The sequence below is a fragment of the Gavia stellata genome, chromosome 1 (genome assembly GCF_030936135.1).
Source record: "Gavia stellata isolate bGavSte3 chromosome 1, bGavSte3.hap2, whole genome shotgun sequence".
Taxonomy (NCBI): Eukaryota; Metazoa; Chordata; class Aves; order Gaviiformes; family Gaviidae; genus Gavia; species Gavia stellata.
In genome coordinates, this window is record NC_082594.1 from 34,659,641 (window position 1) to 34,801,727 (window position 142,087).

The following is a 142,087-nucleotide window of genomic DNA, read 5'->3' on the forward strand; positions in this document are numbered from 1 at the left end:
CCATCCCATCCCATCCCATCCCATCCCATCCCACTCTTGTAGACCTGTAGCTTTCAAAGCCAGTTGAGAAGAAGGGACGGCGATTACCAAACCAGGGTGTGAAAAGAGATGCGGCTTCCTCATGGTAACGCATGAGGCCAGCAGAAGTGGGAGCCGCATCCAGGCTTCTGCCACCCCAGCCGGTGCGCGGCCCGCTCGGCTGCACTGCTCCCCTCGCGGTGTAATTTGGCATGCGTTTCTTTTGGGAGCTGGGGCCAATGGCAACGTGAAAATTGTATTATCCATTATTTATTTATTTGTCCAGCCTTAACTTTTCTGCTGGTGGGTTCCACCCTCTGCGGCTGCACAAATATTTGCACTGGGAAACAGTGGGGGGAGTAGCTCGGTGCGAGGAATATGCAGTTGGGACGGAGAGGAGGGGTAAAGCTGTTTAAGTTGGCTTAAGCTGTGCTGTTGGTCAGTGTCTAGCTATGTCCTGTGGGCAAATGATGATCTGAGTTTCATAGAGATACTCATCCCAGCAGTGGGCAAGGTCACTTCTTCTTTAAGCCGAATTTATAATTAGCAAGAAACCTGATACAGTTCCAGGGATGAACATCCACCTGCATTCTCTCTCGCTAAATATGTTTACATTTTACATATGCTTTTAGAAAAATACTGCTTCCAGATTTAGATTAGAAACAGTGAAATGTTTGCATAGTTTGTGCTCATACATCACTACGAAATGATTTTTCGATTTAGCTGATTGCCTGGATAAGACTGTGTTGGATTTCTCCCCTGTAAAACAGAACTATCAGACTTTCCGTAATAATTAAAATGGCACTCTCCCTGTGCCAATGTTACAGTTTCCTTGTAACCACTGTGCACCTGGGTCAGATTTCTCCCCTCAATGCCCCATGATTTCTAAAAAGTTTTGCAGCGCAAGAAACAAATACTTTTAGATGTTAAGATTGGGTTAGAATTAAGTTGTTGGAGAGAGGGAAAATACATCTGTTGTGAGAGGTGGAAAATATATAGTGACTAAAATAACATTGCAGTGTTTCCTGCACGTGGTCTTTTTTCAAGTGAGAAATACAAATGAAGACATTTTGATAAAGAGCTGTAGCGAAGCTACTTTAGTAGTGACTTAATTGATACCTTCACTCAGTAAGTCATAAAAAATGTGCTGCTGCTTCTTTTCTTCAGATCTTCCGCTAAAGCAGGCTGCAAAATAACATGATAAAGCACATCAATGAAATTGTACCTGGATAACTCCTCTTTCAACAATAAACTGGGAGCCAATTTTGCCTTTGAGTGCCATGCAGGTATCATAGGGACTGAATTACTTGGAAGTAAACCCAAAATTTTCTTCTCGGTTATTGAACGTAACAAGTAGTTGGAGATATTAATGTCCATAAAACAATGAGTTTTGCTCAGCGAGCCACTTGTGGGGCTACTGTTTAATTATTATGGGGCGGGAGGTTAATGACAGCTGTACTGAATCATTTTTGGAATTATTTCAATGGGTTTGCTAGAAGTAGCTTCAGGTTTTTACTCACATCTTCCCTGCTCATTGAGGTCGCCTCTGCTGCTTTCTTTCCTCTCCCCTGCCTCCCAACTCCTTGCCCTGCAGTTACACCGTCTGGTTCCCTGCACGAGCTTGGGTCTTTGTGCCGTACCTTCCCGTACGGCCAGCGTGCTGCTTCGGACTCCGTCCTTCTGGAAATCAGTGGAAAACAAATGCACGTGCCAGCCTGCAAACGGAGCGCATGCTTACCCTTCCCCTAGACCAAAGTGGAAATAATTCTTCCTCGCCCTCCGCGCCGTGTTTTTGAGACTGAATTTCTGTCGGGCCTTTCGGCGCGCCTGATGAGTTCGCAGAGGAGCCCATCCGAAGCGCTTACGTTGCCTTCGTCTGTGCGCTGGGTGGCTTTCGACGTGTTGTGTGTTAGGCACAGCGGTTCGTTTAAAGAACGTAGGAGCATATCGGAAATTTACTGGGGGTGCTTGAGAGCCCTGGCTCTGGAGTTAGACGCGTGTCAGGGCTTCATTGAAGACTGCACATGGACTGCATTTCCCTGAGGGATTTGGGCCCGCTGAAGTTTCGCTTTTTTCTGGGGTTAACCAGTTTAGCGTGAGCAAGACGGCGTTGGTAGAAAATACCAGATGTTCCGCAGAAACGTGTTTATTTATTTATTAGTCCTGAGGAGGAGCGGGTGGGATGTTACGTAAGGGCTCCTAGGTGCAGGCGCTCAGACGTGAGCCGCCGCAGCGGCCGGGGCGAAGGCGAGGGGAGCCGGGCGGGAGCTGCCACCATGAGCCCACCGCTGGCGTAAGCCAGGAGAGCAAGCCACGCTTGGTCACGCTCCGCACACGAGGGGAGGCGAAGTGGGCTGCGAAGCCGGCCAGCCCCGCTCTGGCCGCCGAGCCGCCCCGCTCCCCGGCGCACCCTGTCAGCACAGCCCGGGGAGCGCAGCGGGGCCGCCGCCACCTGCGGGCCGGGCCCGGCGGAGCGCTGGCCGCCGCCCGGGGCGTGTCGTGTCGAGCCGAGCCGCGCCGCCCGGCCCCGCGGTGACTCACCGGCCGGGGCCCGGGCACCACTTCCCCCCTCGACAGGAGCCATTTTAGCTGCACGAAGCTGCGGGGCGGCCGGGGCGGCGCCGCAGGCCCCGCGGCGAGGCGGTACGTGCTCCCCGGGGAGGGAAGGGCAGGGCGGGCGGCCGGGCCGGGGAGGGGGGGACGTGGCTTTCCCGGGCTGCTGGCCTCCGGCTGCCTCGACGTGCTGCCCGTGCCTGGAGCAGCACTCCTCAGCCGTCTGGGGAGGATTGGGGGGAAAAAGGGAACTTCTGGTAAAGTGCAGCAGCAGGGCACGCTTGGGAAAAACAAAAAATAAACGGAGCTGCGAGTGAAAGCGACGTTTCTGGGCAGCAGCACCGTGAGCTGCCTGTGGCTGAGCGTGTCGCGCCGGGCGAAGGGCACTGCGGCCACCGCTGTGCCGCTCTGAACAGCACACTTCCGAAGTGTTACAGCTGATTTATACTTTTGCTGCGTTTTATAATTTTGTCGTCTTCGAAACGTGTGGAGGTGCCAGGCAGGCCGCTGATCTGACCCCTTCAGCCACCACTCAGCTGACTGTACGATAAACGAATTTTGTTTATTCCGAAGCTGCATTTACCCGCACCCGGTCAGCATGTAGCAGAGCATGGTCCAAAGCAATTCAGGCAAAGTGCTAGTAATCAGCGCTGCGGCTTTGAGCACCTTTGCTCCACCACCGCCATTCGCCCGGTGTGGTCCTGAGCAACTTTAAAATGGCAGGTTTGTCGTTTCAAAGAGGGATCGCTCTCTACACCCACGACCTTAAATCGCGGTCTCGGTGACGGCCGCCGTGGTGTCGTTTTAAAATAGAGGGAGTTAAATTGTTCTGTGCAGAAAAAATGGGTCGGTACTCATCTTTCCCTGAAAATGATTAAGAAATGATAGTAATGAGGGTGGTGTACATGGCAGGGTGACAGACCAATTATAAATTGGGCTTAGTGGTAGTTGTAATGGGAGAAGAAAATCCTGGAGGTAGTTGCGGTGTGTCAAGTTGCTTTTTAAACTTTCACTGGATGAAGACCACCTTGATTCTCCTAATTACGTACTGCTAAACTCTAGCACAATATTTTGAAAAAAGATTAGTGTTTCCACCTTGTTTATAGTTGAACAGAAATGCAGGCTAATATCTTTAGAAGTTTGCCTGAGTATATAACTTTGGACCCTATAGTTCAGTGTTTCAGTTGAGAAATAAAGTTGAATATCTTCTGTTTGAAAATGAAATGACAGGGAGCTCAAACTGTTGCGCAAAGGGGAATACTTTCCAGTTTCTTTTACTGTATGGAGCCTATATCTGAGAAGTATAATGGAGTCTTGCTTAATACTGCGATCGGTTGCAGGGGAGGGAGAGAGGGAGGCAACCATTAAGTAAATGGTCATGGTTTGGGTGAGGCTGTCTCTTGTCTTCAGCCTTTCCAGTGTCCACCCGTATCTTCCTTCTGCATCTTACGGTACAGTGTGTTTTCACCATCTTTTGATTTTATGTTTTGCCTTTTTTCTTTCTAAAAGAAGAAAAGAAAGTTTTTGCAAGGGTTTGGGGGATTTGTTTGGTGCGTTGTTTCGTGTTGAAAAATCCACAGAGGAAATGATAAAACTACAGAGGAACCACTTGGAAAAAAATTGTTTTGAGTTAGCGATAGAAGTTTTTTAGTGAAAAATTCTTTCAGGTATTTGCATCTTGCTTTTTTTCGTCGTGGGTTTTATTTTCAGGTCTTAGGGCTGAGGCAACAACTGTCTGCCGTGCTTGCAACCGGCAGAGCACGAGCCTCCCTTTCCTTACCTCTTCCCTTCCCTTCTTTCTGCTGTACCGGACCCTGTCAAGACATCCAGCCTTAAAAACCTGAGTTATCCTAAGTCAGCTCCCAAGCTGCAGCTGCTTATCTTGGGCAGAACGCTTTTTGTGTGCTAAAGGGTAAGTAGCTGCTGCTGCTGCTTTCTCTCGAGCAGGGCTTCATGGAGGAGCAGTTCCTCTTTGAAGGCAAAGCTGCCATGTTCAGGCTCTCTTGCTGCTGTGCAGGGACTACACCAGGGCTACAGAGGTGTCTGGGGTGCAGTGATGGAGGTAGGAAAAAGTGATTTGAAAGTCCTCCAAGCCTTACAGATGACAGCTTGGACAGATCTTCTAGAAGGCAGAGAAGTGGATTAGAAGGGACAGAGAAATGGCATTAGTTTTTCTTGATTTTTATAGCTGAAGCCTGTGGTTGTCTCAAAAAAAAAAAAATATTTTTTTTCTTCTTTTTTCCCCCCTACCCTAAGGCAGGGATCTTTCGGTTTGGACTGAGTTTGTGGTTGTTGAGAGATGAGCCATGGGAGTGGTATCATTAGATGCCAGTTAGCTTGGACATTATTTCCAGACCCATGCTTTTACAGAAGGGCCTGTTTTCTAACGTGCTCTTTTTTTTTCATCCGTTGAATATTAGAATCGCCAAAACCGTAATCTTGGCACTCAAATGAGAAAAAAAAAAAAAAAAAGAAGTAAACGTCCAGATTTGAAGAATGTTGTTGGCCTGGTATAACCTGATGTTTCAGTATTGCTGCAAACTCATACTTCAGTAGCGTGCGTTACTCTTTGGACACTTCTGTGTATATAAAAAAAAATACACGAGGGGTATAAGTGTACCCTTTTTTCTCTTTTCAGCACAGCTGTATTCAAGGGAGGGGACTCCAGAAGGATTGCGTTAGGTGAGCTGATAGAAAAGATTGGGTAAGACAAATGCAGGATTTCCCTCTGTATCAGAGGAGCAGCTTTGATCTCCAAAACCAGCTTTCACTTCTTGCAAGCGTTAGCAAAAGCTTCTCGGCTTTCGCTGGCAGATTTTGTTGTTTTCACTGACAGTTTTGGTAACTCGCTGGAGTTTTGTTGGGTGTGCAAGGAGCAGCAAGGACTTTCCCCCGCCGGGGTGATTCAGCACAGGAGTGGCAGGAGGTGGAGTTCACGTTTGCAGCCTTGGTTACGATCTGCTCCCTAAGCATTGAAGCTTTGCTACCATACCCAGTGATTTACTGGCTTATCCTTTTAATGACACTGATGTGCTTTAGAGATGATTTGCGTTCTTAAATCTTACTTAAATGTTGCTTTCTTAAATCTTACTTAAATGTTCCTTCACAGATAAAGTAGTTGTCAGAGACTAGATATACTGAAATTCGAAGTCCTTCGCTTATCAAAAGTCTGCAGCAGCCATGTGAAAGGCTCTAGACATTCTCACTCTCCTGACCTGAGGGGGCTAATCTGTGTAGAGGCAAAACCGATTTATTCTTCAATATGGGCCTGTCCTGCAGCAAAGCTTCCCACTGTGTCAGCCTTTGTGCTAAAAGGATCCCATTAGATAGGGACTGAAGTTTATGCATTCTTACCTTGATGTGCTTTAGGCCTTAACTACCTACCAGCTATCTTTCCTGATGAATCGGATGGCTAGAGCTCAGGTCATTTATTTGTCCTTAAAGAGATCAGTCATCTTGGGTTACGTGTGACTTTGTACTAGGTTCAGGTTTGAATGTGAAAATGATGGCTGTTTTGTTAGCCTGGAAAGAACCTCCAATTCTTAAACTTGCCTGTAAAAATTATTTCTTTCTGTACTGGGGGAAAAAAATACTATGGTTAAGATAATTTTCTAGGAATAGGAATACTAAATACATGGGTTGGAAACTGTGGGAAAGGGTTGGTTTTAGATGGATTGAATGTCACTGTCTGCTTCTATAATTAGACATTTTAGTCTATTTCTAGAGCACCCTATATTTAACTCATCGTCAACATTTCTGTGTGAATATACCAGATATATTTTTTATTTTGAGGGGACTGTTTTGTGCTTCTTGAATGGTTACCGTTAGTGTACTAACGGTCTCATCGCTTCATTAGTGACCTCCTTCCGCATTTGCCTCGCTTACCTTCTTGTGTGGTAGTGGTTTGACGCCTTAGGTGGGCACAGTATAAATGTCATCCCACATGAGACTGGGTTTCACAATTGGAAGAAGGAGGGGAGCTTGGTTGATTCAAATTGTTGTCTGCTGTTGAGAGAAAAAAACATGTAAATATATATTGTGGCTGCATATACTGTTTTGTCATGCTGTATGTTCCTCTAGAATTACTTATGTTTTTCATGGGATCTTTTGAGAGAGTTAATAAAGCTGACAGGTTAGGAGAAAGCTACCTCGCTTTTATGAGCTATCAAGTCTCTTCTGCTGATCGCCAGTTCCCGGCTATCTCAGTGTTTATTCAGTTTTATATTGCAGCTAAGGAAAGAAGCAGCAAAATGTGATTGTGAAACTACGGTTACAACTTGTGATACCCAGGGCTGACCGCTGTCAGAAAATTAATGTTTAACTTGCTCTTCCAACCAGACTCAATTTCAAGTTAAAAGCAAGTTGACAAGTTTTCCCCTCTTTGTGCATGCTACATGTGCTGCACTAGATAATTTTGGAGGTAACAAGAATAGTTTCCCAAGGATGTGATGGCATCGTTTGTTTATAGTGGAGGCTGTCTTTTCGACTAGAAGATGTCCCTCTTAGGAAAAGCTTTCATGAAAACTGTATCTTGAAGGCACCAGGGCTTGCACGTTGTGTGCTGAAAGCAGAATTTGGCCTGACATTTTCCTCGGAGGTGATGGTTATGATGGTTACGTTATCCGCTCCCCTCCTCTTGGTATGTTTGCTGTTTTGTGCTGTTATTTCCCCCCCTTCTCCAGAGCCTCTGTTAACTATTTACTCTCTGTAGCTATTGAAACTTTGTCACGGTGCCTGTAAATCAAGCATGCGAATGAGGGTATTAGCTATCAAGAAAATAATTACGAAGCTTACATGCCGTGGAGTGCAAAGGGTGGCAAACCTGCACAAATCACAAGAATTCAGTTCCCTGTCTCCCGGTGCCTCCAAAGCAGCTTGTCAAGAGCTCTGTGAGCACAACAAGGGGCTCCAGGCACCCTTGGTGGTGTGGGCTGAGAGGCTGCTGTCCTGTTGTTTTCAAAAAAAACAACCAACTTTTGTTTATTTCAAAAAGAGAAAAGAAGGAACTGTAGAGAGGAAGTGTCTGTTTGGGGGCTTTTTTTCTTGACAAAGGTGGTTTAGACATATGAATGAAAATGAAACTTTCTGTGTTGAGAAACAGTCTCAAGTTTGACTGCTAGGGGTGGCTTGTGGCATTTTTAAAAATACTGGCCCTTTTCTATTCAAAAAGGTATATTTCTTTTAGTATCAGCTAAAAGCAACAACATAATAAGTTGCTTTTGAAGCAACGAAGTGAAATATAATTTTAAGTTGTCTGATGGGGCTGTAAATAGAAAGCCATTAATTTAAACCATTTAAAAATGGGCTGTGGAGGGATTTCCTGAGAAGAAAACCAAGAAGAAAGTTACTGTTGGTACAATATTTTCCTAAATGTGCAGTTCTGAAAGATGTATGTGTAATTATGAATGTTTGATGTTATACAACATTCTACCATTTGTTTTTATAAAAAGCTAATTGTCTTTTAATACGGTCCTTGAAATGAGCTGTATTAAATGTTGTTTCAGTGGTAATGGACTAGAAATAATTCTCAACAGTAAGAAATGGCGGAAGATTTTTGCTGAACTACAAGATAAGGGCTTGGTCTTGCATATGTTTTATTTAAAAATAATAGGGATATTTGCAGAAAAGGCTTAATACTTTTGAAGCCACATAATTAGAAAGGGTACATTTTTTGCCTAGATTCTGGTGTTTGTAATGTTTAAAGCTTCTCTTACGGGTGCCCTGCGTTCAGGTGGACTTAGGAACGTGCTGTTAATTTGTACTGCCAGGTTTTGTAAACAAAAGAGCTGAGACGACATTTTATTGATATACTGTGATTCAAAATGTGTGCATCTGAGGGGGGAGAAGGTAGCAGCTACTAGTTGCAAATAGGTAGCTGGGTAAAATAACTGCTGTCCTGAGAGAAGAGACCTAGAACCACTGATCCGCATATGCCGCACAGATGCAGTATGCCTAGAAAAAAAAGTAATAAATCAATGGGAAGTTCTGTGGGTTCATTTTTGCTGCCTTACGTGAGGAGCTCTAGATGGGGTGAAATCAGGAAAAAAGAAGACTGTGGAGAAAGCAGCTTGCTTTCTGACAGAGGGTGCCTTGGAAGAACCTGTTGTTATGCCCTCTTCCGTGAACAAGCCTGGTATTTACTAACTAGATGGGAGAATGATGCTCGTGCCTTGATGCTGCCTCCGGTATCTCCACGCACCATGTGCTTACCCAGCTTACGTGCACACTGAAGGGTGCTTCAGCCTCACCCCAGCTGCTCAATTTCCACTCGTAAGTGAAGGTTGCGTGCGTAACCACCCCGATCGCTTGGCGGCACATCCTGTTAAACCCACGCAGCGATAGTTTACGTGGATATGCCCTGAAGCACAGAAGGGAGGTTTGGACCGAGCAAGTTTTACTTGGGTAATGAACTGTCCTGGAGGTGATGGTTTGTAAACCCTTAAATGGGTCATTTAGCATCTGCCCAGGCCCTTAGCTTGCCCTCAGGTTCTTGACTCAACAGTAAGCTGCACAAGTTGAGCTAAGGTTGCAATTTAAATTCCAGACGTACGTTTTTGTGAGCATACGAACTTGCACCAATATAATTTAATTTAAAATGTACCCTTAGTGAAACAGTTAGAGATGGGCATGATTGTTCTAAATGTTTCCATGGCAGGAGTACTCATCCAGCTGCCTCAGTGCTGCTTGAGGGGTACCACCCTCATTTTCTCTAACTGACAGCATAGTTTTTTTCCTAGTGTTTTATTGCCCTCCCCTCCCATCCGCAGTCCGAACTCTTTGTGTGAGCAACCCCTTACCTGGTTCTGCTAAGATGAGCCAAGTTGGTAAGTCAGGCGTGCACGCCATGGGAAGTTGCTGGGCTGGTTGACTGAACCAGGTTGGGGATTGATTTCAGAGTGGTGGAGCTGGGGAGTCTGTAAGAGCTGGGGTTGAGAAATAAGGGAGAGGATGAAGTACCACAGTTGTCCTAGGAAGAGGACCACTGTCCCTGGGCAAAGCTTCAATGAAGTGATAATTAGGACAGTTAACTCCGTTCTACGTGTCACATCTAAACCCTCTTAAAAACATGTTTTCCAAATGAGTTGTGTGCACACCACACTTCCTTCTGATTGAGAGGAAGAGTGTGTTAACTAACAAATTAGATTTTGCCCAAAATTATGTAGAGGCGTAAGTCTCAATAATATAAGATGGAGGAAAAGGTGGTTTTTTGTTGGTTGGGGAACACGTGCAAATAAAAGCTTTTGGTGGAGGGAGAAGCTTGGGCTTTTTTGTTCTTTTTCCTTCTGGGAGAAGAGAGGGAAGGAAATGCAGGGATGAGAACTGCACCACTGCCTCTTTTTGAAAGAATGTTAATTTCTTGCTTTGTTTAAAAATATTCTAGTTATTCCTGTCTGCTAAATCAGGTTATTGAAATGAAATAATGACCTTTTCTCTGAGCCTGAAACAATACAGGAGGAAAGCAGGTGTTCGGGAAGATTAAACCTCTTACCTCAGCTAGAAAATGTTCAGATGAAGCTGAAGCTCTAAGGATGCCATATTGTTGCTGAGACTAAAAATGTAAGAACGAGGAAGAATTTCAAAAGTTGATTATGGTCACTTGCCAAGAGCAATGCCGTGATAAATTATTAACTCATTGCACTGTACTGCCTCGTAGTGCAAACAGAATAGCTGGTTATTGTGCTCTGCTTGGTAAGTCAACACTGTAAAAAATTCCTTGGTTATCTGGAAAATGTCTTCTTTGGGGTGTTTATTAAAGGGACACTGTAGGATTAAAAATCACGTTCCCCTCTGTTGAAGCTGGTTAAAACACATAGAAATCCGTGAAGGCAGTTTCTTTCTTGCTGCCCCGGGAGCCTGGTCAGTGGGTGTCGATCAGCTCAGTTTCACTTTTGCTCCTCTCTCTATATGGCACTTCGCTGAGGTGTGATCCTTCCTACCTCCCCAAAAACTGCACCGGTAGCAAGGTAGTTAGGCTGCTAGTTGCAGAGAAGACATGAGACAAGTTGACTCATAGCTGTTCTGCAGGAAAAGCAGTTCTGTGGAGACCACTCCTCCCCTCTTAGCTGTAACCGAGTCGGAGGAAGACATGCTGGGGGCAGGCTGTTCAGAGCGCGCGGGTGCCTTGCTGGTGCCACGCAGCAGCAGCTTCGAGGAATGAATTTTCAGTTTTGTAAGAACTGGGACATCCTGATTTTTGTTTTGCTTTTATAAATATAAATACCACAACATTTACCTTTCCATTTTTGCTTAAAATATACAGAGCCTGAAAACTTAGACCATCTTAAGGTGCCTCAAAATCATTTATAAAAGAAAACCTTCGCCCTTATTCTAGCCCTATGCTTGTGTTACATTAAATTTCTGGCTAATTTAATAGTGTATAATCAATATAATAGAGATGATTATGCTTGTAAATATAACTTTTTTGGTGATATGCTTAGAGCTAGTGCAATAGTAATACACCATGAAAATACATACAAAAATTTTGGAATGTTTGCTGTAATAAAATCTGTAGTTCATTAGCAGGTCACAGATGAACTTTCAGGGTTAAAAAGAATATCCAGCTTGAGAGTAAACCGTTTCTGGATCAGTGTCAGCATCTGCCACCCCAGTTTTCTTAGGAAAACATTGAATCCTGCCAGTACATGTTGCAAGATATGACCAACGTGACTTACAAACTAAGAAGCAAATCTACAAAATGCTGTTGGCTACATAGCATTGTTGGAATCTGAGATGGAAAATACTTTTTTTTCCATTCTTTTCTAAGTCCTTTTGCCAATCCAGCAAAATTTAGTAAGGTTCAGATCATGCTGCAAGGCTTTTTTGTTCAGAAAGGCTTTTGAGCAACCATTACTTTTTATCTTTTTTTAATTTGTTGGCTGCTTGGGGTTACTTGAGTATTTATCAAGGGTGGGACTTGTGTCTTAAGTGGACATCAGAAATGCTGCAGAAGTGAGCTTCTGCTACAAGTTCTTCCACTGGCTTTCTGTTAGTGTCTGATGGGTCCTGGTTTAGGGCTTCTGTTTCGACTTTCCAGGCATGAAGGGGACAAGTGCCCAGTGACGTGGAGGGATGTAATCTTGTCTTTTGGAGCACTGGACAGCTGCGGTTCTCTGGGATAACCCAGCTGGTCACAGAGCTTGGATGGGAGTATGTGAAAGCTGGGGACTGTCGGAGGAACCTAGTTACAGAATAGGTTTCTAGTTAGGAATGAGGAGAATTTGGAGCCTGGACGTCTTCAGGAAGTTGCAGACCAGTGACTTTGAGATGGCTGTGCTACTAACAGTGCCCGTCACCATGTGAAGGCATTTTTATTCCAAACTGTTCTGGGATGGAGATGGAGAGCACCTCAGGATGGAGAGCATGTTAGGACGAAGAGCCTCGGTTCATGAGCCCGTTTGAGGAAGGCCAAATTCTAAAACGTCCAGAGCTGGCTTGCATGTTATCCTGGGCCATGCCGGACGAGAACATGCCACCAGCATTTTATACCCTGCTTTGGTGGCTTTCTGGGGCCACGCTTCAATATGCTTGACCTGATTATTTTTTATGCATCCAGCTGGCTGGCTTTCCGTGCATGGGCTTAACTTACTTAATTTTTTTTCTTTTTTTTTTTTTTTTAGAAGGTGTCACGGAGTTTCTCCCCCTTGGGAGGCCGTGGCCCATGCAGGAGGACAGGCATGCTCAGTGACAAGCGCGCGGGGGGAGACGTGGCTGTGCAGGCAGGAAACACTCGTCGATGGGTCCTGGTATCTGCGGCTGCGCTTCCTGTCAGTTAAACCACGAGCCGGGGAGCAGATGCACCCAGAGATGACGACTCTGCTGTCTGCCCCGGGCCGCCATTGTGCAACAGTCTTCTCAAGAGTGTACTCATGCCCGTATGCTTTTGACTTTGTTATCCATCCGAGACCCTTATTTAGATACCTGAGAGTAAAGATCAGAATTTAATTAGTTCAACAGAAAGCGGTACTTGAACTCTTGAAGCACAAACAGTGAAAGAGTAACCATGGGAGTTATCCTAATGCGGTGAGAGCTGAGGTCCAGTGTTTCTTTTTCCACTGCTACCAGTGTAGGAGTTTTTAAATGCGTGTGAGAAACTGGCAGATTGGATGTGAAGTCATGACATTTCATTAATATCTTTCCAGGCAGATAATTGCCACGTTACTTGACCCGATGACTTTTTGTTGTAAGATCCTGTGATCTTTGGAGTGATTTTCTTAATTGGTTTTTTGGGGTTTTTTTTTTTTTTCATTTTAATCCACTTGTGGATCTGTGTGTTTCTGAGGCAACTCTGGCTTTCAGTTAAACGACTTGTTACAAGTGCACAGAAAAAGCGCATAAAACCTTCTACTCTAAAAGCTGTAACGGTTTTGAAGTAGGTCTCATGATTTCTGAAGATACGCGTGTTGTTACAACTTAGTTGATATATTGAAGCTAGAAGTCTAATAATATCTTCCCCAGCATCAGATTTTAGAGAACCAAGTACTCTGCATATGAAAATTATGTTAGAACTGAAACTGTGTGGATTCATTTCAGCCTTTTTGCCTGATTTGATGCTCTTTTCTTCCTCATGTGACAGCATAACTCTCAGAATATTGGGGTTTTTACCTCCGTTTATTTGTTGACTAGCCAGCATTGAGTAGAGATGTCTTTGTTGCTTGATAAAATGTTTCTGTACTACATGCTCTTTTAAATAGAGGCTGTCAGCCTGAGGGGCACATCCTCTGGGTGGGGAAGAGTGGAGAGGTTGTAGGGGCAGTGAGGTTGGATGGGTAAGGGGTTTTGTGGTTGGGGTTTTTTTGTTTGTTGTTTTTTTTTTCTCCTGACTTCTCTTGGGTTATGAAGCATCATGCATCGCACCCTGTGTGAGAGGTGGCGAGGAGATGGTTCTGTGCTCAGCAGAAGAGCTGGTCTTGCAGAGGCAGGCACCGCTCATGGCTCTTGGTGTGGTGCCTTGACCCCGAGGGAGCAGCTCCTGGTGCCCCTGGGTTTCTGCAGGGCCAGGAGCCGGCACCACCAGGGAAAAAAATCTGCATTTTGCCTCTGTGAAAGGCATCAGCTCTCTCATTTCTAACATAGCTGCGCTGAAAGCCTTTCACAGCAACAGGATGCTTCTGTTGACCTTTTTTCCTTTCAGTTTTGAGCACCGTTTTTCTTAGTACTGTCTTGTTTGAGAGAGGGAAGGTACAAATGGGGCACAACCCTCTGGGGAGAACACATAGTAAAGCCTCCACGAAACTCTGCTTGAAGTCTATGGCATCTTGAAAAAAGGCATAGTATTGTGATTGTTTTCCCCACCCACCCACAATTCTGATATTAATTTATTGTATCTGTGATCACAGCAAACCACTGAGACTTCACAGAAGTAGATGAAATGTTAGAAGAAAAAGAAAGGAGGCTGGAGAATAAATGAAGGGATGGATTAGAAACTATGTAAAGCAACCTCTCCCTGCATTACCGTGTTTATGGCACTAGTTACTCTTCCACTTTAACCTCAGCCTTCCCTTGTTTTTTGGTTTTGGTTTTTTTTCTTTTTTTTTCCTGACTGTGTACAGGTTGAATGTTGTGCTGGGAGAGGAAAGGGTAGGGTAGAGGTGGTAGATAGAATGTTTTTTAATCTCTGATTTCTATGATAATTTGCAAGTTTTCATAACGGAGCTGATGTCTGCTGAGGAGCTTCTTGAGTGATGAGGCTGTTGTGCTGCAAGAAAGACCGGAGTGCTTGCTTCAGCCACACTGTACGCTTGCTTTCCTGGAGACCTAAATGAAAATGGTCAGGGGCTGGAACACCCGTTTCTCCTGTGAAGAAAGGCAATTTTGTGTTTTCCCCAGGCAATTTGGTTCCCCCCAGCCCTGCTGCCTTGCTTCCCCCTGCAACTGGGGAGTCAGGCTGGCTTGCGGAGCCCTGGGGTAGGGGCTATGGCTGGATGGCACAGGGACGCGCACAGCAGCCACCTCTGGTGCCTGATTTAGTTCTGCAAAAGACACAGGAACTTGAATGATGAAATGAGGAAGAGGTGAGGCTTGAATTTCTCTACACCTGCTTTGTGGGGGCTCTGAAAGTTTCCAGAATACCCTGATTTTGTAGGTCTTTTCATGTAACAGTCATAAATTCTGTGTCTAGTTCATTAGCAGTGAATTCCTGAGTCTCCCAGGAGCAGGTGTGTGCTCATATGAGAATGACTTACACTTCAGTGCGAACATTTCCCCAGACATTACGAAATGAGAAATATTGGCCTGTCCAGACGCTGCCTTCCCTGGAGGGACCTTTGCAGACCCCACTCCTTTTCCACATCACTCTTAAGAGAAATCTTTTTGCTTTTTTATATTAATCTTTTTGGTCTTTAACGTGTGTTTCATCACTGTTTGAAACCCCATGGTGGGAATTTTTAGTCTAGGAACAAGTCAGGAGATAATTTATATTCTCTTAATAGCCAAGTTCACTAGTTTGAAATTCCCCAGACAAATAGTCTCCCTTCTTAATCCCACCCCATGCAAATACTTTAGAACGTAAAATTTAAGGTACACTGATCTGTAAGAAGAAAAATGTACAAATGGCAAGGGAATATTAGTTTCTGTCTTATCCTACATAGCTGCAAGTTAATGTATTTATTATTGTAGTTACGCTAAGCATCATGAAGCACGCACATTTTCAGAATAATCTCAGTGAATGCATTGCATTTTAGAGCGCATTAAAATTGGCAGCTTAGAAAGTATTACCTTACTTTTAATTATGGCTTGTGTGAATGTTCTTCTCCACTATAACATGTAAGCGGTGTCTTGCTTGAAGGGGTTTTAAAGGTATGGTTTTAGATGCAGTATTTTCTGTTTGGTTCTTTACCTAAGATTTTTTTTCTGCAGACATCTAAGTGAATGAGATCTGTCACGTGTTACATCCTGGATAGATGTTCAGTACAGCAGAAATGCCTGTACTCTTCATACTGTTAATGCTCCTTCTCCAATTTAGGCAGCCTTCAGCACCTCATTGATTGAACCCAGCAGCAGCTTTTGGGGAAGGGTAATACTGAACAAGTAGGTGAAGAGCATCGTTTAAAAAAGGCGGCTTGTCAGCACAGGAGATGACCACGCTTGCTATGCAGGCTTAAAAGGCAAAGGCACTACCATATTCCACATCCTTAGACTTGGGGGTGCTGGTGGATGAAAAGCTGAACATGAGCTGACAGTGTGCACTCGCAGCCCAGAAAGCCAACCGTATCCTGGGCTGCCTCAAAAGCATTGTGGCCAGCAGGTCGAGGGAGGGGATTCTGCCCCTCTCCTCACTCTCGTGAGACCCCACCTGGAGTACTGCATTCAGCTCTGGGGCCCCCAACTTAAGAAGGACACGGACCTGTTGGAGCGAGTCCAGAGGAGGGCCACAAAAATGATCAGAGGGCTGGAGCGCCTCTCCTGTGAAGACAGGCTGAGAGAGTTGGGGTTGTTCAGCCTGGAGAAGAGAAGGCTCCAGGGAGACTTTATTGCAGCCTTTCAGTGCTTAAAGGGGGCCTATAAGAAAGATGGGGACAAACTTTTTAGCAGAGCCTGTAGTGATAGGACAAGGGGTAATGGTTTTAAACTAAAAGAGGGTGGATTCAGACTAGATATAAGGAAGACATTTTTTATGATGAGGGTAGTGAAACACTGGCAGAGGTTGCCCAGAGAGGTGGTAGATGCCCCATCCCTGGAAACATTCAAGGTCAGGTTGGATGGGGCTCTGAGCAATCTGATCTAGTTGAAGATGTCCCTGCTCGTTCCAGGGGTGTTGGACTAGATGACCTTTAAAGGTCCCTTCCAACCCAAACTGTTCTATGATTCTATGGATGTCTTAGAAAACTCACAAAGACTTTTTACCAAGGCCTGTAGTGACAGGACAAGGGGCAATGGTTTTAAACTGAAAGAGGGTAGATTTAGATCAGACATCAGGAAGAAATTTTTTACAATGCAGGTGGTGAGACACTTGACACAGGTTGCCCTGAGAAGTTGTGGATGCCCCATCTCTGGAAGTGTTCAAGGTCAGGTTGGAGGGGGCTGTGAGCAACCTGATCTAGTGAGATGTTGCTGCCCATGGCAATGGGCGTTGGACTAGATGATCTTTAAAGGTCCCTTCTGACCCCAACCGTTCTGTGATTCTGTGAAAACAGCACAACCGTTCAGTGAATGTCTGACTTGGCAAACACCTGGAACCTGGACGTACGTGATTGCCTTTTGAAAAGCTGGCTGAAATGAGACAAACGTATCCAAGAGGGAAATAAGAAAGATAGAAGCGTTTGCCTCTCAAAGCAGTATTCTTAAAGTATATCAAGTGAGTTAATACTGAAGATGCTAATAGGGGAAAAAAGGAAAGATGATGACAAAGCTTTGGGATGAAAAAACCCAAACTTGCGGTCTCTCTGCAGGGATGAAGTCGTCGTCTCAGGAAGGTTTAGAGATGAGACAATTCTGTTCCTTTTTCCGGGTACAATGGAGGTATATTCAGTGTGTCTACATTAGATGAGATTATTGGGATAACCTGCACATAGAGCTCTTTGTGCTGTGCACTCCACACCCATAAGTAGTTGGCTGTCTAGTAACAAGGTGGTTTGTGTACCAAACAAGTTACAGCGAGAGCCTAGGGTTCGGTGGTTTTTTTTCTACTTTGTTTTGTTTTTTGAGGTCCCTCTGGCTATGTAATACTCACCTTTTCTAACCAAGGCCATGTCCCTCCCTCCTTGTCTCTGCGTGTGTGCGTTGGTGCTTTCTTAAAGTTGTTTCCAATCTCAAGTTCAGTTTTAAACTGATGTTTTGAGACTATTCTTCGAGTTCAGAGCAAACTGGTTGGCAGGTGACTTTGCTCCCTTTCCTGCATCCTACAGGAGAGCTTACTAATCGTGTTTACTTGAGCATATCTGGCGAATTTTGTTGCTTCTTGCCTTTCTCTGTGGTGAGCTGTGACCAGGAACGCTGGCACGAATTACCCATGCAGAAAGCACATACGAGCTCGGAGCTGTGACTTGTTGTGCTGAGGGAAAGCGTACAGTTACAGCCTTCTACCCTAAATGAGCCTTAGCCCTTCCGCCTGTGAGTTTCGAAGCTTAGCTCCCTCATTCTATAATTTTCAATAATTTTTTTTTTTTTTTTTTTGGTTAGGCATGTCGATGACACATGAGTTGCAGCTACAGTGATCGGTGAAATGCGATACACTAGAAATCAGGAGGAAGAGTTCACCTCAGAAAGGAGTAACAAACCCCATGCCTTGATTTGGGAGACTATCTTCAAGGTGTGGAGTTTTAGTGTACCATTTAAGAGAAAAATTCTATCATGGCCTACATGAATTCTTCTTACATGAACACTGTCAGAGCTACAGTAAAGAACCTGATTAAGCCAAAAATAAAGTTGAATACACTCAGGCTAAAAAACCCAGACAGTTACATTAGAAAAGACAAACAGTGAAAAAAACCCCAGACTCATCAGTCCTGGAGGTTAGTGGGAGGGTGTTCATCAGGTTTGGCTGACGTCTCTCACTTCCCTGTTCGCAACTGTTCCTTATCAATCTGCCCAACTGTAGGTATGGTTTGGTACTTTGCACCTCTTCTTACATTACCTTTCTTTCCTGTTTCTACAGGCTTTTTTGAATCAAGTATTTCTGCTTGTGAAATGTTAGGAGGTGGTGTCACTCACTCTTGGGTTGGGCTTTTTTGTTGCTTTTTGGGGGGTTTTTTTTGCAATCTGCGTGAAAGCTTAGTGCAAACATCAGCTTTGTGATTTTGACAAAGTAGGAGATTTGTCTTAATTTTTCTGAGAGATTTGCTGACGGAGATATGTCTCTCCTGTCCCAACCTCGTAAATAACTCCCTGGCTGTGTGGGTGATAGTGTTGGGCTCTCCAGGCCCTTAAAAACAAAAAATCCACAGTACTACTTGTCTTAGTTCACTCATCAAACTGTTTCAGAAAGAACTTATAAAAAGAAGTAATCTTGATGGTTGTGGCTGAACGGGTGTCAGAATGGACCCTTGGGGATGTATCAGGAAGGTGTGTGTTGGGGCACCGTATGGGTGCTGTGCTGTGTCTGATCGCAGACTGGAGAAAGCAGGTCACCTCTTGCCTGGTGTGAAAAACCTCACTGATGAATTCCTGTGGTATAACCCTTGGAAATGCGGGACTGAGTACTTTATTTCTTATTATTTGTGGGTAAAGCTGAATGAGGATCTTTGTGACAAATAGATTAAAAAGCTTCAGGCACAGTTTACAAAAATGTGTTTTAACTGATTAGCTTTATAAATAAGAAAGACTGAAAATCTGATGTTTCTATCTGTATTTTACCCGCACGTCATTGTTAACCACAATGCTAACTTAAATGTAAGTGCTCTTCTAAATCCAGAGCTAGAGTCTCTCAAAGACTGAAATGCTTGTTTAACGCTGTGTTAAGAAAGCAGCTTAAGGGTAAGTGTTGGTTGCAGTGCGTTGTGATACGGGCTGTATTGTTTCTCAACACAAGCCCTCTTAGCCATTTATTTTTTGCTTTGCTTTGATTGGGTCTGTGACTCTTGTCTGAAGGGTTAAAAAGTTACTTAAGATTTAGGTTAAAGCAGCATGCAAATAAAACCCTTCTTGTGTGTTTCATCCATGCTCTCCAAGTTAGCTCGCTTATATGAGTGTAATGTTGTATTACTGTATATTCTCAGCTTTAACAAAATGGATCACTTGTCCCAAGAAGGAAGGTGCCTGAACAACCCAGGGAGAGTTGTAAGAATAGTTGTAAGAATTTATTTGTTAAAATTCTGCTTAATTCCAAGGTGTATGATGTGTGTGTAGGAAAGCTAAGGTACATGTCAACAAGAACACATAAAATACCTTGTGTAGTCCTCTGAAGTGTCCCCATTGCAGCTGATGTTCACAAGGATGGCCACGCATCTTGCATAAAGAGAGAAATAGCTGCTACTTTTTTTTTAGCATTGTACAGTTTAACGTGCTGCTGCCTAGGCTGCAGACCCTAGACTGTGGAAGTAGGATTAGCAGCACACCCTCCGGAAAGTGAAGGTGGAAGAGCCAAGCCCAAGGCAGCACCGCATCCTGGCCGGGGAGGGGGAAGCTGGCGGCGCTGGGAGAGCCGCAGGCTGGAAACACCATCTGCTCGTGCCGTGCCGATCACATGCTGAAAACTTGCCTGCCTGCCTCCTGCTCTAGCAGTAGGTCTGAAGGGAGGGGAGGAGTTAGTGTAATTAAATGATCTTGAACCCTTGGGATTTCTGAGACCTGCTAAAATAAGCAGCAAGTGCTTCCAGGCCATGGGTCTTGTTGGAGGTAGAAGAGGTCTCTCTGCTGCTGGGTCTCCGGGTTTGTTCTTGCGGGCAGCTCGGAGCCGCTGTTCTTGGCGTAGCCTGCCTGTGTCCTCCAGTTTGTAAAACTAAATCTCACACCATCCTGTAGCTGTCCAGGAAGAAGGAAAAACGACTCCTCTGCTGCAAACTTCTTTTAGGTGATACATTCTAGAATAAATTTTTTTCCTGTTGGTAGCAAGGGTTAAACACTCAGGGCAACAGGTACAGGCAGACTTAGGTATGTGATATGTTTGACTGTTTTGCAAGGTGCTATAAATGTTGGCTCTGTGTAATCTGATACCAGGGTAGGACAGGCTAACTTAATGAAGGAAAATAGACAGCAATGTAAAAGAACTGGAAATTCAAGTCTAGCTGACTAATACCAGCCTGCTTCAGAGGCTTTTGACTGTTCCTATTGCTGACAGCTGACAGCAAATGAGAGGCAAACAACAGAAACATTGCCTAATCTGCTCTATATTAATACAGATTCTTTAAAGACACTGCAAAGGTAAGACCCTTTATGTTTCTCATCCTGGCAGAGTTGCTAAACGCAGCCTTGAGCGTATACATCGTCAACAGGAGTAAGTACCAAACTGAGGCCTGAAGTCTGTTGTGTGTTTGGGAAAGGGGAGGCTTCAGCAAGTCCTATGTGGATTTGTGCCCCTTTCTAGTTGGTGCACATCAATTAAATAAAATTCAGATTTCTGAAACTGCTCAAATACTCAAACATAGAAATGTAAATCACACAGTATTTCTATGGCTACAACACAGAGTAATTTTGAACCTATTTAAATGTTTTGTTCATTTTGCTTGACAGTCCAGTTGGAAAAGTTTAAATGAATTGCAAAAGGAAAGCCACAGAATGCTAAAAATCTGTATTGCAGAAGTTGTAATGGGAATTTTTACTGAGGTCGGTCCTGTAGCATCTTCTGCAGAATGCTGAAAAAGTCCTGTGGGAGTTTAACTCCCTGATCTAGAATTAACCGACGCTTGGCTGGAAAAGGTCACCTGGAATAAGAAACTTTTGACTTGAACCTGATCTCCACTGGCCTTTTTTTTCAGTTTCCTCCTTTATGTATATATTTTGTGTGCATTTATACTCCAGTTTAAAAAAAAAAAGTCTACGTCTTTGGCCGGCAGATTTTTCTTTGGTAAACTTAACTTTTACCTGCAGGTGATTTAAAAATAATGACTGCGTTACTGATTTGTGGGCAAAGTAATTTTTAGAGAACGGTTGACAGTTTTATATCAGTGTTGGGTACAGACTGGCAACTGGTAATTTGTGAAGTTTGGCACTTAGCCAAAGCAATTACATTTAGTTTCCCCTGATCTTTCTTCCTCTCAGTGCCACCTCTTCATTCTCTTGTGTGCGTGCGTTAATCAAAAGAGCAAAACCTCTTGGGGTCAAGCAGTTCTTCTCCGCTCCACCCTCTTTTCCAAGTTTCCTCATACCCTGTTTTAGCTGTCTTGGAGCTCAGCCCTTCAGCTGTCTCTGTACTGAGACCCTTTCCCTTTGAAATCTGTGACATTTGACTTACCTGCAGCTCTCTTGTTATAGTTGCTTATAGGATCGTGGTCTTAATGTTCCTTAAAAGGTGCTATTAAATGCCAGAAGCTGCTTGAGGGTGCCTTTTAAAATATTTGTTCTGTGTCACTGGAATAATTCATTTGGTTTACAGAAATTTCTGAACCGGATTTGGGATTTTATCAATGTACAGTTTTCTCGGTATCTTTTTTAACCAGCTTTTTAGCATTTTGTGCAATATAAAAATACTAAGATATCTTTGACACTAATGTTATTTATCAGTGCTGGTAATTTGGTTATCTTATGACAGCACATAAAACCAATCCTGCCTCTGCAAGTTTACTATTGGATAAAATAACGTATACTGAGTGTTGTAGGAGAGGAAGTAATGAGAGATCTTTTGTTTTCGTTTCTCTCCATAATTAGTATCACTTACCTCTTGATGAGCTAGACTATGTGGACACTTGCAGTGTCATATCAAGCTTGTAGTCCATCTGTTCTGGTTTTGGAATGTTTAATATATTATTATTTTTCTGGTGGAGAATATGTGAGTCCAGAAGTGAGCAGTTACAAAGACAAAAATTACAGCAAAATCCTGCCTGTAGAGATCTGTGGTTGCAATCTGCATTACTGGAGGTTTGTCTTGTGTTATGACAGCCCTTTTTCATTCTGTTTAAAAAGAAATCCTTATGTAATGAGGCTGATTTGATCTAATTACATTGAGCTGTTTTTAAAACATTTAAAATTTTTCCCAAGCTTTTGACTTCTGTCATGTCTGTAACAAGGCGTTTGAGCAAGTACATCTAGGCTGATGCATTTTTAATTGCTTTCCTTTCATCCTTTCAAAACTAGTTGCTTCTCGACTTAATTGAATGTTTCCTTGTTCTCATTTTATCAGCTGGGAAGTATGAGCACCTGATTTTTCCCTTCTCTTCAGCCAACTACAACGGCGGAATCAAGGGACAGTCCCAGTTAGTGATTCCCAAGAGTTTTGGACCAGCAAACCACACTCCCCAGCCCTCTGCGTTTACTGGAGATTAGCATGCACGTGTACCATTATGCAGTAGCAAGAAGAGAAGCAGGTCTTTGCTATGGATGTTACTGTTCTAAGCTGGTCCTCGGATCCATACTGTATTGCTAAACAAGGCCGCACTTTCGGCATTGTTCTTCGTAACAAAACCTGGTGGCTGTTAGGGTAAGAGACCTTTGGATAGCCCATCACAAAAAAGTTCTTAGAAAGACTGGCAGTCACGCTGTCGGGCACCAGGAAGCTCGGTGTGACGGTGTGCTTGTGGCCAGTGTTTTTCAAGTGGTGACGGCCTGACTTGCACATAGGCTTCTCCCCTTTTTGACAGTAACTGTGCATAGATGTTACCTTTGCAAGACCGAGATGTCAGTGCTGCTCTAAAGCCTAGGCTGGTAGACTGACTGCTGAGTTCTCACGGGCTTGGCAGGCTGTGCGAGCTCCCTATGTCTGGGGAACGCTGTCCTTTTTAGAGGGGGCCCCGTTAATCTCGTTAGTTTGGCCTTCAGTGGGTGAGGGGAGGATCAAACTAAATATTCTTCCAGCAGAACTGAGGTGGTGATGGGCAGCAGCGGGTGGAGACGACTGATCTGGGAGCAGAGAAGGAGCACTTCTGCATAACCTCTTGTTGTATAGGGATGTGGGAGGTTGTGGGGTTTTTGCTTCTTCAGTAGCTGAAACAGCTACACCAAAAGTAAAAAGCCAAGTCTATAGAAGGGCACACATTTCATACATTTATTTTGTTGTATACATATGTGTGTGTATGTACACGTACACACACAAAAACGGGGATAAAGTGTGTTTATGTAACTGCAGCTGATGTGTGTACGCGTGCATCCGTGCAGGCATGTAGAGTAGATGCTATGCAGCGAAGCAACATTATGTGGCTTTTTTTTAACTGTAGTTGAAGTAACGCAGCTTATCTGTGAGCTGAGGCTTTAGTAACCCAAATGAGTCTGAAAAGTTTCAAAGCCCTACGGATAGCCAAGGCTGCTAGGTCACGTAACCACTTCTGAAAATGTACCCTCAACTTCTCTTTTGTGTCTAATGTGCTAAAAAGTGCAATTTGGGCAGCTGCAAAATGGTGTTTGCATCCACTAAGCAGTTTTGATTGGGGGGGGGGGGGGTGGAGCAGCAGGCGGGGAGGGAAGCAGGTTGGGAGGAAGGGAGAGCTGGTATCGTGATGTCCCACCTCCCTAATCTCTTCTTCTTATACTGTACACCCAACCTGTGGAAATGCATGATCCAGTTATTTTCTTCTCAGGGGAATGGGGAAGCAGGGAAGAGACCCTTGCTTACCCCTGGAGTGCCCGTGCTTTAGGGCAAGTTACAGCTAACTTGTGTTGAGTTGGCTCTACTTTGGAAGAGCAAACACTGCAGAGAGGTGACTAAAACCCAGTGTGGCCTTTCTCTTGCCTGATCAGATTAGGGGGGCTTGCTCTTTATCTTAGCAGATGTTCAAATACTTTATTCAGAGGTAAAGAGCTTCAGTAGTAGAGTTGGGTAGAGCCTTCCTTGCCTCAGTATCGCTTAGCTTGCTGTTTAGGACTGGCCTTCTGGTGTTAGTCTGATCTTTTGTTGCTGCAGCATAAACCAGCTATTTACAGTGCTCTACGTCTACGCACCTGCACTGATTTGTGGCTACCTTTACACATCGAGCATGCTGGCAGGAGAGGATACAGAGAGAAAAAAGCCTCAACCACACTGTAATTTTCTTCATATTTCCCAGCAGCGCTCTGCCGGGTTGCTGGGTTTGTGTACAACAGCTGTGTTATATAAAAGTGCTAAATAAAAGGGACTTAAAAAGTCTCAGGGAACATGGGAGATGGGAAGAGGACAGTTTTCAGAGGTGGGGGAGTCTGTAAACAGTGCTGGAGCTGTTATTGTTAATAGTCTGGAAAGGAATCTTGCTTCATATTAAATATTCAGGTTAAAAGAGGTAGTTACCAAAAAAAAAGGTGAAAATGTGATTTTTTTGGTGACGGCAAAGACGAGCTTGTTGCTTGCATTTGTGCTTTCTGCTCTCTTTGGAGTAAACGTGCTTTTATGTGAGATTTAGGCAAGGGGGAGGTTGCATTTAACTTCTTTTGTATTGACTGAATTGTGTGCCAATTCTTTTTTTTTGTGCTTGTTTATAGTTAACAGATGAACCCTCTTACTCTCTGTCCTCCTTGCTGTATATGTACTGAGAACCTATGGTGACACAGGCTGGTTTCCAGCCTGGCTGCAAAACAGGGATTTATTGATACTGATGATTTCTTTGTCCTTAACGAAAGCTCGGCAAAGGTCACTCTGTTGACTTTTATTATGTCAGCTGCTTTTTGCACAGTTTCCCCTAGGCAGCATGGATGCTTTCAGAAGATTTCAGGCTGTTCCTTACGTTGTTTCTTTCCTTCCTTGCTGATACCCCCTTGCCATGTTGTTTTCCTATCTATCTCCTTTAATTTGTGTGAGCAGTTGAAAAACTGAGCCTTCTGAAACTTCTTGTGCCAAGTAACATATATTAATTTCTTCTTCTTGCTTGTCATTTTGCGGACTACAGATGCCGCAGGTCTAAGGATGTGGTTCAAAGTCCCTGTTCTGTGCAATTTCTTAATATTACTGAATAGGAATAATCAATCCATGAAGAATGCCACAGTAGACTATATTGTTAGCATTTATGCTTAGTGTGGACCGTACATAAAGATCATCATGGATTTGGGATTTCTGCATTATGAGAACTGCAGTATCATTCAGCTTTTCCCCCCTTTCTAAAAAACCAGACTCTACGATGTATTACTCATACAGTATCTTAAAAATACGCGACTCTGTAGAGGGTGGACTGGCTCTGGCTTGATCTATCCTTAACCTCCATTGGTAGAAAGGAGTTAGAAACTTGAGTGAAATGGTGCGGTTACCATTCATGTGTTTGTCTGACCCCACCCAGGATGGTTTCAGTACTTCAGTCCAAAATTTCCAGGTGATGTCTTTATTCTTCCCTTTCCTCTTATTCACTCCGCTCTTCCTCCCGCATCCAAGATGTTGTTGAGAAGGGGGTTCAGCTTTGCATTTCTGTAAAGTCACAACTTCAACACTTCTAGGCTAGAGCTAATGCTGCAGACTGTCTTCGAAAATCAATGGGCAATTTCAATCGCAAGTCATTTGTCCCCGTGCTAAATGAGTTGAGCTGTTTCAGCAGTAACTCGGGATTCAGATCTGCATTTGAATCTTAAAGCAGCTAAGCTGGTTCTTAATTTTAACTGTACGAATGATCTTACTACTTTCACAAAAAAGGCAGTGCAGAATGATTACAGTCATCTTTAGCAACCCTAAATGGGACTGGATCCAGTAGCTTGCTGGACGCATCTTTCAGCTCAGCTGGGGTGCTCCAAGTACCAAAACTTGAGCCTTCCAAGTTTATAGCTGAGCTGCTTCAGCAAATTTTTGGGTTTGCATCCGGCACTTTGATGCCTGCTACACCTGCACTGGTGTGGTGCCGCTGTGTTATTTCAGTGTTCTGCATTACAGTGCTTGAATGCTAAGGCAGTATGTGCTGTAACGGCTCATATTGTCGGGAGTTGAAGAAGAAAATTGTGGATTTGTTACTTCCAAGTTGGAGCCTAGTTGCAGTACTGCAACTTCACCGTTGGTACCAAAAACATTGGTTCTGGAGGTACTTAAGAGCTTTGTTGAACTGACTAAATAGGGCTAGGATTAAGTGCAGAGTATATATGGTGAAGAGTGGTGGAGAAAAAAGTTGTAATACCTATCTGGGAAGAGTCCTACCGTGTATCTTCTGGGATACCAGAGTAGCAGTGTGCTAAGGGTTAAGTTGGCTGAATGTGCTTTTTGACAGACTGATTGAGGAGGTTGTTTCTAGATGTTGAAATCAATAGAGGAGGGGAATTTCCGGAGGGATTGAAATAATTTTTTTGTATGTTCAGCTTCAAGGATTAAGCAAAATTAAGAAGTGTATTTATATTGCTGTGTGTTAATATTGCTTTATATAGTATGTTTCTACAACAATTAGTAAAAATGAAAGCAAAACCTTACTTATTCTGTAGTTCTGAAAATCTGATGTAAATTGTATGGTAGTATATACTGGGTTCCCTTTCTCCTAGGACTATTTGAATATAGTCAAACTTACTGTGCATGTGTATACAATTTACGCATTTTATGCTGTTTGCAAATAACTTATTTTCTACTCACAGATGTATGTAAAATCAGGCAGGGAGATAAGTGGCATTATATAGCAAAAACAATAGTCATGTTTGTGTTAGCCTATAGACAGCAGGATCCTGTGATACTTGGAATAATGAAAGCACAGTTTATAAAAATAGATGTGGAGGAAAATATAGCTGATTTAGAATTGTGCAGACTTCTATGAAAAGCTGCTCTTGTTTTCTGTAAGCCAGAGAAAGTGATATGGGTTAAAGGAGAGTTTTGCATTATTTTGCCATGCTGTTATTGCCCAATGGATCATTTGCTATTACTGTGTACTGCTAAAGAAGTAATGAAAAATTTCCTATAAATAATAATAGTTGAGTGCCTAACCTTTATAAGGTTAGATATAAAAGCTCAGTAAAGCCCGTTCATTCACTTGTCTTTGACTTTGGTCATAATGTTGTGGTTAGATGTTTCTTTTCTTGTAAGAAGAAGGTATCATTTGATTTATTTATAGTTTCCTTGGTGGTTTTGAGAAGGGGATGTAGGGGGAAGGAACAGTCTGCTATATAGTCTTACATCACTGCATCACTGTGGTGCAAAATTCATAAAACAGCTTTTGAATATCTGTTCCTGCAACGGTATCATATGAGTAGGAACTTCAAAAAAGTAAACAGTGTGACTATTCTAAATAGTGTTTGTGTGGATCCCTTTGGGATCAAATGTGTTACACTGCTGCAATCTATTAAATTATATTAAATCATGATGATTAGTTTTGCATTGAGGGTTTTGTTGGGTTTTTTAAAAATAAAAAGTAAGAAAAGAACTCTTTATGGCTTTTAGTAAGTTTGCTGCCACAGCTTTTGGATCTTACGCATTTAGTGTGCATCTTGGTATTGTAGTATCTACTGTAAAATATTCATATTTTAAAGAATAATGATCTGGCACTAATGGAAGAATATGCCAGTTCCCAGTGCACGCAGGGAACTTTAAAAATCTGTCTTACAGTGGCCGTACCTCCAGTTTTCCTTATACCTCACAAGCTTACTAGGTAGCCCGCATCTCTGACACTTCATTTATCCTGATTGTACATTGACACTGTTAATTGTTACTGACCTTAGAAAGTTACTGGACCTTAAGAACTTGTAGCCTTTGTTCATACATGTGGCTTCAATTAGTGTAACGGAGATGATGATGAGCCCTTGCTGTGTTCTGGCTCTCATTCTCCCTGGACAATTAGCTTAACCCCTGATTTAAAATAAGTCTCCATTTGGAAGCTGAGGAGTTTCTCGTACTTGCCTGGTGATCCTTTGGAGTTACTCTTCACTGATTAGAGGGAGTGACTTCAAATGTTATTATTTCATCTTATTGGAGAGTTATAATTTATTTCTAGGCAGTAACCAAAATAGAAGTTGTACTTAGATTTCCATACCTGTCCTCTCTTCTGAAAGACCTGGTATGTCCCTATTGACATATACTGACCCATTTCAGTCACTGTCTGTAGGATTAAACTACATATTATATGGCCATATAGTTTATTTTCAAGCTGGTAAGAGTCTGGGATGGGACAAGTTGGTTTTAGTCCCACTGTGCTGGTATGTGTGTAACTTTTTAATAGCATTCTTATCTTCTCAAAGGCGAGGCCAAGTGACTAAATTTAGGGAAGTTACCCAGGATTATATGGTTTTCACTGCCATAGCCCTGCTGAAGTACGCAGAAAGCCTTGTGACTATTCAAGTCATCCTGCAAAATGGCAAGGGCTGAGGTTGAACAGTCATGGTTCCCAAAGCACATCCTTCTCTGTTCATGCATGTAGCTCTCATTAATGCAAATAATCTCTAGTTAGGGTTTTGGCTACTCTTGTGAACCCTTTAACAGCTAATTAAAGCATGCTTTGGAAGTTGGGAGGTTCTCCTGTTTGCATAATCTTGGGTTTCCTGATTTCTTAGAAGGGTAGGATCTAGTGACTTTAATGCTTGAATGCTCTGCCATCACTACTTAAGAATTTGGGAATACCACAGTCTATATGGGAAAAACAGCTGTTACATTTCGTAGAGTGAGGGAGTACGAGCCTGTGACATGATCCTCCGTAATTAAATTGCTTGGCATCGGGAAGAGGAAGATGCCCTTCATTTTTTTGAGTTTCAGCCTACTGCAAAAACAAGGCAAAGTTAAACCTCCTGTACGAAGGCAGATGTTCATCTTTGCCAATGCACTGAAGTTGCCCAGAGGCTTTCCTGAGTGTCTGGATCGGTACGTGTTAAACCTCTGCCCCTTATTGTTCTGTCACAGCAGCCCTTAATCAAAGGCAGTTTAAATAATTTTGATCAAAATGGTAAGCACCACACATTTTGGTTCCTTAAAAACATACGGATTTAAATTCCTAGGCACCAACGTACTCCCTCAGGTATACCTGATTTTAGACACCTGTTTCTGTTACTCTTTTGAAACGGTAGATTTTTTTGTTAATGTATTGGTCACCTTAGTTGTATAAAAACATTACATTTTGTGCTTGCCTTTTTCCCCAGAAATGATACAGCACATCTCTTTGTAACCTCACGTTAACCATGTTTACCTTTGGCACTGATGAGTAAATGAAAATGTGGGAGCTGTAGGCATGCATCCCTCCAAGTGAAGCTGTTTACATTCCATAGTTTGGGATTTTTTTTTTCCTTTGCTATTGTACTGTGCAGTTTTTTTGCCTGTTCTAATTTGCCATGACGTGGTCAGTGCTGTTTCCTTCCGGCTGCTTGCGAGCCTGTGGTAGAGATAAGGATACGTTTACAGTGCACTTTTAACAAGAAGCTGAAGATCTGCTTCGTGTAGGAACTCGGGGACTCTCTGGATTGTACAAAGAATTTATTTACTGGTTTCATCTGTTTGGCACTGTGGGAATCAAGACCTAGAGCATTTTACTTGCAAAATAACAACTTTGCTAAATTTGAACTGTGTGTGAAGAAGAAAGGTGATATACTTGAGAGATCCTGCAGCTGAGTAGGTCAGTCTGGGGTTTGTATTTTTACTTTGAATGTATCTTAAAGATGAGAGTTACAAATGAATGAGAAAACTGAGTATATAAATCAAATGAAAAGATGGATTTTCTTTCTGTTAACTTCTGTAGCTTTTTCTTAGTCTCATGCTGTTAATATGAAACACTTCGAAACTGATGTCTTACTTCCTGAAAGAGTTTTATGTTTAAGGGAATGAAAATTCGCATGTATTAATCAGTAAAAGTAATACCTCTGAAGATACAAAGGTGTCCGACTTCCTTGGGGGTTAGATAAACAATTACAGTTCGGAGCAAGCTTTGTTCTGACTGCTACTATTTCACATAGCTAAAGCAATAATTTCTTAGTTATAACTTTTTTATTTTTTCCCTCCACAGTGATAAAGGCTATCGAGGTGGGAAGAACAACTCAGGAAAGGATTTCCCTTGGTTTGTTTCCCTTTGAAAAGAGAAGAACACGAGAACACTGATGATCTAAGAAATACGAACACTGATACTTGATTTATTTCGTGATCCTGCCTTTCTGCCCAGCTGGACCTCGGTGACGCTCTCTGTTCTTTCACGTTCGAGAACATTTTTCTTTGTATGTGGAGCTGAGACCTGGGAATGCGTTATTATGGCAGCAGTTGTACAGCAGAATGAGCTTGTGTTTGAATTTGCCAGCAACGTCATGGAGGATGAGCAGCAGGTATGGGACGGTGTAAGAAACCATATTTGTACAAGTTGGTGCTAGGAATGTTATGAAAACATGGGGAAAAAATTGTGGTGTAAAACACAAAAACGCAAACATTGAGGTCATTATTGTTGCAGCAAATCTTTGTGGTGTTTCAAAAGCTTCCTGTTGCTTCCTGTAACTTGCATGGGCAGAACAGAAATTGGTTGAAATGTTATAACTTCTGCAGTATTGCAGAGACCTCCTCCTCCAAAAATGTTTTTCCTGTGTCGCTGATTTTTGCCAGTAGAATCCATCCATTTCTGATGCAGAATTCCCCAAATTCTGGTATTTGACAGTAGTTTTAACTTTCCCAGTGTGCTAGGATAAAATTCTGAATAAAAGTAACAGTCACACTACAGATGAGTAGAAGGACCATTAGGTACCTGCTCACTGCTTTTTACAGATTGGTTTCAAAATTGTGTTACTGTATGTTGGCTATTCAGAAATAAGCTTCAAAGTAATTTGAATTGGTTTGTTTCACACTGCAGGGAAAATATGTCTGTTTCTGTCTGAGTAGGCTCTCAGTTAGGTGTTGATTACTTAAACCACATTCTGTGAGTCCTGAGGCTTCAGTGAAGGATTCTTATTGTAAAATTCAGGCAGTTTCTCTATAGGTGGTGGTTAATAGTAGGGTTTTGCATTTATTAACAAGAAATTAGGTGTCTGGGTACTGTGGAGAGACTGAGAAGTGCCATGACAAACTATTCCTCTTTTTGTGAATGTGAAAAGCATTTATCCTTCTCTCTTTCAAAAATACTTTCGGCTTTATAATCTTGTCTCTGGGTTTTCTGTACGGCCTAATATCTGGCTGGGTCAGTGGCCCGTTTCTGCTGTCAAGAGTCATGCGATCATTTCAATGAACCGAGTGTTTTCTGTCTAAAGTGCTAACTCAGTTTTGGGTGGAACTAGTAATGTAACTTCCTTCCCTGTATTTTTCCAGAGCTTGTGGTAGCCTGGGGATTTAGATATGGGAATTGCACAAACATAGTCAAAAACGAGCCTTATTTATTACCTCTGTTTGATATTTGTTGCTGGCTTTACTTTACAAGCCAATGGGAGAGGGGAGCATTGAGATGGGGAGGGCTATTTCAGTGTGGTTCCTGGAACGGGCAGTGGAAGCAAACGTGGTTTTGTTCAGTTTAGTTACACATTCTGCCTCTTGCAATTTCTTCAGATGCTCACCTGAAAAACTTTAAAAATACTAAAGAGCACTCAACAGGGCAGTAAAACCTCCCTAAACAGAACTTTCTCCAGCTCCAGAACAAACTCAGCCTTGGCATTTATCTCATAACCCCAATAAATGGTACTCCAGATGAAGCCTAAGGAAAGAAGGTGTCCTGTAGCATACCCTAAAGGTGATGAAATCAAAGATGCGAAAGGCCAAAGAGAGTGAGTGCGTAGCAGAAGGTCCATTGCAGCAAACCGTTGGATGCGAGGTCCTCTTAGTTGCCTTAGTTCAGATATCAAAGATGCAGGTAGCCAGCTAGCTGGCTGCATGAAGTTAGATCTTAAATACTCAGTTGTAGAAATGGAGTCCTGCATAAGGGAAGATCTGGGAAGCTGGAGCAAGATTTAGCTCGGACAAGGATTTAACATTAAGCCAAAAAGATTGCTTATTGCTTATACCTGGTTGATCTCCTTCTTACAACATAGGAGCTATTGCTATTGCTACTCCTGATGTTTTTAAATTGTGGACAGATGGATAACATGATTTGTGTACTTTGCAAAAATTTTAGCTCTGGAAGTGCTCTGTGTTGTCAAAAGCATTTTTTGAGCATCATCAGTATATAAAAGGTGACATACTTATCCATAGGTGTTGTTTAACTGATCTTTGGATAATTATTTTTGCAATGCCCCCAAAAGCTGGCATTGCAACAACTTTGGTACTTTTCTTCTTGTCAAAGCTTTGTCTGGAGCCCTGTTGTGCTAAGAGCTGTCAGGACATGGAACAGCTGCGGCAAGAGGTTCAGGGTCTAGATGGCAGCTATGCTCAGTATTTCAGGGAAGTCGTAATTCATGGCTATTTTTTTAACTTTTTTTTTTAAGCCTTGGTTAAACAACCGTAAATTATGAACAGTCCATTTGCAAATATAAGCATTCAGGCAGTGGCAGATGCCAATGGGAGGGACTCGATCACGTGGCCCTGTGTGAATGGGAAAGGCTCTCTCTTACCAGCTTTATCCTTTTCAGTTTAGAAAATAGGAATATTTTTTTTTTTTTTCTTGGAGGGTTCATTTATCACATTGTACATGTATGGTGAGGAAGAAATGCAATGAAAATATCCTCGTAATTTTGAGAAGGGAACAAGTGGCTTGCACTAATGCTACAGATAACCTGACTGGCTGCTGCTGTGTCTCAGAGGTCCTGGTTAAATAGACGGTTTGCTTTTTTTTTCCCCCCTCTTTTTTTTTTTTCCCCTTCTTTTTTTTTTCCTCTTTTATTCTTTTTTTTTTTGAGAGAGAGACTGCACACGTAAAACTGGGCAGGAGCTCCTACAGGCTTTGGCTGAGTCAGTGCCACTGCCTAAAACTGCTTTTTTTCATTTCTGCAGCTTCTCCTCTCGGTGTCTGTTCATTTAGTCCTTCGTTAACTTACAGATAATGTGATTTTTGATTGGGACATTCTTGATTTAAAAAGCTGGATAAAAGCAGCCACAGAAGCCGGATCCATACTAGGAAGTTTTACATGGTGCCAGGGACACACGGAATTATTGCAACCGTTAAATTACTAGCATGGTCCCCAGCATGACTGCTCTGAGACGACAAGCGCTCTCTCAAGTGGCTCTGAAGCGTGTAGTAACCTGTGCCTGAAGGCCTCTTCTGTATCTCTGAGGGATGCTTCTCTCTTCCCTTTTTCGGTAACTACAGGGTCCAAGCCCTTAGGTTGGGCCGTGACTCCTGCACCATCTTGTCGTGCCTTGGTCTGCTCTTCCATGTTCCCTGGTGTTGCCACAGGCTTTCTGAAACATTAAGTGACCTGGTCAAGGCCAAGGTCTACATTTTGTGGCTATTTCCAGCTCCTGCAGAAAGTCCCCCCCTTATCCACTTGCAGTTTTATGAAGACTTGAAGGAAATGATTCTGAGATCCGTAATGAGGTTGTCTCCCCAGGAAAGCAAGCAGCATTTATCTGCTTCCAGCATCCCTCTGTGAAGCTTGGTAATTTCTCAGATGCTGGCCATGGGAACCCCTTTAAAGTCAAGAGGCTGCCTCTGCTTTTGGCACAGGAACTTTCAGCAAGAGAAAACCGAAGCCCATTTTCTAGTCACCAAGGTCACTTTGCCTAGTGCTGTTTATGTTTTGTTTTTTTTTTTTTAAATAAATGGCCAACTGTATTGCAAGTCTAAATTCTGTTGCTCTGTTAAAAAGCCAGGTTTTTTTCACTGAGGTTTCTTTCCCTTTTCTTTTTTCCCATGTAGCTTTTCCCCGCTCCTATCACATGCCTTTCTTCCCACCCATCACTCACTTGCATAAAATGTATTCCACACCAGTTAGAAGCTAGTCACCATATTCCTGTGACAAGTTTTCTTCCTTAGAGGACTTGCAGTATGAGAAGACAGTACTTCCAGAGCAGACGAAATCCCCATCCTTACTTTCTGTTTCCGCAACTAGGATGGTGTTTTGATCTTCTGTCAGTTGGTGACAGCTGATGTGAAAATTCTCATAGGAAAAAAAAGAAACACCTTGTCAGTATGTCAAACACCCAAGAAGTATTTGAGAGTAGAAAAGAAGATTGCTGCCTTTGGCCCCCGGAGCGGGGCAGTGTTCAGTTTTCAGGAGGTCATGGAGCATGACTGATGCTTCCAGGGACCTGCTCATGGGACCTTCCATGGACTTCAGCATCTGTCTGAAGCTTTGCGCTCCTCCAGATTGTTAAAGGTCAGTCTACAGAACTGGTTTGTAGATAAACTACAGTGAGGAATTTGGTGTCTAAGACTTGGGAGGATTTCAGCAGTAGCTCAAGTCCTTTATGTGTCCAGCAGACATGGGAGATGCGTTAAAGCCAAGCCAAAGCTTTGGCGGAGCCCGGATGTCATATTTTAACTATATTTTGCATGAGAAAGATGAAGCAGCAGAAGTAGGCAAAAGGGAACAATACACAAATTGGTTTTCTATGGATTTATATATTGATTTCTTGAAAATCATTGCTGACACTTTAATTTGGGACTGTTTTTTTAATTTTGGGATACTTTGCACTCTTCCTTTTTGTTAGTGCATGTAGAACCACCTTGTGTTAGGAATAAATTATTTTGTGATCTTGCTATTAGACAGGTAATTCAATTTGTCTTAATTGAATCATGCCCTTCTAGTCCTTAATTTAATGTTTTCCCTGTGTGTAATTCTCATTACACACTAGCATCAAAGGGAGCCATAGTGAACACGGGCTCTTCTGCAGTTCTAAATGTGTACAAGGTTATTCATGTGTCTTACAAGAACAGAGCTACAGGAAGCCTTAGCTTGGCTCTCAGTTGGGGTTCAGGCGCTTTCAATGAAATCAAGAACATAATAGAAGTACTGAGGTGAGATTTTTACCTCTCAACAGTCTCATATACATCAGCATACATTAGTAGTAGCTTTTAAAACTGAATTAAATGCTTGTTAATGAAATCATAACCAATTTAAAATACTGTACAAAAAACGGTGGTGGGAGGTGGGAGAGGAATAGGCGTTTTTAGAGCATGATTCATCTTTTTGTAGCACAGGAGCCTAAAACAGGGTAGGGAAATTGTGCCCTAGAAATAGGCATTTCTCTCTGTTGCCTCTGAAGGAAACCTGGGCTTCCTAGCTTAAGTCCAAGTGCCTACACCACAGCTGTCTGAAGTTAGGCGAGATGAACTTCACCCATAGTGTCTATGAACTAGAGCAGGATAAGAAGACTGAAGTCTTCTTACTTGCATCTTCCCTACCTAAAATCCATAATTTTTACCTACTCAGTAGAATACTGAACAGGTACTTGCAAAGCATGTACTCTGCTTGCTTGCAGGTGACAGGGGCCTGAGTGGAGTGTTGTATGTAATGCCTTTTTTTTTTTTTAATGTAGTTACATATATGGGTGTACAATATATGTAACTTGCATCCCAAAAGCTGTATACTGTGTCATATTACTAAAATTGAGGTATTTAAACTATTTTTAGAGCATGAATTCTATCTCAGTGATGAGGCTGTAATGGACCGTCTTCCTTCTAGTTTATGGAACGTATTGTTGAAAATAAAACCTTTTTAATGCATACAGTATTTTATTTTTCTTCTCTCTTTACAGTGCTTTATCTTTTTTTCTTGATTTGGCTTTTATTTAATCAAATCTATTTGTTTATTCTTGCCTGCGAGCAAATAGGATCAAGGATGTTGGGGTCACTAAACAAATAGGATGCACAATGTGAACATGATTCTTTCCAAGGAACAGCAGGGACCTCTTGGCCACCAATGGTTCCTGGTTTCTCAGCCCCAGCAAGATGCAACCTTGGGTAGAGGTGGCCACAAAGGTGTGGGGTAAAAGCTGTCCCATGGCTTGACTAGATATATGCTCATCATCTGGCAACGTGATTGCACAAGAGGGCTTTAACTGGTCTGGCCTTTGTTCATTTTTATTGATTTCCTACCATGTTACTGTATTTTGAAGCTTTTATTTGGCAGAGTAGGTAGGTTATTTGTTGGATTTTTGATTTTGGTTTTGTTGGGGTTTTTTGTTTAGCAGACTGTCCATGATAGAAGCCCATAGAATTACTAGTTTTGTTTCTTAATTCTTCCTTTTTTCCTGATTGCCCTTTACCACAGTTGTTGCTGAGACATATTTTATAAAACACAGAGCAATTTAAAGTGGTAATTACTGCTTTTTAAAACTTCTAATTGCACTTTCTATTTTCAGTACTTATGTTCCAGACTCTTCCTTAGGAGAGGCTTGCTCCCGTAGCTGTTGTCTGTGTTGAGCCAATAGCTCTGATACCATTTTCTGTTTGTGGCGGTGTGCGTAGTGGCAGGACTGTGAGACATGAGCAATCCCTAAGCAAGCTCATAATCATATGGTGGTTGTTTTTTCTTGTGTGGTTAAATAAAAAAACCTGCTTGATCCGTGCATATCTGTGTTCTTCTGTGGAGGGTAAGACCAAATGTACATATACTGGTTTTCTCAGAAACATGTTTTAGCAACTTCTTGGTTTGTTTTCTTGCCTTTAAGCTTGCCACATCCATAATGTGATTTATTTTTATTGTGAGAGAACCTTAAGAGTTACGCTAGATTTTCTTTGAGCCTGCTCTGCTATCATCAGATATGACTTTCTTCCTGCAAATGACTTTTTAAAAGAATCACTTTGGAAAATACTGTATCTGTAGTGAATGGCATTTTCTGAAAACCTCTTCCCATTGAGTGGTTGCCTTTTCATGAAGCGTGTATCTTATTATTACTGGTCAGCTTGATCTCTGTTTTCCCAGCTGCCTCTTTTCTTCTCTGTCTGATGCAAAATAACTATTGAGACAGAAGGATGATGTCTGAAAGCCGACTTAGGAAGGAAAGTGGGGGGTGGGGGGGTGGGGGGAGGAATTAATGTCAAGTGACTAAAGCCGTAAGAATTGGAGAGGGAAAATATTACGTCATGTATATCAAATACTCCCTGTTACATCTCTTGCTCTTGTAGCAAGTGTCCCCTAAAATAGTGATCCTCCACTAGTGCCTCATGGGAAACTTGGTGCCTGCAAGAGCCTTGTCCAGACCTGACAGCCACAGGACTCCTCCACCCCCAGCTTGACGGGAAGAGCAAAAGATTAAGGTGCTTGCAGCAAGTTGCTTGCCCAGTATTATTGCCAGTGAAGTTTAGCATTTACTGTGCTGTGCCATTGTCAGCTTTTATGCTGCAAAGTAGTGTCATGGGAGTCTGGTATTACCTACTGGAGTAAAGTCAATATATTAAATACTACAGTGATATTCAGCCTCTGGCCCATAGTGGGACACTGCTGCTACTTGGTTTTATGTGCTCAAAATCATCCCGTTCTTTGGTAGTCCCTCCTGACAGTCTAATATTCAAGTGATGTAGTATATGTCTGTTGAAGTATTAATCAGTAAGTCGTTAGATTGGATGTAGTCTAACTACTGTTATTTTAATTTTCTTTTTTCCACCCCCCAGCTTGGTGATCCATCTATTTTCCCTGCTGTCATCGTGGAACATGTTCCTAGCGCAGACCTCCTACATAACTACTCTGGCTTAACCTGCGTGGATGAACCTAGTGACATGATTACTGAGAGCTCTCTGGATGTCGCAGAAGAGCAAATCATAGAAGATGATGATATCACCCTCACAGGTTGGCAATAAAAACATTTCTGTGCCATGTTTTTGCACAAAGATGGCTATGGCTAATGGTGGAAAAAAGCTTAATAACAAAAAACAACAGGAAACAAAATTATAGTAGTATTGAATGCTGTTAATTCTGTACAAGACAGAGAAAATGGCATTAATACTGTTAGCAGGTGGCTTGCAATCCCAGCTGCACAGCTGATAATGGTGAAGAGTTTCATCCATCAACAGAGATTAAGACAGAGTCCTGCTCAGAGTACCAAGATTTTTCTTTGCTCTTCATAGGATTTGTTTGCTCTTATTTAATGGTTGGTACGTACCTAAGTAAATGTACATACCAAAAAGCAGGAATACACAGCTTGAGTAGATGTACTGCTTTCAGCTTCCTGAGGGTATACAATTAGCCATAAAATGTGCACGCTGAGCATACTTACTGGTGTTAAGTATGCTCAGCGTAGTGTTAATTTTGGATCTCTAATAATGATTAACACTTGAAATACAGATGTTCAGTGTAAATTCTGTAAGAAAAGGTACCCCAAAAGAGAAAAAAGTTCTCAGGAGGAAAGCTCAAAAATACATCACATTTTTTAAAAAACAACCGCTCACTGAATGCTGTATTTGAAGGATTTTTGCAGGACAAGTCTGACAAGTGGGTTAGATACTTCACAGAGTGATGATCTGTTTCTGTGTCTTCTTTCAGCCATTAGGCTCCACACCTGGACTGTCTCCAGGGCTGGAGACGGCTTGCTGGTTTCAATCATGCTTTTGACATTATTTCCAAAGGCATATGCCGATACAATCTTTTACCACCAAAAGCAAAACAAAAACTCAACAAAACTTGACATGAGGAACAGTTCACAGAGTAAATTGACATGAGCTGTTCTCAGTAAATGGTTTTATCTGATAAAAATGGTTCCTTTTTTTTTTCTTAGTAGTGAATTATCTGTGAACAGACTGTGACCGTACAAATAAGTTAGCTGATTATTCAAGAAGGTTTTACATACTTAAACATTATTTCAAGTTGAGACCTCTTGCCAACTATTCTCTTGCTATTCATATTAATTATTCACACTGCAACTGGCATTTCCTCAGTGTATTATTTACACAGCCGCATTAAGTGGTGCTTGAATTTTTCATAGCAGATCGTTTTTGTGAATCCATATTCACTGTAACACATTGTGTGTGAATTTTTACTTGCATGAGTAATTGTGAAACTCCACTTTTGTGAATGCTCTTGTTAACATTTTTGTGTTGTTGGTCACATGAGAAGGGTTTGCAGATTGCTGCCAGAGACTGAAAATATGTAATCCTTGTAACCGATGGTGTCCAAGGGTTTCTGGGATACTTTGGAGGCAGACAAGGACGGTATTGTTCCCATCATCCATTGTAGTTCAAGCAATCTGGTTTTCTTTAAAGGCAAAGTCCTTAGAAAAACGGAGCTGCCATTTTGCAGAGATTATTGTTGTGAACAAGACATTAACTAATTATCTGTTTCACACTCTCCATCCCGCTAGCTACTGTGCAGGCTGTGCTTTTCCTTGGAAAGGAAAGTGGATGAGCCCAGGCCGGGCAGGGACCAGCACCGCTGCTGAAAGCTCCTGCTCAGGATGCAAGGCGGGCAGCGCTGGCAGCTCAGCCCCCCAGTTTCTGGCAGGGAGCCGTTCTGCCAGACTCAAGTGGGGCAGAATCCGGGGGCCTGGGGGTGCAAAGGCAGCCCACAGGAGGCAAGGAGAGGACACTGGGGAAGGAGCCCCCCATGCCCTCCCTGCCTGCTGCGGGCAAGCATCGGCTGTGGCCACAGCTGCCTGCTTGAACTGCAGGGCTGCCATGGAAGAGACCAGGTTCAAGCACGGCTTGCTGTAGGCTGCCTCTGAAATGAGGCTAATCGTAACTGAAATTTCCCAGCTACTCTATTTTTCAGCTGCTTTTTTTTCCCCTCCCTTCTTTGAAGTTCCCTTCTTGATTTTATTTTTTTTTTTTTCCATGGGGTGTGTTTGGTCGCAACAGTGAAATGCGTTGTTTTGCTCTTTGAAGTTTGTAGCAGTCTTTTCAGTCACTTCCACGTTACGCCTTTGAAAAAGGATCAGACGTTACAAAGACTGTACTAATTCCACGTTAAAATATTCATAAGACTGAAGTTCACAGCAAACCAAAACTGAAACCACCATCATTTGTGACTAAACATTACAGAGAAATGTCTGCTTAATATGCAGAATTTGAGGTTTTTTAAAGTTACCAGTTTTTCAGGACTGTTTTATGACTGTCATGTTAAGCGTCTCTTTTCTCCTAAACTAACAGCAATTAGCAGTAGGACTCCTGAAACTGAAGCAATTAGTTTTTAGGGATCTATCTGCAGAATGATGGACACTGGTAGGTTTTTTTCCATCTATAGGATGTAGCTTCAGCACTTCAAAACCACAGCTATCGCACATGGGTGATTACTTACCTGTAGTATAAATTGTAACCTGCAGAAAACTGTAAGAACAGCATTTGTTTCAGGTGAAACCCTCTGAAAGATGGCTAACAACTAGCTTTTTAGTTACATTAATGATCACATTGTAATTTTTTTTATAATGAATAGACAGACTTGTCTTATCACTGTCCTTTTTAAAAGCACTTTTCCCTGGAAAAACTGCAATGGCAATTTATGTGGTTGGTTTGTTGCCAGTATTATGGGACTTTAAATGATTGACCGTCATGTAGTTAAGGGTGATTAAGAAAATAAATTGGAGCATTTGGCTTTGAATGAAGTTTTATCTCTAAAGGGAATATTGAATTGGTTTGTTCGGTTTTTTTCTCTGAAAAATACAGGGGATGATGTTTTGTGCAGAATGAATTCTAGGCCAACTTGTCAGATGGTACAATTTGCTACACTTTATTTACCTTCTTAATGTAACTAATTACAGTTATAAGATGTGTAGGAAGGAGAAACTAATTGGATTATGTAACTTCCTGAAAACATTTTTTTATTATTATTAATTTTTTTTTAACTTTGTCATGTCTGGCCAGTTTAATTTGGAAAAATAACAGTTAATTAAACTCTGCCATTTTGCGGTTCACCTGTTCTGGCGTTGTTGTGATGGGATCAGGGAAGCGGCTGCACTGAGACAGTTTATGGGGATGAGGGAGGAGGCACAGAAAATTTGTGCTTAGGTGCCCTGTGCTCTAGTCTGAATCAGGAGCATGGTAGTGTGCATCTTCATAGATCAATAATGGTGCTTAATAACCAGTTCAGAAGTTATTTTGCAGCATTTCAAAGTTTGATAGCATTTGGCTTGTGCTTTTGGTGAAGCTCTAGCATTCATGCCAGAAGCCAAGCTGGTCAGGTAGGAGAATGAAGACAAAGAGATGTTAGGTGCTGCAGTCCTGCACAAAGCCGGTGTCTTCAGTGATAGTTTATGATGCTACAAAGAAATCCAAAGGAGTAGTTAGGTGGAAACAGAACCTCATAGTGTTAATCTGTGAGGATTTTTAGTTGACAAGATGCCAATTGTAAAAAAAAAAGTAGGTACAGTTTCAGTTACTTTGTAAAGAAATTATTCACTGCTACATGTAGCATCTAGTTAAAACCAGTGAGGGTTTTCCATATAGCTCCCCAATGAGATAATTTTCCTTACAAATTTTAAAGCCTTATTTAAAGAGGAAAATGAAGGGTGATGTGTAGCTGCCTGTAACAGGCAGCTATTCTGCAAAAGGGGGCTTCGTCCATGTTTAATGGAGATCTCTCTACTTTTAACAACTTTAGATTTCTTCTGGTGATACTTCGAAGCTCTGCGGTCCCTGGTTTTGTCTATAGTAAAACCAGCAGTGAATTTAAACACAGCTGTGATTAGCATATCCCGTATCTTGGCCTGGACGAGGACTCGTGTTGTCCACTCTACGGAGCTGCTGGCCACCGGGGAAGTGACAGGAGTGAGATGGGACTGCCGAAAGCAGTGTAAAGCTTTCAGAAAAGATGCTAGGCGGGAGTAGGGAAAGCAGGACTTTGGACTGAGGCGGGGAGCTTCCAGCGTGAGGCATAGTTTCTTTCTCCACCAGCTGAGAAGAGCAGAAAGCTGTGTTTGGGCAGGCCTCACGCTAATGGCGAGCGCTGATTCATAGCGAACCTGGATTCGCAGTAACTGGGCTGTAACTGTCATGCAGATACAGAGGCTTACATTTGTGGCTTGCTCAGATAAACAAGAACTTGTAGAGTACCCTGGGAAAAAATGAAGTTACTTTTGGGTGTGGTTTTGCTCCCCCCACCCTCTTCCACCCCCCCCTTTTTTCCTTTTTCCTTCTCCCCTCTTTTTTCCTTTTTTTTCTTTTCCCGCTCTTTCTTTTCTCCTTTTTCCTTCTCTCTTTTTTCCTTTTCCCCCCTCTTTTTTCCTCTTTTTTTTTTAAGTTTCTACCTATTTAAGTTAACATTTGAAATCTGACGCTTCTCAGAAATAACCTCTACCACCACCATTCTTCCAGCTGTGACTTTGCCAAAGCGTAACAAATAAGCTATTTCATCCCAATTTTTCTTAAATTTGTGACTGTATCATGACTGCTAGTGATTGGAATACCTTTCTGCAACATTTAAGAGAAAAACTAAAATAGCAGACACCAACTTGCCTTTGGTAGTTGAGTTGGTTATCTCTGAGCACTGTCTCAAGGTGAGTTAGCACCTTGCTGCTAGTAGGACGGGGAGGTGGTGCTCCATCTCCTCTACACAGTGCCCCACACCTTGTTTGTGCTAGCTCTTTGAGTTCTTGTAATTCAGCTTGCTAACCCAGCAAAACCCCAGAAACTTCTTCTGAGACATTTTATAAAACTAAATTGTCTTGCTGTGTGATCAGAAAAGTGTGAAGCCTGGCTTGTGTTAAGGGACAGGAGTTTGGATCATGAACCAGGGGCAGAGATGGGAAGAATAACCAAAGGCCTTGTTTTTTGAGCAACAGGGAAATATTAATTGGGCTCAAACCACCTTGTGAAGTCATCATCTAAGAGCAGGCTTGAAGGGTGTTAGCAAGAGCATTAATGTGGTTAAGAAACTTACTTTTGCCATTTTGTGTCTGTGGACAGACAGATAGTTGGCGCTCCTTATGTTTTTTGTGAGCATCAAATTATATTAATTTCTGTGTTTATGTTATTTATATGACTATTTTAAGTTCCTTTCATTAGTCTTGGATATGGATGGTCGACTTATAGCTACATGGTATAACAGTGATGTAAAGCTGGTGACCTCTGCCTCACCTGCCATTATTCAGAGTGAAGAATTGACTCTGTTCCGTCACCTCAGCACCTGAAAGCAAGTGGGAGCGTTTGCTCCTCGTGCAGCTCTCGCCAGGAAAGGCGCAAACAACTGCTGCTCTCTCTTCCCCACCCACAGCACTAGGAACCAGGGGGTACCACTGCTGGCTTTTAAATTGTGTGTGGCAGCACAAACCAGCTGCGCTCAATGGCTTTGGCTGAGCTGGATTGTGGCAGGTTACCTTCCTGTCCATTCAGACAATGTCAAAACTGCTGACAGCTGCTTTGGCAGTGTTGTGTGCCTATATTTAGGATGACATCCTTACTGTGATCTTCGTCATGCTGGTAGACGATATGGCAAGTTCCCATCCAGATAAAACTTAGAACCAGAGTGATCAAGTCAGCACTGCTGGGCCAAGCACAAGCACGCCTGCAGACTGCATGGGCTGTGCATGGTGAAGTCTCCTCCTCAGCTGGCTGGGCATTCCCTAGGGATGCTCTTCAGCTCTTGGGGCTGAGATACTCTGTGGCTGAGCTCCTGAGCCTGCAAGCTGCATGACTAAAGTGTCAGTGGTTTGGTCCCCCGTCTCGCTGTATGGCTTCCCAAGCCAGGACCTTAGTCCATACTCACTACCTCCCCTTTTCTTTTCATACTGTCCTCCTCCCCAACTCTGCGTTTCTCATTTCTTAAGCCTGTTTAGAGATGTCAGCCAGAATGTGCAGATCCTTAACTGTCTGCATGTCTGTGCAAGACAGGGTGGAGGGTGTCCTGTAGACAACAGGGTGAGTTGCTGTGTGGGTCAGGGGTTCCCAACGCCCATCTACTTTATTCTGTCTTAGACTGAGCCTCTGACGCTTGGTGTACGGTAGGACTAAGGTCAAGAAAAAATCCAGAAAGTAAGGATGCTTCTCTGGAGCTCCATGTGCTGCCTGTAAATCACAGCTGGGTAGAGGAGGTAGGGCTGATGTGTGAATGTCTGCATTCATCTTTGCCCTCTCCTAATGATACAATTGCTGAAGCTGTAAACATTTGGGGTGAAACTGTTTGGGGTTTTTTTTGTTTGGTTGTTTTTTTAATTGTGTGATTGAGTGCTAGTGAGCTGGGTGCTTTGTTGTTACTGTGATATGTTGATTTTTATTTTTTTTTAAAGTATAGAAATTCTGGCATAAACCTTTTGCTTTTAGGCGAAGAAGAAATATCACAAGGTCATTGCATTGTGTTTTATGGTGCATTTTTGCTTGCTCTGCCAGTCAAGTCTGTCCCCTTTCTTTTTTTTTTTTTTTTTTTTTGTGAGTGCCCGACCCAAAATTCCTCAAAGCTAAACGGGGAGAGAGGGCGTGAAGGTGACTCATTACCAGACTGAGAAAGTAACTGAGGTTCATTGGTGTCCTAGGGAGGGGAATACTAATACAGCCCTTTGTACCGCTTTGATAGATGGAAGTGAATTCCCCAATGTAGCTTCAAATTCTTGTCAAAGGATAAGGAAGCCTGGCCCATGCATTTCCATCCAACAAAGAGTAATTTCTAAAAGAATGTGTTAAACAGTTCTAAAGGTTTACAGTACCAGGTACTAGAACTGATATTTAACTTATTTGTCATGCTACAATTATTTTGAAAAAAATCCTCTGGTAAGGTACTCCTCCAATCAAACCAATATTATCTTCTTGGACAGCTGTTACTTTGCAAAATGTTATTTTATTGGATTTTTTTGGTGTGTAGATTCAGGTGACCTTAATTATAAATTAATGCTCAAGAGCTTTGGATTTGTCTAATGAAAACCCTCATGAGATTGATGAGGGATTGTCTAGTAGTCAAAATTTTTGAAAAGTTTGCCAGCCCTCTGTATTGCTTTTCTTGTCTTATGTTTGCTTTCCAATGTGTTCCTGGAGCCTGTGCTGTTAGCCCTACGTATAATCCCCATGGATCTGAATGGTTTAGGATTCAGCTACACCTTTAGATCTTCTAATAGAAGTTGTGGAATATTTTCTTGTCTGTCCTCCAGGCTAAATGACAGGATATTTTTCAGAATCACAGAATCACAGAATCACTAAGGTTGGAAAAGACCTGTAAGATCATCAAGTCCAACCTAAAAAAAAAAAAAAAAAAAAAAAACAACCACCACACAACAACGACAAGCCACAACACACCAAAAACCAACCCACCCAACACCACACAGCACCATGTCCATCAAGCCACATCCCACAATGCCACATCCACACGCTCCTTGAATACCTCCAGGGAGGGTGACTCTACCACCTCCCTGGGCAGCCTGTTCCAATGTTTCACTACTCTCTCAGTAAAGAACTTTTTCCTAATATCCAATCTAAACCTCCCCTGGCTCAACTTGAGGCCATTTCCTCTTGTCCTGTCGCTAGTCACTTGGGAGAAGAGACCAACACCCACCTCTCTGCAACCTCCTTTCAGGTAATTGTAGAGAGCAATGAGGTCTCCCCTCAGCCTCCTCTTCTCCAGGCTGAACAACCCCAGTTCCCTCAGCCGCTCCTCATAAGACTTGTGCTCCAGACCCCTCACCAGCTTCGTCGCCCTTCTCTGGACGCGCTCCAGCACCTCAATGTCCTTCTTGTAGTGAGGGGCCCAAAACTGAACACAGGATTCGAGGTGCGGCCTCACCAGTGCCAAGTACAGGGGCACGATCACCTCCCTGCTCCTGCTGGCCACACTATTTCTGATACAGGCCAGGATGCCGTTGGCCTTCTTGGCCACCTGGGCACACTGCTGGCTCATATTCAGCCGGCTGTCGATCAACACCCCCAGGTCCTTTTCTGCAGGGGAGCTTTCCAGCCACTCGTCCCCAAGCCTGTAGCGTTGCCTGGGGTTGTTGTGGCCAAAGTGTAGAACCCGGCACTTGGCCTTATTGAACTTCATCCGGTTGGCCTCAGCCCATCGATCCAGCGATCCAGGTGAACATCTCTTAATTGTGGAACTCACTTCCTTTGGACCACCATAAGAAGAAATTAGCAATATTGGGTTTTTTTAAAGGATACTGTCTGGAATATTGTTTGTGGTAATGATATTTCTTAGGATTCATGGGTGTTGTGTTTCACTGCATGTACTTGATCAGCAAAGAGAGAGGTTAGAAAGATGAGGCAGAAACAAAGGGTTTGTGTGGGTTTTGTTTTTTTTAAATACATACAATCTGAAAAATGTAGCGTATTAAATAAATGAAATGGTTGCCGTGTGCATTTTCTCCCCAGCTAACCTGTTACTACTCATCTAGTAGAAGACTGTGTTTACCACTTATTTTTTTTCCTAGAAATAAAATAGGAATAAATACCATGTTAAGCTTTAAGTCCCATTTGTAGCTTGTTAAGAATCAATTTTTCTTTCTTGCTTTTAGTTGAGGCATCTTGTCATAATGGAGATGAAACAATGGAAACAATCGAGGCCGCTGAAGCACTTCTCAATATGGACTCCCCTGGTCCTATGTTGGATGAAAAAAGAATAAGTAAGTTTTTTATGAAAGCAAATCCAATCTGTATTTGCCTTGTTTATTTGTGAAAGAGGGAGGGATTCAGTGCAGCATGGTTGCATGGAATTGGTAAGATTATTTTGCTTCCAAGCCTTTACTTACATAGTCTGGGTATCAGTAATCCAGTGTTGCATGCAATGAAGGATTTCATTGCCATGCCAGAGTTGAACAGGTAAGGAAAGAATGAAAAATTAACAGAGGTAAGGTGTGAATGAAGTAGGGTGGTTTAGATTGCAGTATTTTGTTTGGCTGATAGAGGATTAGTCTGTTTATGTTGCCAAGATAAAAGACTTACACCTGCAGATTGCCTTAAATATGAATAAAAATGTGTGATCACCAAATAATTGTGCTTTTTAAGGGAGTGGGTTATATCATTAAATTGTTCTATTTTAATACTGCTTCTGCTTGTGTAAAATGTTGTGGACGGATATATTCCACTATGAACTAGTCTTCTCTCCCATGAAGGGCTTAAGTGTCATAGTTTTATTTTATTCTATGTTTAAATTTTTGCTCTAAAAAAAAAAAAAGCTTTTAAAAGTCCTTGTGGCTGTGTGAAAATATTCCTATTGTCCCTTTTCCTTAAGCAACTATGTTTGGCGCAACTGAAGATGATGATATGGTGGCTCCTATTACACATGTGTCAGTCACGCTTGATGGGATCCCTGAGGTGGTAGAAGTTCACCAAGCCCCAGACCCTTACGCTGAATCACCAGAGACTCCAGAATTTGAACAACCAAAGAAGAAAAAAGGTAAGATGCTACTGGAGAACAGCAGCATGGAGCAGGAGAGCAGTGGGTGGCATGCTCACCTCCCCTGTGGGTATCTTGAACCATTCTGGGTGTCAGGTCAAAAGACCTGAGTGGGCTCAGCTAGAAATACAGAGAAGGCGTTTTCTTACTGGGTAATGAGAGCACAGCTACCGGTGCTTAGATACTAATGATGTTGGAGAGGTAGCAATGATGGCTTATCCCACAGGAAACATGAATCTCTGCTTGTTCCTATTTATATTTTCTTCTTCAGAGCAGAATTGCAACACAAGCTATAGACCTTTTGTTACTGTGAATCCTGAAGTACTTTAATCAGCTCTTAGTTTCAACTAAGGTTACTTGATCTGTTACGAATACAGGATGAGAATGAGGAGGGTTTTTTACCTTTTCTTAAATATGAACCACTTCATTTTATTTTTTTAAATAGCTGCATGCTATAGTTAGTCCCATTTGCGGTAGATAACATTTACACAGTGTCCACTGAGTGATGTTCCATTGGAGTCGGCGCTGTGCCAAAGAGTAATGAAGTGGTGTTAGTCAGACCTTCTGCTCCTGTTTTTCCACCCTGCTTCAGCATGGACCCCATCAGAGGTCCTGAAGTTGATGTCTGCAGTGGAAGAGAGTCATGCAGTGCAGGCAGATGTAAGGTGCTGTTGCAACAAATTTAAAAAAAAAAAAGAAAAATAAACCAAGGGAGTCATGTTTCTAGAACTAATCCTAGGGCTGAATCAGAGCATTAGGACTTTGACAGGTTCCCTGTGAAATAAAAGCCTTCCAGAACTGGGCTTCTGCTACCCAGCCATACTCCTGCTGAATGAGAGTGCATTTTTGGTGCTACTTTTGCTGCTACTTCCAAATGTTGGGAGTCATTATCTGTGAGAGAGAGCATATTGGCCTGTTGAGATCTTGGGGAAGCCTCCTGAGCCCCATGTGTGTCACAAGGTCTGGTTGGGACAGGGGTGGGTTGGGAAGTCTCCGATTCCCGTAAGAAAGCTGAACTGAAACCGCTGTGGAGGAGAGCTTTACCAGCAGCTGCCCCGAGAGTGCTGCTGGGGAAACTACCGTGCTCTGCACACTACTGTGAGATAACCAACCGTAAAAGGATTTTAAACTGTTTTTTTGATTTTGTTCTTTTCTCTTCTGCTTGTTTTTAATGTTGGCTGCTATGTGGGTCAAAACAAGGAGCTGCTGTCTGCCAGACATTTAACCTCTTTGGCTTGATGCTTTCATACCCTCTTTCGTGTTGTGCTTCTGCTTACTCCCACTCCTTCCTCCTCACTTGCTGTAGTTAGAAAACCAGTTGCTTCACAGAAAATGTGTGTGTTTGGTTTTGACAGTTACATTGGATAGAAAAAAATACTAGAAAAGATGCTTCAGCTTAGTGTTTCATTAACTACTAGTTTTCAATGAAGTTGAGAATTCATGAGGTAGATGGTATGGTCTGAGTGATGTTGAAGTGTGACTTCAAAATGTCCAGGGATTTGTAAAGCATTGGGGTGCAACAACTGGTGCAAAATGTTATTAATTTTGTAGTGCACTTTAGAATTTAGGATGACGTGCAGTGTGTGGGTGGGGTTCTTTTGGGGTTGTGGTGGGTTTTTTTGGTTTTTGGGTTTTTTTTTAAAGTGCAGTCTGTTTCCCTTCCTTTGGTCAGTTTTGTGGCATGGCAGAGGACCGTGGTCATTTTGCCCTATCCATACCACTCATGATTTTATGGACTTCTAGCATATATAGCCCATCAGCTAAACTTACAGGGTTGCATTGTGCAGAGCATTGCCAGCTAACAGAGCCAGAATGGCCCTGCCAAGTAGAGATCCTCCAAGAAAATGTTTTCCAGAAGTGATGGGGTGATTTCTCTTCCTTTTCTTGTGCGCCTTATTGCTGTAGCAGGAGAGCTGTATCCACCCATCTGCTCAACTCCAAACCCATGTTCAGCATGATGTTCGTACTCACGAATGTCTGAGCACTGAGCTGCTGAACTATGGCTCAGAAAGACAGGAAAAACAAAGGGATGTCAGAGAAAGAAACTTGGAAAATTGCTATACTAATACCTTCATTCCTGTTTTTGCTACGGGAGGTATCTGGCAGTATGTGATCACATAAGTTATATACACATTATATTTTAGATCTATACTTTTTTTTATGTTTTTACATACATTATATTTTTTAAAAAAAACCCACTGAAAACAGTGCAAGAAAATGTATTAAACTTTTTCTGGTGTGATATAAAATACTTAATCAGGATGAGCATCTCGCTGTCTAAATATCACATTAATTTGTAGCATGAATTTGTAACCTGAAGTGGGTTTGCAACCATGGAAATAGGAAAGTGGAAATAGGAAAATTATAAATTCAATTAGCTATACAACATTACGGTAGCCCCACATAAGGCTTAGCTCTTGCACATTTTTCGTCCTTCCTCTTTGTAAAATTCTCTCCTAAAAAGGAGTTTAGTAATGTACTCTGAAAGGTAACAAATTCATGCTCTGTTGAACCAAAGGAGGAAGCATGCTAATGCTTAATGTGCTTTCAGAAAATATCTTCTTTTAAACAAAGGAAACATATCTTCTGTGTCTCTGTTAACTGTGTTTTTGATGATACCAGTTGGCACCTGGAGATTATAGCTCACAGTGTAGTCTAAAACCATCATCTTAAGTATCTCTAGCCCAGATACTGAGCAGTAACATCAATACTTTTCTGTAAATGAGTTTCACATTCTTCACTGATTTCTAGATTTGGATGGGGTTCTGGCAGAGGATTGTCCAAATAGGATGTCCTGAAGTAGTCTAGGCTGAAGTAAGAGAGCCTAGAATTGCTGTAGCAGTAGTATTCCTATTTAGTAGCCTAAGTTATCAGAAGTGCATAAATTATATGTGATCGGTACTTACGTTTCCTGAAGTTGACCAGCAGTAGTTCAGTCATGACCTAATTGAGCCCTCATCCACTTAATTTTCTTTTAAGACCTCATCTCATTTGGACACGAGGTAATTAATGACATCAAAGTAACACTTCCCACTCCTTAATGGTGTACATTTACACCTGTACAAGAGGAGAAACAAGATGAGCACCCAACAGAGTCTTCCCATGACACAACTTTAAGGGGAGAAGAGCACTTAGTCAAAGTTACCCTGAGGGACTTCTTGTACAGTAGAAGCTGATCTATAAAAGAGTGACTTCATCTAGACATTTTAGGGAAAACAGACATTTCTGCAACCAATAAGGGTGAGTGAACAAAGCTGCTGAAAATGTACTCCAGTAGTTCTTTATTCTTTCATATGATGATATATGAAACAAACAATATTGTAGGATTTCCTCCCTCCCATCTTTATTCAAATCAAGGAAGACATTACTGGCCAAGACGATGGCTGAACTTTGTGTCTCATCCTCAGTCATGAATCCTGTCTGAATGGAAGCAAGAAAGTTAGAGGACTCCAGGCATTACTAGAGTTTCCTCACTGTAGCTCTCTCAACTAGCTATCCCTCCTCCCCCATGCCCTGTCAAAAAAAGAGAGAGAAAGAAAAAGGTGCAAAGGTGGCCTTAGCAAGACTGCTAATGTCAAAAGGTGAGTGCTCAAGCCAGTGTTTCTTATGACTTCTTTATAGATACCTGGAAACCTAGAACAAAGCAGACAGCGCAGGCTGGCACTGAGCATTTTTTTTCAGAGCTGGTGAAAAACCCTCACTCTTAGTCTGCAGCAGAGGTATTTCCTTACTAAAACAGACCCTAAAAACAAAACCAAAAGTGGAATGTCATAATGTATGGCATTGCACAGGCCTATTGGTCTTGCCTCCTTAGAACATAAACTCTTTGGAAATGCAATAAATAGAGAAAAAGAAAAATATTTTTCTTTATATCTTTAATTATGACAGTATGCTATTTGGACTAGAAATATGTTTCTCTGTGTCCTGTATCTGCTTGGTCTGTTCTGCCTCTCAAAAAAGCAAAGGTAGTACGTGAATAATTTAAGTATTGTCAATGTACTAAGGGGTCACTGCAAAACCTGATAAGAGAAATTTTTATTTGATAAGAAAGTTCTGAAGGTTTCTGATTAATTACATTACCTGTAAAAGCTGCCATTGCAGGGAATGAGAACTAATAAAGGAATAGGTTCAAGGTTTGACATTGAAAAATACTTCAGCATTACTTATATTTTTTTATTCCACTTAGGTAGATGATTTCTCAACATTTTCAAATGAATGCTATTCATTCTTGTCATCAGTTGTAATTAACTTCTTCCTTTAAGTCTTCCTCATCCTCATCATATAGAGCCACCATGCTTATGACTTTAAAAACAGGTGTTTTTTCAGAGCCTGTTACTGGTTCTGCTGGTCTTAACAAATAAGTGACTTCCCTTTACTTGTAGGCACTCTTGAGAAAGATGTAAAAGACAATAGGACTGAAAAATGTTTTCTTCACATGACAGCGTAGTTTGCTGCTGTCAGTGGAGACTTCCAATCTATTAACCAAGCAGCCAATCTTGTTTTATCCCTAAATTCCATTTTGGTGATGAGTGAACAAGGTAGCGCTCCTGTTTAAACTCTTCCCACTGTTAATAGCGTATTTTTCTCATCTCATCTGTTTTAAGTGCTCTTAAGAATACCTAAAAAGCCACAGAAATTTCCAAGGTACATAGACTTCAGGAGGGTGAGCATAATCTTTATTAGAAGTACACTAAGAGCATAGGGGGTCCAATCCTGCTGTAGAAATTGAAAAAGTTCAGCATAGAACTGAGCTCCTAACTTAGTAAAAATTGAATCCTCTCTGAATTGGGGAAACCAATCTTTTCCCTTTTTAGGGCCTTGTTCTTTTTTATTTCCTTTTTTTTAAGCTGCTTTTTTTTAAGACTTACTGGTGGTTTATTTCAGGGAAGAAACCGAAACCGTCTCGTCCTGAGTCTCCTACTACAACTCCAAACATATCTGTGAAAAAGAAAAACAAAGATGGAAAGGGTAAGTCAAAGAGTTGTCACTGAAGTTTTTAAAAGAACATTGTTTCTGAGCGACCTGTAAAAAGAAAAAGTTCACTAGTTCTCTTGTGATGTAAACATGAGTCTTATGCTCAGGGGTGGTTAAAATCTCATCCTAAGCCAAGCAAAAAATCAGTGCATGAGATTTCTTGGTGAAATACCCAGTTCCTAGGGAGAATAACATATTTGTCACTTTGGTTGCAAGGGTTCTTGGAAACTCTTCAACCCCCCCACAGAGGCTGCTGCATTTTGAGTGAAGTCTTGGGGAGCGCTTTGCATTGTATTAGTGTTTCTTGGGCTGTGGTTATTTTGAGAGATGATCTTTGAAAACGTTTTCCATCTGTGTGTGTCTAATTCTGCATGAGGAGCTAATCAGTTGGCAACAGGAAGTACCAAACCCTAAATTTTGAGGGAAGTTATAACGCAGCTTGAAGACTTGGGCAGAAAATTTGTGTTTTTGATACTTCTTTCATTCCTCCTGTGTTTAAAAGGAAGAAAGAAAATAAATACCACAGAAGTGATACAATAAATCATTTCCTCCAGGCTGAACTGTTCAGTAGTGCCTGTCAGTTTTGTCAACAGCTTGGTTGCTTTGCTTTGTGTCCAGCACCCATACCCGGGCTGGTGTTTGAATGGCAGCCTGATGTCCCGTCCCCCACCGCGTTCTGCTGCCCTCAGCAGGAGGTGGAAATGAGCCTCCCCTGTGTCATCACAAGTGCCTGCACACATGCCTAGGGACTGATGTGCTTGCATGCTGTGCAGTACTTGCCAGGACAGAAGCCCAGCCAAACCTGGAAGGTGGTGGAATAAGAATGTCAGACTCTCTTGAAATCAGAAAAATCGTTACGCTGACAAATGAGTATGGGGTTTTTTTTTTCATTTGAAGAGGGGTTTTCTGCAATAACAGGAAATAAAGACTTGTTTGCAAGCAATAAGTATTTAAGAGGTTAATGCCAGCAATTTTAAGTATGCATTGTTGCTGCTTTTTTTTAATTAAAACCTGATTTTTGAGTAAAAATGAAAGAAAAGTACAGAAGAACCTCCAAGTAGTGCTCAAATAAAATAATAGAAAATAGTAAAGCAGCTAGCCACAAGATTAAAAGGCGAAAGAGTCCAATGTTTCTGTCTATCATAGCAAGGATACACCATGTTTCACTTTTGTCCATTGTTAAAAAATTTCTAATTCAGAAGGAATTATAAAGGAGCGTGTTGCCTGAAACCACTGGCTGTTACGAAAAAAGCTACAACAAAGGCATTTGTTTTGCATTTTGAGGAACATAGAATTGAAGTAAGAGGGATATTAATATAACCGGCCATGGCAGGGAAGCAGCTAGAAAATCATGAGAGTTGCTTGTCTCTCACTATCCACAATGATCCCCTAAGTGGAACGTGTATGCTAAAATACCAAACCCTCTATATAATTATTTGATGCGAAGCATGGAAAAAAGTGAGTTTTCTACATATTTCTTCTTCTGCTGTGACTCAGAGGAGGTTAAAAATTCTGCCTGTGAGTAAAGCAGACGTGTTTTCACAGACAGTTGTCTTCACAGTGGTTTTCAGTGGCTAAGCAGTGACAAATTTTCAGATTGCCTTGATGCAGCTGAGCATTTTTAGTCTAGATGACAACAAAAGCACCCTGGATTAGATCTAAGTGGCTGGGAATGCTCTCACTCCTGGCTGAGGCTGTGTCTTAGCTAAGCAGTCTTGGCCTTTGCCTTTGAGGTATTCAAAGGCAAACAGGCTGACTGTTTTATTTAAGCTGGGAGACATTTGTTGCAAAGGCAGTGTTTTTTCTCTAGGGATGCTCCCTGTTCAAGTTTCCACCTACTGAAGGAGCTGCTAACATTTTGTCCTGCCAGGGCTGATGACTTTGCTGAATATTTGCAAAATATAGATTATAATACAGTAGTATGGGAGTTTTAATTTGTAAGACACCTCCTCTTGTTGAATAAAGTTCAGACTGGTGGTTATTAAAGTTGAAAAAACTGCTGGGTTAAATTGAAGCTAACAAAAGAGATCCTGTCACCTTCTGATGCACTGGGTGTAATTTTTTGTGAAACTTAAGAAATCTGCACACGATGTCCTTGCTGTGTTTTTGCACAGCTACTTGTGGGAGGTTATACTTTTCATGCAATAAGTTTTTTCTTCCTTTCTCAGACTAACAACATATCACTAAGAAGGTTAGGTGCAGCTTCAAGTGTCCAAAACAACATCAGACATCAAAAACCTTAAAAAAGCAGGAAGAAGGGTCTCATTAGTTATATGAGTTTAGACTCCTTAAATGTGCTTTCAAAAAAAAAAGAATATGCAAATTTTGTAGTAGTTTTAAGTATTCACAATGTGTGATTTTAATACTGTTTCTTTATATGTGGTAAACACCGAACAGATGTGATGGATTTCCATATGTAAGTGTTTGTGCCTGCTTGTTTGTAAAATTAAATTTGAAAGTTGTCTACCAGCAAGTGCAAGCGCTCACTGGATTAAAAAAAAAATAATCTTTTTCTGAACTTTATTCTTTAAGGTTTGCCTACCTCAGCATATTCCACTGATAACCCCATATAAATCTAATTGTTAAAACTAAGGATTTTGTTTAGCCTGTTAAAAGATTATAACACTCACCTCAATTCAGCAAAGTATTTAAGCAAGGGCTTAATTTCCAGCATTTTCAGAGGATGGACCTGAACATGTTGGACGGTTGGACTTGATGATCTTAAAGGTCTTTTCCAACAGAAACGATTCTATGTTCCTATTCGAGGTAAAGCAATAGGGACTGCTTCTGTAACTGGATTAGGCAGGAGGGCAGTGTACACATAGGTGACTAATGCTGTCAAACGTCGGTGTTTGGAACGGGGTGACGGTAGGTTGACAGGTACCTGACTCTGTAGGTTACAGACAGTGGCTAGGGTGTTTGGGCACCCAGATGGTAAAACCTAACAAGAATCCCTTCCCATGCCTTTCTATCTTGATGATCTATTACAGTGTATTTGTAAAGATACCAGCTTCTTAATTTTTAGATTATTTACGTCATTAATAAAATATGGTCAACTAACATTTTTTTTAATTTTTTTTTCTGTGTCCTGAAATACTTTTATTTTAGGAAATACAATTTATCTCTGGGAGTTCTTACTAGCACTGCTCCAGGACAAAGCTACATGTCCTAAATATATCAAATGGACTCAAAGAGAGAAGGGCATTTTCAAACTGGTAGATTCCAAGGCTGTGTCCAGGTTGTGGGGAAAACACAAAAACAAACCTGACATGAATTATGAAACAATGGGTAGAGCTCTCAGGTATGTGCATTTTTAATAATAGGCTGATTTTGTTGCCTTAGTGTTTGCATGTATTAAATGCGTCATCTAATTTGTGTAACAACAGAAAAGAGTTAGTATTCTATCAGTTTTGGAAATGAGGAAGTTATTTCAGCAAAATAAATAAGCTAACTAAAAGTAACCCTTACTAACCTCAACCCCAAATCAGTCACCTTCAGTCTCAGCTCAGTCATTTTCAGTGCTGGTGCAAAAACTGCATCTTCACAGTCAGCCACAAAGTAAGAGACTGAAGATTCCAAGTGGGGCAAGCCTTTTACATAAATTTCAGTCTCCTTTCTCCAAAAAATCTAAATTCAGGTGTATTAATGAAATGATTTCTACTTGTTGCAAATCATCCCCTTTCCAATGGAAAATACAGTTTTAGAATTCAGGTCTGGTTGCGTTTCTCTGAACTTGCCTGTACAGATGGTTTTAAAACATCTTATCATGTGCCTCTGCCTATCAGGCTGGGATTTTTCTTGTACATAAAAGACTGTGCAAAATAAGCAAACATCCATGAAGCTTCGATCTTACCCGCTGATTGATAATTGTCCAACTGAGCAGCTATGCATTTCTTTTCATGTCCCTTCACCCTCACCTCAGTGTGCATGACATCAAATTGTCATACTAATTTGTAAATAGAAGTAGTGCTCTCCTGTCCTATTCCCTTTGCTTTGTTGTAGCTAAAATGTCTACCTGTGCTCACTGGTGAATAAGCATGAATTCAGGTAACTGAAAGAACTGTTTGAGTCAAGATGAGAATTACAAGTTTCATGCAATTTGTAAAGAGTATGAGTTGATAGCAGAGCTGCCAAGTCACAGAGTTCTTCTCTTTCTCCTCAGAGTTATCTGAGGTTGAAATTAAAAGGTGACAAGAAACACTAGTAGAAGAAAGTTGTTTGAAAAAAAAAATACGCTATTAAATTGGCCACTCCTTTATAATGAAGAAACTATAAAATATTGTTTATTTGTTACTGCTGGTCTTATTTTCTGGGGGGTTTGTTGCCCTTTTTTTTGTTTGGTTGGTTGGTTTTTGGCAAAAAACACTGTGTAACTTCATGTGTGTATGCTTTAAACAGATACTATTACCAAAGAGGAATACTGGCTAAAGTAGAAGGTCAGCGCCTAGTGTATCAATTTAAAGAAATGCCAAAAGATCTCGTCTATATAGATGATGAAGATGCGAGCCCTAGCACTGAATCATCAGATTCAACTCTGCTCTCAACTCCTGTGGCCAATAGAAACCAGTCGAGCAGATCTAGAGCATCTGCAAACGTGGGAACAAAGGGAGGATCAACCACAGTGCTAAAAACAGGAAACTCGAAGCCTGCTAAGCTGAAGGAGCACGTAGAAGTTGTACAGCAGCAGACACCTGGCTTGAATTCAGAAGTTTTGAGGACAATGCAATCTCCGCAGCCAGTACATCCCACTCAGCTTTTTCGGACAGTTCACGTAATGCAGCCATTGCAGTCCCTTACAGAAGGACATGCAGCTGTAACCAGTAATGTTCCGGATGAAACGTTAAATCCCTCGGTTCAGAATATAAGGTAAGAAAATGTACAGAAAATAAATGTATGAATAATAATAAATTCAGTGGATGATGGCTAGATAGTTTAGATTCTCTGTTGTGCTTCAAAAAAATGCTTGTCTTGTAGTTGGGTTGAAGCGAAATGGTGTCTTTGTGGCTGGTCATAGGAATTGGGAGTTACTACAGCATACTGTGACATACACTCATAAATGCTCTGCCTTTGGTGGAGGAATATGCATCTTTCCTGTGGTATTAGGCCTGATGCAAATCCTTTATAGAGAAAAATACAAAACTTCTCTTCAAAATTGGTTTCATCAGTTCTGTCCCCCAACAGAGGCAGTATTTTCATGGCTCTTCTTTTTCGCTGACTGTTTGGTGTCTTTGCTTTTGAATTATACATGGTGTGTCTGCATGATCCCTTCAGAAAGATTTTCTTTCTTGCTTCTTAATTTTTCTTCTTAACAATTTTTTGTCATCTCTTTCATCTTTCGTATTGTCCCCAGTTTCAACAAGGGAAAGCTCCGTGTTATCTACTATAGCATTTTGCTGCTGTTACAAGAGCATGTTCTTTTGATTTAAGAAAACAATGAACACAATAATCTCATGGGAGCTGTGTATCTGCAGACTATTTTGGGAGACAGTCATGCTTCCACGCTTAATTTGTAAGTCAGCTGGCTAACACTACACAGTGTTTAAGCATCATGACACTTACCCATTAGTGGCAGCATCCTAATTGAAGAGGCTTTAAAAACAATCACTTAAGCTTGGTTTTATCCTAGCCTGAGGCGTCCCCTGATGGAGCTTGTTCATCTCCACTGACTACGAAAGACCTAAAACAAATAAATGTTCTTGTAATCTAGGCCCCTCACAGGAATGTCAGAGTTGTATGTGGTGATTCTGGACCTTAAAGCTGTTTCAGGAAAGCTTCAGGATATAATTCAGGAGCTGCACATTCTTAATGAATTATGAACATCACTTTTTTTTTTGATATTTGCTGTGTTAACATCACCATTATAATGGTTATCATTTTGTGCTGCAAAATGGCAATAATGCTATTTCCTGCTCCCTTCCTCTATTGTTTCCTTTAAAAATTACATCCAGAGCCACCAATAGATTTGGAGTGGTACTGACTATCTGGGGTTAACCATGAATTTTGTCAAAGAGAAGTAAGTAATGACACAAATATGACCAAATAATTTCTTCGTTTCTAAAGAGTAAGTTTTGCTCTCTCATGTCTGCTACTACAGGGATGCTGTAAAAGCTAGTCAGTTATTAGAACTCCACTTACATAAAAGGAAAATCCAGAATAGCAATAACAGCTAGGTTTTCCAGAAGAACTGAAAGAAGAACTGAAACTGTTTAGATCAGCCTCCAGTGACTGATATAATAGAATCAGTAAGAAACGCTTTAGGAGATAACTATTAGTTGAGGAAGCTGAAGATTTATATATGGGAAGTGACAAACCAAGACTGCAGCTTCAATCAAGGAAAAAAGTTATATTATCTCTTCTTTCCTTGGGGTAAAAAACCCCCAAACTTTAAAATTATTCCTGGACTTCCTAGTTTGAATCCTGTTTTTTTTAATTTCATTAAAAATTATGAAATTATTTCATTCACAGAGCAATATGAAAAATGCACACTGAAAAGAGAAAATCACTGGTTAGTAATGGCTGCAAGGGAATAAATACATGGGGCCATGAAAGCAAAAATAATTTTTATAGTTACTGGTAGGCACTGTAAAACAAACTGGAAAGAGTTACCATTTTTAAGAAGACAATACCTGTTTTCATTTGTCTTTTAATTCTACAATGCAAGATTTGAAATCAAATTGGGTTTTGCTTATTTTTCTAACCAACTAGAATTAGTTCAAGAAGCACATAGGGGAGGGACAGGTTATATTTGATCTGAAGTTTATGTGAAAGATAATTATGAAGAATTTGACCAAAAAAACCCAACAACAGGTTCACCAGTTTTGGAATTAATTTAGAAAATTAATAAAAATCTGCAATATAGTGAAAGGAAACAAGTACAGACATAATTGAAGCTATATAGTACCATTTAAGTCAGTAGCAAAATGCTATTAAACATTAATAGGGGGAAAGTTCAGCAGTTTGCAGAGTTAAATAGCTCTAGGCTAGACCTACACTAGATTATGTATCAATAACAGTATCAATAGTATAGATGGCATAAAAAATGGTAACAACAAACAGAAGTATCTGTAAGACCTAATAAAGCAGGCAGGCAAGAAGTCCAGCCAAACATTTGGAAAGCTGCTCAGTGACATTATAACATCCAATTATTGCATTACAGTATTTCACAATCGGACCTTGGGCAATAAGCTAAGAGGAGAAAAGTAGTAGAGATAATCCATGAGTGAAGTTCTAATGAAGTAAAAGCCTTAAAGGCTTAGGGCTCTGTATTGCGTCAGTTCTAAGCCATTGTTTGTAACTTAAAACATTATTATACAGTGTCTTCAATTACACTTTCCTTAGCCAAGATGACAAAGTGTCTCAGATGAAGGCAAAAAAAAAAAAAAAGACCCATCGGATCTTTTCAGCACAGTGTGTAATTACTGAATGGTATAGAAATATCGCTCATTAAGAAAGAATGTACTAAGGTGTTTGAGCAGTTAGAGTGAAAATAAAAACCACAACATGGATTTTTTTGGTGTGCTTTTAACCAGGATGGGCCAAGCTGCAAACCAAGGTGCTGATGAATCCTGTGCAGTAGTCACTGCCCATTCCAGGCCCTAAAAATAAAATTTATGACAGATACATCTCTGTTTAGTTTCAAAATGCAAAGTTCAAATAGTTTGGTGAGGTAGAATGGCACATTGAACATTTTTTGGAGCATATGTTTTAGGTCTTGTTTTATAATAAGGCTAAAACAAAGGAACTGGATTTTGGGTTTGTTTGTTCAAACAGCTATAAATCTCTAGCAGTTGAACGTGTTTGTATATATGTTCTGAATTGCTGCAATGAGGCTTCCATAAGCATTGAAATGAGTGGTCTATGTGATTTGAAAATGTACAGCAGGTACGATTGCCATTATAGAATAAGAGCTGACAAACCTTCTGATGTATGCACACTCTCTGTAGGGTTGTGGTTGGAGTCACTTTATAGTAGTTTTGCAAGGAAGCACGGGGACAAATAGCAACATTGCTTGCTAGTTGGTGTTCAGAGGTTGGGGCACGTAGATAGCCAAGGTCGTTCAGGCGAAACGGCAACCAGGGTTTGGGAATGATCCTCAGAAGGTTTTCTGATGTGTACTGGTTAGTGGTTGAGCTCTGCCGTGAAGCGTGAACATCTTGGACCCATATAATTTGTCTTACGCAATGTAGCTTCTAAAGTTTTATTCGTACGCATGTTCTTCCCTCTTCTTCCTGGAAATAAATAGTCTTCCCTCTGCAGCAGTTTGCTTCTGTTGTGTTGTGAGAAGAAAAAAAAATATGCAGAAAATACTCAGGATTTTTGAGGTCAAAACAATTGGCTGCTTAACACTTAACCATATCCTTCATAGAAGAAGTCTGAACATGCATCTTCTCTGCTGAGGGACTTGGTAAGAGAATAGTATTTGAAGAATGTTGTGAAGGGCTCATGTCACCATCCCTCCCCTGTGCTAGGCAGCATTGCCTGATAGTCTACTCCCAGAGCATCGCTGGGAGAACGTGGCAGCTGTTCCCCAGGGACTCTTCGCGTTTCTCAAAGAAGTGGGCATGCCAGTGATAATCACTGCAGGGGTTGGTTCTTCACAGGAGACAGGCAGTGGCTTCATTTATAGCTGCACCAAGCTCGTGCAGTTATGTGTACTTTGAGGGGAGGATAGTGTCTTACTCTGAAGTGGAAAGGTCTTGGCTTTTGATGGGCTTTTTATACAAGTTTTGGTGCTGCTCTATGCAGGGGAAACAAATTGAGGTGTTGCTTACCAGGTATAGATGCCTCTTCTTCAGCCCCGGTGCTTAAACAGAAAGGCTGTGAGGTGGTGCTAACCCAACCTTGGGAAACTGGGCAGGAGCAGGGTCAGGTCATGCAAACTGGGTTTTGCTGATGGGGGAAGACATCTAGTATCTCCAGTGGGAATGTTTGGAATTGCAAACTCACGGCTGTTCTGCAGGTCTGACTGCTCTGGCTCGGTGGAGGCAAGCACAGTTACTGCAGTCTCCAGTTGTGTAACTGGGAGCTGAATTTGGCACCACACATTTCCAGTGATAAGAGAAAAATAAAAATGCCTCTCTGAGGAGCATTTTATTTGTAACTTTTTCCAAGGAGCCAGCTTTTTCAAGGAAGAAAAAAAAAAAGTCTCTTTGAATTTAGCCCTTGTAAAATTGTTCTGTTTAAACCAGAATAACTGACACAGGTTAACCACAATATCTGGTTTATTGGAGTAATTGTGTTTTAGCTTGGAATTTGGAGGCACTGAAGTAGGCCTGGGATTCAGCTCCATGTTCATTGGGTCATTCTGAGCGTAAAGGGCATCCTTTCTGTTGCTCCAGAAAGCGTACCTCTCCTGTAAGGCTAGTGACTTACCTTGTCATGGGTAGTCTAGGACATTGTACAGGGCTCCAAGGTGCCTGCATTTGGGCAATTAAATTGCTCCCTTAAATGACTAGGTTGCAGGTAGAGAGATGCATTTTCATTTACCTTTAATCTAGAGTAGTAGTAATTTAAGATGGAGTGTCTTCTGGATGGAGTGAAAAGATGTTCTCATGTTACTAACGGTTCAGAGAAGATCATGTTGTGAGTAATTTAAAATTATATGTCTCTTTGTTATTGACTATACGAGACATAGCTGAATCTTCTAGCTGGCAGGTCTGTATACCAAGAAACTTGCAATTAGCTCACTGCTGACAGATCGTGTGCAATGCTTTAGCAGACTTCAGGTTTTAAACACAGTGTTTCTATCAAAATTCAGTTTATTGTTTCTTTTCTGTATTTTCAAGTTGTCATTGTGATAGCTTGGACAGAGCATGTTAGAAGACCAGTATCCCGACTCTGTTCTGTAGCTGGGGGAAAAGCCTAATACAGACCACAGAGGACCAGTGGGATATGCTTTGTCTTCACTTCTGAACTGGAGAACCCTACATAATGAATCAGCCACAGGTTTCATCTTGAACTTTTTGCAACCTTTCGGTTGCAGTAATTCATCCTGAAGGTGACACAAGCGTGGATCACAATAGCAAGATCCTCATTCAAGAGGAGAAGGAAGTAGCTGAAGGAGAATCTTGTGTTTTCTGGGCATGAGCATTCTGTATAAGAACAGTGATGAAGCCGACAATACGCCAACACAGTGGATTGTCCTGATAAGCCAAGCTAATTACCTTCGAAAGTCATGTCTACCCTAAGCAAACATAAATGCTTTCTGCTCTTGTTCCATAATCTGTTTCTGTGCCCAGGCTATGATGTATTGGTGATCTGACTACGGCTATGTTGATGCTGAAAAACAGACAGATTTGTCTAGCATGAGTTTATCAACTCTGAAAACATGATTACAGCTGCTATTCAAATGAAGTGTCTTCATCTTGTGCCATATATAGATGTTAGCTTGTGTAAGTGATTGTTGCAAAGAGCTGATCTCTCTCATCTCTTAATTGAAGGCTTGACTGCATTTCGAGTTTCAGGATGGTGAGGAAAATGCCTTTCCTGAGGGAGATGTTGGTCAGAAATAGGCTGATGTGATCTCAGTGGGCTTCTACAAGAAACTCTCATTTAGCTTACAACAGGGTGTGTTTCTCAGAACACATTTACAATAGGGACAACTTCTATCACATCAAAGACTTTGTTTATAACCAAACATTTTGATTTGATTTTCGTGCAGCTGAGAAGACCTTTTCTTAAGCCCATTTCTGATTTAATTTCTGCAGTCGGCAGGAAGAAGGCTGCTTACAGCAGAAGGGACTTCAAAGTTATCTAGACAGATTAATTTTGTTTCTGCACAATGAGAAGTGATCCACAGGAGCCCTCTTTACATGTCTTTGGCACTGTCAAAAGAGGTGGGGTTTCTGCAGGTCTCTGTTAGTAGCAAAGTTTCTGAGTTTTAATTCAGGTGAGCGTGCAGTTTTGAAAAATTCTGGAAAGAAGACTGTAAGACGGTGTGGGCCAGTAAAAAGGACACCAGATTTGAGAGTTGAGTCCTCTGTCTCTGTCCTCATGACATAAGAAATTATCTTGTCCAGGCAAAGAGCTAGACGAGAACAGGCAAGTTTTGCTCTCCCTTCGGAGGAGGCTGTGTTCAGACTGGGCATGAAGGCATCAAGCGCCTTTCTACCTCTCACGGACGTCTCCCCCTAGACTGCTTAGCAGCTCCTGTCTGCGTGGCTTGTGCTGTAGAAGGGCTATGAGGCAATGCATTGGGGTGAAGTATTGACAAGATTGTTGACGACTCTGAGGATCATGTACACAAGCGCAGCTGTGGAGTGGTTTGCAGTGACGGTAGAGCTCCTGAGTTGCATTTGGCTGATGCTTCCTATAGTCACTCAAAAGAGTTTGCCTCTCAACTTGGGCATCTGAGGTGGTTTTAACAAGCATGTCCCACCCCTTCACTCCCTCACTCTCTTCCTAGCTTGACTGAATGAGTTGTTTGCAACCAGTTAGTTGAACAAATGGGGAAAGACCCTGGAAATTCGGCCACTTATCTCAAGGCCAACGTTTTCCTTATAGCTGTAGGTTGAACAATGTGTATGCTGGAGAGGGAATTCTCCTCTGTTACCTTTCTCTGTGTATTTCTTAATATTGCGTTGTTTCATTTTCTTATTGTGCTGTAAAATACTTTGTTTACCTTTGCTTGTAGCTTCAGGGGTTTTTTTGTATTTTCTCCCTTTCTCCATTTCATAAATTTCACATAAATTACCATGAATAAACTTGTTTTTCCTGCCTGTCACTTACTGTTTGCTTTATTACTAGTTACCTCTTGATGAGCTAATAATGATACTGCACAATTCTAGGCTGTTAACAGTACCAAACACACCAAGAAATAGATGACCATTCTCTGTCAAGCTAAAATGACTTCAGAATTTTTGTCATTCTTTTCTCAGTGGTAACCAGATTGTTTTATGGCAGCATTTCCTTTCATCACTGTTGCTCAGTGTTCTTGTTCTTTTTGTAACCTCAGCAGGAACTTTTAAAGTTACCACCCAATAGATTTGTACCTTAGAGTACCAAGGGCGTTAGCAAATTGACAGTGAAATTCAGCAGCATAGCAAAACACACAGTTCAAAGCACCTAAAATAATGTAGCCCAGTGTTAACAGATCACCTTAAGTAGTGTGTACTTTTTTTTTTTAAAACGGGCAAAACTCTCTACAACTACCTGAAAGGGGGTTGCGGAGAGGTGGGTGTTGGTCTCTTCTCCCAAGTGACTAGCGACAGGACAAGAGGAAATGGCCTCAAGTTGCGCCAGGGGAGGTTCAGGCTGGATATTAGGAAAAAGTTCTTTACTGAGAGAGTGGTGAAACATTGGAACAGGCTGCCCAGGGAGGTGGTGGAGTCACCCTCTCTGGAGGTGTTCAAGGAGCGTGTGGATGTGGCATTGTGGGATGTGGCTTGATGGGCACGGTGCTGTGTGGTGTTGGGTGGGTTGGTTTTTGGTGTGTTGTGGTTTTTGTTTGTTGTTGTTGTTGTTGTGTTTGGTTTTTTTTTTAGGTTGGACTTGATGATCTTACAGGTCTTTTCCAACCTTAGTGATTCTGTGATTCTGTGAAAACAATTAACCAAACCTGTATTTTTTTTAATGATATTCAAGGTAAATAGTTTGAGCAGATAGATTTTTAGTTTGTAAACAGACGCAGTTGTTTGTAGTCTTACCAATTAAGGCAAATGTCTTGCTTGGCCACCATTAGCATAAATAATTTGTATTTGTGGTGCTGTGTGCTACTTAATCCTGTGCTTGTACAGACATCTGCTGCATGCTTTCCCTGCAGCAAGTTCACAGTCTGTGTGTATATATACATATATGTGTATATACTTGTTTATGTATGTGTGTATCATATATATGTGTCTTGACTGATGGAGAAGATAAGAGCATCTGGAGTAAACTGTTGGTCACAGTGTGATGTACAGGTATGGGACTTGCTTTCACGAGAAACAAAATGGCTTAACATCAATATGGAATTACTAATTACAGTGTGCTGAGACAAACGGTCTGGTTCGGTCCTCTCAGAGCTGTTGCTCCCAGTGCTTTGCAGAATACCTTCTGCATTGATTAGATCCAGTTCACATTTTTTGAGGTTGTCCTTTACAGCCATTTAGCAGCTAGAAGCTTTTATTTTTACTATTTTGTTCTAAAACAAAACAGCTAAAGAACAGGCAGTTAGCTTCAGAGTAATACTTGGATGGCATACCAGCACAGGCTAGCAGCTTCAGCTGCTGCTTTCAGAACTGCAACTATTGAGTTGATCTTAATCCTTCAGGCTCAAGTAATTTTCTTCATGGATTAAAGAGCTGGCTTGGTATCTACTCTGATACTTTTAATGCTTTTCTGAGGGCAAGTGTCGGTTTTCTTGCCTTCTTAGTTGTCCCACTTGCATTGCTGGTCCCTGTAGACTTTCCTGGGTTGAGCTGTATCTATGTGACTTTTATATTTTACTGCAAGTTTATTTGTAGCTAGTTTACTTTTTTGTTTTTTAAAAAAGCTAGTGGAACCCCTCATCCTGTACTACTTCTGACACAGACATTTGTGATTTTTATATCAAGGTCCTAGGGGAATTGCTGGGAAAAAAAAGAGTTAGCACTGATAACCCTTAGCAGACTTGGTGTGAGCCTTGGTGCTGAGCTTTGCACTTTAAGCTCGGTTGTTGGTATTTGCTGTGCAGCACCAAGATCTTCAGAAGTTGGAAAGAAAGAAGCGATCACTCTAACTGGTGCTTCACCTGCAGCCAGCCCCCATTTCCATGAGCTGCTTCCTTGGGCTGTTTCCAGTTATGTGAAACAGAAGTTCAAGATTGACTCTGGTGTCAGTTGCATCAAATGTTGTGTCCTGGTTATTACAGCCTCTGTGATGAGACCTGTGTGGGAGCCTCATGGGCAAGGATTTGGATTTGTTTTGCTATAGCAGCATTCCTGCGTACTGCAACCTTCGTTCTTGTGAGGAAGAGAAAGCTACAGATGCAGATTTTGTTCCTTGTATTACCAAGCCACATAGGAGATGGGGAAAAGATTGCCTGCAGCAGGGCCTGGCAGCTAGAGGATGCTCAGGGAGTACTGATGTGCTCTGAGCCTGATACCAGCTGGGTTACGGGAGCTGCTCTTGCTGGAGCAATCTTTGGAGCTCAACTAGAGGCCTTTCCCAGAGGACTGAGCTGAGAGAGACCTGGGAAATCCTCTACAAATACTCCTTTACTTGTCTCTGGTGCTGCACTAAGAAGGGGGGAGTGCAGTTCCCTGTGCGGTTGAACTACTGCCAGCAGCAGCATCTGCATCCACATTGCCCCATAGCTTCACCATTGCATAAGTCCTGCTTTGGTAAGCTTTTTGTTGTAACTGTCATAGCTTATCTTAAGTTAACTTAAATTCAAGTTTTGAATATGCTGAGGCTGATCTGACTGGTCAATAGCTAAACACTGGCAAGTAGGATTTCATAGAGCTGTAAAAAATAGGTACCACACAGGTAGAAAGACTATAGAAAGGAGGATAGTCCACGGTAGATGTATAGCAGGCAACCCTTACAGCTTATCTGAGGACCAGTCTTTAAAACGAAGAGCATGGAGTATTGTGCGTGGACCTCAAAGTACAAATGTTGACAATAAATTGCTTTCCATCTAAAGTGATTTCAGCAGGGGTAGAAATAAGCTAGGAGAAGGAGGAGACAGTTATTTTTGTTTTCGGTCAGTGTCAAATATGTTCAAGAAAACACAAGGGAGAGCTTAAGACTAAAAAAGGGAAGGAGGGCAGGCAGGAGAAAACACTGCAGAGAAGCAGGAAGGTTTGAGAGAACTTTGTGGGACAAGGAGAAGGAAAGAAAAAGATTGTTGGAGAGAGCGTGGCATGGTGGGCTGGAGCAAGCTGTGGGAGGGTGTCAAAGCAGTTACCCTTCCCTTCCTCTTGCCCTCCACTGGAAATCATTTGCTTCACTGGGAGTATGTTGAGGTTTGGGTTTTTTGTTTGTTTTCGTTTTATTTGCGTGACTGTAGTCTATGCATTTCAGCCACATCTCTAAGTCACCATTTGTCCATTGTAGTAGTTGTGCACTTCAGCAATATGGATGTTAAACCATGTTAAATGTTGTCCTCAGCTGTACGTATATAGAAAGTAATGTGGTACCCAAGTCTGTGAGCCTGCAACTGATGGAATCATTCCTAATTTAAACTGATGTTTTGGGAGCAAATTCTGTTCAGTTGCTTTACCAGAAGGAGCGTACAAGCCTGGCAGACAGAGAACTCTGCATCCTGGGAGTCTGAGAAGGTGCTGACAAGACTCATTGTTATAATGCAAATACTTTTGCATATAGGTAAATGTATATACAGATGTCAGGAGAATTGAGGCCTGACTTAAGAATTATTTAGGCTCGTGACTTAGGAATTACTTAGGGTACCTCGTGAAATTGATGGCAGATGTGTTGTGGGTCATGCTCGTGATGTTGGTTGATGCTTGAGAAGGAGATCTTAGATGCAATTCCCAGGTCTTCTGATGAACTACTGAAGGTCTCCAAGGCAGGCTGTTCAGTTTGGCGATGGTAGTGTTGTTCATGCAGGGTACCTTTACTTTGGGAACTGTGTTGCTGAATTCAGGAGTCAGGTCCCGTCCTTGTTTTATTAAGAGAGCAACTACTACCTCTTTTGGAACGGTTGGGTAAATGAAATGTTTCTGATGCCAAGTGATTTTTCAATAAGAAATCTATAATTATTTTTCAGAACTCGGTGTGGAAGTGTTCTGACCCTATAATCTTTTCTAATCTTTATAGGACTTTACAGACTCCAACCCAAGTTCCAGTGGTTGTTTCTCCTGGAAATCAGCAGCTGCATACTGTAACACTCCAGACAGTGCCTCTTACTACAGTGATAGCCAGCACAGATCCAGCCTCGGCAACAACGCCCCAAAAATTCATTTTACAAGCCATTCCTACTTCACAACCCATGACGGTTCTTAAGGAAAACGTCATGCTGCAGTCTCAGAAGCCAGTCTCGCCTCCTTCCTCAATTGTGCTGAGCCCAGCACAGGTTCAGCAGGTGCTCACCAGCAGCGTGCAGACAATTTGCAATGGAACAGTCAACATGGCTTCGTCTCCATCCTTCAGTGCCACTACCCCTGTGGTAACGTTTTCGCCTAGCAGCTCACAGGTGGTGGCTCATCCATCCGGCACGGTGATCACTTCGGTTATTAAAGCACCAGAAACGAAACAGATTGGCGTACAAGGAGTGGTAAAAGAAGAAGACAGTGACAAATTAGATGATACTGAGCAGTCGGAGCAGAGATTCCAGCAGCAACCGTTTGTGATGGTAGTGTCCAGTTCGAATGGTTTCCCATCTAACGTGCAAGTGAAGCAAGAAAATGAGCCATTGGAACCCAATTCATATTAATAAATAAATAAAAAAGACCCTGTGGATGATTACTTTCATAAATGTGATGGGACCTTTTCAGTTATGTATATATGATTTGATTCTGAAGCAAGATGTTGCAAAGCTACTTAATTTCTGCAGTTAATTGTTAGAATTCATGCTTTAGAATGGATTTTGATCTTCTGTTAATTGCTAAATGTTATCATATAAATAAAATTATATATTACTCATGTTTCAAAATACAGGCATGAAGGAACATGCTTTTTACGCTATGAAGATTTTCTCCTGAGGTTGTTGGCCAAAGTTTCCAACTTCTTTTTTACTGTACGTTTTCAGTCTGTTGCCGATTTACATTGCAGTAACATTATTATAACCTTTTCTGTTTAATCCATACGTGTATCACTTAACTTTTGAAGCAACAGTTACTTTTAATGTGGGACATTTTCATTCCATGTGTATGACTTTTTACAATCAAGTATCTGTTCCATACCGGTGTACAACCATACACCAGTTTTAGACTGGGATAACCAGGTATCCTCTTGCATTTTTTGCAGCACAAGCTCTTGTGCATGCAAAATGGAATATACACTCCTATTGAGAGTATATGAAACATTTATTCCAGTAATGGACAATGCCATGTCTATATTTTATACGAAAATCAGATATATTTAATTACAGAAGCTAACAGCATCACTACAGGTGCAAACGTTTCATGCCATTTTGCGACTATGAAGCTTAACCATCTTGCTTTCTACTTCAGATTATTTTGTAAGGGGGGAGGGAAATTAAATATATACAATTTATGCAGGTATTTGGAGATTAATACTGCTAAGAGTTATTTTTTTTTGATTGTAAATAATGTACATTCAATGTCACAAGGAAGTTTTTTCAGCTAATTTGTTTCCATACAAATTTTTGATAGATGCAAATAAGATCATTATGTTTAGAGGTCTAATGTTATATGTATTCGTATTACAGAGTGAATTTGTATTTAAAGACAAATTTTTAAATGATGGAGCCCTCTGAACCTTGGGTCCTTGTCTTTTGTATTTTTAATTGGTTTATTATGAAAATAAATCAAGTGGAAAAACATGTTTCTGTATTTACTCTGAAATGTTTTTATATTATTATAATGTTTTGATGATCAGCATAACCAACATACACTGAGAAGCAGGACAAAGTGATTAATCAGCGTGGGTCCACGGTGAGTCATGAGCAGTTCACGCATCACTTCTGAACAGACTCGAACGCACCCGACGTGCTGTGGGTATCCTTTGAAATAGCAATACTGTACGTTTTTGTAGCTCAAATAAAAGTTGAGTTAAGTCTGAGAATGGGACTTTAACATATTGGGAAATGATGGAAAAGGGGAAGTTTAAGACAACGCAAAACTTTCAACGTAATTCTGGGGTGCCATTCATTGCAAAGGTCTTTGTAGCTTGTGTAACACAACTGTTCTAGGTCTTCAAAACCTCACGCATTGCAGTGTTTCAACAGAAGCTGGATTATAAATGATTAGTGGGATGAAAAATTAAAGGAAATACGACTTTCTGTGATTGAATTCATGCAGGAGTTTTACTGATTGGTTCATAAGGTTAAATTTAAAGATAAGCATATGAGTACTAGAAAAACCAATGGGACCAGAACTGTGGCAAAGATAGTTTGATCTGTTTGAATAGAAGTAACTGTACAAACTGTATCCAATGAGCAGTTCTTTGCCACGGCTGCCCTGTTTCGTGGCAGTTGAAACCACCCTGTTTAATTCAATGTTTCTTCCCTCCGAGTCCCTTGCAGTCAGGCTTCCACCTACAAATCCATCGTGTCTCAACCCATTTTCAGGAAGGCTGGCTGTACCCAAACCAAAGCGAATGCTGCCAGCTGACCAGTTGTCGTTTATCTGGCAGCTGGGGAGCGCTGGCAATATTGCTAGGAATGCGGATAAGCATTGTAGAAGTGTATCTGATAGAGTTCTCATCCTGAGGGCTATTTCAGATTGATGAAAGCACTGGTGTGGGAGGCTAGGTTTTTTTAATCAGACTATAAAATAGGGACTTTTTCCTGTAGTACAACTATTTCATAGTACCAGGAAACCTTAAGTGATTACACCTGACTGAGTGTTTTTAAAAGTGGAGAAGTTGTTCTGCTGATTTACTGGAAACATGAAAAAAAAATAATCACACCTTAAAATTACAACTTTGCCAACAAAACCTCTTGCCATAGATGCAACTATTACAAAGGGAAAATTGTCCGTTTCGCTTATGCCAGCTGGAAAAGTGGAGAAAACCTCCAGAAGGCAGTACCGTCTCCAACAGCAGACTCTGCTGTGTAACCAACAGCAAATCACTCCCTTCCTATGTCCCTTAGGCCCCAGTCTACCAGCCGGGTGTATCCGTACTTCTACCTCTCCTTGGTACGACAGAGGAAGGGAGAAGGTGGAGTAAATGATAAACGGAGAGCTCGCATGTGGAGTTAAAGCAACTCCTCCCCTCTCACAGCTGCCTTTGTGCCTGTCGCAGCTGCCAAATAGAACACACGATCTCTAACCCCAGCCGCTGCTGACTCAGAAAAACTTGAGGCCGCAGTTCTTTTCTGCGCGCGTGTGGCTGCGGAAGAGAAAAACGCACGTCTTTTTCTGAGGCGTTTCAGGGAAGGGAGTGCGGGGGGGAGGAGAAGGAGGAGGAGAAGGAGAAGGAGAAGGAGGAGGAGGAGGAGGGAGGCCGGCCGGCCGGCCTCAGGCTGCCAGCACTGCCGGCCGGGGCGGAGCTGCCAAGCGGCGGAGCTGCTGAGGCCCAGTTACAGCGGCGGGTGCGGGCACCCTTCAGGCTGGGGCGAGAGGAGGCGTCTGAGCTTCAGACGAGCCCGCTGCCTCCCGGGCGGGCCGGCCCTGCGCCCGTGGCCAGGAACGTCTCAGTCTTCACCCCCCTTCCCCTCAGGCTCGCACCCCAAATGGCGGCTTCGCCAGCTGCCCGCTCTTTCCCCGGTCTGCGTGGAACCCGTTTGGGAGCCCTGTCCGCAATCCGGGGCAAACTCCGGCAGGGAAGCAACCGCCGCAGCGCCGCCATCTCTCTCAGCGCCGCCGGGGGAGGAAGAGGCGGGCGGAAAGGGCTTGCGAGCCCCTCTGCCACGGCCGGTCCTCCAGCTCTATGGCAGGGGGAGGAGGAGCGCGTGCCTCGGTAGCCATGGCCGCCCCGCCTCGCCCGGAGAGGCGCGGGAGGAGCTTGTGGGGCCGGTTCGCCCCTCCGCATCCCGTCAAGCCTTGCGCGGCTGCGGCCTTGGGGGTGGTTGCGCGGGTGCCACAGCGTCTCCAGAAGTTTCCTGGGGACGGCGGGCGGTATGGCGGCGGCGGCGGGAGCGGCTCCTCCGCGGTGAGCCCCCCCCCTCCCCTTTGCCTCCCCGCCCCGCGCCGCCCCCGCGCCCCTCTGCCCGCCCCCGCCTCGCCCTCTTACGCCGTTGTGTTTCCTCGGTAGGTTCTCGGACGGGGACGTCGACTGGGACCCGGCGGCAGCGGCGCAGGTGAGGGCTGGGCCGGGCCGCGGCGGGCTGGCGGGGGCTCGGGGGCGGCGGCGGGCCTTGCCCCTCGGGCGTTCGAAGTTTGCCGGTCTGCCGAGCCGTCGGTGCGGGGTGCGGGAGGGCGCCGGGGTGCTCTGCCGCGGGTAGGGGCGAGGGGAACAGCTGGAGCGTCGTGCCGTGGCCCTTGCTGCGGGCGGGGGGCTTGCAGAGTTTCCCCGGGAAACCTCCCTCGTGTGGGGTCCGGCTGCAGAGGAGTTCAGCGCAGTTCTGTCAAAATCCTTGTGCTGCCTGTGTTGCAAAGAAGGAAAAAAACCAAACAAAACCACCTTTCTCTTCCGTGGAGGTAGTTCAGATAACTAAATCCGTTGCTATTTGTGGTTAAAAAAGCCCCAAGATTATTGGAGAAATGTATTCAACCTTTATTAGTTTTTATTCTGCCCTGATCTATTTTTGTCCTGTTTCTGTATTTTGTGGGGACCAGAACTGATTTTCATTTCATCTCGATATAAGAAATAGATTTCTTTTTTTTTTTACAGTGAGAACAATCATTCACTGGAACAATCTCCCCAGGGATGTGGTAGAGTCCTCATCACTGGAGGCTTTCAAGACACAGCTGGGCAGGGTGCTAGATAATCTCATCTGGGCTCCCTTTCCTGTGGGAGGTTGGACCAGGTGATCTTTTGAGGTCCCTTCCAACCTGGCCTGTTCTATGATTTTAGCCGTTAACATGTATTAACATACTTTGAAAGGTTATTTTTACTTAAAATAGGGTAAATAAGAAGACAGAACTGGAGAGTGGATTAAGTATTTCTGTTTAACATACTTGTAAGGGGAGAGGATGTAAATGGTTAGTTCTGCTTGAATATAGTAGGTGGCAGAAGCATAAGATGATGCTGAATTATCTTTCTCTAAAGAAAAGGATGAAGCTAAATCTTACAGCTTTTTGAGGTTTAGGCTGTAGCTTGTAAAAGTTTTTCAGAAGATAAATGACCTCTAAAAAGCAACCTGCAAATATATTTGACACAGTAAAACTAATTTAAGTTCTAAAAAAAAAAAACGTAAGCTTCCCATTATGGGGGGGGGGGGGGGGAACCCCAACCAAACCAAAAAAACCCCCAACACCAAAAGGTCTTTGGAAGTATTAAAGAATACTATCAGAATATGCATTTGGGTTTTTTTTCTGTATTAACATAGTTGCTTTGTTTTTCTAGTTTATATTTCAGTTCTTTGAACATTTAGCGCTTCAAAACAGGATGTAATGCATTCTATAGGCATTATTTAATACCTGATACAGTAATACTAGTGCCACTTTTGAAGCCTTTTTTAAAAGTACTGAATTGAGTAGGCAGATTGTGCTTGATAATCTTTGAACTGCTAATTCCCATAGTGCAGTGTAGCATTTTGCTGACTTAGAAGCTTGGATCTACAGGTAGTATAACGTGTTTGCACGATCTTAGGTGTGGTCTTTTAGCTCATGTACTTAATCTGGGGCATGATACCCTGTAAATGGTGCTGTGTAATGTTTCCACACCTGACTAGACTTGTGTCCAGTTGGCATGGCATTTCTGCACTGCGTCCCCAGGACTTTTGATTCCCTTAACTATTGGAGAGCATGCTTTGGCTTTCTGTACCTGGATCTGATACAACTGAAAGGTCATCATCCATCTCTAAATACTGTCTGAATGATAAAGCTGTGAACTCTTTAATGACTTTTTTTATCATTTTAAGCTGAAAAAATAGTTAATTGTGTGGAATACACATGTTTTCTATTTGCTTTTATTTGTAAAATGCTCTGCAATGTGAGTCTTGATTTATGGGAGAATCAGAACTGTGTGTTAAAACTCTAACTGCTGAAACAAACGTTCATTGACTTTGTTTTGGTGAGGTGTTTTGCCAAAAGAGAAACAAGGGTGGTGACCCTCTTAAATTCAGGCATGAGTAGTTCAGGAGATGAAAAGCGCCTTTAATTCATACAGACTCTTATCATTAGCATGGAGGGACTTGAAAGGTCCCAATGTATTTAGAAACAGATTTGCAACTTGGTTGCATGGTGAGAGCCTTTAGAGTAAAAATATGTAGAAAGCACATACTTGAGTGTTTGTGAGGACAAAGTCTAAGCTTCTTCTAAGTAACTGTTGCTGATGTCCATAATCTGGAGTTCCTGGTGCTAATTGAGTATTTCCCAGCTGCCACTCAGCTGTCTTCTCAAATAGCTGTGTTATAGGGAGTAACTTCTTTTCGTGTGTTCGTGCGTCTGAATGTGATGTGACAACTTACTGGCAAAAAGCCAACAGGGAGATGAGTTTCACGCTGTTCAGGATGCTTGGGGTTGGTTGTTTTTGCTTTCCTGGGGTGAGGGCTAGTTCTGCAGAACAATCCATTAATACGTTGTGCACTGGTTCTAATCGGTGCTTCTGTCATCAGTGTAAATCACAGGAAATAATGTTTGGGGTGAGATGTGATCTGTCACAGAAGTGACTCTGCTTGTGAAGTGCCTGCAATGTTCAGTGTCAAAGCCAGACCCCACTTGGTTTTGAGGGTCAAAAGCTGTACTTCACCTCTCAGAATAATATGCATCTATCTTAATATATGCATTACCTCATGTACCTCCCATGTGGAATACCTACAGCCATGAATATTTCTGTAATACCTGCTTTTGCATGGCCTTAAGTCTTAAGAGGGCATCTATGTAATTTGATCAAGTGTTGCTTGTTACACCTGTCTACTGCCTGCCACTTTCTTCAGAGACCCTGAAGGTTTTAGAATTGTATGCTATACCTATTTGTATCTTATGCTGATAAGAACTCATGCTACTGCTAAAAGAAGCTGTTCTGGCCACTTAACTCCTAGTTGGCTTAAGGGTTTTCTGTGACAGCTGTGAGACAGAAAAAGGTACTGATCTGAATTAAAACTAAGGCAGGTCCTTCTGCTCTCTTTCTCTGGCTTGGTGGGACAGTGTTTTGGCAGCTGTACTGTACTAATATTCATGCAGGTTTGAAGCCTATATCTTAGCCACCCTCATGCTTGCTAAATTCTGAGTAGGAGTCCAGTCAACTTAGCAAACTGAGTTACTGTACTTAGTGATGTACTGTAGTGGCTTTAGAAGACCTACTGTCTAGCAAAGAGAAGAACTTAGCTCACTAATAAGGGGAGAATTGGAGATACTCTTTCTAGGTGTGTGCATCGAGTCACTGTGATTTTATTCTGTTGTGCAAAGGTCATAAACTTTTCTCATAGTGAGCATAATATAATTATTTCAATCTGTATAACTAGTGATTCCCCTAACAAGGGGCTACTTTATGCTTATTTACATTGTGCAACAATATTTCCTGTGAGCCCTGTGCTCTGTAAGTCTTTTGTTCTCCTGCTTTTGTGCTCAGCATAAATCAGAACAATCTCCTATGCTCAGTAATATCATGTAATGTGCTATTTCATCACATGTTACAATGCTTTGAGCATGTTATCCTCACACAGGTGTTTTGACATACTGCATGTTGATTTCCAAATTCCTGATACTGCAGTGCTTCCTCAAATCCAGCAGACTTGTATACAAATATGCTGAGAATTGTAAGAAGGTCTTTGGAATATAGAGGATCACCTGTGCATTAGACTTCATGTTTAGGGCATTTGAAAGTCCTGTTTCCTTCTCGGTAAGAAACAGGCTCCTTGAATTTGATATAATTGGCAGGTTCCTTGTACTTCAAGCTCTGATGTTTAGGCTTTGTGAATGAGAACTAAGCAAAAGCTAAACATTCATGCCAGTTCAGGATATTTTCTTCTGAAATGTCTCTTATTTGACAGAGTTTGGTATTGCATTTTTATGGGGATTTCCGAGGTGCCATTTCATGTTTTTCTATGTGTCTTTACAGGAACTGACAACAGCTTTGGAGGAGAATCCAGATGATGCCAAATATTATTGTCAACGAGCTTATGCTCATATTCTTCTACAGAAATATGCTGGTAACATCTTCAGACAACACAGAATCCTCTTACAAGTGTATTATGACATGTTCTTTACAGAAGATGTCTTCAGTCTGCAGCCAAATATAGTAATAACAGAAAGTGTTAGCTGTAACTTAGTATGCTGCTTCTAGACTTAGGGTATTATTTTATAGTTTTCTTTGCCTTTGTTTTGTTTCTGCAAAACTTCCAGTGAATTGGGTACTCTGCAGTCCCAGCTTTCCATTTGATTGTAGCCTATCTTGGCAGATTTTTTTTTTTTTTTAAGTAGACTTCTTAGGCAGATCTTAAGTTTTGTGTTGTAAGTATCTTCCATCCTTACATTTTTTGTAGAGACTGAATCCTGTCATGGTAGGAATGTGATAACTGAATAATGCCTGGGAAAAAGATTAACTGAATAACTAAAGGTTTGATCTATTTTTTCTTTCCAGTGAAAAACAAACAGATTCACACTTCAGATCTAAGTAGAAGATTTGACTAAATGAAAGTCATGCTTCATCTTACATAGAGCTCTGTAGCTGAATGAAGGGTTCATCTATAGCAGTTGTGGCTAGATTTAATTGAAACAGTGTGATTTGCGTGCAAGCTAAGAAAGCTAACATAGTACACCTTAAAAAAAATGCACTACTAAAAGACTCACAGTTCACTGCTTTTTATAATATATTATTATGTTCCTCACCTTTAAACTGATTTCCAACAGATGCAGTTGCAGATGCAAAGAAGTCCTTAGAACTCAACCCCAGTAATGCTGTAGCGCTCCTTAGAAAAGGGTACGTATCATATATTGTGCTTTGGAAATATTGTGATAATCTGTAGGGCAATACTAGTATTTGGATTATGGCTCTGTACAAACTTTTTGCAACACCATGAATGAATAAAGTTAATGCCATGCTGCTTGTAACCCATCCATAATAAAGCTGGGGTTATAAGAAGCAACTGAGTGGGGTGATTATCTTAACATTCTAGCCATTTCAAAAACATACCTCTTCGGTGATTTAAATTCTTACATGTGTATTTTTAATCAATATAGTGTGTAAACTAAGGATGTTGTGATCTTCAGAATGTGGATTATATTGAAAAGTAATTACTGTTACCTTGTGTTTTTCTTTGTTCATGTCAGGTTAGGTGAATATCATATTAAAAACTATGCATCTGCTTTAGAGTCTTTCAGAGAGGGACAGAGGTTGGACAGTAAGTATTAAAATTTCTTGTGTGCACAATATTCCTTTACTAATGAGAAAAAGCTTTTTTTAATATGTTCATTGAAAGTGAAGACCAAGGCTAATGAGTTAGGTGCCTAACTTAAGATGTCTGGCTTTTGGGAAGGTTTGTGCAATCACTGCGTGAAGGTGTAAAACTGCTTAAAAATGTTTATCAGAATTCTTACCAGGTAATACATGATTTTTACTTTTTTTGCTTTAGAAAATGGGAGGGTGTTTTCCTGCTTTCTGGAGGTCTTATGAATAAATGGTTGCAATGGTGTGGCATTAACTGTCGTAGAAATGTTTCTGAACAGAACAGGCTCCTTATACATAGCTGGAATTTCTTAGTTGTTAAACCATTTGATAGACTGGTCTTTAGGCAGAACATGCAACTTGATGGGTATTCAAACTGACAAAATGGATTTTCACCTCACATTAGATATCACTTAATTACAGAAGCATGTTTATTATATATGTTTTTTGGTAAAGTGTTGGCTTCCTGGCTGGATTTGCACATGTTTTAGTTTGGGGAGAATTAGAGCTTTTTCTTTTCTAAAAAAATCTGAATTTCTTCTAGAAGTAGGAAAGGAGTAATTCAATACAGAAAGCTTTGGTAGAAGACATTGGGAAGCATACAACAAAGCAATTGCAAGATGGTTGTAACTCTTTTCTCTTCCCTCCTATACTCCATTTAAACCAAAACCCTCTTCTCATTCCGTTCCCTCCTTCCCAACAGCAGAAGAAAATGGTAAGAAAAGCACCTTGAAAGGTTACACAGAGCTAAGTGCACTAATCTGATAAGCGTTGTCATGGTCTCGGATCTTTCTAGTGTGTTGTCTCATCTGTAACAGTGGCTGGGACCTGAAGGTTCAGCAAAAATGTAATTGCTTTGCTTCCCCCAAATAAGTGATCTGCTCCTCTGATCTAAAACTGGAGTTTCATGGGAGTGTTCTTGCTGCCAAGTGATTGTGCTCCCTCCCACTCTTGTGCTTGTTTAGCCTCTTCTTTCAATGTACTAAGTCTGGAGAAAAGCACTATTTTTTAAGTCTTTTTCCTCTGGGTTAATGTGTTGAAATGGAGCAATGAAGGGTTTGAGTGCTGAAGCCAGCAGAAGTGAAGCAGCAGAGCACTGTTAGGGCAGTGGTAATGGTGGTGGAAGGGGTATGTGGTGGAATTGCAGCAACTGTTAGTTGTGAGCTTAGGCTGCTCTGGAATATGAGTTAAATTATAAGAAGTTTCCTAAAGTTCTTTCAGTTTTGGTAGTTTGGATAACTAGGTAGGCTCCACTAGTTCGTACACTAGAAGGACAAATGTGTCTTTGCAATCTAGCCAAGTTCTCTATTTAGTATCTTCCTGTGAAAGGAGGTGATTCCTTCCAGTGACTTCTGTAGCTTTCCTTACTTGATAGGTGACTTTTCATACATCTCCAAACTCATCACTCCTGAATTTAATTGAATTATTAGTTTCTATTCTTTCATATTCTTGCCCTACCCCAAGCAACCACTATCAATTTGAAGCTTTTCATGTGCATGGATTTTTGTCACCTTTCTAGTTTGTCAGTTGGAGTTGTTCAAAATATAGATTATACACAAAATCTCCTCAGGCCAGAGTATCATTTTTTTCTCCTTCTGTTTAACCTCACGTAGGGTGCAACAACGCACAGAGCTGCAGATACCTTTTTAGATAAGTCAGTGAATACCAGGACCCTCTTAGCCAATTCAGAATCCCTGAAATACAGCACAACTTTTTCCTGTGTTGAATTGTTTGACTTCTACCTGTTTGAATTTAATTTGCCATTGTTTTGCTGCTTACCCAGTTGAAGTGTTTCTGAAACTCACCAGTCCTTCCTGATTACTCTCTCATCTGAAGATAGTTTCTGCTGTGCTTCCCATATCTTGTTAGAAAATTCTGTGACCTGCTGTGAGATGAGGAGTCTCTTGAAGGGCTTTTCAAAAATACAGATTTTTTTTTTTTTTTTTAGTTGATTCTCTTCCATATATTACCTAATTTGCTGGCAAGTTTATGTCAGTAACAGAATATGCCTTTGCAGTTCTGTGGTATGTTTGATGGATCCCAGGTGAAAACAATTGTGACCGTAAGTGTTTTGGCAAAACAGTTAACTTCCAGTTAAATGCCACTAGTGCCAAATGAACAAAGCACAGAGGGGAAGTTTGTCACATACTGTGAAGCTGTTCCTCCCTCAGAGAGGATTGCTATGGTGGGGAATTCTTTGCTCGCGAGGCTGGTTTCTGTGCCACGCGAAGGGGCAGAAGTACACTGGTGTAAGGGCTGTTTAAATCTTCATCTGGAATGCTAACAATGAGCTTCCTACTTGTGCTCATTACTGGTAGGACTGACAGGCCCAGGGTACCACAGCAAGCTTCCTGTTACCCACCTACAGGGATATCTGAATAGTGCTTGACGTGATGAATTGTTGAATGTGCAACGTTTCTTTACTTTTTAAAATAACATTAGGAAGCAAGATTCCTTTCATTCAACCATGACTAGATGCATGTGGATTTTTGGAGTTCATTAGTTTGCCTTAGATTGAAGAAGCAGTGTGATCTGTTACTCTTCAGTATGTTATGTGGATTTAGGGCAATTATACTCAAATTTTCTTGGTTTTTTGCTGTGACCACCTGATGAATTTAGTAAACGTGGAATGTGTCAACTTCTTAAAGAAATGTCTTAGTAGGTACTTCTCTTGTATTCTAAGAGTTAGCAGTCGATCTTCAGTAAGTGAAGATGCGGTTAAGTTTTCTGAACTAGAAAGTTGTTAATAGAAGTTGTTGTTAAGTTCTTTGGGAGGGTAATGCAATTATAGAGCACAAAAAAATATTTCTTTTACCTCAAATTATAAAATGTGCTGGGATGCAGGGAAAGAGGCAGTGGTTGGTGAGGGGGATCTTCTAGGAGAATAGGAGAGTGGAACTGGCACCTATGTATTCCTAACACTCCTGAAACTTCATATGTGCTTGTAAAGTTTGTGTGAAACCACCAGGAGAAAATACTTGGTGTTTGTGAAAAGTTGTGCAACTTTGGGTTGTTCTCAGAACAGACTGTCTCTTCTGATACTTCTCTAGGGAGGAAGAACTGACTGAGTGTTTGAAAAAACAATTTTAAGAGTAATGGAAAAATGTGTAAAACTGTACTTCCTGCTTTCCAAACAGTTATATAGAGGTTGAGCAGACTGGAAAGCAATAGTGTATTTGGGTCAGTTCAGACAAAATCTAGTGTCCTACAAATTAATTTGAAGTTAATTAAATCTAACAGAGTTAAATAGTAGAGTTGTATAAAAATACTTAAAGCTTAACTGGAATGACAGAGGTTACAAGAAGATACTAGGAAATAATACCATTTTTTAGTAAACTGATGTGAGATTGGGATGAATTTGTTTCAACTGTCAGTTGTGAGGAATTGTTCTTATGCAATACATGTAGAGCTTGAAGAGTGTTAATGTTACTGTGTTTGATCTCTTCTAGATGTAGATGATACCTTTACTATTTGGATTAAAAGATGTGAGGAAACACTAAATGGTAAGAGAAACCATATTTACTTGATAAGGGATTCGATATGCCCTGTGCTTTGAAGCTGTGTCATGTTTTTCAAAGATTTACAGCTTATCTCTTACTTACAACAAAAGAAATTTTTGTTTTAAAAAAAGTCACTTTTTCCTATCTCTTGTTTCTCTCAGAGTATACATCCTGAACATTTCTATACTTCAGATTTAGAGGAACGTTAATATTGGGGTTTTAGTGTAATAATTAGCTGGGACAGAGAACTACCTATTTAAAGTTCAGACATTCATAATTAATTTTAACTCACTTTCATATACAGCTGTTAGCGAATTTTAACTGTGGAAGCATGTGTCAACTTGCTTTGTAAAAACAGCATCAAAATCAGTTTCCAAGCCTTGCAGAATATAAAGTTGGAAAGAGGTGGAAATTTGGGGATTTTACTCTGATTCCATGTGGAGAGTGCCTTAGTCAGGTGCTAATTGCTGCTCTGGTGTCTTATCTGTGGTAGTCAGTGAGTGTGAGTATAGTTTGCTTTCATACCTTCCTACAAACTGACACCCCCGGCAATGAATTCATCCACCGTCCTTAAACTGCTGGTGGATTTTAATGAGATACAACACAATAACTGATGTAGTTTTTTCTTTCACTTGTGACTTCCTCCCTCTTTGTGGTGCACACTGGAGAATGGGGCAGTAGAAATAATAGAAGTTTAGTCAACCTGTTGTCTAAAAACCAAATAGAGGAGAATCTCTATTGTGTAGGAATGAACCTGCTTCATGATACATTTTTGCCGGGTTTATTTTTATATAGAGAAATTAGATAAGTGATTGGCATGCACAGTCTTATTTGCAAGGAGTTATCTTGGGTGACAACTTTTTCTGCTGTCTCAAGGAAAGAGGTTATAATACACATCTTTCTCTAATGTCATAATTACTTTTTGTAGTGTTTTGTCTGATTCAACTCAGTTGTCCTGGTTTTTTATCTTGAATATTCATTCCTGTCTTTTCTTTTTTGAGCTATTATCTTAGTTCTCTGATACACCAGGAAAAAAAAACCAAAAAAAACCACAAAAAACCAACCCCAAACCCTCTGATTTTTTAATTACAACTTAATATTATTTTTTTATTAATCTTTATCTCTTTTTAGCAGTATGCATTATAAAGAAGCAAAGGGAAAGGTTTTTTTCTTTTCAGCTCTATTTAATCTGAAATGTTTTAGGGAAAAAATATTTAGAAGAGGAAATACTGAGCTATAGTTTAGATCCAAGTATATTTAAGGTCATATAAGTGAATTTCTCTGCCAGATTTCCATCTCATTCCCCAACTGTGTTTGCCTAGCATGAGATACAGATTTGATGAGAACTTTGTGCTGTTCCTGTGGATCTATGATAAACCTAGTACAGACTCGGGGAAGTGATATTTTTTAAAACTTTTGTTTGCTGTGATGTTGCTTTCATTAAAAAAGATCTGTATAGGTTTCTGATAAGCGAGGACAGTAATCTAAAGTTTGTTGCTTCTGTTAATCAGAACATGCTTTATATTACAGTTGTTCCTTTGCACAAGTTGCTGATTGAAGTCTGATTTAAAAAGTAGAGTGTCATAAAAGCAAAATACTAGAGGTAGAACTGGCATGTTATTAACTCTTCTACTGTTGAGACTGGAATAAATGCAGAATGTCTGGAGTAACTGAAGAAAGCTAGAATAAGTATATGCCTTGTAAGTTCAGTTTGCCTTTTTCTGAAAGTGCAACTTTTTTCTTTCTGCAGCATCACAGACAGAAGTGGTAAGATGTTTTCCTTAATATATTTACTGTTTCAATTCCTTTGTTAAGCTAGAGCATACTTCTAGGCTTCACTGGCTTCTTACAACTTTCAGGCTTTAAAAATTATCTTTTCTGTTGCATTCAGTTCTGAAGGATTTAATTTTCTTCTAAACGTGTTCTTTTATTTGAGACCAAGGTTGCAAAATTTGAACCCTGAAACCTCTTAGGAGTGGCATACAAATCTCGCAATTACTATGCACTCATTAAAGTAAATTTTAACTTTGTTGCTTGCAGTTTGTGGCCTAATTCTACAAATTAACCAGCTCATCTTGTCAATGCTAACTTGCTTGTGACTGCTAGGAAGTAACTTTTTTCTCCAGTAGCTTGCAGGTGGTTTATGCGGACTTTTTTCTGCTGTAACTTGTTCAGGTTTCAGTTTACTTTTTTTTGTAAATTGGAAAACTTCAGAAGAAATGTTGAAATTGACACCACCCCCCCCTTTTTTTTTTTTGGAGACAAAAATGGGAATTTGCATTGGATGTTCTGCTCCCTCTTTTGTAGTTACTTCAATTTTTTTTACATTTTAAGAATAGGATAGAGGAGAAAAGTGTACAGAAAACATGATGGGTGTATGTAAAGACAAATCTTACAGCTAAAAGGTTTTTATGTTTAACAGTTATACCCTAAGTTCTCAGATCTCCTTCAGGTTTCCATCACGACTTTAAGATTAGCAACATAGCCACTGTGTGTCTTTAGGTATACTTCTTATCCAGGAAGAAAATGAGTTAAAACTGAACTTACTGCTATTTATAAAATGTCTGACCAATATATTCTAAGTTACAGACTGATCTATTTAATGTAAGTTGAAACTTTTTAATTATTAATCTGGCATAAATGGCTAGGAGAACAGTGAAGAGCTTCACCTGTAAGTTAATGCACATACATAAATCAAGAAAAGGAGAGTAATCAGTCTGAAAATGATTTGTCTTTGAAAAGTACTTCATGGTATATTTTCACTTACACTGATGTAATTTTCTTTCCAATGGAATATGCTTCAACTAGAATACCCAGCAGCAGCCTCTGCCACCAAAGATCAAGTAAGTTGACTTTAGCTTTACTGTGAGAATTAAAATAATTGACATATAACTGTTCTTTGACTTGGGGATTGAAGAAGCAAGATAATGACTGTAGAAATTCTTTTTCAGTAACTTTAGAACATGGCAGTCTAAGTGAAATGTTTCTCAAACAGTGTCCTTGCTTTTATTCAGACTGAATTGTACTTTCAGGAGACTATTCTTCACTAGGAGAGTGGGGAATGGAGTAAGCATTCTGGCTTCTGTTTCTAGTTCTCAGGCTGAGCTTAATTCAAAGACTGCCCCACTGTGCCTAGTATACGTAATGTTTTTGAGAGGCTTTTAAGATCCTGAACTAAAAAGTGCCATTTAACTTATAGCAGGCAAACAATATTATGAATTGGTTAAGAAAGTGGCCTAATTTTTATATGCTTCCTGATTAAAAATGATTCTTTGTTCTTTAACTACTGATCTTGTCAGTTCTGCAGCTGCTCTGTTAGAGGAAGGGGAAGAAATCTAATTTTGTATGTCTTCTCTCCCCCATTAAACTACACAGTGTACTGTTCCAGCTTTTGGTATTGTTCTGTACATCTTTTTGCAGTCAGTTTTTTCTTCTCTCCTGTTTTTTTTCTTTTTTTTAGATATGACTGGTACCAAACAGAATCTCAAGTAATTGTGACTATAATGATCAAGAATGCGCAGAAGGATGATGTCAGTGTGCAGTTCTCGGAGAAAGAGGTGATTTGTATTGGTTATTGATACACATCCCTAGATTCCCTAAGATGTAGTAATTAAACCAATGAACTTTATCTGCTGCAATAGCATGAAAAAAACTGTACAAGAGGTCTTCTCTCTGAGGTTTTTTTTATGTACCGCTCTGCTGTAGATGTGTGTATGCTCAATCAAGTGAACTGGGATCTCTTGCCATAGCAGTGTCCATAGGATTTATACACAAGCAATAGTGTGGTGTGCATGCTACAAAGGGAACATCTGTTTTTCAGCTGCCTGTGTGTTTGGGGTGGGGGGGAAGTGATCTGGACTTAGTGTTTGAGAATGCATGCATCTGGTGTAGGAATGGACGGAGGCAAGATATTTTAAAAATAGGTATGAATGAGTAATATCTTGCTTTAGGACAATTATAGAAAATGAATGAATGTTGGTGAGTGTTTTTTTTCTTGGTTTTGGCATTACTAAAATTCTTAATGGCAGCGAAACATATATTTCAAGGAAGTGCAGTAATCTATTAGTACCATATGCGGTGCCAGTGATGTTCATGTTTAATTTAGCTGAGAATATTGAAGAGTTAGGTTCTTATTCTCAACTAAGTTGCTACTTCGTGAACTACCACAAGTACTTGGTTGTTACTATCTGCTTTAGATTGTTAAAATTGTGTGAGAGTTTGCGTGTATTAGAAGGGAAGTTGCAAAGTGTTTTCATGTTCAATTATTAATGTGTTGATACATCATTTGCTATATAATTCTTTCCCCAAAGAATGCAGATCAAGCTGACAAGATAATAGGCTTTTTGAGTACTTGCTGGCTAAGAATTGAAATCTCCTGTTCATTTTCTAGTATACTTTAGAAACACCTTGTTCAATAATGCAGGAATGTAATGGCATTGTCTGAAATTCTGATGCCTGATGCTGTAAATGCCCTAGTGACGGATCATTAATTTAATCACTTAATCTTGGTGCCAAATGGCAATCCTTTACTTGGAAATGGAAAACTGCTCTCTAAGATGACCAGAGATGTGTTTTCAACTGTTAACAGATGAATGCATCAGTGAGACTTCCATCAGGTGAAGACTACAACTTAAAGCTTGTTCTTCTTCATTCTATAGTGCCAGAGCAAAGTACATTTAAAGTACTTTCAACAAAGGTAAGCTTCTTAAAGTGTAAATTATTTCTTTGACTGTTCCTGATGTTGAACAGATTTCTGCTCTATTGTCTTGTCTCTCTGCAACAGTTATATCATCTTGCTTTTTATATAGAAATGTTTCTTCTCTCTTCAAGGTGCTTTTCAGCCAGTGGGACGCTTTCTAAACTTGTGTAAATATCAGAAATAGTAATATGAGGGTGCTTTTTGAAGTGCAAATGACAGTTATGTTGAGGATGCTTTTACTTGTTGCTGTAGAAGGAAAACTGTGGTCTTTGCTCTTAAAATTCAGGTATTAGAAAAGTATGAACACCTTTCTACTAAACTTTTAGGAACCGATATTGCCTTGTGAAGCATTGTTATCTTTGTGTGCCCAAGAAATAAAAATCAGACTTTGAAGATTTCAGTGCTGAAATAATTCTTTACCCTTTCATGACTTCTTGCTGGTAAAGGTTAGCCATACGGTTAACTGTTCTTGGCTTTTCAAGAGAGTGTATTCCACACTGTTCCTGGAAATAGTACTTCCTTGGAGACACTTGAAAATCGCATGGTGTGAGAGAGAATGCTTCTCTCAGCATTTTTTTCTTATATATTACAGGTATAGAAAAATAAAGAAACTGTCTGTGGTCTGGCATAGCATAATATATTGTTGGTATAATGCATAGACAGACATCTGCTTTGTCCGTAGAGGCAGGCCTGAATCTCTGAAGGAGTGTGTTGATTCTTTCCTTGTATTTCAGCAGTGGTTGTGCAGAGCTTTCGAAAATAGCTTTGTGGTCTCATGTTCCATTTTACCTGTTCCCTTCTCAGAAAGGTACCTATAATAGTTCTTACATCATTTCAGGGAAGAGGGACTTCCAAGATGGCGTGAGAGGATTGCCATAGAAAGTTGGTCTCATTTTTCTACTCCTCACTCTGAGGAAGCTGGGCAGGTTATGTGATTTGAGTCATGTGAGCTCTTACGCTGTGGGAGATACGCAGACTGCTCAAAGTATGTAGAAAATAGGCTAGTCCATTAGAATGTATATAAATTTGAGTGGAATGGGCATGGACGGGAGTAACTGTGAGGTCCTGTTTTCTTTATATTCCTATCTAGTTTGTGTTATACTTTTCATTTGTCTTGAAGTTTACCATTACTTCTATGAAGCATCTGCATGCTACTGAGCACTGTTGAAATGAACTTGACTTTGTCTTTCTATGTTACCATCTTTAGCCTGAGTTAGTCTCTGAAATAATCTTGAGTAGTGTAGAGCTGGGTTTAGACTGAGGTTCCTAAAGTGGTGTGAAAGCTTTAGTTATGTTCAGGCAGGGTCTGAATTGTAAATATTTTATTTTCAAATGTTAATGTTCCTATATAACTGTGAGAGAATATTTTTGAGACAAAACGGGATAAGAGAGAACACAGGGGGTGTTCTAACAGCAGAAGTCAGTGCTTCAACATCTTCCTTTTGCAGAAAAGAATAGTATAAGGACAACTGTGAAGGCATAGTGAAGGAATACAATTAAGTGATGCCCCAGCTAATTCCGGTTCCGACCAGCAGATGGAGTCTGACTGAAGAAAAAAATTAAAAGCAGCTCTACGTTAAGCATGCAAAGACCTCTTTAAAGACTTAGAATATTCTTACTTTGAAAAACATTAAGTGCGTTAAGAGAATGGTGCAGCCTTAGTGTTTGAATACTAGAAATTCAGATTTCTTTTTGTAAGTTTTGTGTATGTACTTTGTTCTTATGAGCAGAATGGAAAATACACAGTTATTACTTTGAATAAACTATCCTATTAGAACTTCTCAAACCCTTTACAAATTATTTTGTACTATTTACATGAAGTACTTTTGTAAGGACTTGGAAAGAAAGACGTAATCTCTGTCTTCCCAATTATAGGAACTTTTTACTACACACTCCTAGAGAAACTGTGTTTTCGTGGGACAGGAACAGATCTGTTCCTGTGGATTAATAATTTCAGATAAGAATTAACTGCATGTGTTCACATTGCTTTATTTTGTATTGCTGCTTTGAAGATGTAAGCCACGTTGCCATTAGCATCGTGTAGTCTTCACTGGGCAACGAAGAGTCTGGTCTGTCTTTTTCAGTTGTAGGAGGAAATATATGAGGAAACGGAGTGGAATGTATGGGCAAGTTATGTGGTGCATAGTTCAGGTTTCCTGTGAACTTCATAAAACTAATAAATGTAATGGATAGAGGATGAAGCAATGGAAGTGGCAGATAGTAGAACAATCCTGTGTGTTTTAGTAATGAAGAGAAGCTGGAGAGGGATTTCTCAATACTGCTTGAAATTCAGCGTCACTTGACAAATGCAAAGGAATAGAATAAAGGTAAAGATGTAAATTCAGGAAGAGAAAATAGCCTTAATTGTATTTGCAGAATTACAAATTCTACAATAACTGCAAAGAGCAGACGGAACTTACAGACTTTGGGATTGGTTCTTTCAGAGAATGTTAACAGTGGTGAAAAATGCAATTGATACCTTAAGAATTGTTTCTTTCCTAGCAATGAAGTAGAAATTATTCCTTTCAATAAATCCATGCGGTGTCTAGCTCTGAGATACAAAGTCTCTGGAAAAGAACAGAACTAGCAAATGGTACAGAGTTAGCATTTGATAGATGTTTGGAGGTGTTTGAATGGTTTCTGTATGAGCAGAAGTAAATTAATGTTCATAATCTGCAGACTTTCGACTTCAAGCTGTGAGCTAGAAGAGGTAAAACGCTTGACACTGACTCAAGAACAGCCTAATGTGTGGGTGAAGTCCAGTTTTGAGACAAAATCTTCATCTCTTTCTTTATGCATCCTAGTACTGTACATTCTGTAATTGTCAGCAGTTTTACAGATGATAGACTGCCTTTAATAGTGGCTGTATGTATTAGTGCCATGCTTGGAGCTGTTTTTTTACCTAATTCAAAAGTTTATTTGCTATTTAATAGATACCACTACTTGCAAATTCAGTTTTGAGTTGATTATGGTTCCTGTTCACATTTAGTCGTGAGTTACTTCGAATTACCGGGTGTTGTTCGGTATATAATTCAGATCATCTAAGGCCTCAACTTAATGTTCATGTGAGAAAATGCTGAATACAACTGTATTGAGTCCTTCTCTTGAGGGAATTGCTATACAGGCATAGCATTTTTTTTCTTGTACATGAACAGCATAGTTGATAGATCATAACTAGCATAACTAGATCAGTTGATGTTATTGGTTATACTTCTTATCTGTCGAAGGTGTCTGACTGTAGTAATCTGATCAAGCAAAAAGTAACAGCAGCTCCAAAACACCGCGGAAATTTGAGATTTGTGTCTCACAAATGGAAGCTGATCTGCTCTTTGTATGTAGCATGATTTTGTACACAACAGGTAGGATTTTGTGTATTTTGGTAGTCATCCTCAATTGTGTTCAGGTGTCAGGTGAAGTGGGGGGAAAAACTGTGTCACACTGAAAACTACACGTTGCATTCAGCATTATACAGGAGGACGGTACCTGTTAGTGGTGCTACTTGGGTTTTTACTCCTTTCCAGAAGAGGGAGCCAAAATACAAAGGCTGGACCAAGTTTGCTTTTTGGAAATTGCCTGTGTGCAGTTATCCTGTAGCTCAGTGTGCATAATATCATCATGCTCCCTTCATAAAAGGTAAAACGCATAAAATCTTAAAATGAGTGACTAAATATGTTTAAGACTAGCTGATCTCTCTCTGCGCAGAGAATATGGCAGGAAAGTAGAAATGTACAAATAGTGTAAGGATTTCTAATGTTCTCATACAGTTCTTTGTGCGCATTCAGCCTCGCTTTCTTTTTCCTTCTTCTGTTCAGTCTATCAGTCAGTGTATTTGGGATCCGGGGGAATATTCTGCCATGTTCTGTTGGAAACTTGTGTAACGTGAGCAGTTTTTCTAGCTCTTCTGTTGTGTTCTGGGTGATGCTCAGGGTTTTTTTTCACCTTAGACCTGGAAGAGGGGATTGAGGATGAGTATATGCTTTTAGCATGCACATGTGCTTATGAACTTGAAGGAAACTTGAACTAGTGCTTTCTCTTTTTCTTTGCCTCTGCCCTTGCAACTACGAATAATCTGGGGACAGTTACTGTGAGTTTTCAGTTTTCAGTGGTTGGGGCTTTTTGCAAGCAATGACTTGCAGCAATTAAGAGCCATTTGAAAAAGTTGTAAAAAGTGGTTTCTTTACCTCAGAACTGTCCTTTAATTAGAGATCAAAGTTGTGCTGCAAACAGGGGAGGTGTTAGAAATCCTCAGCCTCTTTTACAGTTGGCATTTGTTACTTAATAGAGATGTCTGAGGTAGAAGCACACTCTCAGCTTCATGCCAAGAATATGGTAGTGTGCATCAGTGGAATGTTTCTTTTCCTCAAACCAACGTTTTGCCTCGCAAACTCTGAAATACTCTGTGCAACTTACTGGAAAAGCACACCTATGCCTGTTGCTAAATGTAAAGGAAAAGCGAAGAGTCAAACTGTTTTGCACACTCTTGTACTGTTGTCAGAGTCTTTATTCAGAGGCAAATGTACGCAAATAGATATACAGAGGAACAGATTTATTTTAACTGAAGTTGCTTCTTACTGTTGCAGTCCGATCCTTAAAAGATACTTTCTCATTTTGGATCTTTTCATTAAATTGCTTGCAGGCACTTGAATGCAGACTTCCCTGCTCTCATGTACTTGTTTTCTCTGTGAGGCTTTCATACAGATTCTTATCTCCCATATATATTCTTGAGCCTTTTCTGTAAATTATAAACTGATATTTAAGATATGAGTTGGATACTTTTCTGAAATTTCTTCCATCTCTTAGGCAGGGCTAGTTGGAGCAATTTCCTGGCTAGACCATAAAGAAACCTTCCCAGTGATTGGCATGATACTTACTTAGCTCAGAATAAGTTTGAGGGGTTTTTTTTACTTCTTTATGAATGCAGATGGGCGTGGGGCAGATTTAAACTTGTTAATACTCTTGAGAACTATATTTTAAACAAGCATATAAGTCAGTGCCCATGCTTTATATAAATACATAAAGGGAAACTATGCATAAGGGTTTTTCTCTGTCTTGAGAGTAGGTGGATTTAAGAACTATTGGAAGAGCGATGGTTTACATTGAGGATGCAGTGACAAAGAGCTTTAGGATAACTAATGATCTGTATTGCTGGCTCCTTCTCTAAAATCCAAAATTTTAACAAGTGGTTGCTATGTAATATCAGTGAGGTGGAAACTTGGACTTTTTTCCACTCAGTTCTCCATAGTACATAACTGACAAACTGAAAGGTGCATGCTAAATCCCTTCTATTGCAATATATTCGCTACAGAATAAATTTCCTAATTATCATTTATTTGTGATAACACTAGAGAGTTATTTTAATCTTAGTATATTTCGTTTAAAGTTATGGACCAAAGATCTTGGAATTCAGAATATAAGCAATGTATAAAAGATCTTTGAATAACTAGGATACCAAAACTGTATGTGCTTATTATCTTTTGAGGTAAGTTTGAATAGGTCATACATTTTTAGAAGATAGTGATATTTTGTCCTACCCTTAAATTCAGGTAACAAAATAACATCAGGTGATTGCAAAATGACAACTCTAAACACTTAGAATTTACAACTCGGACAAAGCAGTCAGTAGTTCAGTAAATAACTAAGTAGTTGATTGGAAACCCTGAATTCTCATTTTGGTGTGTTTAATATAGCAAAACATCAGAATTTAAAAGGGTATTTTTTGATGCATCTTAAAATTAATGGCTGAACTCGTGCTTAGGCTTTGCCAGTTCTGATTTCCTTCATCTATCTGATCAGAGCTTGACACAAATTGGCCAGTGGTGAGTGAACTTTCCCTTAGCATGGACTGTAAAATATAAAACACAGTAGAAATTAGAAAAAAATTCTTGTAACTTGTCAGTGTACACCAGAATCATCTTTTAGGGAGGAAGATAAGAATTCATTCCCTTTTTAATGTTTCTCAGTTAAACGGGCAATGTCTGTCCCAGAATGTAAGTTCAAGTGAAATCTAGTTCATCAAAGGTTTGGGCTTTTTGACAATAAGCTTCTACCTAGAAAATTAATGTTGGCTAACTAGTGTTGTGTTTATCTGTAGCTAAGGGGAGAAATTCTTTCTTAAAACAAGCTTAAATGCTCTTTTATGCCAGTCACCTTAAAGTAAGGGGGGGGGGGGTTGTGTTCTTACACTACCAATTAAATAGTTCAGAATAGCTTATGAGAGTAACTCTGTGGCATCTTTTCTGATAGCTAGTGCTTGGATTAAGCTGCAAACAAACTTGTCTAAATCTATGATAGGTTTTAAAAAAAATTGATTACTTTTATGACTAGAAAATTCTGTGAGTATAAACTTCTCTGTATCCTTTCACTGCAGATGGGCTTTCTTCTAGATGATGAATCCCTCATTCAACCCTCTTCTCAGAGTGGTTGGTTTCTCTCAAGACAGTATTTCAAACAATTAGTGCATGAATTACTCTGTCAAAATTCCATTTTTCTTTTCCTTTTTGCTTTGCTCACTTCGAGCCCGAAATACCAGGAACTTAAAAATTACAACACAAAGTGGATTATTTCTGTATTGGAACTTTTCATATGTCTGGAGTACTGTGTCCAGTTTTGAGCTTCCCAATGCAAGAAAGGCACTAATGTCATGGAGCAAGTCCTAGTGGAGGGCTACTGAGATGGTCGGGTGGCTGCATGGCATGAGCTACAAGCAGACGCTGAGGAATTAGGCTTGTCCTTAAGTGGCATGCAAAGCATTTAATTTGCAATGAAACGTTCCTGTCTTTTGTTCTAAAGTTGGCAGGAGGCACACAGGCATACGTTTTATGAAATATAAATGTTAAATCAAAGTAGTTGGCAATGTGTTGATGTATTTCTGTTGCCTGAGTACTTTTTTTTCAAAGGAGAGGAAAAAGCTAACCGTACTCATGTGTTAGATATGACACAAATGTCTGTACTGATATGTTACTTTCCTGTGTGATAGCTATCAGTATCTGCTTTTAAAATGTTCATTAAAATGCATTTATTGCCGTTTGTGCACGCAATTGGGACTCACAAAGTTGTTTCTCCTTAGATCAAATAAAGCTCTCAAGTTGAAGAAATATGCGCCTTCACAAGCAGAATTCTATAGCTTTATATTTTTTGAAAATGTGGTTGTATGATGGTATACAGCTAATGATTTCCCTGGTTTTGCTGCTGACTGCCACTTTGCCTAATGAGTAACTTCAATCGAAGTGGATGGAGTAGATGGGGTAGAGGTTTAATCATGTCATAAATACATTCTGTCTCAGTTTTTCAGCTGTCTGTACTTCTAGGTTGTCAGGGTTGCAATGGTTTAGATTTAAGAAACCTGCATCTTACACTGGGAGTTAGTTTGTAGCATTTCCTTTTCCTTAGGGACGTTTGTCATGTTGTACTGGCTTAGGGACAGTTCGAGAGAGGAAAGTGTAAGAACTAGTAGATTAAAAAAGGAGAGGGCGATTGCTGGAGCAGCAAAAGTAAAGATCTTCCTTTTTCTCTCCTTTTTATGCGTGCGCAGAGTACTCTAAATAGCTAAAGGTCTTTATAAGGGTTCTTTGAGGAGGATTGTATTCTGAGCGAAAAAACCTCCATGTTTAGTAGCTCACATCAAGCATTATATTGTGTTAGAGGTCATTCTTGGTGTGGATGAAATAGTCTGTATTTGAGATACTGAAAGATATCAGTGGAAAGGCTGAAGTATGAGGGTAAGAGGAGATAGCGAAGGAAGAAACAGAAGAGGAATTGGAGAGGTATAGGGTTGAGCAGTCTCAGTATCAAGCATTTACTTTTTTTTTAAATGGAACATATGGGGGGATGCACTAATAAGCAGAGTATAAAATCTTAAAAATAAGGCCGCCTCTACTTATATGTGCAGCTGAATTGATAATACAGTTCCCTCAGGTTGAGAAGAGTTATATAGGAAGCAGAGGAGAGACAAGTTGTTTTAAATCAATACCCATGTTTCACTTGTAACTAGTTAGTGTCTTTGTAAGTGGCTAGTTAACTTAAGTGTTTGACATTGAGATCTAAATCCATTGGAAAAAAACCCAAACCTGCTAGTTCTGGCACTCATGGAACTACTTGTTTGTCTTATATGTAGACATACAAATATTTTAGCTTCCTTAAGCTAATTGCAGAGCATTAGATTTGTGAGTGTAGGTGTTCAAAAATGAACTATAAGGTTGTAGTTTCCAAAGTGTTTTTAAAGGAGTCCAGTGAAGAAGGCTTTAATGATTTCTTTAGTTTTACTGAAAACTATTGGCACAGTTTGAATGCTGCTTCTGCATAGTTTCAACAGGAATCTCTGTGTCCTTACAGATAGCAATATAAAACTCTGGAACACAGGCCTTCTTTAGGGACAGTAGGTTGAGCAACTAGAGTAACCTGGTATTTTATTTTTATTTGGTTATTTTTGGTTCTGTGACTTTCACTATTTTAAAAACTGATACCCTGATGCTTAATTTATGACTTGTAAAGTTGCTAAAAACATCATTAGAAATACAACAGACATGGGGAGAGGGAATTCAAATACATGAGGGTGTTGGACTTACAAACATACTGAAACTCTCCCCTGCCTTGAAGGGCATTCCATGCCTCATGTCTTAAACTTTTTGTTGTTCTCAGTACAAATTAGTGGTAGAAAATAAGTATTCAAACTTGTCTAGGGAAATGGTAGCTTCCCCAGGGTGGGGGGAAGAGAAAAAGAAGCAATCGTAATTGAATATTCTGATTCTTAAAATGCAGCATGATTGCAAACATGGAAGCTTTGAAACTTAAATTAGCTCATTTCTTTATTTTTATAAGGTATTTCAGTCTGTTGATTACCAATGACTGATTTGAAGAATGGATTAAATAAAGTTCAAATTTCAGATCAACATGATGCTGTGCAAGGAGCTTGCTGTTAGGATCTCTAGGGTTGGCTTTTACAGTGGTGCCTTTGTTCTTGGGTCTGCAGGGATCCCCAGGTTACAGTGGCTTTAGGTGGAACTAAGACCTCGCTTCTGCTGAGCTGTTCACAAATAAGGAACTGCTGAAGTTTAGCAGGCACTGATTTCAGTTAATTAATAGCATCATATGAACTTCATGACACTTTCTTAAGTGAATTTGTCATTTGGAGTGACATTAGACAGTCCTTGTTTTGCAGATACTGTTTTGCAACTTTGTGACCCTGTAATCAAAGGATAAGGTTAACTACAAAAAATATTTCAATATTGTTGTCTAAAGAGTTTATGTGTAATTGTGAATAGGGCACAACATACTTTGCTTAATTTTGTTTCTCCTATGATAATTGCAGCCATATCCATTTTTTAATTGCCAGTTTTGTCAAAGAATACTAGACAGTTTTCTCCATAGCAGTGTGTGTTCATTGAACCAAATGAATACAGCTTCTGAATTTCTCCAGTGGGAAGATCTGCATAGTCCCAGGGTGTTTCTCTGGTTTGTCTACTACACATCAAATATGCAATTTTTGGTGGATGAAATGTAAACCTAGATACAGTTGGATTTTGCAGTCTTCCAAAAGTGCTATTTGATTATTAGAGCTGACTGGCAAAAAAGGGATGCTTGAAAGATAATACCTTGGTGCCTGGCAGTGTAGAGACATTGGGACTGATCGTTACTTTTGGGATGCCGTAATTTACAAAAAGAATCAAGAGAATAGTAAGCAGAAGAACGTAAGTGGTACTAAAGGGTAGAAGTCTGATACAAGATATATGCAGCCACATAAGAGCTTAGCTGACATGTGACTTGAAGTCATGTAACTTCATCTTGTAAGGTAGATAAATTTTGCTAAAATATAGGCTTCATATTAGAGACTGTGTTTCTAAAAATGAATGTATTTCTCTTCTTACTGCTAAAGGATCCAACTACTTTGAAACTATTTGGCAGAACTGTTTGCCATCTGGATTAATTTGTTCTTTGTCTTGTGTTTTGTAGGTTGAGATAAAAATGAAGAAGCCAGAGGCTGTAAGATGGGAGAAGCTGGAGGGCCAGGGAGATTCTCCTAAGTTAAAGCAATTTACACCAGGTTTGTTCTCTGAACTACTAAGTATTAAATGGTTTATTTATATTAAGTTACTTGCAGTTATTAATAATATTTTTTGTGTCAAATATTGTTAGTAAAACCACAGCTTCATATTTACAATGAAAAGCCTAATAGTCTTGTTTTTACTGCCAAGAATTGACAGAAAAAGTCTGCAGGGCATTACTAAAACTTAGGTATTAAATTTAGTCATAACTTCCATTAATCTGATGGATTGTTAAGGATATATGCTTGTCATTAATTCCTCTGGGCTTATCTGTTTGGCTAACTGTTTTGGTCACTGTTTTGCAGTTCTATGCATTGTTACACCTCTGTTGTTGCTTAAATGATTAAGTATTATATATTTAAGTATTCCAACTCTCTTGGAAAGTAATACTTTTTTGCAGTTTTTCAAGACAGATTAACAATGTATCTCTGAGAGAATTTGAATTTCCTGATTTATTGATTTCAGATTTTTATTTTTCTTAAATTTAGCTCAAATTTTCCTATGGCTCTGGGCTGATGGCTTTTTTTTTCTTACTATCAGGCAATATCTCCTGCCTTGTTTTGACTTTAATTATTTGTGTTGCTGTTATCCACCATTTTTTTTGTTGGTTAACTAAATTATGTAATTCTGTTTACTTAAAAGTAAACTTTTGCAGCTGCTGAATGTAGTCTCTAGGATTTCTTGGTTTCCTTTATTTTTGTTATTGCAGTGCTTATATCTGTAAGGAGGAATCCATTTGCATTTTCAGATTCCTGTTTCATTATCATCTCTGATTCGTCGGATACATACATATCTCTGTTCTCTGCTGCTCTAAAAGTAGTGAGAAAATGCTTAGTTAACTAACACTTCTGTTTTCAGATACCCAGCACTTATATCCATCATCCTCTCACTATACAAGGAACTGGGACAAACTGGTAGTTGAAATCAAAGAAGAGGAGAAGAATGAGAAGTTAGAAGGAGATGCTGCTTTAAATAAACTCTTCCAGCAAATTTATTCAGATGGTACAGATGAAGTGAAACGTGCCATGAACAAATCATTTGTAAGTCTTCACTCCTTTTCTCTTAAGAAATGTGTAACTGCACACTGACACAATTTACTAAGCTTTGCGTGAGCCAGGAAGCCTCTAGCTACCAAAACCTTGGGCCTGTAATGAATGGCAGTGATTCTGTTGGAGATACTGGTATAACGAGTCTCGCGGAAAGCTACGATGTTGTACGCTAATGAATGTGACTCTTGAAGTCCAAGTCTGTGCCTCAGTGAAGCTTGTGCTTTGTCACTGGTCTCTTTGTTTCAATCAGTGTTATCAAAGGAGATACAGTTTTTGGCTCATCTAGAGCTTTGAAGAGTTGCCATGAGTGAAAGGATTAAATTCCTTCTAATTGTTTATATCTTCCTTTTATTTGTAGCCCTCATAGGCAAGAACCTGACTGACCTTTTAAAAGCTTCTTGTTAATGAAGTAACATCTCATTGTGTCCAGTACTGATAAAAGTATTGTTGGGCTGAAGATTATGGAATGATGTCTTTGTCAAATTTTATTCAATATGTACGCAGAATTCCTGTGTAACTTGCTTCTACGTGAAGCAAAATTCTTCACCTTTCTTCAGAATTTGTTAATCTGCTGTAAGAAATGTGGCTTTTATGTTGCTAGAATTCCTCTAGCAAACTAAACAAACTTTCTCTCATATTGCAGATGGAGTCTGGAGGCACAGTTCTGAGCACCAACTGGTCTGATGTTGGTAAAAGGAAGGTAGAAGTAAATCCTCCTGATGACATGGAATGGAAAAAATTCTAATCCTATTTTTAATCTTTTACCATCTATGTGTTGCCATAGTCATGTACTGACCACTGTGTATGGACATAGCATTCTTGGATTCAAAGCACTGAATGTTCCCTTGGAAACAGGAATTGTCTTTGCATTTTGCGTGCTTTAGAAATTCCTTCATCTGCAGATGTTAAAGATATACTCAAGAGTGGAACCCTGTTTTCATCATCTCTGTCTTATTTTTGGAAACTAAGTCAATCACAGTCTAAATTTTCTACCGCCTTTATCAGCTCTGCTCTTTGGGGATGGGGTGGTCAGGATTATTGCCTTACGCCCGATATTTCTGTTCAATAACTTATTAGATCTTGGCAACTTTGGGTAAAAACACTTTTCAACAACAGTGTTTAAATTGTTTGCTCTTTAACTCTGCTAAATAAAACTGTAAATATAACTTTTTCTATATGGAAGCTGCTTCATTTTATTTTTAGTAATCTTGTTTTTTGATGGGGGGAATCGCTTAAAGCATATAGGTAAGGATGTGAATACACTGCTTAGGAAAAAAAAAAGCTGGCATGTATAGGAGCAAAACTTGCATTCAGCGAAGAGGATGAGATTGCTATTCTTGATGCAGACACAAGATTTCTACTTGTGGAGTCCTTCCACCTGGGTGATAGGTTGAACTGCAGTCATATGTGATGGAAGGGAGAAAGTCAGTTGTGGCTGCAAATTTCTACAGAAAAGTGGGTCCTGTGTCTGCCTTCTGTATACAAAAAGAAGGATCCATTGCAATTGCCTGAAATCAAAAATAGCAAGTGGTTGCTTTAAGTTCTGTTATTTCAGAATATTGGAAACTATATTTTAGTGAAGAGCCCATGTGTCCTTAATTGTTTCCATCAGTTCAGCTTTTCCATGATCAAATTTTAAATAACAGTATTTACAGAAAAAAAACTGAGAAATGTAAGAAGTACTGTCTATGTTTGGATACAAGTCTGCAAGGGCCTATGGATGCTCAAAAGCTGTCTGGCCATGGTCCTGAGCACCTGGCTCTAGGTGGCCTTGCTTGAGCAGGAGGGTTGGGCAAGATGACTTCCAGAGGTCCCCTCCAGCCTCAACTACTCTGTGGTTCTTTGAAAGGAATATGAACTTACAAAGTTGTGGTAAATATGCCTAGTCCACATGCCACTGTCTTTGGAATTCAGATACACCTGAATATTCTAAGGTTCTAGAAAACCTCATGAATTGCAAATATTGGCAGCCCCCTGAAAGCCACTTCATTCCTTGCTAGCCATTGAATGCTGCTTTAAGTTTTCTACTTTTCCTTGCATTCCTAATTATGTAGGCTTTCCCAGGTTGTTTATTGTTCTGTCTGTTTTATTTGTATTTGATATGTTATTTTACTACAGTGAGAGTTGGATGAGCTTGGTAAAATATAAAGGCTATTAGAACAGGTGTTTTAATAGGACAAGTGAAGTCTGCATCTGTTACAGTAATAAATGTATTTAAAAGATGATTGAAAACTAAGGAGGAGGAATAAAGGATGTATTCTTTTCCTCCTGAGGACTAGGAATCTAGGTTTTGCAGCAATGGCAGGAAGGCGCAGTGTCTCTTTTTTCCTAGTATTGTTACTATACCTGTGCAGTAGACAGTTACCAACATTTTAAAATCTCACAAATGTTAAAAAGAGAGATTGTTTTTGGGTGTATGCCATAGCTATGAACTTCAGAATGTCATACTTGGCAGCTGTAGACTATGACTACAGTCTTGACATAACTGCAGTTTCTTGATGCGCTCAGATCATGATTATCCTATAGTGCAAACTGGGCAGTGATTTCTTTTTGAGTCACTTTCAGCTTAAGAATGGACTTACGTTTTCCAGAGCTCAAATTTGATGACCTTCAGAACTGAATGTTATCCTGGCCTTTGAATATGATGAAGGGAGATGGATTGAATTTAGGAAGGTTTTTGTGTGTGCCTTACCTCTTGACTCTTACTGAGCAATGTTTGTTTCTTGGAAGAGTTTCTTAAAGGGTGTATTTGTGTCATATTTCAGTGAAGATTTGTTAGCTCCAGTGGGGAATTTCTCGCCCTTCAGAGAATTCTGGGTAGCTAGTTGCTCAATATCTAGAGCCTTTGCCATCCATATGGGATGCTAACGTTTAAGTTGACTTGATTTGGAACAGGGAGTTGAACTCAGTTCTCCTAGATGAGTGGTTTGCTGCTTTTTATTTATGCTCTGAAAGGCATTTCTTCCTTTCTAATGTAGAAGGAAGACAAATGTTTGAGCACTTCACTTTGTCACAAAATTGGGTTCTTGTCTCCTGGCCAGCCTTGCTTTATAAATGTCTTTCAGAGCGCTTAACAGTGCTTAGCAAAGACTTGCTATGGGAAAAGCCTAGATAAAAATCTCTTAAATAGACATGAAAAAGTAATTTGAGGATGTTTTCTGCCAATCAAGTTGTTCTTACTTACTGAAGAGAACGCAGTAGGGTTTCCTCTGTCTACTTGCACTTACAGAAGGTCCATGGGAATATTTCATCAGATAAGCACAATATATTCTTGTATTAAGTGGGTACTGTTTGAGTGCTTTGGGATTCAATTCACTTAGCTTAAGGCAAAGAGTAAAATAAAATGCATTGCTACTCATGTACTCTTGAGGCACATGTAATGCAAATATAATGCTTTAGCTTCGGGCTAAAACTTGTAGCAATCAAGTGCTAGGCCTCCCTCTCCATCTCAATCCTGTGAGCAAAGTTTGCAGGTCTAAACATAATTCCAGCATATTTCTGAGCACAGACAGATAATCTGTGTGTGTATATTGCACCCTAAAATCTAGGTGAACCAATAATGGCAGCTCTTCTTGCCTTATGCAGGTATTGGGGATTTTTTTGCGGGGGGGAGGGGATTGGATTAAAGCGATAGGTAAAACTTCCTTGTAAAGTTTGGGGGAAGGTGCTTCATGAACTTTGTGAACAGATACACACACAAAATGGTTCCCGAAGCCCTAGGTCAAGGGAAAGATAGCAGGGAGCTTGGAGGTTGAATATAGGCTGTGAAGGGTACCAGTGACAAAGGGAATTTCCTTTGGGACCCAAGAGGATGAGCAGAATTTGTTGCAGCACTGGCAATGAGTTGGCTGGAGACAGAGAACTGCCTGTAAGGATGATGTTTTGTGTTCGAACTTCTCTTGACGTGTTCCCTGCCCCAAGCCTTTTGGTCATCTGTAGATAGTACTGTCTAGAAGACTCAGGCAGTTTCACCTCAGTGCTCTGATTTAGTCCTGTTGCAAGTATGGGAACGGGACAGCAAGAAGTATCAGTAGCTTTCCTATTTAATATCGCAGATGGGATTAGTCTCTGCTACTGTTCTGGAGGTCATAGAAAATGACCGTTTGCTGTAGCTTAGGGCTGCCTCTCTCATCTTTGGTATACATGCAGTGCTTGTAAAAGATCAGTTGAGCCTCTCAGAAGCAGAAGATGGTGGTGCTAGTGGTTCAGTCTAACTCTTGCCCTTTCTGAGCAGATTCTGTCCACCCCGATGTGCCAATCAACAGTCTGTTCTTTGCCAACTGTAGTTCTGTGCCTCTCTACATCTTCCCCTCACCCTCCCCGCACTGCATGGAACAAGTGATTCGTCTGTTCTTCACTGAAACTTTCTTGGAATTTATTCGTGCTGCAGCAGGGGTGAAATGTTAATGGGAGGCAGAAGACAGACCACCCCCCCGCCTTCCATGCCCCCCAGCTTCTTACTTTCTCAGTGGTGACTGCTGTATCGAAAGGGACAAAGGGAGAGACTCAGGTTCATTCCTTATAAGTGGGGAGAAGGGGGGCTGTAGATGCAGAAAAGAGACTCCTCCTGGCTTTCAGTCTTTTTAACCCCATGGCTTTGTGGGCTGTTTTCCTTCTCTTTTCCACCAGCCTGTATTTATCCCCTTTTCCTGCTCTAATCTGCTCTGCCATCCTAATCCTCCTAGTACACAATAACATGGGTAATTAAGTTTTAAGGATAGTAGAATTACAGTGCTCTGACTAAAATCCACCCACCTGAGGTGGGAAACACCACTGGTGAGAAGCTCATCCATCTTTCTTTCCTCCTCCCCTAAACTTTGGCCAAAAGAAGGTTTTGAACTGGTTTCTGCTGGCGGAGGGTCAGGTTCAAGGAAAGTCAACCCCTCCCCACCCCCCCAAATGCAGACATGTTGTAACCTCTCTAGTGTGCAAGGTATTGCGTTTGTGATGGCAGTGGAAAAATTGCCTTCAACACTGGTGGTAAATGGTGTGCAATAGTGAATCAGATCGCTGCGGATAGTTAGAACCGTAGTCTGAGCCACCACTGCAGGGAATATTGCTATGTCTTTTCGATCATTGGTTTTATTGTCATTCCTATGTCGCCTCAGAATGTTTCCTTCAAAATTAGATGATGTGCTTAAATAAGATTTTTCAACCTTTCTGCAGCAAGAGATCTTTAATTTTTCTTTTTCTTTGAATCCAATATATAGGTAAATAAAAATTTGCTTACTTGAAGCATGAGTTGGGGAAGGCATTTTGTTGCATATCTTTTGGAAATGGATAAATTGTGCCCTCTGTGTTATACTTAAGCAATATTGTAGTTCCGGCAATTTTACTAGTCACAGACCGTGTAAGTAGTGTATCTGCTTCTCTTATGATCACTGGGGCTTTTTTGGCACAGTGCGTACAGAAAAGTTCTCAAGACGTACGTGCTCTATGTGACAGTTCAGCGCATCCATGAGTAGGATGCTTTTTTACTTCTTGTGTGCTGTGTGACTGCCTACAAAAAACAATGGATACAAGCTTTTGTTTAGGAAGACTTAATTTTGTCAAAAATGTGCAGAAATGGAAATCACCTACCAGATTGGTTTTTAGTGCCTTCTGAAGAAGACTTATTTTTTTACTGGGGGGACACAGGGAGAAGCAGGTCATGGGTTGCCTCAAGATAGCCTTAGATGCAAAAGACAGCAACAGTCTAGTTCATATATAGTCACATTTCCTTCTCTTTGTCTTCAGTTTCACTTGCTGATCCCCTTGTTCTCCTTTCCAGACAGTTCTTAAACATGTATGTAAAGGTACTGTTACGTGTTCTACATTGAAAAAAGCACAGAAAGCGATTGCCGTTTTTTAATGTATTTGTTTAATCTGCAGTAAAAAAAGAAAAGGAAAACTGACTTTTCTAAGCATATGAATGACGTACTTCTAAAACAACATAATGATCAAGGTCATTTTCATTTTAAAAAGCAGAAACTCAAATTTAACAGGCCTTGAAATCCCACTTTAAGAAGTTTTTTATTTAAATATTTCAAAGCAAGTCTGTTCTTCAGATTAGGGGAAGGTGAAGCTTATATTAAAAAAAGCTACAATAGAACAAAATACTGAATTCTGTTCTCATCTTATTGTCATTTAACACTTTGCTTTTTAGATATACAGTTTAGCATTCCACATGAAGTTGTCTTTGTTTTCTTTAAGCCACGATTATGTCAAATTAATTCCTCTTTTCTGTGTGTCACGCAGTGTTAATAACGTTACTAGGCTTGCAACAACTCAAGAGCTGTTTAGTCACAAAAATGAATGCTCCAGAAAGTGAACTTTAAGAAAATTGGGCCATTCTGTTTATAAAGCCCATGTAGATGGCTCCATAAACTCAAAGGTGGAGTTCAAGGCATATAGTACAGATGAAAGCAACGTAATACCTCTATCTTTGTTCTTCAAGGCTACAAATCCAAAGTCATTCCACCTTTGAGTGTTTCAGTTTAGTACCTTCCTTAGAGATTAATGTGTAGTAGCATCAATCCCAATTAATTGCAGAGTTTGCCTAAACAAAAAGGGTGCGGTTAGAAACCTTTTTTCTTTTCTTTCCTTTTTTTTTTTCTCCTTACCTGGTAAGCAGTTTCTCTTGTGGGGAACAGAGGTTAGCTTCAGCAAAGCTAAAGGAGCTAGCATGAATGGCTGCTATCCATGTGGAATGAAGAGGGGTTGTAATTTGTGTCAAAAGTGTCTAGTTCAAGGATTTGTAAATACAGTGGCTGTTGTAGATTATGAAGGGTCTTGAAACTCTTTGGTCTGCAACTGCATGTAAATACTTTTGCCATAGTAGCTGGATAGCAGATACTTGTTAGACACTACAGTGGTATCATGGATACAAAATTCTTGATGCTGGGGCCTCTTTTGATGTTGGGATGTGTCAAGGGTTTTGATTCTGCGGCCATGCACATTCCCTTCCGCAACCCCTTTTCCTGCCATTTGTTTCTAATTTCGCACAACATGTGCTTTCCCGTGTCCCCCGGAGCAGCTTTGTGGGAAAGGTACTCTGTAATTGGTTTATAACCATTCATAATGACCTGGCAACTTGGTATGAATAGCAATGGGGAGCAACTTAACTTGTGATTTATTTAAGTAAGCTATATGGATGAAAGGTACTCCCAAGTGTATGAGTTGAGCTAGTTGCCTAATTGGACGTAAATTTTCACATGTAGCTTGGAAAAAGGGGGTTTTGTTATGAAAGGCTGAATTAGGATTTATGAGCAAGCTTCTAGACTGCTAAACCAGTTTGTGAGCAAAGTTTAATATTTTCTTTTTTTTGGGATGTCTTAGTTTTTGAATTCAGTAAGTGCTAGTATACCCTTGTAATTTGTAAAGCTGATGGAATATTAACTTAGGATTTTTATTTACAGTTAGAATATCTGACTTTACTTTTGGTGCAGTACCACACACTTCAATTTAAAAGCCAGGATTGGTACTGCTGCTTTGGTTGTAGTCTTCTACCTGTTTTTCGTCATTGCATTCCTGCTTATTTTGTCAAGGTTCCGATGGCTTTTTCTCACACAACACCCATGATACGAGCAACCCACCAGCTGCAGGGCATGATGATTCGGCAGGCAGTACGACAGCCTTGGTAGTTGTAAGGCCATGGGTAGTAGCCCATGAGAGGCTCACAAATTCTCTGGCACTGTGTGTAACTTCGTCTGCATTCAATGCAGCACACACCTAGGTGATCCAGCATGGGGTCAAAAGCCATTCCTTCACCTTCCAGTTGCTGAAACGTAAAATATGAGATGTCATCCTGGTGCTCTCATTCTCAGAGAATGTAGAATATACTGATGCTCCTGTTTACCCTACAAAGGGTAAAAACTGAAATCTTGGTCCTGTTGAAGTTAACAGAACTCCCACTAACTGACCCGTGCATCTCACTTTATTTTTTTTCTTTTGTCTCGCTGTGTTTGGTAGAAGTGTAGAATTGGTGCAATCACCCGTATAAAATAGAAAGAACAACAGGGAGCTCTAACTTCATTATTTCTCTTCTACAGTCCTTGCAAAAGATCCAGCAGCAGTAAACTCCCAAGTTTTAAATATTAGTGATGGAAAAGGTTTCAAGACAGTTATCTGGGTCTTTTATGTAGATGACAATGCCTGAAGTGTATACTGTGTTTTTAATGTTTTGTTTTAATTTCTGTATTTTAATGCTTTTTACAGCATTCCCAGGAAACTATTTAGTAAGCTATTACCCTGCAGTTTTCTGAGTATTTCTCCCTTGTCTTTCAGTCTGCTTTCCCCCACCACCACCCCCCTCCCCCGCCACACCTAGGTGCATTGTGGAGTGAGAATTCTACCTGTTCTGTATCTGACAGTAAGGAGTTAATGGAGCAAGACATGCATAAAATATGTAAAAGCAGGCTCTTGCTACTGCCTTCACCCTTCAAAATTCCTTTCCTCCTTCCTGGGAAAAAAGTAACCTGGATATCCTGCTTTTTGAAACTCTTTTCTTTTCTCATCAGTGTTATTTCAAGAAAAGCAGTCGCAAAGAGCAAATAGCGGAGTAACGCTTAGATTTTTACCTGAGCATTTTTTATTCAGAAAACTAGCAGCACACCGAAAAGGTGAGGCACAGAAAGGTGCCCTCTCTTGTTTGAGCTTGTACAGGACGCTAGTGACAGCTTGGTGTTGTTCGGGCCCCCAGAGACCCATTCCCAGCCCTGGGAGCAGGGAGGGTGTCATTTCCTTGGGCAGGATTCATCATCCTTGAATTCAGATACCTGCAGCGTGAACTTCTACACCTGAGCTCATTGTCCAGACTCCACTAATAGCGGGTAAAGAGAAATAGGTCTAGGAAGGATTCATTTCATCCTACGGGAAAGACCTACAGTATAATTAATGGTCCTTTTGAATTGAATTAATCTGTCTCTAAAGAAAGCTTGGATATAGGCGTCTACGCAGTAACTGTTGGTGAAGGTGAATTCCGCCCTGCAGGCTGAGGGACGTTTGGTGACCATATCTGACAGGACGTTCTCCATTTGGTCCAGGGGCCCTCTGGCTGGAAGAAGGGACCTGTGGCAGTTGTTCTGCCGCTGCCCTCTAGAGACAGGGCAGTTCAGACCCCATAGACGTGGTCACGTTAGTAGCTGTGAGGAGAAGTTACATTCCAGTGCCACTGCTGTTTTACTGACCTCGTGAGAGAGTTGATTTAGATCTACTTGATTTGGAGTGATTAATTTAAGTTTAATTAAGGGATGTCAACTTGGCAGAATGCTGTCACGGTATAATGATCTCCTGCTGTTGCATAAATGTCAAGTCAAAGCTGGGACTTATTTCCAAAGCAGGAGGCATTTATCTTGTGACAGTGTTGTATTAAAATGACTTACTCCTGCTGCACCAAATGGTGGGTGTAAATTGTCTGGCGCTGGTGCAGTAGACTGGAAGGTGCCTACTGTACAGTCAGTTTTCCTGCAGCGTGACAAAGGTGTTGGGACACAGTGGGGCGGCTCCTGTGCTCTTTCTGTAGGCTGCTGCATCTTGAAGAGCGAGAACAAGTTTTACAATAGTCATCCTCTACCCACTGTTGCTGTCTCTAAACAGGTTTTCCTCTGTGAATTGTTTGCTAGACTAGGGCTGTTTACTCTGACAGAGAAGAGGCTGAGAAAACAGATTTATTTGGCCTAACCCTAATTCTTTGCAACCAGACACTACTACTGCTTTCCTCTGTAGTAGTCACTTCTGATACTAATTTCTCTTTGAGGGCAAAGTATGTGTCTAGCTACTGGACTCTCTCTTTATATTGTCGGTAAATGATGGGGTCAGCTGTCTGATCAAGAGAACCTTTGGTTTGTTTTCAGATGGTGCTGTGCTTGTGGATCTCTCTAGTGCTTCTTCTGGATGAACCTGAACCCTGAAAAGCAACTTGGCATCAGCTTGCCTTAATCTTGCTACCTCAAGCACTTGTGCTTGTTTCAGACTGAAGCCTAATGAAAACTGGGGTGAGGGAGGGAGAAGAGGACAAGGAAAGACTTTTTTGAGCTTAAGTGTTTTACAAGTCTAATTTTGGAGAAAAGCTAAACAGGCAAAGACTGCACAAATTTAAAAAAAAAAAAAAAAAAACCAACCAAATAAAAAAACCCAACCAAACCCCACATCACCAGTATTACCTCTCTGCAACAGTCTTGGGTGCTGAAAGAAGATTACAATGCAAATACTTACATTATATGGGTTGTCTGGATTAAGTGTTTGATCAGTTTCTTGTCCCATTGGCCTGGTTTCATTAGACTGGCGATCAAGCTCTTGAGTCAGCTGTGTGGTGGGCGACCTGGTATTTACTTCTTCAGTAGCAGCTTCCAAGTCTTCTGTATCAAAGTTTGATTCTGATTGGCGTTTGTTTCTCTTCGTTTCTCTCCTTTGGTTATCTGAAGAGATAATCACAGGTGGATAATCTTATCTTCATTGTATTCTTGTATTTATCCGCACATTATCTAAGGTTTCTGTGATTTCTTGAAATATTTAAAAAAGGGAGGGGAGGCAGAGGGAAAGATGAAACTGTGTGGTGGCAAACTCAGTGAGCATCCCCATGGGAGCTGCTTGCCTTCCTATGTTGTATCTGCAGCCAGTGTCAGTCCAAAAGGGTGTGATACTGCCTTCCCCTGCCTCCTTCCTCCCCTTGAAGCAAAACGGGCATGAGGAGGTGCTTTTTGACCCACTGCGTCGTCACTGATGTTAACTCAGCAGCAGTTGCCAGCACTAGCAAGACGAGTCATATACATCTAATTTTTTTTTTTAAGTGCTTTTGTGACAGACTGGTGCCCTGCTCCCAAGGGCAGCTGATGAACCTGGTGGAAACACTTTCTGGACTGCTTTGATACTGCTCTTTTGCCCAGTGGGATATGAAAGCTCATGAGAAAAGTAGAAAATATTGCCAGTTTGGATCCACAGGTGCTCTAAAATGTATATTATTTTTCCGCTTTTAGCATTCTAATATTAACTGGACCAAGGAGGAGTAAATCTTTTCAAGCTTTCTCCTTTCCTCCCAAGCCTGGAAGTTACCTGGAGAAGCTGCCATCTCCCTGTTGACTCCCAAACACCCTTGTTAAGCTTGGCTCTGGGTGACAGGAGTAATTCAGTTCTAGGACCACCTCCAGGACCTCATAAAGTTCATCTGCCAGTTGCCTAGCTAAAGTATCTTGTTCCTCCACTCCAGTGAAATCCTCTGGAGAAGCGAGGTGGGAAACGGGACAGGTTACGGTCCCAGATCAGGAGCTTGATATTCCCCAACTACTGGCAAGGTATGGTATTCCTGCTACCTGGTGTCAGCTGCCTAAAAAATTTGGAGGCTACTTCAAGCTGTTGTCTTGTCCTTCTGTAGAAGGAGGATGACCTCTCTGGTAATGCTTCATCTTGTAGGTCACTTGGGTTGGCTGTATAAATTGTCTGAGGAAATGCAGGTATGAAAGACCAAATGTCTAGGTAATTGTGGATGAACTCCAAACTGGCAATCTCGGCACCAACCCACAAGGGCTTGGGAAGGTAGGCTGGGCAAGGGAGGAAAGGATCCTGGTTTTCCCCATGTGCAAGTGTCTGTGGCAAACCTGATTTGGGGGAAGGTGTTTAGATGAAGGAAGGGATAACATACTTTTCAAATACAAGAAGTGTTACCTTTGGGATACGTTGGTCGAAGCCAGAAAATTGGAAGATCCCCACAAAGCTCTAAAATTTTGGGGCTTAGGAAACTGTTATGCTTGATAGGCTGGTCTGCAGCCACCCAGATAAGGGAGTTTTCGTCAAATCTCACAGGCATGATTTCATCTTCCTGCAAATAGAAGAGCGTAAATCCTTTGCTAGCTCAGTGAACAGTCATGTGCCTGCTTGCTGTTAATTCTTGAGCATCAAACTGTATAATCATCCACTGCAGCTAATGCCAAGCATGCTTGTATTTCATGAATGTGAACCAGTTGTACTGAGCCAAAGCCTGAGTAAAGGTTGCCACCACTGAAATGAATGGCAAAACTTCTGTCAGCTTTCCTGGGGCTAAGATTTCACCTGTCTCTCTTTTGGAAGGCTTTTGCCCCATGTACAAGGACTTGGTGTCATAGATCTTTCAGCCCAAAGTGCCAGAATTTCAGGTGGTAGAAACACCGAAGATTTACCGTCTTCAGCAGAGCAGCAATGAAATACTCCAGCTAAAAACAAGACCCTAATCATAACCCATTCTCATTTGATGTTCTCGCAAGAGATAACTGTATTTACAATAGGGGAAAAAAAAAAAATCTTGTTCAAAAGTTTTAGAGAGGATTATAGCTTGAGAACTGTTCCAGCTTCCAGTTTTAAGTCAACGTGATCGGTCTGATTAAAGGTCTCGTTTGGTAAAAGCAATTCAATTGACCAAAAGCTTGAAGTGCAAGTTAAAGGAGCCTGCCTTTTTGAAGTGTACCCTGCAGGTTTTTGGTTCATATCTTCAAAGTAATGTAGGAAAATGCCAGTGATTGATTCTTTAAAGTTGTTAGTTCAAAGTATTATTTTACATAAAATGTGTAAGTATTTTATAGCAACAGTGAAATATTAAAAGAAAACCAACTTGTGAATCATGAAAACCAGTATGATTTTAAAGTTAAAATTCTAAATTGCTTCCATAAAAGTCATCAAAACTTGTTATATAACTGACTAGATCAATTTATTCTGTCAAGTTGCTGTTCCTTTAATGTGTTTATTGATTTCTTTTGTAGGTCTCAAGTCATTTAAGTTCGCTATCCAATCTGTCTAGTGAGAAGTGCTCTTTATTTATATTCTCCCACTTAAGCTTTTATCAGCATCAGAAATATCTCAATCTAGTTTTCAGAAACAAAAATACCCTTTGTTTCTGTTTGATATGATCCTGACTTGTGAGCAGGCAGAGTTTGGGTATCTATAAAAGCTTATTTTAATCAACCATTTTTCTAGGCAGTGTTGGTTATGATACGTGTTGTAAGAAAATGGCATAAGCATACTTTCTCCTAAATACGTGCGTATCAGAGAGAGGACTTGTTCTAGAAAAATAAATACTACTTTGCCATTCCCATCGTATGTCTAACTTGGAAAGTCGAGCGACAGGGAAAGGTTAATATCCCAATGGTAGCACTAAATCGGCCGCTTGTTTTGGCCTCAGTGCATATGATTTATTGCAGCAGTTGTGTAGGTGATGCATCTTTGGAGAAGATGCACAGAAAACAGGACAAGGAAAGAGGTTTACTGTAGCCAGGTAGAAGATTAGAGATAGCTTTTTCAGTGTTTTAGGGTAATGTCTTCAGGACTGTGACTTTATTCTTACAAAAAGATGAAAAATTGAAAACTTGACTTTAGGCAATAGTGCTAATGAAGTCAAGAAGCCCAGCCTGCCTTTAAAATAAGGCAAGGCAGGAAAGACCTAGGTCTCTGCCTGGAATTTGGGCAAGATCTCTTTGCCATCATGGGGAAAATCCCACCAACTTCAGGAGCCTTTGTAACATCGCTTGTGTCTTGCTGATTGGATTTAGGGAGACCTTTTTTTCCCTTCATTTTAAAGTAGATGTTCAGTAATCACAGCAGCATTGCAGATAGGTGCAGCCTTAACAGTGCCTCTCTCCCAGCTACTTGTATCTGCTTTTATTTTCTTGTGAGCAGAGAAAACCCAGGGAAAGGGGTTGTGCATCTCCTGTGCTGTTCTGCCAGTGGCTGAGCCCCTGCCAGCATCCAGGCTCAGCCGTACTCAAGTCACCGGAGCCACTCCTGTGTGAGCAGTGGGTTTGGGGGTCTGAGCTCTGAGAAGCTTAGGCGTTGTGCACCTAAAGGCTTTTTTACAAATGCGAGGTAAGGAGAGGTTTTGGCAGTATCTGGGTGAGAACTGCAGCTTCTGTGCTGGTTGTGATGCAGATTCCATGAAATGTAGTTAACACGATGTCCTAAAATGAAGTCTGATGCCATCGAAGAAGGCAAATGCTTAATTTTTTTTAACTATTATTTCTTCTGTGTTAGCTGAATTTTTGCAATAAGGTTTTCCACAATTCCCCCTTGTTGACCATTTCAGAGGACTTGAGTGATGGAGTCCCTGCTTCTGCTCAAGAGTGTTGATAGAAATCTCCTGGGATCTACCACGATACCTCTTTGCATTGGCTAAAGCAGCTGCTTCTTCCACGCTCTCCCTTCCAGCCTTGTACAAAGCCTGATGTTAGGCAGATATGCTTGTCATTGAGGTCTCCTGTGGATCTGCTAGACACTGGTCTACGGCTTCCCCCACTCCCTGGTCTGCAGAGTCCTGCCATGCCCCTGGATACAGTGTAGTAAGTACATCTCTGACACCAGAGATGACACCAGAGATGCTTTTCTTACCTTTCAGGGACCCCTCGCGATCAGTCAGTGAGCCCTGAACTCTCCACAGATGACTGCTTGTTGCAGGGGTATTGGACTAGATGCTTTTAAAGGTCCCTTCCAGCCCAAACCATTCTATGATTCTATGACTTCTTCAGTGGTTTTCGTATGTCATTTTTATTTGTATTTAAATACCCCTTTAAGTCCCTCTCTATACAAAGATTTAAAAAAAAAGAAAAAATAAATAAAAATTACCCCTTACCAGCTCAGATGAGAGGCTCGCTTTAGTCATAGCATCAACTTCGGGGACGTGAGCTTTTGGCTGAGCTTTGATGTAACACTTTTCTCCTTCAGCAAAACGGATTCCAGTTATGCCCTGCAAAAGCAGAAGGCAGGGGGTTGTGCGGAGCCCTCCAGCTCCCCACCACCCCCAAGGAAGCGCTCGAGCTCTGCTAAAATTGCCACTGAATTTTTAGTCTGAAGGTTGTTAATTTTATTTAAAAACAGATGCAATAAAACACTCTTCCCTCATCATTTTAGTGTTGCGGGTTTGGTCGAATGGGTCTAAAAGTTTTCGCTTGATTTCTGAAAGATGGGGGTGTTTTATATAAGTGCTTCCATACACGCTGTAGGCTACTCGAAGTAGCTCTGTTAAGGAATTAGTTGACATGATTTGAACTGTAACTTAGTACCTAACGTAGGCAGCCTCAAAATTGCATTAGCTGGCGGTGCGATACCCTTATGACACAGACTTGCCAAAACAGGGGACAGCTTGGTCCAGAGTATACACGTAAGCCGCTGTGACAGCAGAGGGAAGCTTATGATGGGGAATTTGATGCAGAAATCTGTGTGTGGGACTTCCTTCATCTGGCCTATGAGGGTGAAATGCAGTTGCCTAAACATGGATGGCTGGTTTTAAGCAAGAGAAGAGCCAGCAGCTCTAGAGGGCTGCAAGTCTCCTGCAAGTCCGAGGTCGTATCTGCCAGCTATGTGCCAGCACCTTGGGCACCAGCATTTGGTCAGGGGAACCTTGTGTGTAGTTTCTGTGTTTCTGCTCTAGGGTTTTTGGTTACCCACAAAAGAGCTCTCTCTTATGTTACGAATTTGGATACCTCATTGTAGATGGCAAAACATCTATGTTTTTTATAGGGTTGCACAAACTCCATTCAACTACCTAAATATAATTACCTAGTGCCATTTGAGGTCTGCTGGTTCTCTGCCTGGCTTCTAGCTGCCAGGACAGGGGGGCATGAGTGTTGTCATGACCCCTCTCACCTGCCTCATATGGGCATCATATGCCTTAGGCATCTAGTGCTGCTTGAGATGGATGGTACTGAGGCACCTGAGTCTCGTCCTGTGTGCCTGCAAGTCCTGTACAGTTGGACAGACACCCATCAAAACAAAATTACTAATTCTAAAGCAGTGAGAGAGGGGATGGCTGTGTGGGGATGAGCGCAAAAGGGAGTGAGACTTCGTGGTGCACTGAGCGTGCTAGGAGCATTCTGATATTGCCAAATCCAAGTCTTCACCGACTGTGCAATCGTTGGAGCGGTGCCAGTCAATCCAAAGCTGCTAATGTAAATACTTGGTCTTTGGAAGCACATCTTTTCAATTTCTTTCTCCTTTATGTGCACTCTTGGCTCAAAACCCAACTGGCAGCATCCCTTTGCTCTTGCTGAGCTTGTCCCTGGCCCCCTGTCATTACAAGCAGGCACCCTCCCTGGGAGATGCCGTTAGGTGGTTGGTGTTGGGAGCTGATTTCTGACCCAGTTGCGGCAGGTGGTAGCTTACCAGCAGCACGCGTGGAGGCAATGCGAATTCAGCATCTCTCTAGTGGGTTGGTGCTTTTGTGCAGATGTGGAATGGTAAAGGCAAATGAAGAAGAGCTTGTTGTGGGTGCTCTTATTCAGCTGCTGATAATGTTGCTATGGTGATGTTAACGACAGTTTCATAAAGGCTGAACCGCAGCTGTCGGGGAAAGTTGGGGTCCTGGGTCTCCTGGCGTGTATTTCTTTGTACTTGCTGAGAAGCCAAGGAGCTGAATTTTCTCACCCTTCTAGATTCAGCAAGGGGAAGATGGCTGCTCCAGAAGCCCTGGGCAAGTCTTCCTAGCAGCAGCATCTTTATTTTAGGTGCTGCTTTGACTTACAGAGGACTTAACTCTGAAGTTAGGTAGAGTGTTTTGCATCTGAGAACATTAATTGCAGGATCTGGGCCCTGTAAATAGGTTTCTGCAACATCACATAGACGTGCCTTTAGTAGCTCAGAGGTGGTACGGCTCAGTGAACCACTCTATCCAAGCTGTTGAGCTCTGCTGAGATTCAGCATCTGTTAGTCCAGGCTCTGTGCTGAGCAGCCACAGCCAAGTTGCTGGGGTACCAAAATGTGTTTGCTGTCAGCCCAGGTGGCCCAGCACTGTGCGTTCGGTGCACAGGTGCGTAAGCTATGCTAAATGTCTCCATCCTCTCCCCTGGGCATGAGCCCAGGCCAGCCCGTGGGGAACAGCTCCCATCCTTGATCTCAGGGCCGAGCACGCTGCCTGGGTCCAGTGCTGTGTAGTGGTCTCTCCTTGGTGTCTACTGGGCTTACTGTGTTGACCCTATGCTCCTAAAACGGTGATGTTTTGTGGAGGGGAAGGTGTTTTTTCCAGTTCAAATCATATGAAATCATGCAGAGGCTGTGTCACAGCCTGCCAGAATGTTTTTCTAGCAAGACCCCAAGGGCACATGTTCTAGCTCTGTTCAATGGTTTAAAAATCTATAGTGTTACATGGAGCCAGACCTGGTGCAGCCTAATCCATACTGCTTCCTGGAGTGGGACCTGGCACAGCCTATCTCCAAAAGGCACTTTGACTTTGTTTTGGAGGAAACAGCCTGTCTTGCTGTGAAAGCAAGCCAGGAGAGCAAGGATGTTCGTGTGGATAGTTGGGGGCTGGAACCTGAGACCAACTGGAGCAGAGAAGTCGGGGCAGGGCAGGGTGTTCTTAGAGTCCAGCGCTGGAGCATGTTACATGAAGGACAACAGTGGTGGTACTTACAATCTGAAAATCATGAACTTCAACAGCCTCTTCACTCCCGCTTCCCGTTTTGAATGTCTCTAAGTTGTTTCCAGCATCTATTTCCATTGATCCATCTTGTACTTTTCCATTAATGCTCATAGTATAGTGAACATTGTACACCTGGAATTGATGAAAGAGCAGTAGCCCACGTCAGTAATTGCTTATTGCCTTCCTCCTACACCAGGCAATGGGTCAATCTGTCATAGCCCTATTCAGCTCCTAACTTTTATTTCTGTAGGCATTTGGTAACAATGACCAAGACCACCGTACTGCAACACTTCACTGTCGGGGCAGGCTGGCAGTGGAGCAGGTTGCCCAGAGAGGTTGTGCAGTCTCCATCCTTGGAAGTTTTCAAGGCCTGGCTGAATAAAGCCCTGAGCAGCCAGCTTTGACCCCACAGCTGTCCCTGCTCTGAGCAGCAGGTAGGACTAGAGACCTCCTGAGGTCCCTCCTCCAGGGACCTCAGGGGCCACACACAGATCTATTACTACTGACAGTTTTACTTCAAAAGCAATGTGGGATGGGTTCACATCCAGGCTCACTCCAACTTAACCCCACTCTTCTAGGTCATATTTTAGGAATCACTTCTTACACTGATACGATTCCCAAAGGAGAGCAGGAGTGAGCATCCTACTCCGAAGGAGGCCAACCCCTATTTATCTCTTAGGATGTTCTGCTGAGGCGCAGGAAAATGGGTTCTGCTTGAATGTGAACGTGCTTCCTAGCTTGTAATGGATGTGAACTTTGTTTAAATTGGATGTGAAGTTGTACAGACTCGTATTTTCCTTGTCAGCATATTTGCTCTTATCCTATTTTCAATGAGAAAAGCTGCAGCATGGTTTGTATTTGCTGGAGGACCACAATCTGTGGAGGCATTTTGTGATTCTCCTGTGCAGCTCTGCTAAAAGTGCTGCACAAGCAGTTTACTTTTGGTCTTAAAAAAGCCTTACAGCATTTTAATGAAAAATTTACACTGACAGCTAGAGACAGATTTCCTCTTCTCTCACCTTCACTCAGGAAAGTCTAAGGTGCTGAAGATTTATGGTTCCTCAGTTATACAAATTCAGCTCCATATTCTCCCCTGTCTAGGACTCCTGTTGAATGTGGTCCATAAAAGCAGACCGATGTACATGGTCATCCCTGCAAAGGGCTGAGCTAGAGTTGAGGCTTTGTTACCCCTGTCAGTTATGGGAGAATTTAAAGATTTAAAAATAATAATTAAAAAATTACCTTACATTGTTTTATGAATGACCCTAAATATAATTTTTATGGTCGCCTCCTAAACGTTTGCAAGTCAAATGTAGCTTTCAGAGTTTGAAGGCAGCTTGGGAAAGTAACTGTAAGCTTTCCCAGTGTCTTAACCTGGAGCTCAACTTGGAAGCTTAACGACAACTATGAATGTGACACATTTTGCAAACCAGAATGTAGATGACAAGAGCAATCAAAAAAAGGAAACTTTGTCCTCTACTCTGCAAATGCACCCAGCCAGTCAGAGCTGAATGTGCCATACCCCCTCACTGCCTACCCACCCGTCCAGGTCCCTCTCCTTTTTCTAAAGCCTAGAAAGCAGATGGCTCTTACAGAGTGTCCTGGAGGTCAGCAACGTGTCCCGTCTTTTTGGTGTAAAACCTTGTACTTTCTTTCTGATTATCTGAATTATTCCTACGTGCGTGGGTATATCTCACTAGTGAACCTCTGCTCTGGCTGCTGGGATTCACACAAGGCTCTCCTTGATGGGGACTGGCGCGTGGCTGGAAGGGGTACAAAACTTCTTCCAAAGTAAATTCAAAGATACTAATTGTACTTACGGAGCAAGTTACATTCACGTGTGCACCATCATCTTTCAAATATGTTTTAAACCAAAATCTTATTCAAACAGAAAGAAAAGTTAATATATAAACGTTCTAATGCCCTGAAGTTTGGTTCTTAAACTCAGCAGCAGCTTCTGTTTTGTTCTTTGCATACAGGATTTTTCACGTACCCCAGAAAATGTAAATAATAAAACTTATCATGACTTTAAAAGTTATTCCACAGCTGCTAACCATAAATGCCTATGTGAACACACAGTCATACAAACCACCAGAGTGAAATAAGGGTGCCTGTTAATGGGTTAAATATAGCATTACATACTTGAGGGTCCAGGTAGTGTCTGGACCAAGAATGTGGATGATGTGAAAAAGGGATTTATACATTTCAATGCTTTTTTTGTCCTGAGAGCTGGAGTTGGCCCAGGATGTGAATCCCTGGGGACTTGTTGGGGTTTGAGTTTACTGAGGATTTGCAAGCAGGAATCAATGTGGCGTCTGTGCTCTCAAAGATACATTTCATGTTCATTAATAAATGTGCTTCCACGAGGCTGCATCCGAACAGCCGCTGAAGATAATAATTATAGGGGGTTTTTTTAGGTGTTTGGGGTTTTTTTGAAAGCGTGGAAAAAAACAAAGTTCTGCTTAAAGACCTCTTTACCGACTTCACAAGAAGAGTTTCCAGCCCGTGCCGCTCCTTACGTGCAACCAGCTCAAAATAAGCCCCGTCTCGCTGTGGGGGTGCGCGTCCCGGCTCGGTGCGCCCCCCCCCCCCCCGCGCTCACCTGCCGCTCGGTGGCTTTCCAGAAGTAGAAGGCGCCGATGGCCCCGGCCAGGAGCAGGAGGGCTCCGGCGATCAGCACGGCGGCCCCCGCCTTCAGCAGCCGCCCCGGCCCGGGGGCCGCCGCCGCGTACGCCTGCGGAGAGCGCGGTGCTGGGTGCGGGGCAGGGACACCCCGCCGCCCCCGGCAACCGGCAGAGCCCCCGGCCCGGCAGGGACCCCCGTTCGCACCCCGACCAGGCCCGGCCCCGGTCCCATCCGGCTTCACCCGTCCCGACCCGCCCGTGCGGACTGCGGCGTCCCGTCCTGACCCGACCCGATCTGTTCGGTCCTGATCCGATCTGACCCGACACATCCTGGTCCGACCCGACCCGTTTTGTCCCGCTCCGACCCGTCCTATCCCATCCCGTCCCGACTGGACCTGTTCTGTCCCGACTCATCCCGACCCGACCCGACCCGTCCCCTCCCGACTCGACCTGTTCTGCCCCGATTCATCCCGTCCCGTCCCGTCCCGTCCCGTCCCGTCCCGTCCCGTCCCGTCCCGCCCGGTGCCGCCCGCGGCACCCGCCGCCCGGCAGCACTCACGGGGGGCAGGCACTGCTCCACGTCGTCGGGCCCCGCTCGGGCGATGGGCACCTTCTCGGAGCCCTCTGCCATGGCTGCCGCGGGAGGGAGAGCTGCCCCAGGCTCCGCCGCCGCCCCGCTCCCGGCCCCAGGACCGGCCCCGACGGGGGGCAGCACCGCCCCGGCCCGCCCCGGCCCCGGCCGGCGGGGAGGCGGCACCGCCCCGGCCCCGATGGGGGGGCAGGACCGCCCCCCTCCCGGGCACAATGAGCCCCTTGAGCTGCCCAGCAGCCGTCGGAGGTCCGCGGGGCTGTGAGCCCCTATCCCAGCCCCGTCCCCCCCACCCCATCCCCGGGGCTTGTCTCCAGCTTTCAGACGGGGGAGTCGGGGCTGTAGGGGATGCAGACACCCCGCGTGCCATTGCGGAGAGGAGAGGTGCCCCGGCAGACAGACGGCCGTCGTAAAAAGCAGCTTTTAAAATAGAACAGCGTTTTATCTGCTTTTTTACACTTGCCACAGGAATTCACAGGCGCTGGAGGTGACAAGCTGCTGTTTGGTGACTGCTCTGCACAACACCTCGGTGCATGGCACAAGCAAACAAACAGCCCTGCTTCCAGCTGAGCCCCCCGCCGAGGCTGGGCACGGCCTGGGAAACGGAGCCGTGAGCCCAGGCCTGCGGCAGGCTCAGTGGGGGCAAAACGCAGGGGGGCAATTCCATCTTTTCATTTAAAAAGGTCACGGATACCTTGAGATTTGGCTTCCAAAGTGGATGTATCCCTGGGATTTCTTCTGTTTCCTGTCACTCATGATGCGCCACTGTTTTTTTGAGCATCTAAAGTACAGTAGGATCATAGGAGAATTTGGGTTGGAAGCATCATTCATCTGCATCTATTTTCTCATTCTAATATTGTACACGGGGAGCTTAAACTCAGGGCTACAACTGGCTATGTGTGTCTGTCCGTGTGTCTGTCTGCATCTGTGTGCCCTTCATGCACCATGTGGATGTCCTGTCTGTACGTAAACGTGCATGCTTGTGTCTGTGCGTGAACTCTTTGATGCTGGAAAACAAATAGAGCTGGACCGCTTTGGGGCTGACATTATCAAACACAAAGCAGAATATCCTTTGTAAGGCTGGAAGCAGAGGGAAAAAACATCAACTGCAAAAAAGAGTGTGAAGGAGGCAGTCGGGGTTGTGCCCTGCCCTGCCCCACCCCGCTTGCTCAGTGGCCCAGACAGGCAGTAGCGCTGGAGGGGGAGCTTTTAAACTGGGGAGGCTCTGGCACGTGGGACCCCATCTCACTCCGGAGCAGTGCCTGTGCTAACCAGCTCTGCAAAAGCAATTTTTTTTTCTAAGTATGTATCTCTGTTTATATTTCTCTTCCCCTTTCTTCTCCATTTTGCTTATCGGGCAGGTTTATGTCTCCTTGCTCAGTTATTGCACACTACTGACATGTCCCCCCATCTTAAGCCTTCTGGGATCTGACAGCAGAGGCCAGGCAATGACCCTGTCCCACCATGGTTTGTCCCAGCTCTGCGTGCCTCTAAGACGCAGGTTTGGCCCCTGCAGTTGATTTCCTACACTTGCCTCACTTCTGTGCCCCACTCCATAACTGCAAAAATATTTGCAGTTTCTCGTGTCTAAATTCCCTCACTGACGTGCTCAGTAGCTTAAAAACCATCATCAAGCAACACAAAAGCAGAGAAAACTCAGGCCCTGCTGATTGCCTTGCCTCCACGTGCTTGGGGACTGAATCCCAGAGACACGATCCCCATTTTCCTTCCCTTCAACCCAAATTCACCCTTCCCGTTGATTAACTGTCGTTAACGATCAGACCTTAAACATAAATTTAACGGGCATAGTTACCGCCGAAAATAAACACAATCACAGATCATTAAATCAAAAGCAAAGCCTACTGTGCAACTTCCTAAACTAGGGCATATTCTAGCCCGCTCTTGAATGACATACTGTTGTAGGTTGGGGCTAATAATAAGATTATGATCCTCTTCATTAGCAAGTATTTTGTTACACCAAAAATCTTGTGAATGGATGTGTCTATCTTGGCAAAATGTGAGAATCCCAGCCTTTGATCTCAAACCTCCATTTAGCATCGCTGCTTTAAAAAGACAGATTTATTTTAAGGCCCCTGTGCTCATCTCCCGTGGGAAAACGTGCCAGGGAGGGAGCACTTGCCCGGGAAGAGCTGCTGCTTGCTGGGGTTTGGCTTGTTTGAGCTGCATCCCTGCAACTGAGGTGGGGGAGCAGCTGCCCCCCTACCCTGGTACCCATCTGAGCGCTTGACGGCTCCCTCCCCGGGATGCGAACGGAAGGATGGAGGGAGGCTGCGCCATTTCGGCTAGCAAAAGGGTGGCCAAGGGCGTGTTGTCAAGGAGGAGCGTTAGCAGACACTATCGGTGCAAGAATGAATAGGTATAATTAATACATCCGTGCTGGATAGTCACGGAGGCACCTTCACTCCAGCTGCTGTGTGGTGAAGTGCAGTATCACCCCCAGGAACACAAAGGATGGGGCTGGAGGGCTTGCCCCCACCCTACTGATGGGGCAGTGGTGGCCCTGGCAGGTTGCGGCTTGGGCAGACTCCTGCGATCCCAAGCAATGGTGCCAGCCACAAGCCGATCCACAGGGATGGGTGCCTGGCTGCTGGTCCTCAGCGGACTGGGGTGTGAGATGGGTCCTGCTTGCCTGGGGAGGTGTAGGTGGGGGAATTGATCCTTTGGGAGGGAGCCGTTCTGTCAAAACTCTGGGAGAGCAGCTGTGCAGCGTTTCTTCCTCAAGTCAAGGTGCAAATCCTCCAAGTAATCCTCCAAACATATTTTTCTCATGCAGGGAACAATCCCAGATTTTTTTTTTTCCCCAGCTCAGAGCATCGCTGCCTCTTCTCCTTTTGTTCCACAGGCAGAGGAAGAGCAGCATGGAATTTCAAGCAGACAGAAGACAAAAAAAATGTTCCTGTTTGACGGTTTGCAGCTTGCCACCTCTAGTTAACCCCTATGCTCATGCTTTGCCTTTTGTGTGGGTATATATATGTTTTCCTTGGAGAGTGCGGGGAGCGCATCTTTTGCCGTTTGATTGACCAGGTGACAAGAGAGAAAACGGATTTTTTTAGACAGATGCAAATCTGTACAAACAACCCAGCATTCAGCAGCTCCAGACGCTTGCCGCGGAGTGCAAAGACTAGTGCAACAGCCAGTGCTTGCAGGGCTTAGGACAAAAAAATGTGACTTGCCTTTCACTGACTGAATTCTTCATTTGCAATAAAGATGATGATGATACTAGTGTCTGAGCTCAGTCTCCTCTCTAAATAACATGTGTGTGCTCAGCTGGATTAAGCCAACTTCTGAGACTGGAACTCATAATAACAGTCTTTTACAGGACAGCCTTTCTGGTCTTCTGATACTATTATCCTCTGGGCTGAAAAGCATTCCAGAATACTTGGAGTGCTACGATGAATGTGAGGTTGCTTAGCTGATAGTACTGGCTTGTCTCAAGGAAGCACATTTTCTCATTATTTTTCAGTTTAAAGAAAAAGTTTAGAAGGAGAAATGGCAATATTAAAAATGAGAAGGATTTAGTGATGCTGTGCCCCTTTCCCTAAGTCTCTTGTGGTGCCTTATGCATTTTATCTTCTTTTTCTAAGCATCCCAAATAGTTATTTGAACTCCGCGATGGCCTGAACAGAAATCTGTGAGTGCTGTTGAGACTGGGCACCTGATTCACTGCCCTGCTTTTCCATGAGTTTACACCACCGTAACACAGTGCTGATTCAGGTCCCACTTACTTGATGTGTCTTCAAAATAGCCGAAGTCCTTTGGGGAAAAAAACCCTACAGAAAAAGAAAATCTTGGCTTTGGTATTTAATCCGTGACAGCCTGAGGATTTTGAGAAACTCTAAGGATTCTTGCTGGCAGTGAGACCAAAGGATGAAAAACCACGTATGTATGTCAACACCACAGGTCTCGTCTCTGTGGTGGCCCTGGACATTGTGGTGGTCCTGGGATGCCCGCTTTTCCTCCTCTCCCCCCCTGCCCCATGCACAGGGTGTGCTGATGCCACCAACACACGAAATGGTCGTGTGACCAGCAACACACGAAATTTCAAACACCAAACCCATTGTTTTTCCTGGTAGGCTGTAAAATTCTCCCTGCAAATCCCTGCAACGTCCTTTGCTTTGATGCCACTCTCCAGAGAAGACGGGCATCCCCATTTGCTCTGCTTGGGGTGCATCCCCAGCAGGACGGCACCACGCAGCTGAGCTGGCCCCACTTGAAAGGATGGCCCGAAACGTGCTTGGTGCAGGAACTCACTCAGCCTAAATCCTTCCTCTTCTCCTGGGTGAGGACATATGGCCCATCACGGTTTGCTCCTCCTCACCCTAGGACACTAAAGGCTGATTTGTTTTTCCCCAGAGCTGAATCCCATTTATCCATATGTCTTCATCTTATTCTTCTTAATTTAGCTAGTGGCTGTGCCTTCTGTTTTACTTGAATTAAAGAAATAAAATCAAATAACTAGCTGTCATTAGATGCTTTCATTCCTACCTCTAATGACGTGGTCTCTTTTGTAGCTATTTTGTGTAAATTGCTCATAGGCTACTTTCTTTCTTAACCTCCAACTATGGCTTTGTGCTTTGGAGGTAGTTATTATCTTAAACAACTTGGTAGCACCAATCTGTTTCTTTCCCAGAGGCTTCTTTACACTTTGATGAGAAATCTGCCAAGTTTCTTTTTGCTTTGTAGTGAAGGCCGAGCCTGGGTTTGGTTTTTTTCTCCCTCATCCGAAAGCACCCATGAATCAACTACATTTCTCTTTTTCGATCTATGCACTCTTCTTCTAGTAATTTCATGACCCGACTTTAGAGAATATTTCCAATGAAATTGTCCCGGAGGCGCCTGCAGTGCCAGAATGTTTTTCACAAATACGATCTCCTGAAATGTATATTTTACTCACCCTTCTGACAACACTTTAAACACATTTTTTTTGCCTTCATTACCTTTGTAAGACATTTGCGCGGGTTGATTCCAGCACGCTTAATCCTTATTCACCTATGCTCTGTTCTTTCATTTAGCCTCTTACATCAGGCTTTTTTTGATCCAATCTATAATACTTCTTCCCCTGGATTCAAATCCCTATGTAAAATAAAAGTTTTTTCCAAAAAAACTCTCCCTCCCATCAGATTTAAGAAACTAAATCTGTGAGGGTGAAAGAACCAATAAATCACCTGGTGCAACCATGCCTTCTGCTAAATTTTAGTGCTGTGTTGACTTTTTGTGGTCACTTCACATCCCTTCTCTTGAGATTGTTGTTCCTCAGAAACGACCATGGAGAGTATGACATCTCCATCGAGGTGGTCCAGGGCCTCTCTGTTCCCCACTGAAGGCCGTGAGAGGTGCATTCCCTCTGAGGACCTCTGTCCTGAGGGTGGGACACAGTGGAGAAAATGGGTAAGTTTTTGCTGGAAAATACAGCAGACAGTGCCATGGTTCAAGTGGAGGTGGGAGCCATGGACCGCTTGGATAAATATTTTCCTGAGAGATAAAAGATACGGTTGAGAGAGACCAAGAGCAATCATCATTTCTGGACACTCCCTGTCCTCCCTCTCAGGCTTTCCTTACAAAATCAAGCTCTAGCAACAACAACAATAATGATTTTGGCCTGGCTAGGGCCAAATCTCCTCTCCCGAAGACGTGATTTGATAAGCCTGGAGCAGTGTGGTCCTCATGCCTATCCGGTGTGGACTGTTGAGGCGAGCAAATGCTTGAGAAATAGCACGAAAAAAGCTGGGGACGTTTCACCTTGGATAGCCTGGAAGAGCGAGGGATGAAGGGAGGAATGGCAGACCGTGAACTCGGAGGCCAGGTGAGGTGGGAGAAGGCATGGTGAGATCCCGGGAAGAGCTGGCTGCCGTGGGGCTGACAGCCATGGTTGCCCCTGGGATCCCCGGCTCAGCCCTGTTTCCCAGGATGCCACGAGCAGCCATTTCCATGGCATTCCCTAATCCTGAAAAGGGGGAAATGTCAAATAATTTAAGCTCCACATGTTATAGCCCGTCTGCTCCGGGCTGTGCACAGCATGGGGGAGAGCTGAGGAGCCGGAACACGCCACCGTGTGAAACAGGCTAATTGGAGAGGAGGTGGCGGTGGCCTCTGTCCACCAGTTTGTCCTCCACGGAGTCCTGTGAGTGCAGGGGCAAAGCCCAGCCCCACCACCGGGCTGGGGGGATGTCAGGGGGGGCTGAGGATGGGCTTGGCCTTTCCCTGCTCCTCTATGGCAAGGCTTTGCTGACAGACCTTGCGGTTGCTCCCTCAAGCTGCTTGCCTGTCCTCGCACGGTCTGGCAGAGACAGTAAGGACTTGTCTCCGGGCAGTTTTTGAGGAAGAAGAAGAGTTAGCTTGCAGAAAGCTAGATAAGTGATCTGCAGGATTATGTTAGGTGGAGAGAGCTGCCTCGCAGCTGCTCTGCCTTCCTCTCTTTGAAGGTCTCCACCATACATGGCCTTGGTGGCCCAGAGGAGATGCTCAAGGGAGCTGATTTCCTTGCCTCTGCCCACAGAAAGCCAGACTTGTCCCCGGTCATGACCATACATGACTCCCCACTCCTGCAAGGAGGTGGCTGGCAGAGCATCTCATTGCCATAAGGCAAGCCTGCCCTTCCCGGCTGAGACCAGCAAGTGGCTCTGTGGGAACAACATCCTCCATGCAAGCTTGGTCTGATGAAAAGAGCTTTGTTCCTCCACTGCCTGCGCTTGTTGGCGCTGAAGAAATCTGGCCCCCAGCTGTGGCAATACTGGTTTTAAAGACGGAGGTGACTGGCGTAGCCTTTGCTCCGTGGTCGAGATGCAGCTGGGTGGTCCCTCATGCAATGAATTAGTCAATGTGTGAAGAGGTTGGAGGAAGGTGTAAAGCACTGAGCATGTCTCTCGCCTTCTAAGAATAATGCATTTTAAAGATCAGCTTGGGTTTTCCTGCAATGGGATTTGTTTAATTATTTAAAGCCTGTTAGCATATTTTCCTCAAGGGATGGAAAATCCTCAGCAAAAGGATCCTTACACCAGAACAGAGATTTCCGTTGTACGCTGAAGGTCTGGGCTCACACCCAGCCACCCGCACCGATCCCAGCATGTTGTATGATGGAAACACCATGCAAATACCCACCTTCCCAACTCCAGAAGATGCCTCCTGCCAGCCTCTTCTCCACACCTACAAGTCATCAGTCACTAAAGGGCACTTTGTAGAGCAGCTGGGGTTATAAGTGGTAGGTACCTGGTACGGAGAAGGCTTTATAAGACAGTTCTCAACCTCAGCCCTTTCCAAGCCTGAGCTTGTTTGGATATGTCTGCATGGTGCAAGGTGGGATAATGTTGAGACATCTGGAGAAGTACATCTGGGACTCTTGTTGATGCCCAAGGAAGAGCTTTCTGGTTCAGGAGTCTCATCTCCACGTAGCTGCACAGTGGAGGACTGTATGAGGAGGTGCACAGAAGGTGTGGGAGTGAATGGCCCTGTCACAGGATTGGACTGACTGGATCCCAGGTGCTCTTGCTCTGCCTGAAAACAGTTTCTTGCTCCATTTTACTAAGCCTGCCGTGACAAACAGCATGTGCAAGGCTGACCCCACAGCACTGAAATCCCAAGGGATGGTGCTTCTCCCTTCCTCACTGCCCCCCACAGCGGGTGCCAGCTTGGCAGCTCTGGCTCCTCTATGCTACTTCCGAGCCTGATCTGCAACCTCCAATTTAAAAGGGAAAAAGCTCTCGATTGTTCTCAACTTTGAGAGAAACCACCATGTTTCATGTGAGTAGACACGTGTGTGTGTTGGGCAGGGTCAGATGGCTGAGGCAGGACTTCTCTTCAGCATCCCCATCGTACCTAGAAGGTGTTACACAGCAAACAAGCTGTACCACACACGAGCTCCTCCTTTTGTCTCCTTCTGTTACACTGAGCAATGAGAGCTGACAGAGGTGCCAGCAGCTGCAGTCATCCTGGCTGTGGGGCAGGTTGGAAATGTTTTGGACTTGGTGTGAGAGAGCACTAGGGCTTTCCTGTGCTTGGCATGGTTCATGCTGGTTTCTTCATGAGGAGCCTTCCTGGAGAAGGGATGGGCTGTGGGCTACCTCACAGCTCAGAGATTTAAAGATTAACGGGGACCCTGCTCCACATGGCTGGGGGACCACATCATCACCTGGATGGGTGCATGCCACCCAGGTTTTCCCAGCACTGCTAGGTGCTGCAGGTGCTGATGTAGCCCAGTACCGGAGCTGGCACCACATTGCCTTGTTTGTGGTAGTGTCTGCAGCACCTTTTTTTTTTCACTGCAGCACAAATCGCAGAGACACTACTTAGATTTGCTTTGACATTGTAAAGGGGGACCCCAGAGACTGACGCTGTTCACACTGGCAAGGCCTGAGGTCCTCGTGGCATTTGAGCTGGGTCACTGCAGATTCAAATTGTTGTTGATTTTTATTTTGTGTTTACCCATGAAACCCGGACTCGAGGCTCAACTGGGGCACGGTGGCTGGTTTCCACAAGGTCTACCCTTCAGCCAGTTTTACAGCTGAGTTGGCCAAGGTGCAAAGAGGTCAAGAGCCCCAAGTGAAACACACTGAACGGGCAGCTCATTAAGGGCTGAACTCCAGACCTGTGTTCCCAGCCCTCTGCTCTAATCACCAGGCGAGACGTGGGAGAGCCTCATGGGGCTGATGCTGATGAAAGAAGAGTCAACAGCTTTATTTTGCAGCTTTATTAGCAAAACGAAGTAAAGCCAATGTGCCTGACTCTATTATTGAACCAGTAATCTCTGCGTGCTTACATCCAGAACTTCCCAGCCATTTAACTAGGAGGCTGAACAATAAAATATGTTAGGTCCGAAATGGCTAAAGCAGAGGCAAAGCAGGAGGTAAGCCGTCTAATTGGAGAAGTTGCAGCGGGAATCTCACCCCAGGGGTCTGTCCCTTGGGATTAACAGTTTGCTGACATCTGGGTTGCGTGCCACTGCTTTCTTGCCCTGGGTCCCACCAGAGCTGATGGCAAGGAGCCAGGGAACAAAAAAAAGAGTCCTCAAACTCGTAAAACAGGGAAGATGAAGATTTTTCTGCTGTCAGCACGGAGGCCTTTGGGAGAAAGAAACTGTCAGCTTCTACCCAGAGACATACGGCTGTGACTTCTCTTGGCTTGCAGAATCACGGAAAGAAAAAGCGGGGACGGGGAAATACAGTGTCTTCTGCTGCCACCGGAGTTGTCCCGACAGAGAGATCCCCCACTGTCTTGTCCCATCCAGTTTTAAAGGCCTGTGGGTCTTACGTCAACTACTCGCCTACTGCACATCACATCCTCTCCTGTTTTGGCAAAGCGGCCCCAGGTCCCTCTCTGCTCAGGCATGCACCTACGCTAACGGTGTGCCAGGGTGTCAGGGGAGGGCTCCTGCTTCTGCCTGTGTCCTTTCCTGGCTGCAGGCAATACCGAGCCCTTGGCCACTACCAGCGACAGATAGATTCATTTTCCCTAAATAAGGTGCCTGAACTAGTTAAGAGAAAGAGGCAGCAGCCAGAAGTCGGAGGAATCGCCATTGGGAGACATCTATTCCCTTCCCCCCTCCTGTGAAAGAGACACTGCTGGTTACTAGTTCAGATGCAGACCTTTGGGGGCCACCAGATAGGTGAGATGCGTCCCACTATCAGCCAGTTGTCACGAATTTGCACTTGCCTCTCCCTCCGGTGGTCCATCAAGATGGAACCAAGTCAGAACCCCAGCTCCTGTCCCCTTGCTTCCTCTTCCCCCTGTGATCCCATTGGAGCCATTTGCTGATGCAGATGAAAAACTGAACATGGAGAAGTAAAAAAAAAAAAAGAAAAAAGCATCCAAATGTGCTAGAGCCAAGGGACCGAATTAGACACATAGGCAGAGGACACCCTGGGAGGGACACCATCCCAGGTCAGCTGCTCCACAGCAACGTGCAGTCTCACACAGGCTCACAGCCTGCTGTAAGTCTAACTAAAGTACTCAGATGGTTTTTAAATCCACCCACAGCCTTACTTTTTACAAACTTAGGAAGAAAATGGCAAATTAATCCTTTTTTTAAAAGGATGAGTCGGTTTCTTGTCATTCTCCGCGCAGCCCAGGATATGATAGTTCCTGCTGCATAAATACAGATTGTTTCTTTTCACAACTTCCCTTTCATCAGACTGCTAGGAAGGCCTGGAGGTTGTTAAAAAATGTGAAAGAAACTTGCTTCCCAATTAAGGTCAATCTCTTTTATCAGAGTCTTTGCATATAAACCTCACTTTCAGAAGGATTTCTGTAAACTCCATCCCCGGCTCTGACAAATTGGGAGATGCCCAAATCTCTGAAGGAGCGGCTGACTTCTTTCCCGGCACACAGCGCAAAGCAGGGATCTGATCTGTCATGATGACTGAGAACATGTCACAACAATCTGTTTGCGTTCTTCAGGAAAGAAAAGCATCTTTCTCTCCTGGAGCTGTAAGCTAATTTGGAGATTTTGCAAGCTGACATGCAACCTGATTAAAATGACCTCAGGCCAGCAATTCTTCTTAGGCAGCTCCACAATTAAAGTCTAGACCTATCTGTAGCCCAGGTTTTTTTTTTTGCTTCAAATCCCTTTTAGGGAGAAAAGAGTTCTGTGTTTTTATTTTTAAATCTACATATTTGGAATTTTTCTTTTACACTTTGCTTTTACTGTAGCAGAATGTGCTGAGGGGATTTATATTTTTTCACATTTTGAGCAGATGAAACTCGTACACAGAAGCCTCAGTTTCTTGCCTGCTGGAAAAACATACTGAATATCCGAGGAAATAATACATGAATAAACTCGAAGACTCTAAGAAATACCCAAGGCACTTTGTGGCCTACATAAAGCTGCCCTCTGAGGTAAAAATGTTGTGCCCTCAATTTTCCAAAGTCAGGGGGTATTTTTGTAATGACCATCGTACTGCTACTCAAATCACTTTTTGGCTTTTTGCAATTAGTTAAGCAGTGGGATCAGTTTATTAATCCTCTGAGTTTTTGTGAATGCAGTGATTTGTCAAGCAGCAAGCAATGAAAAATAAATGGGTGCCTTCTGGCAGGACGTTTGTCAGACCGTGAGCAACCTCTGAATTTAATTCAGTGGTTTGGAGAGACTAGGTAATTTGTCCATGAATGTTTTAATGCCCGTTTCTTTAAAAAAATCACTGTCACGGTCATTCGTTCGAGGTAAATCCAGGAGAGATTTCTCTTCTCCTTTGCTGATTTGGCTCAGCCTGGACCATTGGCTGGTTTGTCGCTTGTTAACTGGCTAAACTGATTGACAACTTCTGTTTTGCTAATGCTCTTCACAGCGTAATGAGATCCCCTACAGGGCTTTATTTATTAATTCAGATTATATACTTTTGAATTACGTACTAAACTGGAATGACTTGCAGACTAACTTTTCAGCATGACCGAAATATCCTGTACAGCTATGGTTATTTGACATATTTGCCAGGGCGGGAGCTTTCCTGGATGCAAGGGTAAGATGGTGGCAGGGGATGCAGGTGGCTTTATGCTGGGGACCCACAGTGGGTCCTTGCGTGCCTGTCCCCGGCCCAGGTGGCTCACTGTCTTGGTGTTTTTCTAGCTGCTCAGGGGGTTTCAACACGTGGGCTTTTTTCACCTGATTGCCTGACCCTGCCTTGGCTTTATCCTTGCAAGGCTTCCCCTCTCGGACCACTTTGACGGGAATTTGCCTCCTGGCCCGTTTCTTTCCGCAGACACCGCTCCAGCTCAAAGGTGGAAACTTCCCCCCAGGAGGTGTGGGAGATACCTCCTGGGAACACAAACCCAGGGAAAGTCATACTGAGGCTGGCTCCCAGCTCCCAGCCAGGCTGAGCATCCCTTCCTGCTCTCCCCGTGCGCCCGGGGAGCCCCTGGCCTGCCCCGCCATGCCCTGCTCTCCCCGCCTCTCGCTGGGCCTAACGCCCTGGTCCGGGTCCTGGGTGGGAGCTGACGGAGCCCACTCAGCTGGCATCCCTTTGGGGAATAATATTGCCTTTGATGAACTTAGACCAAGAGGGGACGGGTGCCCTCCCTGCCCCAGCTTGCCCCCAGGGCCCCAGCCACGCGGGAGCTGGGCCAGAAGCTGTTTAGAAGTTAGCAGCTGAACCGTGTTGTCGTGGGTGCAGAGAGGCTGCCATTTCACGGCTCAGCCCCCTGCCCTGCACCCATGCCCAGCCTGGAAACCCCGTGAAAATAAGGAGCTACATGAACCAGAGAGCTCCGAAGTCGGGCAAGACATCATGATTTTAGCATAACCCCTCCCGCTCCGCTGCTTCCACTTTGTGCCGACGCTTCTCCCCCGCCCCAGGCCCCAGGTCGCGGCCCAGCCCCGGCCGCGGCAGAGAGGCCGCGGGCTGCCGGACCCGCACCCCCACCTAGCGGCGGCCCCGGCCGGAGCCGGCGGCGGCCGGGGGGTGCGGGGGTCCCGCCGGCAGCGGGGCTCCCCGCGGGCTTTGCCCCCGCCAGGAACCACATCCCTCCCCCGACCCCAGGAGTGTCGGTTTAAAAGGAGGCAAACTGCGCCTGGAAGGAGCCCTGCAGAAAGACACCCCCCCGCCCCCCGTAGGCCGGAGGGCGGATAGGGTCGGGGCGAACGCTCTCGGGGGCCACAGGCGCCTTGGATTCGTCGGTGTGCTGTGATTAACTTCTCCGCGAGCTCCTCGTGGCGAGGCGGGCTGCCGGGCCGCAGCCTCGCCGCAGAGCCGGTACCAGCTGCAGGCTCCCGCGCAGCTACCCGCGGAGGCAGGTTCCTTCGCTATCATCTCATTTATCATCGTTGCTTCCAGTCCAATTTTGTTCACGCCTTACGTTTTTGATTGTCTTGGATTAAACATTACCAGAGGAAATAATACTAATAGCCTTTCGCAGCGAAAAAAATCAACTTCTAAGGCATTTGTTATGGAAAGGATTATAATAAATTAAATGCTTAAACTAGCACTGTGCAAGCGTTTTTGTCTTGGATCAAAATGTTTGCACTGGCTGTTTAAACGTTTAATTTATTATAATGAGAAATATCATTGTAAAAATAAGCATGTTAATTAAACTTGAGTTTTGCAAATGTGAGTCATCCCATGTGGACACAGTGTAATGAATATAGACAGGTAGTGTCTGCATGCCCTTTTTTTTTCTCATTAAGAAAATGAACATTTACATCTTTAAACCCTGCAGCTATTAGTTATTTTTAATGAACTGTGTTGCCATTTCAAAGTTAAGCTTTTATATGATGCAATCAGATATTCCTAGGTCAGGGAAGAACTTTGCTAATTAAGTTGCAGAAAAGTTCTTTGCCACAGATAATTGGCTGAAGTTCTTACACGGATAATCAGTTTACACAGTTAAATAAATAAAAATAAATAACTGCTAAGAAAACCCAGGTCACATCAGGGTGGTAAAACGAAGCAGAACCCCAGCCATCCCGGGGCCCAAAGCAGACATCAATTCAGCAGACCGAACCTCTTTGTTATGATCTGACAGGGGAGCGAGAGACCGTGGGGACCTTTAAAAGGCGATTTGGACAGTGATGGTTTGCTGCTGGTGGGGGCGAGAATGGATGGAGGCAAGATGCTCTTTCCCTTTCAGATGAAGCGGTTGGAAGCAATTTTTCTGCCTTCCCATGCCACCAGTCTCTGGTGCATCCAGCCGGTCTTGTCCTGGGATTCATCCTATATGCCAGGTTGTATACTGATACATAAACAAAAAGCACTTGGATTTACTCCCAGCTCTCTCACAGATGTGTTGTGTGGCCTTGAACATGTTCCTTTACCTCCTGGGCGTTCGTAAAGTGCTCTGAGCTACGGCCCTGCAAGCGGTAGAGGTAGTGCTACTCTGTTTTAATTAACATCCTGCCAAGCTGTGTGTGCAGACGTATCTCAGATCTCTCGTTATTGTGCATTACTCAAACAGGCAAAGGTCACAGCAGGCTGCCAGCCGTGGCTGAATCCCATTTCTGAAGTGGTCTAACCCCCAAGGGCGGGAGGAGGAACATCTTTGGTACAGCAGTGAAATTAAACTCTGGAGAGGGAGGAGACCTTGGTGAATTATTTTCCGGGAGCCACAGCAAAGAGCTGGGGATGGGATGCCCCTGCTCAGGGGGCACACGCCAAATGCACTGTTATCCCACACACAGAGATTCAGGCAGTAGCAAATTTGTAGGCAAAAGCAATTTTAAGATCTTGATCTGCAGAGATGCCTCTTTGTGCTATTCTCTAGCTAGTTGCCCACTGAACCTGCTCTTAGTGTCTGCTGTACAGTTTTTGGAAGGTCAAGATTCTTGAATTTCTTCCAAATCCAGTGGACATGTCTTGAATGAAAAGAGAGGATGAATTAAGCTGAGGATCCTCTGAACATAAATGAAATTGGTTATTTTACTGGGGATTGTCCTTCAAAACCATTGTGTGTTCACAGCCTCTAGACAGCTTAGCCCCAGGTCATGTGGGTCCCTCTCTCTTGTCCCCCAAAACTGCCTGCTTTTTTTGTCTTCCTCTCACTGTGAGTGGGAGGGAGACGAGTTTTCCAGGTGAAGGGAAGAAGCTGTTGCCCTTTCTTCTTCTCTTTGTGTCTCTCCGTTCTTCTGATGGAGTTTTAAGAGTAGCCTCTGCTGACCTCCTGCAAAACTCCCCTATTCTTGCAGGAGCAAATTCAAGTTATCCCTGATCCATTTTGCTTTAGCCATAAGGAGTATTTCTAGACAGAGCATGAGCCTGTGCGGAAAGGGAGGTCTTGTCTGCAGGACCCTTTGGACTGGTCATTCTTCAGTGAGCTGCCCCGTCCCAAGGGGATGGAGCACATGGCTGGCATTACAGTGACGGTCCACAGAGCAGCCAATCCAGGCAGGGCCAGGGATCATCACCCTGGTAGAAAGCTATAGCTAGCAGGCAGGCGGGCGAAGGGTCCCAGGAGCTGGGCTGAGAAGATGGGCAGGGGCTGCCTGGCAGACAGCTGCAGGGACAAATGTCATTTCTTGCACCCAGCTTTGGACCATCCACCCCGAGACCTTGGGAAGCTGCAAAAGTGTAGGTGCCCAGCCGTCCGTGGTGGGCACAGAGGCTGTTCTCACTATATATCCACTTTAGATCTGGAAGAAAGCCTAGAGGTGATTTTGCTGTCGTGGGAACTGGGAGCTCTTGCAGCCACCTGTGTGCTCAGGCCAGGACAGAAGTGCCCAAACCTCACGGCACTCAGATAACCCAGAGGACACGTGTGACCATACAACTTTATTGCTGAGGCCCGGTACTTTGACTTAAGAAGGACCCGTAAACTGTGAGTCAACTCTTTCATGGCTGGAGGTAGCTGGAAAGTGGATGTTGTGTTGGGATCTGAAGCAGTTGCCCAGAAGACCAGAATGGGTAGGAGGCAGCCTCCACCTCTGGCCTCCAGCACTTTCACCCTGCGTAGTGTCCCTTCAGTGACAGTGCACTCGCCTAAATGTCTGTATCCGCAATGTGTGTCTATGTGTAAGGCACGTCCTTAATCTGCTGTCATATACAATGACAAGGTAGCCAATGCAGTTATGGGAGAGAGCAATTCTGCCAAGCGAACACAGGTGCCTACTGTGAGATGAGCCAGACAGCCCTCTAGACCCCCCCCGAGCAGCCCTCGATGTCTGCAACAGGAGCGTAGAAGCCTCCCGTGCGTGTAGACACCTACGCATTGGCCACAAAAGACACACCTGTCTGTACCTTCAGCTAAATCGTGCCCTGATGTCTCCCTGCCTTCAGGGCCTGGTCCAGGCAGCATTTTCTGAGCATCTCTCACCTGTGTTGAGATCACAGGATTAAACCCCCATCCCAGAGGTCACAGCCATATCCACTTACAAGCATGAGTGCTGCCACCCCATCTTACTAGGAGGCCTGCATCTAGAGCATGCACCGCAGAAACCAGAATTAGGCACCTCACGGCGGTGTTTGACTCCATCACACATCGTTAAATATAAAACAGCCTTGAAGGCATTCAAGAGGCACAGGAGAGAAGAGCAGGTCGTTGGGAGTTTGACTTTATCTTTTTGGCTAAAGCGCCACAGAAGGCATCTCTGGGATCTTGTTTCCTTGGTGTGTGTGGTGGATTGACCTTGACCAGCAGCCAGACCCCCACCCAGCCGCTCACTCACCCCCCCTCCTTTACAGGTCAGGGGGAGAAAATCAGGTGAAGAATCTCGTGGGTCAAGATAAATAGAGAGATCACTCACCAATTACTGTCACAGGCAAAACAGACTCAATTTTGGGAACATGAATTTAATTTATTAACGATTAAAACAGATTTGGATATCCGCCCAAGGTCTCCAGAGTGGCAGTTGCAAGCACACAGGCCCAGAACATCTCTGGGGCACTCAGGAGACAAGGCATTTCATGGCCGTGCTGCTGTAGCATCACGTCTGTGTGTCCTGGGTATTGCACCTATGCCTTCATGGCTGTGCAGGTGCACCTGGAAAAGAGGCTGTGGGAATTACCCAGTTCTGTGTTTGTGCTGTTTTAGTCCTCTCCTTTGATGCCAAAGAAATTGGACACTGGCACCTGTTTTGAATCTGCTGGTCTCCAACATTCTGGCTTCATGCTACTGACGCTACTAGGTATCTTCACCTTCATCTAAATGATTTTGGTTACAGCTCCCTCATTTTGCCACACTGTCAGTATGCTCAGATCAGATGGTCTTGTGGCGATTGCTGACAGCAAACTACCTGGCAGTGTTCGAAAGCGCGTGGGGTGAGATTTGTTTCACTGGATGTTGGATGTCCACAGTGCAAACATCTACAGCCATTACAGGCTGCATGTAGGGAGGGGTGGGGAACTTCTGAGGGCAATACACCAGACCTGTTTTAGCTGGCTGGTTCAGGATACATGCCCTAAAAGTGCCTATTTCTCTCCCCTGGCCGTGAAGGGAACCAAGGGTGCTTTGCTCCATCGTGGGTGACTACCAGAGACTTCTGCAGGAGTAGGCTCAAGCTCGGTGTTAGGGCTTTTGTGATCTCCAGCTGCTGTAGCTGGTTTGGGCCGTGGAATTAATGCCGGCTCAGTGAAGGAGTGCTGTCTCCAGTCCTGTGTCCCTGCTCCCCCTCCTCACCTCTGCCCCCTGAGCCAGGCAGGAGAGGGCAGCTCTCTGCGATGGAGAGGTTGTGTGGCCGCACAGTCTCATCCGCTGCACATGACACAGGGCTGATTCCATGCCATGTTTGGCAAATAAATGGAATTTAATAGATAGGTCCGCATTAATTTCTGAAGTATGTTAGCAAAAATCTCAATTATGTTAATCAAAAAATAAAAGAAAAAAACTAGGACATACACAGAGAAATAGTATCGACGGAAAAAAATGTTTGATTCAAGGGGCCTTGCCAGGAGCTAAGCCTTGGGCTCTCCTCTCCACTCATCTGCACTTCGGATGATGTGTGCTCTTATCTGATGGAGCTTGGGAGTTCTCTCACCTAATTTTAGGCATCTGAAAGTTAAAGGAGTCTGGGCTGCTGCCCCTTGCCCTCACAGGCAAAGAGGAGATCAGGAGCTTCAGTGATTCACCTGAGCTGTCCCCATTGCCTGTCTCCAAGCCAAGGTGAGAAGCTCTCAGAAGAGCTACGTATCTTTCCACTAATCAGAGAGTCTCTGCAAAGTGACTGGCTCAGATTTAAATGCTGAGTGGACGGAGCCCACATTTTACTGGCAGCACGTAGGACCCCAGACCGGACAGATCCCAGACCCCAGCAAGACTGTAGCTGCTTGCTGCTGAAAGCTGCTCTGAAAATGGTAACGGGTGACTTATTTTCCCTCCATTTCAAGACTGCCTCACACAGCGGTGGCGTGAACTCCTGGTTAGGCAGTAATGAGCATCGACCCACCCGTAGAAGCGCACAGGCTCTGTTGCAGGCAACAGTGCGAATTCGGCACCTCAACCCAACGCGATGAACTGCCCTTTGGCTGCAGTTGCCTCCTGCCAGCCTCCCCCAGGAGATCCTAGGGACCTGCTGGGGAGGTCCTGCACTACATATCCCAGGCTTTCAAACTAGATGACAAAGAACCAGCTTATGAGACTGCCCTGCTTTTTTGACGGAGAGCCTTTCCCGTCTCGCGTTCGGAGTTATGACTAATTACTTCACATGCGGGCTTGCTGCTCTGCATCACTGATGATTAGCCATCAGGGAGGCTCCCAGCCTTCCTTCTCAGCACCCACCCTCCAGCCCCAACTTCAGCCCCAAATTTAACCGAGATGACCCTCTTAGTTTGTTAGATGCATCATGATTTTTACTACGAGGTTTAGATGAATTGCCAGAGACGCTCACCTATTTTCCTGACCATAAAAGCCACGTCACAGACTGCTTCCCAGTTGAGTCTTGCATCAGCCTGATTTCAGTTCCCTTCAAGTACAGTCTCTGAAGCTCTCTGCCCACCACAAATCTTCATGCAGCGGCTTTTATGAAGCCCCTGTTAAAACTCAGACCGTGTGTGCATGACAACTTGGTCAGGCTCTGCCACTCCTGCTATGTGGAAAGCTGGAAGTCAGGGGAGAAAGGGAATTTCCGTCGGTTAAGGGAGATGCAGGTGGGATACTGTTTTCTACTTGCGTTTTGAAACGCAAAGTCTAATAGGGCCTTGTTTATGTCTAAGAAGGCATTATACTTTCTTTTTGAGTCATCTATATGTATGTACCATACTAATTAGACATATAATTGAAGAATTCACGATAAAAACAAAAAGCTTTGTCATGTGCAAATTTCTGGATTCTTGATTTGTACAAAATGCAAAATTATATACTCCAAGTGAGTAGCAGTTCTTCCTTCTGGAAAAGCTCAAGCCAATATTAAAACTCCAATATAAGTGTTATCTCTGTTATAAACAATTTTTTGAACACAGGAAGAAATGCTCATGCTTAGTTTGTTTCGTTCAATGCTATTCTATACCTGATTCCAGCAGAGGGATATGAGATCTGCTTTTAACTTGAAACATTGAAGGGAGGGAATTTCAAAGCTCTGTATGATTTTTTCCAGTCCTTTGTCATTTCTAGGTGGAGGCAAAATATGTAGCTGTATTAGGTCTGGCTGAGATGGAGCTAATGTTCCCCATAGTGACCCTTATAGTGCCGTGCTTTGTGTTGGTAGCTAGAAGGGTGTTGATAGAAGACCAGTGTTTTGGCTACCACTGAGCAGTGCTTGCACAGCATCAAGGCTGTCTCTCCACCATTCCCCCCTCACCAGTTGGCTGGAGCTGGGCAAAGTCTTGGGAGGGGACATAGCCAGGACAGCTGACCCAAACTGACCAAAGGCATATTCCATACCATATGACGTCTGCTCAGCAATAAAAGCTAAGAGAAAGGAGGGGGGGGGGATTTGTTATTACAACTTTTGTCTTCCGGAGCAACCACTACGTGTACTGAAGCCCTGCTTCCCAGGAAGTGGCTGGATGTCGCCTACTGATGGGAATTAGAGAGTAAATCTTTTGTTTTCCTTTGCTTTCATGCACGGCCTTTGCTTTTGCTTTATTGAACGGCCTTTATCTTGACCTACGAGCTTTTTTCCCATCGTATTTTCTCTGCCCCCCTGCCCTGCAGAGGAGGAGAGTAATAGAGCAGCTTGGTGGGCACCTGGTGTCCAGCCAAGGTCGACCCACCACAGTAGCACAGACAATCTCACCGTAATCAACATCTATTCTTTCTCTGTTTTATGCACAAATATAAACCTACCCTTTCTCTTAGTTTATAAATATATGTACAAAAATGCCAGTTACTGTCCTTTAGTAAGGCTGCCTTAACAGGGGATAAACATATAAGCTCGTACCTATGCAGCTTGACTCAAAGCAATGTCTCAGCCAGATCAGAAAGCAACGTGCTTGAGTGGCTGCTGGTGCAAAGATATTTGCACAGCATGAACACTTCAGTTGATGGACACAGTTTCATTTGCTTCTCTAAAATTACACCGCATCCACCGCAATACACACCAGTGAAGGATGGGGCTAGAAGAACTCAGACCAGTTAGTGAAAAGCAAAGGCCAGCTCCATCACACACCCCTCCCTCCCATCATTAAAATCTCTAGAGCTAAACCTCCAGTGAGGTATTGCCGGAGATGAAGGATGGGCGAGACTAGAAGTAGCATCGTTCATGCTCCTCCCCACTGCATTTCTCGGCACAAAATACTTTTGCAGACCTGTAAAGACCTCTGTGCTCTGAAGCATGAAATCCATGAACAGATCCCTCCGACACATCACAAAACCTTTATTAGTGTTTATCAGTGACACAGATTACAGGAACCAAAGGCAATTAAATAACATTTAACTTTAAGTTGACCACAGACTCAAGAAATACAAGTCACATTTGGCAAGGCAAACTTCTCAGTACACTGGGTTGCTTAGGTTATTACACTGTGAAAGAGGAATTTCCCTTACAAGGTTCTACATATGCAGGATATTATTATTAATTACTATGTCTTTCAGACAGTTCCTTTGGCAAGATTTCCCATTTTTTAGGCTTTTATTATATAAAAATATAACCAATTTTCATTATTTACAAACATTACATTACACAATGTACAGGTTAAAAACACTACAAAAAATGGCAGGCCATGGGTGAACCAAAAGAAAAAAAAACAATGTAGAAAACATGAAAAAAAATTTAAATACTGCACATTTCATAAAAATTACATTAACTACAAACAATTTTTTTTTGTTTGCAAATATCAAACAGTACTGACGTGATTGGAAATCTTTCCCAACAACTTCATTTTTAAGGCACATCTTGCATATTTACATGTACGACACCAGATCTGGTCAATAACTTAAAGGCTCTCAGAAGTGACCTAGTCGTGTGCGCGCGGGGACGTGCGTACTCGGGCAGGGAGCGTGTTGGGCTACACTTTCTCAGCCGTGTCAGTCTGGGGGCCCAGGTATCGAGTCGAGGGGGCTGGGTAGAGGGGCACCCCGATCTCCTGAAGGTCGGGGAGCCGTGCAGGGCGTGGCGGGGAGAGCAGTGTGATCGTCCGGTCAAAGTCCCTGTGCAGCACTTTCTCGTAGACGCTCTGAAGCCCCACTGTTTTGGGCAGCTGGGCTTGATAAAAGTTGTCCCTGCGAAGGGGATCCCTGGGCAAGGACGTGCTCTTGCAGAAGGTGGAGAGGGGTGCCGAGGGATGGGGAGAGGGATGAGGGTTGGCTCGGCTGCAGGAGGGGCTCCAGCAGCGGTCCGAGTGGCCCAGGATCTTGCACTCGGCCGTGCATGCCCACAGACCTAGAGAGAGGAGGAGAACCCTGTCGTTACTGCAGGAATAAATCCACACCATTCGTAATCCTCAGCGTTATCAGTCGTGGGATGATTCAATGCACTGACGGTGGGAGTTGGGAGGCAATGCTCTACGGCACAACGAAAAATCACGCTTGGGACGGTTGTGTCGTTTTGCTAGGGATGCTCCTCACAATCCTGACTTTAAGGGAAGTGTTTTGGGGAGGAAAAAATCCCCAATACTACAGTACCCCCAGCATCTGCTAATTTGAGCTGGGCACTCAGTGCAGAGAGGAGCCAGCGTGTAGCAACCTGCTGCGAAGAGAGGGGCAGTTTGGGCCACGCAGCATCAGGCTTCCCCCTCCAGCTGCCCTGCCTAATCACTGTGCCCCAGGGATGGGTCCCGCTGTCCACCTCCCCATCCGCCCTTCTGTCTGTCCGGAGGGGCCAGCTGGGAGCAGGGGCTAAGCCCTTACCGTTCTGCATGTGCGTGATGAGATCTTTCTTCAGGGCATCTCCACTGATATCCGAGTCGCTGTCGTTAAAATCGCTGTCGCCTTTGCCGCTGTCTTTGCCACTGAACTTCTCTGCCTCTCGTCCGGAGATGGTGTTGAACGAGTGGCCCTTCCAAATGGCCACGGGGGGAGCAGGCTCCTTGCCGTAGCTCGGAGCGGCAGCGAAACCCTGGTGGGGTGGGGTGGGGGGATCAAAGGAGAGGTGAGAGGGGAAGGAGCGAAGGGTAAATAGGTATCAGAACTGCATCTCTGCAATTCACATCCTCTGAGAGCCCCCCCACCCTCTGACCCCCTTTCCCTCCTCAGGATCTTACCTCCCCGCTCGGCCCTCTGAGCCTCTTCTGACCCTCGTAGAGGCAAGTGCTGTCGCTGCCGCTCTCAGCGGTGGAGATCTCTTCGTCAGCTGGAGAAGGGTCGGGGCTGGTGAAAGAGGTTTTGCTGGGAAAGGTTCGTACCTCAAACACATTCCCCCTCTGGCTGCTCTCCTCCTGCCGGCCCTTCTCCAGGTGGGAGATGTCTATCTGCTCCTTCAAGGAAGCGTTGTTTTTGATCTCGTTCCCCTTCTTGCGCCTGTTGCAGGTGGTGGCGATGGTGATTATAGCTACCAGGAGGAGGGTGCAGCTGCCTGCCAGGACAATGATCACGATCAGAGGGATGTCCCACTGCAAAGCCTTTCCCTCCCAGGAGCTGGGCTTGGCTATCTCCTGGATACTGGAAGGAGCAGTGGCGGTCACCAGGAAGTTGACTGTGGCGGTTGTGGCCAGGGGGGGTCTGCCATTGTCTGTCACAGTGAGGATGACCTTGAACAGCTGTCCCAGCTCTTCAGAGAGGTCGCCCCTCAGAACAATGTCCCCAGTACTTGGGTTGATGGTGAAAAGGTCCTGCTGGGGCTCTTCCAGGAAGGCAAAGGTGAGCTCGGCATTGGCCCCATCATCTGCATCTCGAGCTTTGATCTGGGCCACGAGGGAGTCGCGGGACGTCTTGCTGGAGACGCCGATTTCTACTGTCCCGTTGGTGAGCACTGGGTGGATGATGACGGGAGGGTTGTCGTTCTGGTCCACCATCCTCACTTTGACAAGGGTGCTGCTGGAGAGCTGCGGGGAGCCTCCATCGGTGGCCTGGATCCTCAGGTCCAGCTGCTTGAGGATCTCATAGTTGAACGTCCTGAGGGCATAGATGGCCCCGGTGGCGGGGTCCACTGAGACGTAGGTGGAGATGGGGGCCCCCATGACTTGCGTGTCCAGGAGCCGGTAGGTGACCTTACCATTGTGGCCAAGATCAGGGTCGCGGGCCACCACAGTGGTGATGTAGGCACCTGGGGGATTGTTCTCTGGCACGGCCACCTCGTAGAGGGGCTTGGCGAAGAGTGGCGCATTGTCATTCTCATCGCTCACCCGCACTGTGTACTGGCGGATGGTCTTGAAGGGTGGTGAGCCCAGGTCCTCGGCCACCACAGTGAGGTTGTACTCAGGGATGCGCTCGCGGTCCAGTGCTGCCGTGGTGACTATCATGTAGCTGTCCTCGTAGGCACGCTGCAGGGCGAAGTGGTCATGGCCGCGGAGGCTGCAGCGCACCTGCCCGTTGGCGCCCGAGTCACGGTCTGAGGCGCTGACCAGGGCCACAAAGCTCTCGCTGGCTGCCGCCTCGCTGACGTAGGCCACGCCAGCGGCACTGGCGGCGCCACGGAGGGCACTGATGCTGATGCGTGGCGCGTTGTCATTGACGTCAACGAGGCGCACGACGACAGTGCAGGTGGCTGCGCGTGGGCTGGCGCCGCGGTCCTGGGCACGCACGTCCAGCTCATAGGTGCGAGTGCGCTCGTAGTCCACAGCGGCCTCCAGCGTGAGGCGGCCCGAGCGCGGGTCGAGACGGAAGAGCCGCCGCGCCTCGGGGGGCACTTGGCTGCCGAAGGCATAGACCACCTCGCCGTTGGGGCCCTCGTCGGGGTCGGCGGCGTCCAGGTCGAGCAGCAGGGAGCCAGGCGACGCATCCTCGGGCAGCTCCACTGTGACCGAGCCTTGGGCGAAGGCAGGGCTGTTGTCGTTGGCATCGAGGACACGGACGTGCACGGTGGCCGTGCCCGAGCGCGCCGGGCTGCCACCGTCCTTGGCCACCAGCTCCAGCGTGTAGGAGGGCTGGCGCTCGCGGTCCAGCTCCTGGAGCAGCACCAGGTCAGCGCAGCGTGCCCCATCTGCCCGCGTCTGTGCCTCCACACCAAAGTGGCTATTGAGGGAGACCTGGAAGCTCTGGATTGAGTTGGAGCCCACGTCCTCGTCCACGGCCACCTCCAGTGGGAGGCGGGTGCCAGGTGCGGCGCTCTCCGACACCTCCAGTGCCATCTGGGCACGGGGGAAGCGTGGCGCGTTGTCGTTGATGTCACGCACCTCCAGCTCCACGTGCACCAGGCGGTAGCGCTCCCGCCAGCAGCTCACCACGTCGAAGGCCAGGACGCACTGGGGGGCCTGCCCGCACAGCCGCTCCCGGTCCAGCCCCGCTTCGCCGATGCTCAGCTGCCCGTCCTCCTCCCGCACCCGCACCAGCGAGCTGTTGCTGAACTGCCGCATCAGGCGGAAGCTCATCTCCCCCGGCGCCTTCACCGGCATCTCGTCGGCCAGCGTACCGATCACCGTGCCCGGCGCGCCCTCCTCGTCGGTGCGGTACCTCACCGTCTTGCAGCGGGACAGGGCCAGCAGGCAGGCGACGGCCAGCAGCCGCAGGGGACTCATGGCACTCGCGCGGGGCTCAGCCCGACGGCGCGGTCCGGGGTGACGATGCGCGGTACCCGGGGACGATGCGCGGTACCCGGGGACGATGCGCGGTACCCGGGGCGCGCCTCCGCGCACCCTCCACCGCCGCCTGCGCCCCTCCGCGCCGCCGCACGGCCCTTAATAGACGGCGGTATGCAAATGAGCGGGCGGCGGAGCCAATGGGAGGCGGCGGGGCGCGGGCGGCCCCCCCGGCGTCCCCGAAGCGGGGCGGCTCCGGCAGCCGGCGGGAGCGGGGGCGCGGGGCGCTCGCCTTTGTTTTCTTTAACTCTCCGGGATTTGGGGTTTTTCCTTTTTTCCCGGCTTTATTCCTTCCCCCCCCGTTTCTTTCTGTCTTTTTTTCTTTCTTTCTTTCCTCCCCCTCCCGCCGTTTCTCTCTCTCCGGAGGCGCGGCAGCGGAGCTGGCGCGGGGAGCGCCGAGTAAAATGCGCGGCGGCGTTTGTTAATTGTGCCACAGGTCGGGCAGGTGCCGTGTCGTGGCATGCCGTGGCATGGCGTGTCGTGGCATGTCGTGTCGTGGCATGTCGTGGCGTGGCGTGTCGCGCCGTGGCGTGCCGCGCGGGCGCGGGTGGGTGCGCGGGCGCGGGGCGGCGGCGGGCGCGGATTAGCGGGGGGTGGGGGGGGGCGGGGGGTGGCGGCATTCAGCTGCGCGCCCGGAGTGGTGTGTTACTCGCGTGAGAGCCTGTGATCAGCGCCGTAAGTCGCCTTTCAGGAGGTGTCCCCGCATGCTTTAGTATGCATGTCACCGCCCGG

The 142,087-nt window shown here is 43.1% G+C and overlaps 4 protein-coding genes across 6 annotated transcripts; 2 read left to right on the forward strand and 2 right to left on the reverse strand.

Moving 5' to 3' along the window:
* The first annotated feature begins 29,965 nt into the window (after positions 1-29,965).
* Positions 29,966-69,021, forward strand: ELF1 (E74 like ETS transcription factor 1). Of its 3 annotated transcripts, none has more exons than XM_059818775.1 (8): positions 29,966-30,258; positions 37,389-37,563; positions 46,133-46,240; positions 46,849-47,013; positions 51,898-51,981; positions 55,096-55,288; positions 56,386-56,853; positions 67,726-69,021. In XM_059818775.1, the coding sequence occupies exons 1-8, from the start codon at positions 30,175-30,177 to the stop codon at positions 68,339-68,341; spliced, it is 1,893 nt and encodes a 630-aa protein (XP_059674758.1). In that variant the 5' UTR covers positions 29,966-30,174; the 3' UTR covers positions 68,342-69,021. The 3 variants fall into 3 exon arrangements, with proteins under 3 accessions (XP_059674758.1, XP_059674750.1, XP_059674765.1); XM_059818767.1 differs by having other exon boundaries at positions 29,966-30,246; XM_059818782.1 differs by having other exon boundaries at positions 29,966-30,246; positions 46,909-47,013.
* A 2,632-nt stretch (positions 69,022-71,653) lies between these two features.
* On the forward strand, positions 71,654-97,469 carry SUGT1 (SGT1 homolog, MIS12 kinetochore complex assembly cochaperone). Its single transcript, XM_059820857.1, has 13 exons — positions 71,654-71,685; positions 71,788-71,833; positions 75,700-75,790; positions 76,491-76,560; positions 76,911-76,981; positions 80,475-80,528; positions 82,276-82,292; positions 83,343-83,368; positions 83,986-84,082; positions 85,114-85,221; positions 95,173-95,263; positions 96,123-96,304; positions 96,957-97,469. Exons 1-13 carry the CDS (start codon positions 71,654-71,656, stop codon positions 97,056-97,058), a joined length of 987 nt encoding a protein of 328 aa, XP_059676840.1. The 3' UTR covers positions 97,059-97,469.
* Positions 97,470-103,856: 6,387 nt separating this feature from the next.
* On the reverse strand, positions 103,857-116,918 carry CNMD (chondromodulin). Its single transcript, XM_059824915.1, has 7 exons — positions 116,847-116,918; positions 116,266-116,397; positions 113,655-113,795; positions 110,880-110,993; positions 107,954-108,107; positions 106,508-106,710; positions 103,857-104,072 (listed from the first exon to the last, which is right to left on the reverse strand). Exons 1-7 carry the CDS (start codon positions 116,916-116,918, stop codon positions 103,857-103,859), a joined length of 1,032 nt encoding a protein of 343 aa, XP_059680898.1.
* A 20,771-nt stretch (positions 116,919-137,689) lies between these two features.
* On the reverse strand, positions 137,690-141,295 carry PCDH8 (protocadherin 8). Its single transcript, XM_009809804.2, has 3 exons — positions 138,884-141,295; positions 138,531-138,738; positions 137,690-138,063 (listed from the first exon to the last, which is right to left on the reverse strand). Exons 1-3 carry the CDS (start codon positions 141,293-141,295, stop codon positions 137,690-137,692), a joined length of 2,994 nt encoding a protein of 997 aa, XP_009808106.2.
* Positions 141,296-142,087: the final 792 nt, after the last annotated feature.

Excerpts from the sequence above, each read along its gene's own strand:
- CNMD (XM_059824915.1), bottom strand. The coding sequence starts at position 116,918 with ATGGCAGAGGGCTCCGAGAAGGTGCCCATCGCCCGAGCGGGGCCCGAC. Across the intron at positions 106,711-107,953 it reads TCGACCAACGTATCCCAAAG|ATAACCAAAGGAGAGAAACG; the intron begins GTAACACTTCTT and ends TTATCTCTTCAG. Across the intron at positions 104,073-106,507 it reads ATCCAGACAACCCATATAAT|CAACTGGAAGGTGAAGGAAT; the intron begins GTAAGTATTTGC and ends TTTACGTTTCAG.
- ELF1 (XM_059818775.1), top strand. The coding sequence starts at position 30,175 with ATGGCAGCAGTTGTACAGCAGAATGAGCTTGTGTTTGAATTTGCCAGC. Across the intron at positions 47,014-51,897 it reads ACAACCAAAGAAGAAAAAAG|GGAAGAAACCGAAACCGTCT; the intron begins GTAAGATGCTAC and ends GGTTTATTTCAG. Across the intron at positions 51,982-55,095 it reads GAAAAACAAAGATGGAAAGG|GAAATACAATTTATCTCTGG; the intron begins GTAAGTCAAAGA and ends CTTTTATTTTAG.
- SUGT1 (XM_059820857.1), top strand. The coding sequence starts at position 71,654 with ATGGCGGCGGCGGCGGGAGCGGCTCCTCCGCG. Across the intron at positions 83,369-83,985 it reads CCTCTGCCACCAAAGATCAA|ATATGACTGGTACCAAACAG; the intron begins GTAAGTTGACTT and ends TCTTTTTTTTAG. Across the intron at positions 84,083-85,113 it reads TGCAGTTCTCGGAGAAAGAG|ATGAATGCATCAGTGAGACT; the intron begins GTGATTTGTATT and ends AACTGTTAACAG.
- PCDH8 (XM_009809804.2), bottom strand. The coding sequence starts at position 141,295 with ATGAGTCCCCTGCGGCTGCTGGCCGTCGCCTGCCTGCTGGCCCTGTCC. Across the intron at positions 138,739-138,883 it reads TCAGAGGGCCGAGCGGGGAG|GGTTTCGCTGCCGCTCCGAG; the intron begins GTAAGATCCTGA and ends CCACCCCACCAG. Across the intron at positions 138,064-138,530 it reads CATCACGCACATGCAGAACG|GTCTGTGGGCATGCACGGCC; the intron begins GTAAGGGCTTAG and ends TCCTCTCTCTAG.